This window comes from Macrotis lagotis, chromosome 5, assembly GCF_037893015.1.
Source record: "Macrotis lagotis isolate mMagLag1 chromosome 5, bilby.v1.9.chrom.fasta, whole genome shotgun sequence".
NCBI classification, from domain to species: domain Eukaryota; kingdom Metazoa; phylum Chordata; class Mammalia; order Peramelemorphia; family Peramelidae; genus Macrotis; species Macrotis lagotis.
In genome coordinates this window covers 164,031,134-164,161,534 of record NC_133662.1, presented here as the reverse complement: position 1 = coordinate 164,161,534, position 130,401 = coordinate 164,031,134, and the positions used below count along the sequence as shown (strand labels likewise).

Sequence of the window (130,401 nt, the reverse complement as noted above, 5' to 3'; positions counted from 1 at the left end):
GAGAGCAAAATTGCATAATAAGATAACTTTTAAAAACAATTCAAGGTAATAGTCTTTGTTCTTTGTTCAACTCCACAATTCTTTCTCTGGATGCGGATGGTATTCTCCATCACAGATACCCTAAAATTTTCCCTATTTGTTACACTGATGGAATGAGCAAGTCCATTAAGATTGATCATCACCCCCATTTGCTGTTAGGGTGTACAGTGTTCTTCTGGTTCTGCTCATCTCGATTAGCATCAGTTCATGCAAATCCCTCCTTTCTAATAGAACAATAGTGTTCCATAACTTACATATACCACAGTTTGTTCAGCCATTCCCCAATTGATGGGCATTCACTCAATTTCCAATTCTTTGCCACCATAAACAGGGTTACTATGAATATTTTTGTACAAGTGATGTTTTTATTCTTTTTCATGATCTCTTCAGGGTATAGACCCAGTAGAGGTATTGCTGGATCAAAAGATATGCATACTTTTATTGCCCTTTGGGCATAATTCCAAATTGCTTTCCAGAAAGGCTGGATGAGTTCACAGCTCCACCAACAATGTAATAGTGTCCCAGATTTCCCACATCCTTTCTAGCTTTTATCATTGTCCTTTCTGGTCATATTGGCCAAAGACTTATATAATTTTAATTTGAATGAGAGATGTCATGGAGGAAAGCATTTGATGTTACACTCTATTGTATTGAGTTTTTTAAAAAATCAATAAACCATGGACACGATAGCTTTTATATTTTCTATACCTAAAAGTAGAGATTTGGTCTACTACAGAAAATGATCTATAAATCCTATGTGGTCACTTTTTTTTTTCCACTTGAATATCTTTGATGGACTATTCTAAAGTTTTTGTAAACAGACAAGGAACCATATGGATCATGAGTCAAGATGTTGGTTTCCCATTTTGAGTTGAACTTATTTGTGTGTGTGACACAAACATTTGGTGTGGAGAATAATTTTTAAGTATCAATTTTTAAAATTTTTTTTGGTATTTTGTTTTAGTTCCAATTACATGTAAAGACAGTTTTCAATGTTCATTTTTTTGTAAGATTTTCAGTTACACTTTTTTCTCCCTCTTTCTTTCCTTCTCTTCCCCCCTCTCCAAGACAGCAAGTAACCCGATATTTACGTACAATTTGTTAAACAATTCGTTAAACATTTTTTCAGAACAGAGGAAAAATCATGAGAAAGAAAAAACAATTTTAAAAGTGAAAATGTAAATGCTTTTGTTTCCATTCAATCTCCATAATTCTTTCTTTGGATATGTAGAACATTTTCCATCATAAGTCTTTTGACACTGTCTTAAGGGGTGGCTAGGTGGCGTAGTGAATAAAGCACCAGCCTTGGAGTCAGGAGTACCTGGGTTCAAATCTGACCTCAGACACTTAATAATTACCTAGCCATGTGGCCTTGGGCAAGCCACTTAACCTCATTGCCTTGAAAAATCTAAAAAAATCTAAAAACAGACATTGTCTTAGATCACTGTATTGTTAAGAGCTGTCTATCCTAGTTGCTCATCACACAGTGTTGCTATTAATGTGTACAATGTTCCCCTGGTTCTGCTAACATCACTCAGCATCAGTTCATGTAAGTCTTTGCAGGCTTTTCTGAAATATACCTACTCATGATTTTTTTTAATTAATTAATTTTTTTCAACTATATGCAAAGATAGTTTTCAGTATTCATTTTTGTAAAGCTTTGAGTTCCTCAGTTTTTTCTTCCCTCCTCACCTCAACAATGAGTCGTCTGATATAGATTATATATGTATAACTATGTTAAACATATTTCCATATTCTTCAGATTGTGAAAGAAGAATCAGAACAAAAGGGTAAAAACTCAGGAGGGAAAAAAAAGCAAATTTTAAAAATAGAAAATAGTATGTTTTGGTCTGTATTCAGATTCCATAATTCTTTCTCTGGATGTGGATGGCATTTTCCATCACAAGTCTTTGATCTGTCCTACTTGATCATCTGTCAATGTTGCTGTTTAATATGTATAATGTTATGGTTCTCCTGGTTTTCACTTCATTCAGTATCAATTCATATAAGTCTTTCCAGGTTCTTCTAAAATCTGCCTGCTCATGATTTCTTACAGACAATTGTATTTCATCACATTCACATATAGCAACTTGTTCAATCATTCTCCAATTGATGGGGGATCCCATCAGGTTCAAATTCTTTGCCACTACAAAAAGAGCTCCTATAAATATTTTTGGATGTGTATATATGGAGATGTACCTCCTATACTGTGTTATTTTGGTTGATGTTAAATTAAGAATTTTTTAAAATGGGAAAAGATCAAGGTCTTCCACTGTGATCTCCCTCAAAAGTACTTCCACTCCTAGCCCTCTTAATGTCTTTATTCATACTTTCTTCTTCCCTCCAGTAGATTATGGGACAGCAATGAGAAAGACATCAGCTTTAAAACTATAATACCTTTCTTAACAGCTAATTTTATATATTTTGGGGAAAATAATTTCATCTATTATTGCCTTTTCTGTTTCTCTAATTTTCTTAATAATCACTTTGGGTATGGTCAGCTTATTCAAAATGTAAACTTTCTTTTTATCATATGCCCTTCTTAAATAAAATTAATAACTTTAAATTTATAATTTTTATATTAGCTTTTTCTTGTCACTAGGCATTAGTTGGTTCATTTGTAAAATATGGAACTTAGACTCAATGATCCCTATAATCTCTTCCAGCTGTAAATTCTAAGACAGACACACATCCATTTCCATCTACTCTGGTAATAGATACACCAAATATCTCCTCTCATGTTTATTCAATCACTCCCTCTTTGCTGGCTCCTTTTTTTTATTCAAAAAATATGAACAGATTTTTCTTACCACTTTCTCAAGCCACTGTCATCTTTTCTTATTTTTAATTGCAGAGTTTCTCAAAAGAGCGGTTTATACTTACTGTTTCCCCTTCTCCTCAATCTCTTGCAATCAGATTTTGTCCCACTACTCTATAATTAACTCATTTCTGAAAACTTGTGTCAGTCAGTGAGTATTTTAAAAGTGATTTCTCTGCTAAAACTTGGAAATTCAAAGAAAAGAAAAAACATGGCCCCTGTCAAGAATTTCCCAATTCAAGAGGCATTAATTAATCTCGGAGGTAAGGTACTAGATGGAATGGATGTTAGGGAAGAGGGAGAGATTGGGAAAAGTTTCCATTGAAGTTGTTCTCCTTAACCTCTATGGCATAAGATGTTGGAAAGATGGTATGTACTCTTGAAGATTAACTATTATTTTAACTATTCTTAACTTTTCTTTCAATTTACCATGGTTAAGAAATAGCACTGTTAACATTGACTCACTGATTATTGACACCTTAGTTTCCACAATTCCATACATTGTTTTCCCATCTTTTTGAAATTCCTTTTTGCTAACTTCTTATCTCCTAACTTTTTTTTTAGGTTTCTGCAAGGCAAATGGGGTTAAGTAACTTGCCCAAGGCCACACGGCTAGGTAATAAGTGTCTGAGGCCGGATTTGAACCCAGGTACTCCTGACTCCAGGGCCGGTGCTTTATCCACTGCACCACCTAGCCACCCCTCCTTCTAACTCTTTAAAAATGGGTGACCCCAAGGATCTTCCCTTTGCTTTTCCTTTGTGCTGTCTCCTTTGGTAATATCATTAACAATCATGGTTTCAATTATCTGTTTTATGGAAATGACTCCCAAAGTGGTATCTATCTAGGACTTCCCTTTTTTCCCATTAACCTGGCAGGACTCTGAACTCAGCATACTCAAAATTCAAAACCATTATTTTCCCTTTTCTCCCTCCCCCCCAAAGAAAAGTACTGAACTGGGAATCAAAGGATTAAAACCTAATCCTAAATCTCAATTTGCACATCTGTAAAAATGAGAAAATGAACAAGATTACTTCTAGATCTGTGATCCTAGAAGTTAACAATAAGTATTTACTTACCTACTATGCCAGTGGGTACTTGAGATACGTGTACAAAGAAAGAATTCTTTGGCAAGGAGCTCAAATTTTAATGCTTCTTTATTTCCTTTGATAGCTTCACTATCTCATTCACTATAGATTAAATCCTTAGTGATTTCTTTTTTTTTTTTTAGATTTTTCAAGGCAATGGAGTTAAGTGGCTTGCCCAAGGCCACACAGCTAGGTAATTATTAATTGTCTGAGGCTGGATTTGAACTCAGGGACTCCTGGGCCAGTGCTCTATCCACTGCGCCACCTAGCCACCCCTTCCTTAGTGATTTCTTAAGTATATTCTTTCCTTCATGTGCCTTATCCAGCTGGTTGCCCTATCCTGCCAATTCTGCTTCTTCTGTCTCTCCTAACTTTCCACTCCCCCTACAACAAAACTTGGTAAGATCATCATCTCTTCTTTTTTTGAATATTATAACAATTTTCTGTTTTGCTTCTCCCCATCTAATTTCTTCTTTGATTCCTCTACACACTATATACTACTGCCTGAAGAATATCTAATACTACATTTTCATGCCACAACCATACAAAAACATCATTGGTTCTCTGAAATTGACTCTTTTTTGTAATTTCATAATTACAGTGCAGCAATAGTCCATTGCACTCATATATCACAATTTGTTCAACCATGTCATGGAGTGGGCATCCGTCTTTCTTTTTTTCTTTTAATTTAGTGTTCAGGATCAATAAATTGCTTTCACTTTACACTACTTATTCAGGAATAGTCTCTCATTTTCATTCATTCCCACTTCCCTATTAAGTTTGATGTATTCCTACACCAAATTCTTTGTGTGTTAAATTCTTCTTTGATCATTTCAGATAAGAATGAAGTTCATTTGATATCCACTCTCTCCAATTTACCATGTTTACATTTTCTTTTCATTTTTGAGAAATGTTTCACCTTTTTTTGCTTTCCTTATTTTTCCTATTGCTTCTCCCTTTCCCTGTCCTCCTTTAAACTCTCAAGACTAGCTAAATTCATCCCTAAATTGTGTTTTTTTCTTATTTAACCTCCTCAATTTTGTTATTCATTCATTTGTGTTTGACTCTTTGTGACCTCATTTGGGGTTTTCCTTGTGTAGATACCAGAGTGGTTTGCTATTTTCTTATCCAGCTCATTTTACAGATGAAGAATGAAGGCAAACAAGGTTAAGGGATTTGCCCAGGGTACTAAGCTAGTAAGTGTCTGAGGCCAGATTTGAACTCAGGAAGATGAATTTTCCTGACTTCTAGTCTGGCCTTCTATGCACTTCATCACCTAGCAGACCCAACTCACTCAATACCCTTGGACTATATCATGGTTTAGAAGGAGCTCTTTTTTCCTTTTTTAGAATCTTAGTAGTATATCATCATTTAGCTTCTTCCAGTTGCTCAAATATATTTACCTTTCTAGATTTCTTTTGGCTCTTGTAATTGCATTACAGGGCAGTTAGATGATGCAGTGAATAGAGCACCAGCCCTGAAGTCAGGAGGACCTGAGTTCAAATTCCACTTCAGACACTAGCTGTGCCACCTTGGGCAAGTCACTTAACCCCATTGCCTCGAATCCAGGGCTATTTCCAGTTGTTCTGATTCCTATCTGGCCATTGGACCCAGCTGGCTCTGGAGGGGAAAGAGAGGCTGGTGACTTAGCATAGCACCCCACTCACTCAAATCCAATTCACATGACATCATTGTCATGACATCACCTCCCTGGTTTTCTTTGAAAATGAAGAAAAACATTAAACATTATTATTTGATTTTCAAAATTCCTACTAAACTCTAGTCTTCACATTAGAAATACTTTGCTGTACTCACTACATAGGGGCAACTAGGTGGTAAAATGAATAGAACACTGAGTGGTATTTGGTGGTATTGTCATTTTTATTACATTGGCCCAGCTCAACCTTTAGAACTGAATGTTCCTCTAGCTATTTAAATTGTTCTTTATTTCTTTAAGAAGTACTGTGAAATCAGGGCACCTAGATAGCACAGCGGATAGAGCACAGGCCCTGGAGTCAGGAGAACATGAGTTCAAATTCAGCATCAGACACTTAATAATTACCTAGTTGTATGACCTTGGGCAAGTCACTTAACTCCACTTAAATCCCTGCCAAAAAAAAACCAAAAAAGGAGAGAATTACTGTGAAATTTAATCTTTACAAGAACAAATTTAAATTCTTTTTAATGTCATAATAATCAAATTATCAAAGGAATACAGAATATAAAATAATAATGAAATTCATTTTAAAAAACAAAAGATATAGAATATCAAGAGACATAATAAAGGAAAGGACAAAAGGGGAAAAGTACTTTTAGACCTCAAACTATATTGTGAAGTAGCAATAATCAAAGCTCTCAAGTATTTATTTAAAAAAATAGGCAGATCAGAGGAATAAATTGGACAAGAGAGAATCAGAAAGAATGGAACTCATTTACCCAGTGTTTAATAAAGTAGAAAACGAATTACCTAGGAAAGAATTGCATTTGACAAAAAACTGCTGGGAAAAATTAACAGTCTACTAGAAAATACCTTAGTCTAATACCTTATACTGTATTACTCAATACATTTTAAATAGATATCTGACTTTAATATCAAAACCCATACTAAAAGAAATTAGAAGAGAATCAGATCATATACTTCTATGGTTAAGAGATGTATTTTTAACCAAAGAAGAAAAAGAATTGATTGCAAAAGATAAAATAGTCTTAATTACAGGAAACAAAATAGCTTCTGCACTGACAAATGTAATGTACCTAGGATAAGGGAAACAGTCAAAAGGGGGACAAAAATTTCATATCAAATTTATCTTTTACCCTTTTCAGGTTTGGTATCTAAAATGTGTATATCTGTATATATACTATATGTGTATACATACAAACAACATACTAGAGGGATTATGGGAATTCAGGAACACTGTTATATGTGGAGTTGGCACAATTATTCTCAAAAACAATTTGGAATTATGTAAATAAATTGACTAAAATGCTCTCTGACTCAGAAATTTCTTTACTAAGCTCATCCTAAGGAAGTCAAATTTTTATCCATATCCAACAAAATATTTAAAGCAGAGTTTTAGAGATAACAAAGCAATAGAAAGATGATACATACCCATTGATTGGAGAGTGGATAAATCATGGCACAGGAATGCAATAAAATATTATTGTGCTATAAGAAGCAAGGTATATAATGAATACAGAGAAGCATGGAAAGGATCTCCATGAACTGATGTGGAGTGAAGTTATCAAATGCAAGAAAATAATATGCCTGGTGACTGTAGCAATGTAAATGAAGAAAACAAACACAAACACACAGAGAGACACACAAAGACAAACACATATCAAAGGTGAATGTCGGGGTGGCTAGGTGACGCAGTAGATAAAGCACCAGTCAGGAGTACCTGGGTTCAAACCCGGTCTCGGACACTTAATAATCACCTAGCTGTGTGGCCTTGGGCAAGCCACTTAACCCCATTTGCCTTGCAAAAAACCTTAAAAAAAAGGTGAATGTTGCAAAATATTAAAGAACAACCAAGCTTGAAAGAAAATCTATGTCTAAGGATCTTCCAACACATATCTTAGAGGAGGTAGGAGGTGTTTTTGAACTTTTTTCAATGTATTGATTAGTTGTATTGATTTTTTCTCATCTCTTTTTTAATCTTTAAAAAAATACTATTCATTTTTGAGGTGGCTTTCTGGGAGGTGGAGGGATACTGAGGAAAACTAAGATAATGTAAAAAACATAAAGACATCAATGAAAACATTTTTTAAATGAGAAGCTTACTGGCTTCTGTGGTTGCTGCCATTCTTAAATCTGTGATACTTTGAAATTTCATATTTAACCATATTACATATCTCAATTAAAAAAGCTCTGTTATTGCCTTTAAGCAAAAATAAAGTCTCCTTTGTCTGGTATTGAAAGTGTTTTATGGTCTAGTTCTAGCCTATATTTCCAGATTGATTACACAGCATTACAACTCAAATGCTATGTTTCATCCTAACTGTTCTACCTGCTGTACCCTATCCCCAGTATTGCATCTTCCACTTCTTGTGCTTTTGCCTTAACTTGAATTCTTTTCCTCTTCATTTCCACCTCTGGGAACCCCTGGCTCCTTCAAGTGTTATCTCTTTCAGGGTACCTTTGCAGTTGCTATTATGCCCCTTCTTTCAAACCACTATGTATTTTGTATGTGGCCTGGGCTTAATTTTCTCTGAATGTGTTGAATTTCACCCCAGGAAAATATAAGATCCTTGAAAGCAGGGACTGTCTCATTTTTGTATTTGTCTCCAATGGTTGGCACATAGTAGACATTGCTTAATACATTTTGATTGATTCAAAGTTGTTCCTTTTTAAAAAAAAATTTATTTAAGGCAATGGGGTTAAATGACTTGCCCAAGGTCACACAGCTAGGCGATTATTAAGTGTCTGAGGTTGGGTTTGAACTCAGGTCCTGACTCCAAAACCCACCTCAGGAGCTCCTGCTTCTCTGAAGCCATCTCCTTTTATGTCATCATTGGGTTTGTCTTTCTTCTCTTTAAATTATAAGCATGGACTTCTGGCCAAGATGGCGAAGAGAAGACAGGCACAGTTCTAAAGTCTCCTTATCTTCCCTTATAAATAATATGAAATGAACATCTTAACAGAAATCCTATAAAAAAAAAAACCCAGAAAGAAAAGCCAGAAGAACATCCACCTCAGGATCTCTCTTCTGAGATTGTGGGTGAGTCCAGGTGCAAAGGGTGGACTCTGCTGGGAGCATGGACCTGTGAGAATTTGGGAGCCTGGATTAGCTTCAGATTAACCTGATTAGTGAAGGGCTGGAGCCTGGGAGTCTGAGGGCCTGAAGAACCAAAATGCTTAATCAACTGGGTTGGAGCCTGGTCCACCGTGGGGCTTGGGTCAACTAGGGAACAGAAGCATTGGGGGTGACACTGACTGTCTGGAGCTTGCCAGCAGGGCTAGAGGGAGAATTTCTGAGGAGGAGAGTTGCAGACATAGATCCCTGGGCTCCTCTGGTTGGGAGGAAATCAAGAGTCCAGGCCTTCATTTCAGTTGAAGCTTCTTCCCAGAACAAACACCATTACCAGGCTAAGGCCAAGCAGCAGAATCACCTCAGCTGACAATAAGGAGAGGGATCACCTCCTCCAGGGTGGAGCCCACTATTGATCCAAGATAAAAGTATTTAATACTTCAATCACTCCCTCCAGGCCAAGGGAGAGGGCCTCAATCAAGGTCACAGACACTCCAGCGAAAGCAACCAGCACCCCCTACTGGACAGCTGGAGATATTACACTCAGTGAACAAATCCTCTAGGGATCCCATCACCAAACTTCTGTAAACCAGCCCCTTCCCAACTCAAGGTCTTAGTAAAATGAAGAAAGAGCAGTGAAAAGGTGGATCCATAGGAAAATTCTTGGAAGAAAAGACTCTAACTCAGAGAGACCTAGAACCTCTGAGGAGACTATGATCTGGTCTCCAGCACAGAAGGACTTCCTTGAAGAAATAAGGAAGAAGTTTAAAAATCAATTGGAAAATTTGGTAGATAAAATTAACACCTTGCAACAAGAAAACAAATCATTGGAAAATACAATTGGACAAATGTAAAAAGAAAATAATTCTCTCAAAACCTCAATGGGTCAAATGGAAAACTCTTTCAAAAAATAGGATTGACCAGTTGGAAAAGGCGGTGCAAAAGGTAAATGAAGAAAATTCTTCTCTAAAAAAAGAATGGAGTCTAGAAACTAATGACTTCATAAGATAGCAAGAGTCTGTTGGGGGGGGAGCTAGGTGGCACAGTGGATAGAGCACCGGCCCTGGAGTCAGGAGTACCTGAGTTCAAATCTGGCCTCAGACACTTAATAATGACCTAGCTGTGTGGTCTTGGTCAAATCACTTAATCCCATTTACCTTGCAAAAACTAAAAAAACTAAAAAACAAAAACAAAACAAAAAAAGAGTGTTAAACAAAACCAAAAAATGGAAAAAAATAGAAAGAAAGAAATTATAAGCATGAGCTTTATTGTGCCCTACCTTTGCATCCCCTCTCCCTAACATGGTTTCTTGCATGCCATAGGTGTTTGATAAATGGTTACTGAATGAATTTTTCTCTTTGAGATGTTTTGAAAGCATCTTTGAAACTGTATTGCTTTCACCACAGGTTTCCTCAATATTTATCAATCCAATAGCTCTTCACAATTCATCTGTACTGTGGCATTAAGATGGTAGAGTTCAATTATGATAAATCTACTCATTATCACAAATTACTATTAAAAATGTCCTTATGTAAGTCCCTCTCATTTCTCTTGTGTAAGTTTAATCTTGTAATAGCTTTTTCATTCTTTTGTAAGACAATATTACTCACAATCTTCTTTCCTCCTCTTCTGCTCTCTATAATACTTTGCAAATAAACTATTTTAATCTGAAATTGACTTTGATTGGCTTATATTTAGCTTTGGAAGATAAAAATTTACTACTTTATATGATTTCTCTTCTCTTGGCCTCCTTGTTGAGGCAGCTATTTTGCATTCAATAATACCTAAGAAATGCTGATAGAGTTCATGTATTTACTTTTGTCTCTTTTTAAAGTCTCTATCTCATTTATCAAAGTCAGGGTGAAGCTACTTTAATGATACAGTATCTTTTCATTTTACTGTTTTAAGTTGTTCTAGACTTTTGTTCAGGATATTACTTTCATTTAGTCATAATTGCATACAGACATGATTTTGAAATAACTGAGTCAGCTTCATTTTTATGTGATACTCTTTATTACTAACTATATTCAGTGCCTTCTTGAAGAAAGCATTTGTGGTGACTTGGTGTTTCTAAGTCATCTAAAACAATCCCTTAGTCTCTCAGTTTCCCAAATTGTCAACAAGGATCTCTTAAGTGCCTTCTATGTACAAGATCCTGGGCTAACATCTGGAAGATAGAAAGAAAAATAAAAGACAGTCCTTGCTCTCAAGGAGCTCACAATCTAAAGGGAGAAACAACATGCAAACAGGTGTGTAAAAGAACATATATAAGGAATAAATTGGAGGTGATCTCAAAGGGAATTCACTAAGAATTAAGGACTAGGAAAGGTTTTTTGCATAAAGGAAGAATTTTAGTCAAGACAGGAAAGTCAGGAGGCAGATATGAGGAGGGAGAATTCCCAGCATGGGAGACAACCAATTGAGAACACATGTATTCGAGAGATTGAGAGTCTTATATGAAGAACAGCAAAAAGAACAGGGTCCTGAATTGCAAAATAAGTAGAAGAAAATAAAGTATTAGAAGCTTGGAAGTATAGAAAGGGCCCGGGTTAATAAAAGGTTTTGAAAAATCCAAATAGAGGATTTCATATTTGATCTTGGAGTTTATTGAATGGGAAGGATATATGTGTGATGTCAGACATGTTTCAAAGATGAATTTGACAATTGAATGATGGATGGATTGGAGTGGGGAAGAGGCTTGAGGCAGGATGACAGATTATTGCAATAACTTAGTAGTTAAGTGATGAGGGCCTGCACCAGGGTGGTGGCACTGTCAGAGGAGAGAAGGGAGCATGATGTTATAAAGGGAAAATTGGTAGTTCTTGGAAATTGATTGGACATGGGAGGTGAGAAAAAATAGAGTCTAAGGTGATCTACCCTAACTAGAGGATGGTGGTACCCTCAGCAATAATAGGGAAGTTGGGAAGAGAGGATAGTTTCTGGGGAAAGATAATCAGATCAGTTTTGGACATGTTGCATTTATGATGTCTCTGAGATACCAGATGAGAGCCTCCAGTGGGAGCTATCCAGTAGGCAGTTGGAGATGTGAGATGAGAGGTTGGGAGACTGGCAAGAACAGTTTGGTTTCAAGGAGTTCATAGGATTCATTGCACATAATCAAGAACCAGGGGTGAGGTTGGGGTGGGGGAAAATCAGTGTTAAGGGAGATCAGGAAAGACTTGTCAAAGAAGGTGGTATTTTTAGCTGGAAGTAGAAGATAGGAAAGCCAGAAAGCAGAAATGAGAAGGGAGAGTACCCAGGCATGGAGGTAGAGTGAAGAGTCAAGGATAACACTTAGGTTGTGCCAAATCTGTCTAACTGAGGATAGTGATGTCCTCAATAGTCCCAGAGAAATTAGGAAGAGAGGAGAGTTTCTAGGGCAAGATAACTTGTTTATTTATTTATTTTTATGATTTTGCAAGGTAAATGGGGTTAAGTGACTTGCCCAAAGCCACACAGCTAGGCAATTATTTGAACTCAGGTACTCCTGACTTCAGGGCCAGTGTTTTATCCACTGCACCACCTAGCTGCCTCAATAACTTCAGTTTTGAACATCATGAATTAAGGATGAACAGTCAGATGGAGTTGCTATATATTCACACAACACATATATGGGTGTATACATGCATACACTGTTTTGAGACTCATGTGTGTATCGTCTACATTATATGGAGCAATTAGGTAGAACATTATACAGAGGACCTCACCTGGAGTCAGGAAGATTTCTTTTCCTAAATTTAAATCCAGTCTTAAACATGAACTAGTTGTGTGATCCTGGGCAAGTTGCTCAACTCTAGTTGTCTCAGTAGAAAATGGCAGACTATTCCAGGATTTTTTGAGGATGATGGAAACAGGAAGCAACCAGGAGAAAGGGAGAAACTGAAGATAAATGAGAGTAGAGATGATAAAAGGGGCAATCTGCTGTAGGAAACAGGTTAGAATGAGATCACGTGTATTTGTAGAAATCTTTGCCAGGACAATAAGAAGGACCTTCCAGGAGAGATGAAGGAGGAGATAGTTGCAGAAAGCTGCTGGGTGAATCAAGAAGAAAACTGGGATCGCTCAGCTAATGGCCTCAAATTCAGCAAGCGATGAGACAAGGAGAAAGCATTTTAAGTGGGAGAGGGAGGGTTAGCCAAGGATGGGAAAGTGGAGGGGTTATTTCAGTAACAGTTATTTCAGTAACAACAGGTGAACTTGTAATGGGACAAAGCAGTCAGAGTACTAACTGGAAGACCTTAGTTCAAGTCCTTCTGTAGACACTTTCCCAGCTGTGTGACTCTGTACAAGTCACACAACCTCTTAGCCTCAGCTCCTCAGCTATAAAAGGGGACAATAACAGGACTGGGGTGAGAATCAGCTGAGGTTAACATGTAAAGCATCTTGCAGACCTAAACCTTATACAAGGGCTCTCTGCCCTATTGTGTAGAATCCAGAAATCTAAACCTGAAAAAAGGGAGTCTGAGCCCCGGGGGTGAAACATGCAGTACTACAGGGCGTCCCAAAAGTCTTAGGGCAGTCTAAAGCTTTAATAATTTTTTTTTTTTCGAAGCAATGGGGTTAAGTGGTTTGCCCAAGGTAATTATGAAGGGTCTGAGGTCGCATATGAACTCAGGTCCTGTTGCCGCCCCTTTGATAACTTTTGAAACAAGTGTGTGTACGAGGCAACCGCACATCCGCATACACCGTTATGTGCATGCTGTATGCATATGTGTGTGTGTGTGTTGAAGGAGTGTAGAGAGGGATAAAAAGGGAATAATGAACAATGTTTAATGGAGAGATAAACATGCACATTACATGACCGCACACAAACACGTGTGAAGGTACGCATAACATTTTACACATATGTGTATACAGACGCACATCAGGGCATGCTCTCTCTCTCTCTATAAATATATACACATATATATGTATATATATATTATATATATATATATATAATATATATATATAATGTGAGCGTTGTTTTCGGCTTAGAGAAAGAGGCGACGCCGCCTCACACAGAGACAGAAGGAGGTCCCCGCCACCCCGCCACGTGCGGCTCGGGCGCGGGGCCGAGCGCCGGGGAGGCGGAACTCTCGCGACAGGTGGTCCGGTCGCCGTCCTCGCCGCCAGCCCCGCCCCCTCGCCGGCTTCTACGCGCCGTCCGAGGGATTGAGAGCGGGCGCGCGCACGCCCCGCTCGTCCTCGCCCCCGCGGCGTTCCCTTTCCCCTCACGCATGCGCCGATGTCGCCTGGGACGCCGTGGCCGCCGCCGGAAGTGACCCTGGCGGGTTTGACTTCAAATTGTCTGCGAGGAGCTGCGGCGGCGCCGGAGGGCCGGCGGTCGGGAGGGGAAGTGCAGGGCAGCGCCTCCCCACCGCGGTGGGCGTCTTCCTCCCCCGAGCCCCCGGACGTGGCGGCGGACACAGGTGAGCCGTCCTGCTCTCCTTCCCCACCCCCACCCCCACCCCGGGGCCGTGAGCGGCGAGGCGGGGGGGAGCCCGGGGGTCCCGCGCCTCCCGACTCGGCCGTTTGACACCTCTGCCTCCCCGAGCTCTGGTTCCCCCTTCCCCAGAGGCCTGGGGCCCAGCGGGGCCAGACCCCAGCCTCGTGTCCCCCGAGAAACGTCGAGGCCGGCCGAGCAGCCCCGGCTGGGGACCCGCCTTGCCCGCTTCATTCTCTGAAAACTTGCTTCTCCCCACCCTCACTCACCCCTTAAAAAAAAAATCGATTCTCAATAGTTTGTTTTTTAATTTTTACTCTTATGATATGCCTTTTTTATTAAAGATTTTTATTTTGTTTTACGATTTTTCCCCTAATCTTACTTCCACCCCCCCACAGAAGGCAATTTGCCAGTCTTTACATTGTTTCCATGATATACATTGATCTAAATTGAGTGTCATGAGAGAGAAATCATGTGATATGTCATTTTTTTATTAAAGATTTTATTTTGAGTTTACAATTTTTCCTCTAATCTTACTTCCCTCCCCCACAGAAGGCAATTTGCCAGTCTTTACATTGTTTCCATGATATACATTGATCCAAATTGAGTGTCATGAGAGAGAAATCATGTGATATGTCATTTTTTTATTAAAGATTTTATTTTGAGTTTACAATTTTCCCTCTAATCTTACTTCCCTCCCCTACAGAAGGCTATTTGCCAGTCTTTACATTATTTCCATGGTATACATTGATCCAAATTGAATGTGATGAGAGAGGAATCATGTGGTGTCATTCTGACAGTAGTTATTTTAGTTTTTCTACCGCTGTCAAACTCTTAACCCCCCTCCCCCACCCTTGTTTTTCAAAACTCGTTAGGAATGCTATAGGAAAAGTTTCTTATTGAAGTTTATTTTTCCCTGATGTCATTCCTTGTTGCATTATGGCAGGGGAACATGACTTTTCCTGAATTGGAAATGCTTTATCGTTCCACGCCAGAACTTTGTTAAGAATAAATTCGTGTTTTCTATTTTAATTGTGAACTGCCTGGTTTATAAGCAGCCTACTCCCAGGACAAAGATAGCCGAGTCGTCACTTTTTAAAACAGTCCAGCTTTTGACTTGCCTCCTTCTTTGACTGCTAAAAAAAACATTCCTAGCGTTTTAGAATGTGTGTCGAGATCTTTGTTTCTTAGTCACAATGATAGAACACTAAGATTCTGATGTGATTTATGTGTGGTTCATTCAGGCTGAAAAGTTCTCATTATGTAATAATATATAGTGTCTATATTAGTTGTATATTATATCTATATAGTATATGGTAGCCCAACTTTTCTATAGGAGGATGAAATTTTTTTTAGAAATTATCAATATTTATCAATGTACAACATGGAAACAATGTAAAGACTGACAAATTGCTTTCTGTGGCAGGGGAGGGAAGTAAGATTGGGGGAAAAATTGTAAAACTCAAATAAAATCTTTAATTAAAAAAAGAAATTATCAATATTTAGGGGTAATCCCTTGAATTAGACTTTTAAAAAAGTTCAAAGAATATTGTGTATTCTTATACAAAAAAAATAGCTACCCTTTCAGGAAGTATTGATAAGCCTATACTAGTCCATACTTCTCCTTGGCTTTATATCATGTTAAAACTCTAAAAGACAATATTGATTGCCTTCCCACCAATTTTAGATAATAAACGTCAGAAATTTAATATAAAGTATATTGTTTAATTTTTATTTTTTCAGCATGAGGCTAAATATTTTCCTTTTAACCTTGACTGACTGTTTTACAAAGATAGTGTTATTTATCAGAAGTCATGGTATGTTGCCTACTGATAAAATTCTAGGTAACTTAAGCCATCATCCTAATTGTTGTTTAAATGTGACTTTGTGGTTCTATTATTTTTTGTTGAATTATGGAAGTCCATTGATTTCTTTATTCCCCCCCCCCCCGTTTTATTTAGGATAAATTGAACCTTATATTTTATCATTAAATTAGTGTGTATATGACTTTTTTATTACAAGAATTTTCTTAACACAAAGTTACATTTATTAACAATGTTAAAGAAAAGTATCCTCACTCCCCGCCTTTAAAATGTTTGTTTATTTATTTATTAGATTTTTGCTAGGCAGTGGGGTTAAGTGGCTTGCCCAAGGCCACACAGCTAGGTAATTATTAAGTGTCTGAGACCGGATTTGAACCCAGGTACTCCTGACTCCAGGGCCGGTGCTTTATCCACTACACCACCTAGCCGCCCCTTAAAATGTTTAATTTTTGAAATATTTCCTTAATGAATACAGATTTTTATTTTTTAATGATAAAGAATAGTGTCCTGAGTTTTAAAATACTTTTGGAACATAGATTACACTAAGGAACTCTTGTTCCATAGCCATAACTTTGTTTAGCTTTAAAACAAGGAAAAATATCACTTTGTTCTAAGTGGTCATGGGTCATTTATTAGTGATTATTCATCATTACCAAAGACTAATTTATAACTTCTGCATAATATAATTATAAACCTCATATGTTAGTTCAGAATCTTCCCAGTCTAACACCTTGCTCTTTTTTTTGAAGTTTGATTTAATGAACTCTTGTGCCTATTTTAAACAGTTTTTAGTTTGCCCTCAGATAATATATAATCTTTTTTATATATTTGAGTAAGCCAGCCTTGTAGAAAGAGTAGAAAATTTTTCATTGATCAGTTTTCATTGATTTTGTCCATATTTTAACAATGCCCCCATACTTGGATACCCCTAAATTTGGAGCAGTTAAATTTTTTTTTTCTTTTGAGCATGTTGAGGAAAGGAAAGGATTAAAATTTAAGGGTTTTTTTTTTTTTTCATTCATTACCTCTTCTCCATCTGTTTGACAGGATTCCCTGCCCCTTTTCTTACTATTTCCTAATTGTATGTGAATAAAAGAATTTTGCCCAAACTCACTTCATAGATATATGTGACTTGACCTTTCTGAACCATCACATCATGGAATTTCATTTAAAAATCTGATCTTATTGCTTATTTTATTAGCATCTTGCTCAATTAATTTTAATGAGTCTAGTCATCAGTTAAGTCATTAATCCTTCACAAGCCATGTAAACAAAGGGGACTCTCATGGGATGAGAGTAAGTGGAAAAGCTTGTTCTGCAATAATAGAGGTGCAACCTGTGATAATTGTGAGAAGTAATATTTTATGAAGTTAATTCTTTAACATTTTTGCACAAAAATATTTTATTAAAATTAGAGAAATCTGATTTTTTTAGGACTGCATTAAAATGTTGAGTTAATATCTAATGTTAAAAAATTATAGTTAAAATGAGGTGTATAGAGTAGTGGAAATTTAGACTTAACATTCAGGATTAGAAAATCTTGTAGAACTATACAGTATTGTTATTAAATTAAGGAGGAAGATGATGTTTAGGATTACAAAACTATCTAGAAAGTGAAGAAAGCACCGGCCCTGGAGTTAGGAGTACTTGGGTTCAAATCCGGTCTCAGACATTTAATAATTACCTAGCTGTGTGGCCTTGGGCAAGCCACTTTAACCCTGTTTGCCTTGCAAAAACCTAAAAAAAAACCCCCAACAAACAGGTGAAGAAACCTTTTTAACTTATCACTGGTTTCTATGAACCCTCACTCCATTTTCTATTCACCAAGGTAAAATATTTACTTATTTATATATATAACTTACATCTCTATTTTTTGTGTCTTTCAACACAAGTGTCTTCCAACAGTAGTCATTCCCAAGGAATTCTAGCTTTTAGAGCCCAAAGAGATCTTGGAAATCTCTAGTCTACCACATTCTATCCCTGATTTATATATGAGAAAATCAAGGCACAGAGAGGTAAAACAACTTGTTGAAGGTCACACAAATAAAATATTAGAGACAGTATTTGAATTAATTTTTTTTTACTTTTTTCACTAACCACATACTTCTTTTGTGACATAGTACTTAGTAATCAGTCAGTTAATCAAGCAGTCACTAAATATTTATTCTGTATTAGATTTTGTGTATATATAAAGTAGTAGTAGAAACTCCCTCATTCTACAAATAAGAAAACTGGCCTGAAAGGTAAAACCCCCAAATCAGATAAATTTCAAGTATTTGGGTCAGGATTTGAACTCAGATTTTCTCCCTTGAAACTCAGTATCCTTTTCCAATACCTTCTTTGCTACCCTCCATGCCTGGGTATTTCTCAAAATACTTCCTTTTTTTTTATGATTAGCGAAGTTTTCTTATCTATATTAGAAAAATCAATATCTGATATTTTTTCTTAGTAAGTTCTTGTAGATTAAGGTGCATCTTTCTATTTTGATTGATCATTTCATTTTTAATTCTAGATCGCAAAAGATGTTTTACTTAACTCTTTCAAAGAGTACTTTGGATAATACATTTCATAAGCTTGTTATTGGTGTATTTTGCATAAATTTAAGGACTGGAGTGCTTCCAAGTTAGTGACTCAAAAAAGTACACCTCCCCTCCTCCCAAGACCTCCAAACAGATTTAGAAAGTGTACCAGACTTATTCCTGATCAGGAAATCCAAGAAAAAAAATGAAAGTGAATTGTTGTATTTCCAACCCATATCAGCATAGGGGGTTTGTGTGTGTGTGGACATTGGGGATAGGTCTGGTGAAGAATATGCTGCTGGAAGGATTCCAATTCGAAAGAAGCAAGAGGAAATTCCAGGCCTAGGATAGGAAAGGGTACCAATGGGTTCTCACTTGCTACCCAAGTCTGGGTCACATATCCAGGGCAGACTGAGAAGGGAACCTGTGCTGAGAGACAGCATTCTATGCTGGGGATTGGTCAGGGAGTTACTGAGCAAAGCGCACATTCAGAAGCAAGCAGTAACTGGGTGGAATGGGGTCTTTGCCACCAAATCAGACTGAAGCCTACAGAGAAATAACCAAAGTAGCAGTCCCAGATCAAAAGGGAGCCAATAGTTCTGTTGTACTGAATCAGTAGAGCTTTCCTGCTGATTGATAGCTGAAGTCAGCAACAGTTATCGAAACTCTAAAGGAGACAAACCCAACTCAGAAACTTTTAGAGTTCAAACTAAAAGAGCAGCGATTAGACTTTGTCTTGAGTTATACTACTTTGGGAACACTGAAGCTTTCAGGTTACCAGCCTGAATTGTCTCTAAAATCCTGAAATAACGCAACAATCCATACCCCAAGAAAGCAACAGTATGCAAAGTCTATCTTAACATAAAACCCTAAAGTCAAGAAGTAGACTGAAGAATAAGTACCCAAAAAAGGAATCCCATTTTATAGTCTTAGCATCTTGATGGGAAGCTCAAGATACAAACCCATGAAAAGAGAATGATTCCATAACATCTACAAGCAAAACTTCAAAGTAAAATGGATATCGGGTATAAATTCTACTAGGATTTCTGAAAAAGGTGGAGCAAGGGTTTTAAAAAAGCTTAAAAATTATTTTTTAAAAATGAAATTAAAACACTTAGGGGAAAAATTAGAAACTGTAGAAGCAAGAATTACTAACAAGAGATATAAAACGTTACCCTAACAACAAATTCCCTGAAAATTAGAATGATCCAAATAAAAACTTAAGATTGCATGAACAACAAAAATGCTAAAAACAAAGTCACAATCCTGAAAAAAGGGAAGAAATATGTCATTTCATAACAAAAACATCTAATCTAGAAAACAAAATGAGCTAATTTTAAGATTCACTGGAATACCTAAAAGCCATGACTAAAAACAGAACTTAAGACATCATAATTAAATCATAAAAAAAAACTGCAAAAATCCCTTAGAACCAGAGAACTAATTAGATCTCCTAGGAGATCACCTCCTGCAGGAAATCTCAAAATGAAAAAAATTCCCAAGAAAATCAAAACCAAAACCCATAACTTCCAGGTTAAAGAAAAAATACTGCGTGCATGCAGCTGGAAAAAAGAATTCAAATACTGAGGAACCCTAGTCAGAATCATTTATGAGTTTTTCTTTGATTTTTGCACAACAGTAGGGTTAAGTGACTTGCCTAAGGTCACACAGCTAGGTAATTATTAAATCTTTGAGGTTGGATTTGAACTCAGGTCCTACTGATTCCAGGGCCAGGGCCACCTAACTTCCCCTAATCGTTTATGATTTAATAACCACAACAAAAGAAAGGAGAACTTGGAATATGCTATTCCCAAAGCCTAAAGATATAGGAGTATAACTAAGAGTAACTTACTCAGCAAAACTTAATATAATGCTATATGAGGAAAAATGAATTTTTAATGAAATAGAGGACTTTTAAGCATTTTGATGAAAAGATAAGAGTTAAGAGGAGACTTTGAAGTATAAATGCAAGAGTCAAGAGAAACATAAAAGGTAACCATGAACAATCATAAAGATCTAAACAAAGATTTACATTCATATATGGAAAGATGAGACACCTCTCCATAGTCATTAAATGTCCTAGAAGGAGTCTAGTTAGAAGGACTGGAAGTGGTTCTGTTCTATCTTGATCTTAAAAGAATGTCAAAGAAGGGAATACAGAATACTTGGAAGTGAGGAGGAAGATTAGGGCAAATTTTTCCACATGTTAAGGATGAACAAATAGAATATATAAATAAGGAAGAGGGATGGAAGGAACAGCTGACATTTGAATCTTATTCATATCTAAAGTGGTCAAAGGAGGGAAGGCTACATACACAGTAGGGATTCAGAAATACACATCATTCATCAATGAAGCAAAAGGGAAGGGTTAGAGAAGGAAAAAGAGGAAATAAGGGGAAGGGAATTAGTCCTGAGCAAAAAACATGGGATTTTTAAAAATAAATACAGCTCTGCAGTAGCACGAATTGAAAACAAAATGCTCACCAATTGAGAATGGCTGAACAGGTTATGAAGTATAAACATGATGGAATACTATTATGCTGTAAGAAATGTGGAGAATGAGGGATAGTAAAGAGTCTAGGTTAAAGATAAGTACAATCACTTTTGAAATTTTTAAGGAGTTAGTGAAATAAATCCAATACAGGTCCAGTAGGTCAAAGGAAATTTGGTAATGGAGGGAATCCTAAGACTATAAGTCAGGAGACTTAGGATGCCTTTGAGTAAGTCACCTAAAATCTTAAAGGCCTATTCATGTGTAAAAAGGAGTTAGGGTTGGGGAAACTGTTGGGACTACATGACCTCAGTGGTTTCTTCCAACTCTAAAATTTTCTCATTCTGTCAATAAAAATTTACAATAAAAAAAAAAGATAAGTACAATCCTGAGAAACTGACAAGATATTGGTGTCTTTCAAAAAAAAATGAAACTTTAAAAGAGGGAAGAGTTGGGAGGGAATTTTCATAGAAATCTGGCAAGACTTATATAAATAAACTGATGTAAGGTGAACTGAGCAAAATCAGAGCAATATATATAGTGACAGTAATATTGTAAAGACATACACTCTTGAAAGACAGGAATTCTGATCAGCATAATGACCAATCATGATTCCAGAGACCTCATGATGAAACATGCCCTTCATTCTTCAACTCTTGGCAAACTGGCTTCCAACCTCATCACTCAGCTGAAACTGCTCCCCAATGTAATTAGTGATTATTTTAGTTAGCCATTTAATTTGACTATCTTTTACAAATCCTTGACTTATTTGACATCCTTCTTGACCTTGTATTTGACACTGTTGAACACTCCTGTATATTCTTTCTTCTTTGGTTATTTGTGACTGTTCTCTCCTGGTTCTCATACTATCTGACTATTCTATCTCTTTTGCTATGTCATCTGTATCATAGCTTTTAACTATGAGTATACACCAAAGTCCTTCCTTCCTCTTCTTTTTCAACTATTTCTTGATAACTTCTTTAAGCTCCATTGACCTCAACTATTAATTCTATGTAGAAGGTTTCTAGCTATGTGTATTCATCCCCAGTCTCTACCTTAACTTTAGTCCCAGAATATTTAATTCCTTATTGGTTATTTTAGACTAGATATCCAAGAGACATCTGCTGAACTAATTTACTTTCTTTTTTTCTTTTTTTATTACTTTTTATTAAAGATATTATTTGAGTTTTACAATTTTTCCCCCAATCTTACTCCCCCCCCCCACACACAGGGAAAGCAATCTTGTCAGTCTTTACTTCGTTTCCATGTTGTACCTTGATCCAAATTGGGTGTTATGAGAGAGAAATCATATCTTTAGAGACAAGAATTCTAAGAGGTAACAAGATCAGACAATAAGATAATGTTTTTTCCTAAATTAAAGGGAATAGTCCTTGAACTTTGTTCAAACTCCACAGCTCCTTAACTGGATACAGATGGCACTCTCCTTTGCAGACAGCCCAATTGTTGCACTGATGGAATGAGCAAGTCCTTCAAGGTTGATCATCACTCCCATGTTGCTGTTAGGGTGTACAGTGTTTTTCTGGTTCTGCTCATCTCACTCAGCATCAGTTCATGCAAATCCCTCCAGGCTTCCCTGAAATCCCGTCCCTCCTGGTTTCTAATAGAACAATAGTATTCCATGTCATATATATACCACAGTTTACTAAGCCATTCCCCAATTGAAGGACATTTACTTGATTTTCATTTCTTTGCCACCACAAACAGGGCTGCTATAAATATTTTTGTATAAGTAATGTTTTTACCCTTTTTCTTCATCTCTTCAGAATATAGACCCAGTAGTGGTATTGCTGGGTCAAAGGTTATGCACATTTTTGTTGCCCTTTGGGTGTATGAACTAATTTACTTTCTCCCTAAACTCTTCCCCCTTCTAAACCTCCATATTTCATTTGGAGGGACTAATACCCTGTTAGTCTCTCAAATACAGCCTTTTCTTTATCCTAGAATCTTTACTCTTCCTTAATCCACATATCCTGCCAGTTGTCAGTTTCACCAGACCTGGGCATATCACTTAACTTTTGCTTTCCACAGTTTTCTCATTTGTAAAATGGGGTTAACCTACCTCTCAAGGTTGTTGTGAGGATCAAACGTGATCATATTTATATAGAAGGTGCTTTGAAAATGCGTATTCCCTTTCTTTTCTCTCCCCACCCAGCCTTATACTATAACTTAACTACCTTGTAGTTAATATGTTTGTTCTATTTTATTTGTTTATAATATACCTAGGTAGGTACTCGTCTTTTCCACCAGAACAGAAGCATCATCAGAACAGGAGCAGGGATTGTTTTATGCATCACTTTTGTATTCTTCACATAGGGTCTATCATGTACTAGGGACTTAATGAATATTTATTGAATTACCAAATGTTGAGGAGGCTTCTGGAACTGTGATTTCTTCTATTACAGGAACGCTTTTTACCTTTGCTAATACAGATCAGCAGCTCCTCTATAACTTAGAGTCTTAGAGAGTTTTATGGGGGAACTAAAAGAATAACTGACTTGTCCATAGTCATATAACTGGTATGTGTTAGAGGCAGAATTTGGAGTATTTATAACTCTTCAGGCTGCTGCTCTACTTTAAAATTGTTTAATTTTCAAAATTTTTACTTTATTTTTAATTTGAACTTAAAAAATTAACACTTATATATTTTATTATTTATGAAACCCTTTTTAAAGTACAGTTATCTCTTCTACATCGTGGGGGTTAGGAATTCAGCAATCTGGAAATCCACATAAAATTTTTGCCTGCCCTTTTTAGCAGAGAAGTCTGAATTTTTTTTCTTTTATTAGAGTACCTTATTGTAAAAATTTGGGTTAAGTATTTGATCATAAATATTTGTCATCCATTGGCCTTTACATGTTGTCTGCAACTTCCACAAAATTCCCATTTAATTTTTATGTCAACGATACATCAAAATTGTGATGGAGAAAGTTGTGATATGGAAGTGATAACTATATAATAAAATCAACATGCAATTTCAGACTCTGTGCTATATGTTCCTTCTGGGCTTCTGTTCTGAAGTCTGTTCCCCTTCCCCCTTTTAAAACCCTATCTTCATTCCCCTTTTTTTGTCCCTCCTTCCTGCAACTGGAAAAACAAAGGAAAACAAAATTAATGTAATGAATATACGAAACAAAACAGATTTCCACCTTGTTTTCCATTCTTTATTATTTTAAAGATAAAATCTGGTCATATTAATATTTAAATTAATATTAACCAACATTATGAAGAAAAATAAAATTATTCCTAAGTAAAAATTGTATATTGTCTTATTATATCCTACAGCATTAATCTGATTCTCCCAGAAAGTAAATATTTATGTAATTTTAAAGGTCTCAAAATGTATCATTGTGTGACATTTTGCTGTTCCCTCTTCTGTTCTATATATTTTTTAACTCAGAGAATATGATAATTTCATAATAAAGTAGAAGCAATTTACCAAAAAGAGAAAAATATAATTTTTAATTGTCAAAAAGTTAAATATTTAAATGGGAAATCTGGTAATATCTTTGAAAATCTTAAATATTGATAGTATCTTTGAAAGAATAAAACTGCCACCTTTGATTTGTTTGATAAACTTGTTTCAAACTTGTTTCATAGATGAAATCATTCCTAAGACTATAATTATGTTACTAAAAGACAAGATTTGAGTTTACATCTATTTTCAAATACAAATATTTCTCACAATAAAGATTTATTAAAGACCTGTTTTACTTACTTGCAAATTCCCAGTTATCAGTTTGCTATAAGAAATTGAACTGTGGTCATATAGAACCAAGGGCCATGTTGCCAATCCAATGTAATAATTAATTTAGATTGCTAAAGGATGATTTGAACTCAAGTACCTTTTATCTGTCAAATAAAAATTTATAACTTTGGGTATTATTATTGTTTATTTGTAAGTTACTGTTTGTGTTAACCACTAATCTTAAATAACTATACAATGCATTTTTCTTTGATTGTTTAGATTATAAGCCAGTATAAATTAACTAGGGATCCCCTTCCCCCCCCACCCTCCCTTTAAACATTCCCTTTTTTAACTTCCCTGTTTCCGTCTAGGGCATTGCTATCTTCCTAGTTACTAAGATCATAACCAGCATAACAGTGATACATTTTGGGACCTTTAAAATTACATAAATATTTACTTTCTGGGAGAATCAGATAAATTCTGTAGGATATAAGAGAATATACAATTTTACTTTGGAATAATTGCATTCATCCAGTCAAAACTATTAGAATAGCATGATCCTACTTAATATATAACTTTGAATAATCTCATTTCAAAATCTTAAAATTCATCCACAACTTTTCTTCCTCTATGGTAATGATAGAGTCTGAGCGGGACTCTCCTGGAACTCTGCCATGGATAATATTTCTTTTTGGCTATGTGCTTGGGCTCTGTTTGGAATACTTAACTGTTAATAAGCATGCAACATGAAAAAATATTTCTTTTTTTTTTTCAGTTTGCATTTGAGCATGAGTCTTCTTATGATTAGTGAAAATGTGAAATTGGCTCGTGAATATGCTTTGCTGGGAAACTATGACTCTGCGATGGTCTATTATCAGGGAGTACTTGATCAAATGAACAAATATCTGTACTCTGTCAAAGATACATACCTCCAACAAAAATGGCAGCAGGTGAGAATCATATCTCAAATTTTTTCCCCTCTCCATCCTACATGTGCAGTCAAAGTATTTTTCCTAAAGCATTGGTCTGACCATATCACTCCACTCCTCAGTAAGCTACAGTGATTCACTGTTACCTCTTCAAATACAAACTCTTCTGTTTGGCATTTAAAAGCCTTTACAGACTGGCTCCAAACCATCTTTCTAGTCTTTTTGCACATTAATCCTTCTTTCATTCATTCTAAAGTCCAGCCAAACTGGTTGCCTAACGATTCTTTCTTCTCTCATTTCTGTGTCTTTACATTCATTCCCCCTTCTCCACTTTTCTATTCTGGAATATACTTATTTTTTACTTTTGCTTCTAGAATCTCTAATTTCCTTCAAAATTCAGCTCAAGTACCACTTTTTACATGAAATTTTTTTCTGATTTCTTCCTACTACACTACCTTCCTCCCTCCCAAAATTGTCAGCTATTTATTTTGTTTATGCTTGTATGTACATGTTTTCTCATTAAAGAACACAAACTTCTTTTTCTTTCTGTATCCATGTCTAAAAAAGTACCTAGAACCTAGTGGGTACTTAAATATTTTTTGATTGTTTGTTATTATTTACTTTTGCTTTAATGGTTTAATTACTCAGAATAGAAAACTTTTAAGAAGTTTGAAAGATTCAAAGTTATATATAGATGCATTTTGGCATTTAAATAGAACTATCTGTGATAAAAACCCCATTAGTCTATTAATCAATCCCATTTAGTCTATTCCAATTACAGTTTAATAAAGGGAAGTTTACTCTTTGTCATTCTATTAACCTATTTATAAGACAGTATTGTTTCACAGAATACATTGGCAATGAATTTAGCATTTTCTTTAGAGTCAAATTTGATACAGGATTAGAGCATTTTAGGGGGACCTTTTAAGACTTCATTATTTCCAATTAAATGATCTGTAGAGTGTCAGGTATTAAGAATGATGCCATAGCAAAATTTGATTATATAGAGTAATGGCAAAGAAATTACAAAGATACGTAAAGTAACTTAGTTCAGCTGTTGTATTTCATGATGATAGCCACAGATCCATGGAATATTTCTTTGGTATTAACTATTGGTTTATTATTTCTTACTAAGAAGCAAGAAATATCCCAGTCAGTTTCAATCAGTCTCAATCTCTCTCTGGCTCTCTTCCTCCCCTTTCTCATTCCCCCTCCCCTCTCTTTATTATAACCTTAGCCTTCTTATCTTCGACAGTTATATTTCATAAGTAATCTTAAGTTTATCTTATTTCAGGCATCATTGAAAGACATTTCAGACTTTTTCCTCTTCCTATTTGTGAAAGAATGGCTTACATATTTTGTTAGATGTTTTCATTTTTTCTATTTAGTTCCTAAGTAATGCTCCTATATTAACTCAACTTTAACAATAGTAAAGAAATTTTGAAGTTATTTTTATTATCTTACATAATTACTTTCTGTCACTAAATGAAGCTTATCTTTTATTTATATATAGGAAAAGTTGTTTTTTTTTTTGTCTTGATGTTTCTTTGTTGAAGAATAAATTGTAAAACCTTTAGTCAGTTTTTGGTTTTGATGTGTAATTCATCTTTTAGTACTGGCTGTAGTTTATTAGTCAATTTTATTACTTTACATTGGATGGGAGAAGTTGAGATCAGTATCTAAGGATTGGTTGGTTTCTCTTCTAAAAAGTATATATTTTATTTTTGCTTTGTTAAATAGATATATTTTTATTAGATTTTGGATTTATAAAAAAGAAGTCTGTAATTGTCTATAATTTAAGAAAAAAGCATGAAATTATTCTGGTAACATTACTTGTTAAAGTTGCTATTGCATTTAGGAGTTTAATACCAACAAAGCTTTTAAAGCTTCATTAAACAGTCTTGGCATAACTAGTTAAAAATTTTTTCTCTGAATGCAGATTTGTAACCTTTATGATGCTGATTTTGTAAGTCAATTGAATTAAAAGATTATTGTTTTCCCTTGTAAACCAGGTTTGGCAAGAGATAAGTGTGGAAGCTAAACATGTTAAAGATATCATGAAAACACTAGAAAGCTTTAAATTAGATAGCACTCCTTTAAAAGCTGCTCATCAGGAACTTCCAGCTTCGGAGGGAGAAGTTTGGTCCTTGCCAGTACCTGTTGAACGAAGGTAAGTAGGAGTTTCTTAGGGGATATATTAGGAATAAATGTATCCAAAGTGTAACTTGGTGCCTAAAGTATTTCTTGACTCTTTAAAAAAAAAACCCAATAGGAATGAGGGTTTTGTGATTTTTAGCTACTTTAAAATAATTCTCTAATCACAATTAGTACAACTTATAATAATGTTGCTTTCTTAACCTCTTCTTTAACTACATTCTTGATAACTTTTGACTATAAAAATTTTGCCCCATCTACATTCTTGTATAGCTCCTGATTGTGTCACAACCTTAAAGGAGAAGTTCAGCAGACTATAACACAAGAAAAAGTATCTGACATAGTATAGGTGCTTAATAAATGCTTGTTGGATTTCTTCATTGAACAGAGATGAATTCCTTCATTTCTATGAATTTTTCCGTCTCACTTCTTATTTCCTGATTTTAAACTCCTAAAGTTTTTCACCAGCCATCTTAATTCAATTTTTTCTTGTTTCTTAAACATTTACACCTATTAAGTTTCTTTTTCTATACCTTTTTCCTTCTCTAAGAAATCTTTGATGCTTCCTTGGAAATTCACCTTTTTTTTACATATTTCCCCATTAGAATGTGTATTTCTTAGGGGGCAGGAGCTATTTTTTGCCTTTCTTTGTAGTCCTGGCACTTAGTGCTTGGCATTTAGTATGCCTTTATAATACATGTTTTTGATTGATTGATAATTTCTAATAAATAATGTTGTCCATTGTCCAAATAATCTGCCTCTGGAGAGGCATCCTCCCACCCCCTTACTACTTACTCACTGTTAAATCAGAAAAAAAAATCTTCCTAAAAGTAATTTTGTGAAAGGAATTTTGTATTATTAGATCATTTCTGACTTCCAAAATTCAGTAATGTTTGTCCCTGAATAATGCAGATAACCTAATATTACTCACTCTTTTTGGTCTTCTCTTTTCATTTATTTGTCAGTATCTTCTCCATAGCCAATCATTTATGAATGTCTCATTCACAGAGAGTTAAATGAACTTTTGTAAAGTGCTTTATAATCCTCTAAATACAATATGACTATGAACTTCTATTATTATTGTAAGCGCCTCTGCTGGAACCTGGTCATTAATTTACTAGACTAGGGGTGGGGAATGGCCAGATAATATAAGGCCTGAGAAATCATTTAGTCTGACACTGCCAAGGCAACCAACAGGTGGGATTCGTAATTCAATAAATGAAGGAACTACGGGCGGCTAGGTGGCACAGTGGATAGAGCACCGGCCCTGGAGTCAGGAGTACTGGAGTTCAAATTCAGCCTCAGACACTAGCTGTGTGGCCTTGGGCAAGCCACTTAACCCCATTTGCCTTGCAAAAACCTAAAAAAATAAAAAATAAATGTAGGAACTTTTTAGAGGTGAATGAATTAAATGTTTGATCAAATATAAACAAGAGATTTTTAGGTTGAGAATTTTGTATGGCCCTCAAATGATGTTATAAATATCCAAATGGTCATTGGCAGAAAAAAAGATTCCCCATCCCTGCCCTAGACTATTACTGTGAAGCCTACTTCATTGGGGTTATTTCTTCTTCCTACCCTTGAAACTAGTTTCCAGCCCAGTCCTATCCACAATCTTTTTAGGTTTTTGCAAGGCAAATGGGGTTAAGTGGCTTGCCCAAGGCCACTTGGTAATTATTAAGTGTCTGAGGCCAAATTTGAACTCAAGTACTCCTGACTCCAGGGCCGGTGCTTTATCCATTGCACCACCTAGCCACCCCCACAATCTTTTGACTCTTCTTACTTTATACTTATTTTTTCATAGAGTTTTAGAAATCTTATATTGCAATAACAACTTTTTGTCATCTTAAATTCCAGTTGCCAAAAAAGTTTTATTTTGATGTCTTCTCATCATTTCTATCTCAAAATTATTAAAACAGTTCTTTATTCTTTCACTTTTATACATTTTTTGGCTTACAGATCAGTTATTTTGTCATGATTTGGTCATTTTTCAGTCAGCCATATCCAGTTGTAAATCAGTGTTGCATTGCACAATTTTTTTTTGAATTGATCACCTTTCAGATTAATTTTTTTTTCTTTTTGTAATTGATGCCTTTTTTAAAAAAACAATTAGTCATTTTTTGATGTAGTCTCTGTTCTTCACTGAATCATCCAAGTAATGAAGAAAAACAGTTAAGCACAATCGACTTGACAAAGCAAACCTTTCTGGCACTCCATACCCAAAGATCCCATTGTTATATTGAAATGAAGATTATACATTATATCCCTTGTTTTCCAAACCAAGATTGTTCATTGCAATTGAGTTGTTGCCTTTTTTTTGTATTAATCATTTCATTTTTTCTTCTTTGACTTTTCCATTATCACCCTTCTCCCTCTCTCCCCTCCAAGAAAACTTGACCATTAGATTATAAACTCCTTGAGGACAGAGACTGTCTTTTTTATATTTTTTATCCCTAGGATGTAGCACAGTACTTAGGTCATAGTATGTGTTTAATAAATGTTTATTGACTATTTATGGACTTTTTTTGGTTGCTACTACCTTAGGTCAGTTCCCTATTGAATTTATGCCTAATTTGCTATAATAGCCACTTAACTGATCTCCCTGTCTTTTTTCTCTCCCTCCTTATATTACCATTAGATTAATCTTTAATTTCATCATATTTTCTTGATTAAGATCTACAGTGGAATTTGTGGCCAAAATTTCCAATCAAGCATTCAAAGTCTTCCATCATTTGGCCCCACCTTACTCATGTAACATTATATTTTCATCCTACTGCTGTCCATTGTGAATCCTTTATTCCAGTAGGAAATGTTCTTGTTATCTCCTGCTAGAGTCTGAGCCAGGAGACCTGGATTTGAATACTAGGTCTGATACCTTTTAACTCTTTGACCATAAACATATAATTTAACCTCTCCTGACTTCACTTTCTTAATCTATGTAATGGGATTAGTAATACTTGTAGGTCCTTGCTGGGTTGTTGTAAGATATGCATATATGCATACAAAGCTTTAGGTAAATGTCAGTTTTCTTCATTATGATCACCATTAGTATTATTGATTTTTCCTTTTGGCTATTATGCCTTTATTCCTAGCCATCTAACTTGTGTACTTCACTTACCTACTTCAGGCTATCCAAGCCCACAAGAATCTTGTTCTTCCTATTTGCTGTTGTACTTCATCTGTGTATCATAAGTTGCTAACACTTGAATATGTACAATATTATCCAGTTTATATGTCTTAGCTAAATAATTAATTCATTTAGTTTAATTGAAAGCGAGGACTTTGGACTATTTTTCTTTTTTAAAAAAATTAATATATTCTTGAATTTTACAGTTTTCCCCCAACCCTCCCCCCCAACAGAAGGCAGTCTGTTAGTCTTTGTATGGTTTCCATACTATACATGGATCTAAATTGAATGTGTTGAGAGAGAGAAATCTTTAAGGAAAGAAAAATAAAATATAAGAGATAGCAAAATTATATAATAAGATAGCTTTTTTTTTAAATTAAAGGTTATAGTCTTTGATCTTTGTTCAAATTCCACAGTTCCCTCTTTGGATACAGATGGTAGTCTCTATTGAAAATACCCCCAAATTGCCACTGATTGTTGCACTGATGGAATGAACAAGTCCATTAAGACTGATCCATCACCCCCATATTGCTGTTAGGGTGTACAGTGTTTTTCTGGTTCTGCTCATCTCACTCACCATCAGTTCATGCAAATCCCTCCAGGCTTCTCTGAATTCCCATCCTTCCTGGTTTCTTATAGAACACTAGTGTTCCATAACATACATATACCATAATTTGTTTAGCCATTCCCCAATTGATGGACATTCACTCAATTTCCAGTTCTTTGCCACCACAAACAGAGCTGCTATAAATATTTTTGTACAGGTGATGTTTTTACCCTTTTTCATGATCTCTTCAGGTATAGACTCAGTAGTGGTATTGCTGGATCATAGGGTATGCACATCTTTATTGTCATTTGGGCATAATTCCAAATTGCTCTCCAGAAAGGTTTAGATTATTTTTACATTCTTCTGTGTTCCTGGTATAATACTCAGAATACAATAATAAACACACTTATAATTATCATGCAAATAATTTGACAGAGATCCTTTTTGATGATTATTGTTTTTCAATACTATTTTTCTTCTTGACTTTCAATTAACATTTGTACCAAATTCACACCTTAGATTGAAATATGAAGACCATCTATTTATCCCTTCACCTCATACCTTTCATATCCTTTTTTTTTTTTAAAGTTTTTGCAAGGCAATGGGGTTAAGTGGCTTGCCCAAGGCCACACAGCTAGGTAATTATTAAGTGTCTGAGGCCGGATTTGAACTCAGATACTCCTGACTCCAAGGCTAGTGCTGTATCCACTTCGCCACCTAACCGTCCCTATATCCTTGTTTTTATTCTGCTTTCTTTCTTCAGTCAATCAAAATCACTTGTCCTCTTCCATCATGCTCACTTGTTTTATAGTGTGATCTGTTTTCACTAATCAGACCATCACCAGGACCCAGAAAACGTCAGTCCCCTCAGTATAGTGACTCTAGAATCCATGGTAATCGTCCAAGTGCAGCAGTCAAAGTTCCTCATCGTCCATCTTCGCAAAATTCTAATAATGACAAAGGAAAAGCAGTCCGTTGTCGAGAAAAGAAAGAGCAACAGAGTAAAGGAAGAGAAGAAAAGGTAAAAAATTGGTTAATTTTTTTCACCACAATAAAAAGTGAAATTGTTAGTTATATATTTAAAAGATAAAAGTAAAAGGTTGAGATTTGGCTTCCTCAGACTAGGTGATTTTTCAAATGAAGCTATGTTGCAAAACTTCAGATAACCTGAACCTAACTGACCATAGCCCCATCAAAATTATGTTTCCTATACTGCATTAAATAAATGTTTAGTTTCTACTATATCTAGAAGAAAGAAACAAATAAAGACCACTTAGTATCTCAAATATGTATCTTTAAAAAAAACCACATACATACTTGTTCAACTTTTTAAACCACACACACAAAATCAGCAGTGGGAAGGGGCCTTGGTAATTTCCTAGTTCAGTCCCATATCTTTATAGCAAAGGAACCTGAGACCCCAAGAAGTTAAATACCTTACTCAAAGATTCAAAATTACTTAGGTCACTTAGGGTAGAAATCCATTTATTTTTCTTAGTACATTACTCCTTTTTCTTAATTATTGTACTGACTCCAATACTTTATATTCTGAATCCACTGTATTTATATGTGTATGTATTCATATATATGCATGTATGTATATGCATATATATATATATATATAATATACCTACACACATACATAGATGAGAATTGACACTTTGAAAATTCAAGCAAAATAAATACTAATAAATAAATATAGGGAAGATGACTTTTTTTTTTAAGGTTTTTGCAAGGCAATGGGGTTAAGTGGCTTGCCCAAGGGCCACACAAATAGGTAATTGATAAGTGTCTGAGACTGGATTTGAACCCAGGTACTCCTGACTCCAGGGCTGATGCTTTATCCACTGTGCCACCTAGCCACCCATGAAGATGACTTTTTAAAAATTGTAGTAGAATGTCCCAATTCCCACATATTCTAGGTAAAAGAAGGCTCATTGAACAACTGAATATACCTTTTTACATTTGAGATTTCATTTAGTATCTGCTTTTTATTATTTCTTTTTGCAAGGCAAACGGAGTTAAGTGGCTTGCCCAAGGCCACACAGCTAGGTAATTATTAAGTGTCTGAAGTTGGATTTGAACCCAGGTACTCCTGACTCCAGGGCCAGTGCTCTATCCACTGCGCCACCTAACTACCCCATCTGCTTATTTTTTAATCCTCTTTTTTTCTAATCCCCATATTATGGGATTGTGAGCTTGGAAAGAATAGAATAAAAATAGAATCTATATTTGGATATTTTGATGAAACAGCTGTAAATAAGAAAGGAATTAGCACTTAAAACCCTATCCTAACTCCTTTTTTTAATCTAATCCATTATTATTTAGTTTTTTAAATTGCTTGAGATTAAAAGTGACTAAGAAAATATATTGAATGCAGTTAATCTTTAGGGGTTTTTTTGTTTTTGTTTTTTCAAGGTAATGAGATTAAGTGACTTGCCCAAGGTCACACAGTTAGGTAATTATTATTAAGTGTTTGCGGTCAAATTTGAACTCCTGACTGTAGGGGCAGTGTGCTATCCACTGCACCATCTTTCTGCCCCAATTTTTTTTTTTTAACATTTTTTATTTTATGGCAAGGCCAGTGGGGTTAAGTGGTTTGCCCAAGGCCACACAGGTAATTAGAAAGCGTCAGAGGCCGGATTTGAACTCAGGTACTCCTGACTCCAGGGCCAGTGCTCTATCTACTGCATCACCTAGCCGCCGCCTGCCCCACTCCCCCCTTTTAAAAAGAAATAAGAGTGGGAACTCTGCTGCAACTCATTACAAATCTGACAGTTTATTTTTCATTCACAGATTTTTTTTTTACAATATTACAAAGCTGCTGGGTTATGTGGGTAACAGAAAAGTATGAGTAATGGTTTCTGCCCTGTAATAACATTTATTAATGTTCTACCTGGAAGAAATACTTGGGGAAGATTTTGAAGGACTTAGAAAGAGAGGCAGATGAGTTTTACTCCACTGTAGAGGGCGGTTACAAATAGTTACAAGATGAATGACTGGTTAGTTGTTGGGAAGTGGTGGTGGAAAAATGAGGGGGAGAAATCCAAAACAGATTTATTTGTAAGCTGATTAAGGTAGAATAGGTACTGAAGATTAAACTGCAAGCATGGGAGAATAGAACCTCTTTATAACCTTATTCCCTCTAAATAATTGAGTATTTCTCAACATCTAACAACTGACTTGCCTTAATAAACATATGACATTAATCATTGATTTGTAATTTGCTAACTAATAACATCCAATGTTTGAATTTGTCATAACACATACACACACATACTTTCTGTTTAGGTACAATCATGAAAATCAAAGTTGAATGTAAAACTCGAGATACTGAATATAGAGAAAGAATTTTTCCTAATCTTTGTTGTAGTTTCACTAATCATAGTAGCATATTAGCATTTTAGAAAACAATTTTATACTTAACATTGGATTGTGTAGCTGTGACTCACATATAATGAAGTGTAGCTATCATTAAATCAGTATTGTTGTAGAGTTAATTCTTGGGATATTTTTCTTTTGTATTTGTATGTAGAATAAATCACCTGCTGCAATTACTGAACCAGAGACAAAAAAATTTGATGGCACGGGATACGATAAAGACTTAGTAGAAGCTTTGGAAAGAGATATAATTTCTCAGGATCCAAATATTCGATGGTAAGTTACCAACTTGCAACACAGTGAAGATTTAGAAAAATGTTACTGATGATGGCTTGTTGGCAACATTTTTGAACTTAAAATGGAGTTGTGGGTTATTTATTGGAAGGTAATCTAATACTTAACACATTTAAAGGTCTTTCTGTATCTCATTTGAGATGCATACTCAGTCAGGTGGTGCTCTGAACCTTATTTTATTAGAACTCAGAGAAGTTCAATGATTTGTCCAGTGTCCCACAAGCTAGTCATTGTCTGAAGTGGGATTTGACCATTGGTCTCCTCAACTGTGTTGGGATCAGAACACTGGCATTGTAACACATTTGGAAAAAGTAACTTGGGTTTGAATTCTGCTGCCTTTTGTCTGAGACATCTACTTATTTAAAATAGCAGTATTTTGACTTCTGTTTCTAACTGAGATTAATTTGGTTCAAATCTCTAGTATCACCTGCAGAGAAGAAAATATAATTAATTTTTATGAACCTTCTGACATTTTTTGTCTCCAAGAATAGTTAAATAAAAATAAAAATTTTTATGTTTATTGTTCTTTGGTGACCATCCTTTTAGAGTTGGGTATAGGACTTTGATATATCAGCCTGTATTGTTATGCTTATTTTACAGCCTTTGGTATTGCTTAGAATCAGTGCTTTAGGAATTTGACTTACAATCTCATGGTTGTATAAACCTAGAAATGGCTGTTCTTTGTTTGGAGTCCTGGCAGTGCTCCTATGTAAGCAACTAGACTCAATTTTTTTTTAACTAAGCAGGATGGCATTTCCTTTTGGTTTTTTAATTTAGAAATAAATTTTGAATTCTTTTTTAGAAACTTCATAATTGTCCATAGCACAAATATATGAATTTGTGGAAATGTGTGTGTGTGTGTACATAGCAGATAGTTTATATATGCATATGCATAGATTTATTTTGATGAAGTTTTAAATATAAGGAACTGCTTGATCTCTTCTTTTCTTATAGGGATGACATAGCTGACTTAGTAGAAGCTAAAAAATTACTCAAGGAAGCAGTGGTTTTACCTATGTGGATGCCAGAATTCTTTAAGGGAATTAGGAGACCATGGAAAGTAAGTCATCCCCGTCCTTTATGGCATCATCAGAATACTTGTGGCACATGTCCTAATATAAACCAAGGTTTGCTTATTTTTTATTTTAAAACTTTTTGATAAAATGTTTGTACTAATGGGCCAAAATGGCATTGCAAAGTTTACACACCAAAAACAGATACAACATGAATATTAGGTGATTTCTAGATTGGTTTTGTGTTGAGTTTGAATTTTATAACATAAAGCATTTCAGAATTAATATGCTTATTTTAACCCCAGAATCTAAAATAAGTAGCTCTGATTTTTTAAGGCAGTTATTATAAAATTATGAATAAAAATGATGGATGTGATTTTTGAGCTGCAAGCAAATTGAGTACCAGTTAGTACTCCAAGAACCTAATAACCTGGTTTCAAACACATTAAGGTAAAAAAATATTGTGGAACGTGATGTAAGGGGGAAGGAGGAGAAGGGAATAAGCATTTATATAGAGCCTGTTTTGTGCCAGATACTGTGCTAAGCACTTTTTACAAATATTATCTCATTTGATCCTCAATTCAGGGCCTCAAAAAATATAGGTCTTCTGGTCTAGAGGAGTTAGATATCTACTTTCAGACGACTGAGCTTGTCTGAGCACAAGGTGTGTTAATTGTTGACTGTTCTATAGTAGCTATGTGTCCTCTTTAAAATTTGTCTTTCTTGGTTGGGGAGGAGGTATGGGAAGGGAAGTAACATTTTCTATAAAACTGATAAAAGTAACCTTTTGCCTTTTTAATTGTGTGTGTGTGTGTGTATGTATATGTACATATACACACCCACACACATACACACTATATAGTTATTTTTGAATTGGCAGAAGTGACTGCATTAAACACAACCAATCACAATTGTATAGGTTCATATTAATTCTTTAATTATATAACTATATTTCCAACAGGGGGTGTTGATGGTTGGTCCACCTGGCACTGGAAAGACTCTGCTTGCTAAAGCAGTAGCTACTGAATGCAAAACAACATTTTTCAATGTTTCTTCATCAACCCTCACCTCCAAGTACAGAGGAGAGTCTGAGAAGCTTGTTCGCCTCCTATTTGAAATGGTGAATGTTTGAGAAAATTCTAATAATTCCTTATCTCCTTTTCTTCCTGGTTTTTTTCTTACACTTCTTTAAGGGATTAAAAAATGAGTTGGAACTATCCCCAGTGTATTCAGTAACCAGGAAAACCTGGAATGACTAATGATGTCTTCAACTGAAAACTATCAACTAAAGCTTGTTTTGTAACATAATTCCCCACTTGTTTCCTGCTTGGCCTCCATCCAGAATTAGTACCTGGTGTGATTTGGAATTGAAATTTGAAGTAATTCCCAGTCTGCCTTTTTCTGTATAAATGTGTTATTTCAGTGATTTCAAATTTCAACAACATAATTACAGGCAGTTGGTGAAAATCTTAAATATTTGTGGAGATTGGATCATTCACTTTTTTTTAACTAAATACCTTGTGTTAAATGACCCAATTGCTGGATTAAGTTGTTTGTCCCTTTATTAAAGGATTTTTTTTTTCTTTTTCATTCTGCTACCCTTTAAAAATCTAAGTAAGAAGAAAAACATATTATTTGTCCCAAAGAAAAATATATTTCCTCAAGTTCTAATATAAAATTTTCAACCTAAATTCCATTATTAATCTTGCCTGGAAATGGCAAACCACTCCAGGTTCTTTGCCAAGAAAATACAAAAAGGGATCATATAGAATCAAACATGATTGAAAAATGATTCAAACAACAAAAACTACGCCAAAATTCTGTCTTTGCTTTAGGAAGTAATGTAGCTATAATTAAGTGCTTTTATTACATATGTGGCCATGATTACATGGGTCTGTCAGTGGATTTATCTTAATAAATTGTATTTTATTGTCTCACTTGTGAGATCTTAATTTTCTTTTGAAATATAGGATATAGTTTATGAGATCTGTCCTTTCCAGGAAGGGGAAGGACCCAAATATAAGCCCAGAGATATAATCACCTGAAATAGGAAAGTGATTAGAACCAAGAGCAGAGATACTTATTATGCATTAGTTTTAGGATAATCCATCACATGTTTATTAAATACCTGATATGTACCTGATATCACTGTACCAGGTGATAAGAATGCAAGGATAAAAAATCAATATGTACCTTGCCTATAAACTTAATTTCTATGCATTCTAGTTTGTATCAGCTTAACTTTGCTGGTGGAGTTGAGGGGGCTGAGGGTCAGCCTTAGAGGGACTAGAGAGTTAGGAAGAGATAAAATCAGTAGAATAAACAAAGGTCAGTGTGTAGATCTTACGGGCTGAGCAATGGGGAGACAAGTACAGGTGGCTGATATAAGAACCACCAGGCTAACTAAAAAGATCTGGCTAGTGGCCATACCATAATACATATTCCTAATACAGGAAGATGGAAAATCTAAAACTTAAAAATACATTCGAGACCTGGGAGACTAAACTATAGTAAACTCTGCTTCCTCTAGTATATTTAGATTATATATACACAGTTGTTAATGTTTATTTACATATATTCTAGAAAGGTCATAGGATCACAGAAGAGAGGTCTTCAAGTACAATCTCTGTATGTCATGGTTAAGGAAAATTAATAAATTGATGCCTAGAGAGGTCAAGAGATTTGCCCACAGTCACACAGGTAGTGACAAAGTCAAGATATGAATCCAGGTCCTCTGAAACTAAATCCAGCATTCTTTCCACTGCAACTTGAACTTTCTAAAATTCATCCACTTCTAAAATGTGCCAGGTGATATATCTGTATCTAGAATTACCTTTAAGACTTAAGTCTTAAATACTGTATCATAATTTAAATATTAATTTTATTCCTTTTTAAAACCCCAGTTATTATTTAGGCTTAAACCTCATAATTGATAAATATTTTAAAATTTTTGTGTGTATTTAAAATTGCATTTTTAATCTTCACAGTTGCTCATGATTTAACTGATAGGAGCTACTCTGTTCTATGTTTTTTTTATCTTCATCACTTCCTTTAAAGTTGGATGATAGATATAACTTTGAGTCTCAGGATGGCCCCCAAATGACCTTTACTATTTGTCTGGCCTGAAATGTTATTTTAAACATGAATTTAATAGTTTTTGCCAACTAATTTGCAGAATGAAATGTGTTTAAAATGCCCCCAGAAATAAATCATTTGTGTCTTATTAAATATTTGTTTTACCTACTGCATTCTTATAAATATATGGTAGAAAAAATCTTATTTTATTGAAGTAGGAAAAAATGATAATTTCCTTTATTTTTAATGTTCCTTGGAGGATAGTGACTTAACAAGAACAAAAAAATTAATCCACTGTAAGACTCTTAATTAGGTAGTTAAAATGTTGCAGTGGAAAGAATGCTGGATTTAGTTTCAGAGGACCTGGATTCATATCTTGACTTTGTCACTACCTGTGTGACTGTGGGCAAATCTCTTGACCTCTCTAGCCATCATTTTTATTAATTTTCCTTAACCATGACATACAGAGATTGTACTTGAGGACTCTCTTCTGTGATCCTATGACCTTTCTAGAATATATATATATATATATATACACACATATATATAAATAAACATTAACAACTGTATATAATTGTTCTTTTATCCTTTCTGGATTACAATCTAATAAATTTGTATATTTGCCTTAAAGTTAAAAAAATATATACACACACACGCACATACACATATACATAAATATTTCTATGTATACATATATATATGATGTATATAAATAACTTTCATAAGGAGTGACTGGGAATATGTTGCACATAGAAGCTTAGAATATACAAATGGGATTTGTAAAGAGTTCATGAGTTCTTTCACTTTCTTTTAAAAAGGTAATATAGTATAGTGTAGTAGATAAAGAGCTGACTTCAAAATCTGGAAGTTCCATTTTTCATCCATAATACATACTGATTATGTACCTATGGGTCTAATCACTTCATCTCTTCAGTGCTTCAGGAGATTCTCAAGAACAGAAATTGCATTTGTATTGGTAGAGAAAATTTCTTTGGTAGAAGATCCTTAAAGCAATGAGGAACCAGGTCCAGATTTTAAAAAAATTTCTGAGGAAAAAAGTACTTAGCTCTTCTATAATTGTTCACCTATCTGTTGATTTGTTTTTACATAACCAGGTAGTATGTTGCTCTGTTTTCTTTTTAGGCTCGATTTTATTCTCCAACAACAATATTTATTGATGAGATAGATTCCATTTGTAGTCGCAGAGGAACTTCTGAGGAGCATGAAGCAAGCCGAAGAGTAAAAGCAGAACTACTGGTTCAGATGGACGGTAAATAAATTTACTATGGGAAAAATAGTAATAAGCATCTAGAACATTCCTTGTACTTAAATCAGTTCCCTCATGTCTCTTCAAATCATAGACTTTTACTTGCCAAACTTTCCATAGGACTAGAGGGAATGAATTTAGTAAAAGTCCAAGAATTATCCATTGGGATTAGTAGCAATGACTCTGGCTAGAACCTCTTGGTCCATAATAAGAAGGCTGCTACAGTAGTAGATGTTTTACATGTAATGGTTGTTAATTCCTATCTTCACCTTGTTCACATTTATATAATGCTTTACTGTCTTACTTGATCCAGTAGAATGTAAATTCCTTGAAGTCAGGAACATTATTTTTTTTCTTTGTGTCTCTTGTACCAGATATAGTACTAGCAAATAGTAATTCTTGGTTGAATACAATAGAACCACCTTGAATTAAGTTAATGCATGCAGTATTACCTATATTTTATGGATGGTGAAACTGAGGCTAAATGATGTTAGCCTCGCACAATTAGCAACAGTCAGAGTAAGGTATTCTGATTACAAAATCAGTGCTCTTTCCACTGTATCATATTTCTCAGTGCTGATAGGATTAATAGGTGTTGTTTTTACTTTTTTGGAGCCCTTAAAGATAAACTGTCATGCTGTACTTTCGTTCATTTGCTGAGTTCAAATTGTTTGCTTTAATTAGTATGGTGCTGGAAAAATTTTAACATACTAAGAATAAAGTATTAGAAGTAGAACCCCAACCAAATATTTCATAATTTTTAATATTTCAAAAGTGATGATCAAAGCAGTAGCATTACTATTGTAATTTTTAAACATCACTTATGGAACCAGATGCTTTTCTTCTCTCTTCTTTTTTTTTAGGTGTTGGAGGGGCTTCTGAAAATGATGACCCTTCCAAAATGGTTATGGTTCTCGCAGCTACTAATTTTCCTTGGGATATTGATGAGGCTTTAAGACGCCGACTAGAAAAAAGAATTTACATTCCATTACCATCAGGTATTGTTAAATTGTAACAGATCCTTTTTAAAATATAAATTAAGGGGCAGCTAGGTGGCGCAGTGGATAGAGCACTGGCCCTGGAGTCAGGAGTACCTGAGTTCAAATGTGACCTCAGACATTTAATAATTACCTAGCTGTGTGGCCTTGGGCAAGCCACTTAACCCCATTTGCCTTGCGAAAACCATATATATATATATATATGTATATATACATATATATATATATATGTATGTAATTTAAACATTAATAGATTTTCTTTTAAAGGGGAAATAGTCTGTGTGCCTTCAATTAACAAATCTTTGTTCTAACTTTTCTCTTCTGATCTCTCCTCCTTAGAAAAAAAGAAACACAAAACCCATTGTTTTAATGGTTATGCATGATCAAACAAAACAAATCCCCACATTGATGTGCTTGTTTCCCACAGAGCTTTTATCATTTGTCATTTTTGCTTTTTTTTTGTTTTTTTTTTGTCAATTTTGCCAATTGAGGTGGAACCTTGAAATTGCTTTAATTTTCCTTTCTCTCATTAGTTGGGGCATTTTTTCTCTTGGTTATTGATATTTTGGATTTCACCTTTAGAAAATTTGTTCATGTATCACTTGACCATTTATCAATTGAAGCAAAGGTTTCTTTGAAGGCACAACATAAGCAGGTGCTTGTAGATAAGCATACTTATCTGCACTGAATTGTTAATGAGAGGAAGACCTAGTAAAGAGGAAATCCCATAGAAAATAGATGGGAAGGTATGAGAAAAGACCTAATTTACATCTTGAGGGTTTAATATTTTTTTTTTCTAATTTCTGATGTTTTTCTAGCAAAGGGCAGAGAAGAGCTCTTGCGAATAAGTCTACGTGAACTAGAGTTGGCTGATGATGTTGACCTTGCAAGTATAGCAGAAAATATGGAAGGTTATTCAGGTGCAGACATAACCAATGTATGCAGGTAGGAATTCTTTTGGATGAAAAGGCTTTTGTGGGTATTGGTTTCCTTTAGAGCTATTAGGTTGAAGCCTCAACTCATTTTAAGTTACAAATCAGTTTTGAAAAGACAAAATATTATAACGTGTTTCACTTTGTTGAAAATTTTGTGTCTCAGTAACATAGTTGTATTTCACAAGTAGACCTTCTATAGGTTCAGTGAAGCAACATTTCTTATGCTAGCCCTTTGTACAATATGGATAAATATTGACTAGTAAATAGTTTAGTATATAGTAATAGTTGAATGACCAGGTCCCAAGAGGGAGGTCTTTTCTTGAGTGTCTTAAGGAGGTCTGTCCTTTGAACTTGTGCTGTTTAACTTTTTTTAAAAAACAAATATTGTAGGTGACACAATCACAGAAATTGAGAATTGAAAGGGACCTCACCTATAGTCCCAACTCATAACTGAACAAGAATCATCTACACCACATAATCAACTAGTGGTCCTCTAGCCTTTGCTTGAAAGTTTCCAATTACAGGGAATCCATTACTTACTGCGTGAAAGTAGCTCAGAATATTAGGAGTTTTTATTTATGTACAGAACCAGAAATCTTTACAACTACTATAGGCAGTTAGGTGGCTCAGTGAATAAAGATAGAGTAAGGAAAATGGGAGTTTAAACTTTGTCTCATTTAACAGATGAATAAAACAATTCAGCTTTTGTCTACCTCAGGTTCCTTAACTGTTAAATGGATGATATTAGAATATTACCTCACATGATTCATGTCAGAATCAAATGCAATAATATTTGCAAAGTGCTTAGAATGAAGCCTGGTACATAACAGGCACTTAAAAAATGCTTCTTCCATTCTATCTATTTATTTTGCTTCTTCTTGGTTCAAGCATAAGGTCTAAACCCTTTTTTTGAGTGACAGCATTTCAAATGTTTGTAGACCACAACCTTTCCCCACTTCCAAGCCTTCCCATGCCCCATTCCTCACAAATCAAATCTTCTCTTGGGCAAAACAGCTTCATTTCTTTCAACCACATAAGGCATGTTCTTCAGCCCCTTCATTACTCCTTTGTTGGATACTCTAAGCTTTTTGGATCCCTCCCCAAACCCCCCCCAACCCTTCTAGGGTTATCATCCATCTACTTTGTTAACTTGTTTATATTCTCATTAGAATGTAAGCTCCCAGAGTGACTGTGTATGTGTGTTTATATCTCTAGTATTCAGTGTAATGCTAAATGTTAATAAATATTCCTTGTGCTCTGGCCTATGGAAAACAATATGGTACTAACACTTCCCTGAATCTGGACACTATGCCTTATTTAATTTAGCCTAAGATGATAGTGACTTTTTTGTAGGGGAGCATATCCTAGTTTTAATTTTTGAGTTTCAGTCTGTGAAAATGCTCAGATCTTTCAGATGACCTGATGGCAATGTCTGTCCTATCTCTTATACTTGTGAAATTGTCTTTTGAACTTGGGCCTGTTAGATTTCATCCAAGTAGATTAAGTTCTGTACTCTAGTGATTTAGCTATCCCTCCCAGGTTTGGGTCATCTGCAAAGTTGAAAAACCTTCATCTAAGCCTCTTTTCACAAACCAAGTAATAAAAATGTTGAACCACATAGAAACAAGAACCTGAGGCCTTCTAATTAAACATTGAACCATTATTGGTTAATTTTGGGGGACTGACCATCAACTAGTTCTGAATTCAACTACTCTGTAATGAATATAATCTAATCCAGCTACTGAATATAGAAAATCTAAGTAAACAATCTTGGTGCCTGAAAATTTATAATGAAACACACATACATACCTTCAATAGAGTTTTAAGGACTATAAATGCTGAATATGGTTTAAATATACTTTCGGTAATCATTGCTCTATTATTTTCACTTAACTTTGATTTTTTGTTGTCATGGGGGAAGATTCACTAGGGCAGGGAGTGGAATTAAGGGAAAGTTAGTGTAGTGTAGACATCAATATCCAAATATTCATTTGGATTTATGATCTCATTCATAGGAATATTACTTCCAACACTGTAGATCAAGTGTCAAACATGCTACCCAGCATACCTAAGTGTGTTAAATTTTACCCTTTTTAAAAGACTTACTACCATATAAAAAAAAATGGAGAAATTTAGCTTTTAGTATACAGTCTGTAAAAGTATGCAATCTGTCATGCAGGTAACCAAACATTCTCTCCACAGTGAGATGGAAGTTTGTTTGTTTGTTTTGTTCATTGACCTGTTATAATTTTTTTATTCCAAAACTAGCCTTTCTACATTATTTATGTTCAGCATTCAATTGTTTTTTTAATTTAATATTTATTCTTATTTTTTACAATTTTTTATACATTAATAAAATATTCTTGTTTAACAGTAAACAAAATACCCCCTCTCCCAAAAAAATATAGACTCGTTTGAGCGATAAAGTAAAGGGGAGAGGAAAAAAATTAAAATTAAAAAAATAATAGTAATAATTGTAGTTATGACCAGGTGGTGCAGTGGATGGAGCACCAGCCCTGGAGCCAGAAGCACCCGAGCCCATATCCGGCCCCATACACCCAACAATCACAAGACCCAAAATAAAATAAAATAAAATAAAATAAAATAAAATAAAATAAAATAAAATAAAATAAAATAGTAATAATAGTAGGGGCAGCTGGGTGGTGGACAGAGCACTGGTCCTTGAGCCTGGAAAACCTGGGTTCAAATCCAGCCTCAGACAGCCAGTGGTCACCCTGCTATGTGGCCCCAGGCAGGCCACCCAGCCCCATTTGCCCTGCACCCCCAGAAAATAATAATAATAATAAAAATAATAAAAAATGTGCTTCAGTATGTGTTCCAATGCCACCAGCTCTGTCACGGGTGGATCACATTCTTTAGGATAAGTCCATCACAAAAGTTACTTCCATATTTTTCCACCATTGCCATTGCTGATCACAACTCCCTCCTTTCTTATTTCTCCACTACCATGTACTATATTTTCTTTCTTCTTTCACTCTGACTCTGCTGTAGGGTAACTGAGTGGCGCAGTAGACAGATCCCTGGCCCTGGGGCCAAGAGGCCCCTAGCCCCCCTACCACCCCTTAGGCCCAGCATCCGCCTGGCCCTATGGTCCCAGACAGGCCATCCAATCCCAGCCCCTTGCAAGAAGTAAAAAAGAAAATGTGTTATATCTGACCACTCTCCCACCATGGTCCATCCTCTCCTCCATCACTCACATCCCCACCCCTTCCCCTCGTTCCCCTTCTCTCCTTCTTACTCCAGATGTCTATACCCCATTGAGTATATATATGCTGTTTCCTCTCCTAGCCACCTCTGATGAGAGCGAAGATTCCCTCATTCCCCCCTGCCTTCCCCCCTTCCATATCATTGCAATAGCTCATTGTAATAAAGAAAAATCTTATTATATGAAATATCTTAGCCTATTCCTCCTCTCCTTTTTCTTTCTCCCATTACATTTCCCTTTTATCTATTGACTCCATTTTTACACCACAATATATCTTCAAATTCAGCTTTCTCCTTGTGCTTCATCTATAAAAGCTCCTTCTACCTGCTCTGTTGAGAAGGTTCGTATGAGTATTATCAGTGTCATTTTTCTATGCAGGAATACATGCAATTCATCATCATTAAGTTCCTCATATTTTCCCCTTCTCCTCCAATCTCTATGCTTCACCTGAGTCCTGTCTTTGAAGATCAAACCTTCTGTTCAGCTCTGGCCATTCCAACAGGAACATTTGAAATTCCCCTGGTTCATTGAAAGTCCATCTTTTTCCCTGGAAGAGGACATTGTTTTTCTGGGTACTTGATTCTTGGTTGCATTCTAAGCTCTTTTGCCTTCCGGTATATTATATTCCAATCCCTGTGAACTTTTAATGTAGTTGCTGCTAAGTCCTGTGAGATCCTGATTGTGGCTCCACAGTATTTGAATTGTGTCCTTCGGGCTGCTTGTAATATTTTCTCTTTGACTTGGGAGTTCTGGAACTTGGCTATAATATTCCTGGGGTTTGGTTTTTTGGGATCTCTTTCTTGGGGGGGATCGGTAAATTCTCTCCATTTCTATTTTGCCCTCTGCTTCTAGAATATCAGGGCAATTTTCCTGTAGTAATTCTTTGAAAATGTCAAGGCTCTTTTCCTGATCATGACTTTCAGGTATTATCTTTCCTAAATCTGTTTTCCATATCAGTTGTTTTTTCAATGAGATGTTACACATTTTCTTCTAATTTTTCATTCTTTTGGTTTTGAAGTATTGAGTACTGATTTCTCGTAAATTCAGCAGTCTCCCCGAGTTCTATTCTTTGTCTGAAGAATTTGTTTTCCTCAGAGAGCTTTATCTCTTTTTCCATCTGGCCAATTATGCTTTTTAAAGCACTCTTCTCAATAACTTTTTGAACTGTTTTATCCATTTGACCTAAGCTGGTTTTTAGCATGCTATTTTCTTCAGCATTTTTTTTGGATTTGCTTGACTAAGCTGCTGACTTCATTTTCATGTTTTTCCTGCATCTCATTTCTTTTCCCAGTTTTTCTCCTAACTCCCTCATTTGATTTTCAAAGTCTTTTTTGAGCTCTGCCATAGCCTGAGCTCAATTTCTGTTTTTTCTTGGAGTCTTTGGATGCAGGAGCTTGTGCTTCCTCATCTTCACCTCATCTTCAGACTGAGTGTTTTGATCCTTCTTGGGCTCACAGGCAAAATATTTCTCAATGGTGTTCCTTTTGTTTCTCTGCTTGCTCATTTTCCAAGCCTAAGCCTGTTTTGGGGGTGCTTCCTGAGCTTTTGGGCACTCCCAACAAGGATCTCAGTGTGTGAGGCTCTGTCCTCCCTCCTGGTCTGTGAATGACCATATGCGTCACCCTCTGCCATGGGGCTGAGGTGGGGGGGCCCCTTGCTGTTCTATTGGGGGGCCTAGACTGCGATCAGGATCTGAATGTGGTCAAAATCCCAGAGTCCTGTTCCAGGGGCAGAAGACAGCTCGGCAGTCTCTCTCTCCACTCCCCTCCCTAGGATCAATGTGCTCATATCCTGGGGGCTCCTGCTTACTGGCTCCACCTACTTCTGTTTCCTGGATCTGGGCTCTGTGGCCTCACTACTTGCTGTGTGCCCTGAGGGCTGGACTTCACATGCTTTCTCTGGCAGAGGTCCCCCGCTGTTCCCCCAAGTTGTGCTCCCAGGTGTGTAGCTCCCGGTGCTCCCAGGGGTGTAGCTCAGGGAACTGCCCCAGCTGCTGTGAGCCAAGGCTCCCAGCGCCCTGGGGCTGCCTCTGGCAGGCCACCCCTCTGACCCGGGGAGCAGAGCCTGTCTGCTCTTTTCCAGGTTACCTTGAGTAGGAAAACTGCCTCAATGGGTCCCTCTGTGGGTTCTGTCTCTCGAAAATTTAGTTTCTTCAGTTTGCAAGTTTTATGAGGGAGCACCTAAGAGACATTCCTCTCTTGTTGCCATCTTGGCTCTGCCCCCCCCCCAATTATTTTTTAAATAAAATTTTGATGTCTTTATTTCCTATATGTCCTACTTATTCTTTTCCTGCCCCCTCCCAAGTGCCCTCTTTTATAATAATGAAAATTTTTCAAAGAGAAGATTCCACAAAACTAACCAAAATATCAAAGTCTGATATTAGATATTCATGTTATACTATACTTCTTCGCAGGAGGGGAGGATGTAGGGAGGGTGATGAAGGGCAGGGAACATATATTTGTTTACCTGGATCAACCTTAATATAATTTTGAAGTGTTCAGTTTTGATTGTTTTGTTGTTATTGTTTTCTGTAGTGATGGAATTTTTCCTTTTTTTTCTGGTAACTTCACTTTTTAATCAGTCTTGCTACTTCTCTAATTCGTCTTGTTCACCATTTTGTTTAGCCATTCCCCAATCACTGGGTATCTACTTATTTTTAGTTCTGTTTCCACAAAAAATGCATATAAATATTTTGGTATATGTAATATCTAATTACCTATTTTCATGCATATGGGATATGCTGTTCATAAGTGGTGTGATTAACTGTTCAAATAAATTGATAACATTTTTCCAGCTATTCAACAAACCATTTATTTATAAAGTTGTTATTCTGTGTTAGGTCAAGAGGGAGACAAAGATGGAAAAAAAAGATGAAAAAAAAAACAGGGTTCTTGCCCTCATGGAGCTTACAGTCTAATAAAGTGTAAATGACAAATAGACCATGGAACATAACTGCTTAAGAAATACACACCCAAAAAAGTGCTTCAAGAATGAGGAGATCATTTCCATCTTGGGGTGGATTAGGGACAGCTTTGTAGAGAAGATATTATTTGAACTGGGCTTTAAAAATTTGTAGGAATTGTTATTTGGCTTGTTAGAGAAGCATTTCAAGTATAGAAAACATATCATATAATACTATTTTTTGCATCGGTAAAAAGATCATACTTAAAACCATTGTAACATTCTGTTGTAGGAACAAAGGGTTTTTTGGGTTCAACTTAGTATTAGACCTCTGTTACATGTAAAAGATTTAACCTTTAATTTTTCTCTTTGAAATGAAGAGATGCATCACTGATGGCCATGAGGAGGCGAATTGAAGGTTTGACACCTGAAGAAATCAGAAATCTTTCCAGAGACGAAATGCATATGCCTACAACTATGGAAGACTTTGAAATGGCTTTAAAAAAGGTTTCTAAGTCAGTATCTGCTGCGGACATTGAACGATATGAAAAATGGATATTCGAATTTGGATCATGCTAAATTCTTTTTTAAAGTAAACTGTGAGAAACCTGCCTTATGTTGTTTCAATTGTAATGAAAAGTAGTTTTCATTGCACTGAGTGCTATATTTTTTTAAACTTTCATAATGATAATTATAAAAAGGAACTCATGATTCTGAATAAATGTAATTTTTTTAAGCTGCAGGGAAATTTGACTCAATTTACTACTTTTGCATTAAATCTTTTTTTACTTATAAAAGTATTTGATAATACCTTAGGTCATACCTTCATATACACTTAGAGATGACCCCTGTTTAATATTGTTTCCTCTGTTAACAGAGGAAGAAAGTTGAACAGCCACTCTTTAATCGAACTAGTAATGGAGCCAGCTCTGACCTCAGATATAACTTTTTAAGAACTGTTTTGTTCATTAGGAAGACCAAAGGGGAATAACTTGGAACAAGGACCTACACTGTTCTTCCTGCTTTATTTAATCTTTAAAGCTTAACTAAACTTTTTTTATGGCTCAAAATAACTTGTTCCATTTTCAGGTATTCCACTGAAATACCAGTGTTAATATATGTAGTATTTAAGTTCATGTTAATTGAAGTAAAAAAGCAAAGTCATAAAATAGCTAAGTAAAACAAAGTCTACTAGAGTATTCTAAAACTTTGTATTGTTTGCTCACTAAAATTTAGTTTGTCACTGATTTATATGGTGGGGAAGAATCAACAGCCTAAGTTTTGACTTATCATAACCCAGTAAGTATATATTGCAAATTACTTCTCTTTCCAAGAGATTTGTTTTTCAGCAAGACTGTCACTTAACAATTTATTTGGATCCTGCTGAATGACCTTGGTACAAATATAATAATAATGTATCTATTCAAGGATCTTTATCAAAATCATAAATGTTATACAAAATACAAGTCAAATATTTAAAAGTTTAATTTTGGAGTTTTTAAGTTTAGCTTTTCATAAAGTGCTTATAAAGACCTCATACATTACAATAAAAAATTATATGTAATTTTCTTAATAATAGGACATCTGGAATTATTGACTTAAAGATATTTTTTGGTATACAAACACAGGTGCAAATCTTTATTTTATTTCAATTTGGCTACTTTTTCCACTTTCATTCCTTAGAAAGTCCTATCTGACATTACTAGTCAGGTAATTTCAAATGTTATATTCTTCAGGTAGGTGGCACAATGGATAGAGTACCACCATGGAGTCAGGAGGATCTTAGTTCAAATTCAACCTCAGACACTTATCTAGCTGTGTGACCTTGAGCAAGTCACTTTACCCCATTGTTATAAAACAAATATTATATTCTCATTCTTCAGTCTCTCTCTCTTAGAAGGCCAGGCTTAGTTGTGGTACTGTTTTTCAATATTCTTTTATTTTTTACTTGAATTATACTTTTTTCATTAAATGTAGCAAATTCCACAATGGAAAAGTAGGGTAGGGATGTGTTAAATACATATCTTCTCTTCAAGATTATCCTTTGATTTCTCGATAGTCTCTAAGAAGTCGATAGGGTAGTACCTATGGTAGCCCACTTTATCCATGTGAAGAATTCCCCTGAAATTCAAAAGGATACATCTTATTGTAATACAGAAGAGAGTAAATGTTCCCTCTAGATAAGGACACAGGTTTTTCTTCAGTTTAGTTTTGGACTTAACATTCTAAAAGAGAAGGAGGCTGGGACAATAATAGTAATGAACTCTCAGGAAATGGGGGAGGGGAAGGGGAAGGGAATGAGTGTAGGAGAACATTAGAACTTGCAGATCACTGCCTAGAGGATAATCCTGAGAGAATTGAGAATTCCTTCTCACAACCTAGAAAAAAGGAAGGTTATTCCTCTTTTCCGGGTAAGATGAAAAATAAGCTGTTTCATTTTAAATACTTGTTCTTTGCTAATATATTTTAATTACTGTACAAATAGATACATATTATTTAGTAGTAATCAAGTAGTGCTTCTGATGCCTATTAGTATTGAATCATAGTATATTAGGATGTCCTACATATTGTTAATAATTTATTAGCACATATCAAAATTATACTGTTTGTCATCATAATAATTTCCTTCTTGGGCTACAAAAAAATATGAACATCTAAGCACCAAAATAGCTATGAAAAAAGACTAATAAAAGTAGATAGATGGTTACAATATTAATAAAAAAGTTTCTGTCAGTCATATTACTGAGTCTCTTTAAATACCTAAATGATGAAATAGAATGGCAGGAAGAAAGGAAAGCTAGCCTGGTAGTTTCCATTAAAAATGAAAATTACTTACTTGGATTCATAATTAGGGAAAAGCACCTTTAAGATGGCTATTACTATAGCTGCTCCTATAATTCCAAGTACTGTGACATTCATATACATAAAAAGTACTGGGAAAATGCTGATCCAGAATTTACACATATATTTTCTGAAATCCTCCATCAACTGGCATATTACCTAAAAAGGAAAAAAAAAAGTTAAAAGTTGGTTGAACTAAATCAAGACATTCTTCATCCTATGTTTCTGTTCCCTGGTCAGCTGACCATTAATGGAAAAGGTCATAAACCATGTTAATTTTATTCAGCATAAATTCATTATGAAACCAAGTCTCTGACTGATGTTCCAAAAACCTCATCACAACCAAAACATTCTCAGATCCTGCTACTACTAAAATTTATGAAGTATCTGCCTTTATCCCCCGTGTTCACTGAACCTAACCTGCTTTAATTCTCCATCCCTATAATACCTCAAAAATTCTATACCTTTTTGACCATCTCCAAAAGAAAGTCTTTCCCTTTGTAAAATCCAATTCCTCCATGTACTGACTCCACTGGATTCTGACTCTCATAGGAAATCTTAAGTCTCTTTTTCCCCTGGCTTTCTAACAAACTGCCTATCAACATGTTCATATAGCCTCTTTTCTTTAAAAACTAAGACCTTAAAAAAAAAATCTAAGACCTTTCCTTTGATCTGTTTTGGTATTTTACTAATGGAACTCCTACCACTTCAGATTAAAATTTCATCTCTCTTCTCCAAACTTAAAATTTTTCAGATAATTTCTCTTTCTTACTATCTAATGGATCTTTATTCCTTTGCAATTTGGCTTTGAACTCATCACTGAAACTGCTCTCAATAACCTTATTTCCAAATGCACTCCTCAGTCATTGCTCTCCTTGACCTCTCTTTGCAACAATTGGTACTGATGACTATACCCTGATACTCCTATCTCCCTCTTCTATCGTGACTTCACACTCTTCTAGTTCTCCTATTTTGGTGACCATAACTTTACTGATTCCTCCTTCTCCCTCTAATGAATTTAAATTAGACTTCCTGCTAAGATGGTCACCTGAACAGGGGGGCCATTCAGCTCTAGCAAAACTTTGAAATTCATGTTAAGATCAAATGATCAAAAAATCCAATGAGAAAGTTAATAAATACTCCCAAAACAACCATAGATGGCCCACGTTGGAGTTTTCAAGGCTCTGTGTCCAAAGGAAGCAAGATTATAATGCTCTCCTAAGAAGGTCTCATGATGGCTTAAATCCCCAGAGGACCTTAAAAACATGAGAAGCAGCACAAAACAGTAACCTGAATAATGCCCAGACCTAGACTGCCCAAGCTAAATGCTCTAAGGTCTCTAAAACTATCATGAGATGCCAAAGAAGGCAATGAAGAGCTGAGGAGTGACAACTGGAGCTAACCTGTTGTAGTGGAGGTCAGCAAAAGAACTCTTGGGACCAGGACAAGATCAAATTTAGTTGATCTTGTTGAGTTCACCAGAAAGAGGTGCAGCCTGGCTCCAATATAAAGCCCAATTCAGGAACTAAAAACTGGAAAGATGAGTAAATCAAAGAAAACAGCATATTATAATTACTGCAAATTTAAGGCTTTCCAAAAGGAAGAAGAAAGTTCATAATAATTACAAATAGATAAAAAAAAGAACTGATTCACAAGCAACTCATCAGTATTTAAAAGAAATGAAGCAAAGAGGATAAAATGAAAAGCTCCTCTGTTAAAACCAGAAGACAAAGTAAAGGTAAAATCCTTCATTAAAGGAACCACAAAAAGGTTGTAAAAATGCTCACAACCACTACCAGCATCCAGGAAGTACTTCAAGTAACATGGATCTATAGTCATATATCAGGAGAAATACTGGTTTATTAATATTTTTACACAAGGTAAAAATGTGAGCTTACAACCAAAAATACTGTAAAATTGAATAAAATCCTACAAGAGAAAAAATATAACTTTAATAAGATTCTTAAGTATTTGCTATAAAAATTAGACCTGAGTTTGAAATAGAAACACAAGAGCTAAAAAAGTGTGTTAAACAGTCCAATGGAGAAGTGACAAGTGTCCCTTCGGAATCTAAATGTTTTTCATTATTGGGGTTCTTGAGGGAGTTAGAGAAGAAAAATAAAAGCCAAGGGGGGTGGAATGAATCTGTTCTGAAGGTTTTAAAAGAAAATGAGAAATACACTGGAAAGGAGAAGTGAAAACTTGCTATTTCTAATAATTGGGAGTATGCAAAAATAGACCAAGATGGAAGAGGGAGAGGCAGACATTATGAACCTCACTTAACTAAAGTGGACAAAGTACAGTCAAACACTCAACAAAGAACTTGGAATAAAAATATATCAATTTCAACAGGGAAATCAGCTGGTATGGAAGCTTAAGAAAAATAATACTAAAGAGAATAGTCACAAGCAAAACAAATCTCCTGATCTTAATGAGGGAATTAAAAGCAAAAAAAATAACTGGAATTTAAGGGACTGCCCATTATTTAGGGACCAGCTGAAAAACTGGTTCTTTGACAACTGTGGGACTTATATATAACCACACCCAACCAAGGTAGGAAGGAAATAAGCAGTTAATGAGCACCTACTTTTTGTGAGGCACTGAGGGCTTTACAAATTTGATCATGAGCCTAACAACTACCCTGGAAGGCAAGGGCTATTTTCACTTAACAAATAATGAAATCAAGGCAAAGGAAAAGCTCAGTGGCTTGTTCAACACCATGCATTTGGCAAGCATCTGAGGAGGGATTTAAACTCGGCTCTTTCTGAACAACCCAAAACCCAGCATTCTATTCATCGTATTACCTACCTGCTTCAATAGTAGGGGAAGTTTTCCTCAGGTGTTTCAGTCATTTTTTTCAGTCACATTTGACTTTTAATGATTCAATTTGGGGTTTTCTTAGGGAAGATACTGGAGTAGTTTGCTATTTCCTTCTCCAGCTTATTTTACAGTTGAGAAAACTGAAGCTAACAGGGTTAAATGACTTGCTTTGGATCACACAGCTAGTGAGTATCAATAAGTAAGCTTAGGAAGATGAGTCTTCCTGACTCACTTTGTTGCCTGGTCTTCTCCAGGAGCTTATTATATTGATATCACAGTCCAGTTAAAAAAATATAAAGGATAAAATTGTCACATAAAATCACAAAATGATTTATGTTTTTTAAGGGATCTCCAACCCTTAGGCTTTTTTTTAGGTTTTGCATGCTGCTCATTCTCTCCTCATATTGGCCTATACTTTAAAGAAAATAAGAAATACCAATATTTACCTTGTATGAAGATGGAGGCTCTGCTCTAAGTGGAGTTTCTGGTAACTTGCCAGGCAATGAGTCTTCATTTAAAGTTGTTTCCACATTCTTGATAAGGTCCTGACTGGTTGTCTGCAATGAACTAGGACTATCTACAGAAGTAGCAAGACAAAGTTAACTGAATACTCTTAATGTGTACTCGCTATTACTAACTCTAAGGTCAGCAAAAAAGATTAAGATCATGAGTCATAGAATGTACAGAAATCAATATTGAAAGCCTAATTATCTACACTTCTTATAACTCAAATATCTCTTGAATACAAAGCAAACTATAGGAAAACTAAGACAAAAATAAATTTTAACAAGTAGCAAAAGGTTGTCTGCTTTTCAAAAGTGAAGTAATTTTCCCTTTAAAAAGAACTTTAAAAACAAACATACTTGGGGGCAGCTAGGTGGCACAGTGGATAGAGCACCGGCCTTGGAGTCAGGAGTACCTGAGTTCAAATTTGGCCCCAGACAATTACCTAGCTGTTGTGTGGCCTTGGGCAAGCCACTTAACCCCATTGCCTCGAAAAATCTAAAAACAAAAAAAAAACCATACTTAAGAGTAATCAATTATGACAGAAGAGATATGCCAAATCATAGAAGAGTTGTAAGGGACCTCAGAGGTCCATCCTCTCCTCTTCAATTTTACAGAAAAGAAACTGAGGCCTAGGAAGGTTAAGTGATGCACATGATCATAGTCTGCACTCTTCCCCTTCCCTGTAATGCCTATGTCTCAAAAGAGAGACTCCTACAAACAATTGCATATAATTCCAAAATATGTCTCCGCTTTAACAAATAAATATTAAACTATGTTATAAGGATCCAGCCTGAGCTGAAAAGTATACTCTACTTCCAGTGATTTCAAACCACTAAAAGATATGGAAGTCCATTCTCTTTTAACATCACTATGGAATATAATGATTCTGGAAGAATCAAGTGACCTCAAGGACATTGGAGAAGGCATATGGTAGATTTAAGGAGGCTGTATCAATTTGCCGTTGAATTTTTTTTATAATTGGCATGACATAAAGGACATTAAAAAGTTGGTGAGCCAGTCACTCTAACAAGAATCAAGAATGGGATTAAATTACTAATATTGTAGTAATCCATGAATTACTTTTTAAAAAACAGAAAAAAATGCAAATGAATGCTTTTGGAGAACAGAGATAAATATGCTGACATAGTTACTTTATCAGTTTTGCTTAATTTTTTCTTTGTTATGATGTGGACAGGTAGGGGTTTCTATGAGGAAGGGAAATGACTGTGATATTTTAAAAAATATTAATAAAGCTAAAAAGAAGATGAATGCCTCCAGGGTATAGAATGGATTCTTTAGAGAGGATTTATGAAGGAGAATTACAAAGAAGGTATGAATGGATTGCAATCCAAACCATCCAGGCAGATATTACCTGATTAATGGAAAGGGTATCTGTACCAAATAGGGTAACTGATTTATTAAAGCATATATATATATATAACATTTTAATACCCAAGTATTAAATAAGAATTCAGCAAGGAAAATGTGTTTTTTAACTTGGCATATACTCAGTTCAAATAGTTACCTTTTCTTGAGAGATTAGGAAGTGTAAATAAAATGTCATTGTCTCTGGGAATAGAATATAGTATGCTTTCCTCCAGAGGAATGGTATAATTTGAATGTCTGTGGACACTCTGGTTCTTAACTAAAATACCAACTTCAATCACATCTTTTTGTTGAACCTATAAAAGATGAAATAACAAATTACTCTTTGTTTTAAATAGTAGCACGGATCATATATAAACATAAAGCCATTTTCCTGTCTTATTTCTTTCTGTAGGTCACCAACTATCACTCAATTACTTTTTCCCATATTAGTAAAAATTCTGCAGTGTTAACATATTTTTGTCTAACTTTGGTACTTTCTTTTGCAGGCCCTACTTTCAGTTCCATTTACTTCAATGATCTGCCAGGTTCAATCTGTAGCAGAGATGAAAATTAAGTCTAATGGCTTCAATTCCCCTCTCTAATTGAACTAACATAGAGGAATATAACTGATTGTTTTTATGCTAAATATAACAATGAAAAAATATAAAACAGAAACTCTAAATAAAGTTAGGGAATCTGGAGTTTAGGAGGCTCCACTGAACCTCAGCTCTTAAATACTTTTTCCCCCAAACTAAGTCAGAAACATATTAGAAGAAAACACAATCTAAAATCCATAAACTCATGATACAATTGTCTACAATTTTTAATATAATTACTGAATGAAATAAGTAAGTATGCTCTCTTACTTGCTTCCCATCAATCTCTACTATCTCTTCTTGGATGGCAATCATTTGCACATTGGAACTAGATGCCAGAGGCCATTGATGAACTAAAATCCGTACACTGACAGTTCCAAAATATCCCTTGACCTTCAGGTTTTCTGAATATTCATCTTCCACTATCAAAAAGGAATAATGTTGTTAAACAGAAATAATCATCAAATAATTTCTCTTAGTTTGTTTAGTTTAGTAATTTAGACAGGACAAAAAAAGCTGATATCACACCCCATTTAATGGCTTTGCCTCTTCATCCCCACCCTCACTGCTGCTGCAAATCTATAAGAATAGCATAGATAAAATTGTTATCAAATCTTGAAGCTATTTACATGCTTTTGAAATAAATGCTAGAGAGTCAGAGTTTCTATGAAATGATAGCACTTTAGGAACAAAGCCAGATTCTCATAACAATGTCCACCATGGTAAGACAAGTGTATTGAGCAGCCAGGAGGGAACAATGAATATTACTTGCCTCCAAACAAGGGCATCCTAATGACACAAGGGAACTCTAACTCCTATATATGGCATATAGATGTCTCCAAATTTGTCCCCCGAAAAGGAACTATTTTTTTTAATTGTCTTGTCTTTTAATCATTCACAGCAATGACAGGAAGTTGCTTGCCAAAAGCTTCTCCCTAACTATAATGCTCATCAGCTGCTAAGGTGGGACAAAGCAGCAGGCTTGGAAGTCAACCAGGGAAGATTAACATCTAATCATGGAAAATAACAGCTGGAAAAGCCTTCAAGACTTCACAAAACAATGCCCACTAAAATGGAAAATAAGTCCTACCATTTAGTTTTTGTTCCTTAATATGATGATCATGATGCTAATTAGTGGTATGATTAGATGCTGATTAGCACTTTACAGGCAATATTTAACTTGATCCTTAAAATAAACCTCTGACATAGGCTCATAGGCTTATGACCATTTTTCCTTTCAAATTGAGACCTGAGTTAAAGAGGTCAGTCATCACATAGCTTTTAGGTGTTTGAAGCAGAATTTGAGCTCAGATCTTTTTGATTGCAAGATCAGTACTCTAAGGGGGTAGCTAAGTGGTGCAGTGGATAGAGCACTGGCTCTGGAGTTGGAAGAATATAAATTCAAATATGGCCTCAGACCCGTAATAATTCCCTAGCTGTGTGACCCCGGGCAAATCACTTAATCCCACTGCTTTGCAAAAACAAAACAAAACAAAACACTCTAATCACTATGTTGCTTTTAAGTGAGTGTTGCCTTTTATGTGACTGATGTCAGTTAAGGGATTATTTACCAAAGAGGATTAAAGGTGTCTATTTGTTAATGTAACAGAGATATAATGTGGCCCAACCTAATCTAGTTCTAGAACCTTCAGTCAAATGCTTTAATCATCCAGGACTGGACATAAGTATGTGATTTCAATAAATACCATGATGTATTATAAGCACTTCTGGAATAACTGGTTTCTCCCACCTCAATCTCCCAGGGTTATCATGAGGATACATGAAATAATCTTTGTAAAGTGTTTTGCAAAGTCAAAAGTACTATATACATGCTATTATTAATAAAAGGCATGGTGTATGGTTCAAAGTTGAACTGAATTTTAAGTCAGAGGGACTGATTTAGAATCATGGCCCTGTTTCAGAATATGTAAACTGAGCTAAGTCACTCTCCTTTCTGGGTCTGATATTCCTGATCTCTAAAAGAAGGTGCTGTTTTCTAAGGTCCCTCTCAGTTCTAGATTTGTAAGTCAATATAAGGTTTGATCTTAGGTATCAACCCTTACACAAGTTTGACATCAGACTGGGACAGAAAAACAACAAATCATTTGTGGAAGAAAAACTGATAAAATCAATTGGTGTGAAAAACATTTTCCATCAGATAAAATGATAAACCAGATGGAGCACTGCCTCCCTAAAAAGCTCCTAGATTTATTGAATTTCAAGTCTGGTGCCCTAGTAGCACAGAACAAATGATTTCGAGGATCTTATATGGCTTGAGGGTCCAACGTTCCCTATTCTGCTAGAGGCTCAGTAAAATAATGGGCAGGACCAACAAGCTTCACCATTCTCTGATGGCATTCATAGGGAAACCTCCTGCTGGTACCATAGGTTAGCTCTGTGAACTGTGAGCTATGCTGTTTAAAAGAAATACTGATTTTGAGTTGAAAAATACAGAATCCCCTATTATTTGAATATCCAAGGAGTCTACAGGTCTTTAACTTAAGAAAATTGCTTATCACCAGACAAGTACAACAGTGATATTTATTTTGCTAAAGTAGTACATTTCCTCAATGTCTTTTCAAGGGCGACTATGTACTAAAAGAGCTTGAAGCTACTTTAACTGGCTTATAGATAGAGGAGAGCAGTTTGTCTCTCCTAATGTTCCTAAAGGGACTAAAGATGTCAAGGCTGTGAGTTGCCCAATAGAATGTACCTAGGTTTCTATAGGTATATTCCCACTATTCCATGGAACCTATATATTAGGGGAAGACTGTGACCAAGGTTCATGAGTACACTGTTATATTAAATGATTCATGTTCTAACTTTTTTACTGAGTAAATGTTATAATTATTCCTGTTTTTGCCTTCTGAGCAAATATTTTGCTCTTGCCTTATACTGATTATTATTACTTTTGTCTTGTTCTTACTATGATTAAGAGTTAAAGGTGTGACAGATTGTTTTTATATAAATGGAAAACACACCTATGGAGACTCAGAAACTAAAGTGACTGCCCCAAACACCCACTAAAGGATACTGAGAGTTTTGAATAGTGGACACGTGCTATAGCTCTCTCAAGGGACCACAGACTGCTAGTCTGAATATGGCTTAGGTGAGTGAGCCAGCTAAAAGAGAGTAAGAAGAGGTTTTGCCATATCCATCCTAGAGTGGAATCCTTAATATTTCTTTTTTTCCCGCAAATCAATAAATATTTACCAAGTGCCTTGCACCGATGATGAAAAAGGACTGGTCTTTTTCCTGACAGAGTTTATAAACTAGGATTATGAAAACAACTATAATATCTTAAAATAAGATTGAGTCCCTAAGAGAAGTTTAACAGAGGGGCATTAAGAGACTTTTTTAAAAGGCAGTGAGACTACCTTTGTTTGGAGGCTGGCAAATAGAAGGAAGAGACCACTAAATTAGATCTTATAAAAAGTAAAGCCACTATTTTAGTAGCCAAGAAATGTGGTGGGTATATGCTTCAGGTGTAGGAAATAGCACCAGTGAGATTTTAAAGGACTGGACAAAAGTAAGGAAATCAATTTGGATGGAATATAATGTACATGGAGAAAAGCAATACATAAACTGAATAGCAAGCTAAGTTGAAGCCAAATTATAGAGACCCTTAAATACCAGCTTAAGGAGAATGTATTTTGTTCTATAGGCACTAGTGAGAAACCACAGATTTTTAGCCAGAAAAGTTACATAATTAGGCCTAGACATTAGAAAAATGGAGATCAATTAGGAGCTTATTACACTAACAACTGAGAGGCAAAGAAAACCTGAACTGGCAGTACTAAGATTAGAAAAGAAGAAAAAAATGGTAGAGATTATAAAGTAGAAGGGACTGATTAGATGTAGGTAGTGAGTAGGAAGAAGGTAGCAAAATTATACTGAAGCTCCAAGGCTGGATGACTGGTAGGATGATAATGTTATTAAAAAAAAAATTAGGGAAATTAAGAGAAGCAGGGTTTGGAAGAAATAATTTCAAATTTGGAGCGCAAACCTAGAGTTTGAGATGTCTGTGAGACACCTAGGTGGAGATGTTGAATGGGTATTTAACAGTGAAAGTCTTTATCTCAATGAAAGACAGATTTGAGAGTTGACTGTGTCAAGTCAATATGCATTTATTAAGTGCTTGTTACATTTCAAATAAACACTTGGGGTTAAAAAGAAAGGCATAAACCATCCCTGTCTTCAAGGAGCTCACATTCTAATGACAAAGATAACATATAAATAATTATGCATATAAAAGATAATGTAGTCTCAAAGGGAAGAACTAACATTAAGGGAGACTAGGAAAGCTTTTTTTTTTTAAAGGTTTTTGCAAGGCAAACGGAGTTAAGTGACTTGCCCAAGGTCACACAGCTAGGGAATTATTAACTGTCTGAGGCCCGATTTGAACTCAGGTACTCCTGACTCCAGAGCCGGTGCTCTATCCACTGTGCCACCTAGCTGCCCATAGGAAAGCTTTTTTAACAGAGAGTAGGATTTTAACCAAAACTTTAAAGAAACCAAAAAAGCAGAGATGAGAAGGGAAAGCATTGTAGGCAGGGAAACAAGCAAGTGAAAAGTCAAAGACTCAGAAAGATGGTGTGTCATATGCAAATAGGGACAGGATGCTTTGGAACATAGAGTACTTAGAAAGAAGTAAAGAATGAATGGGGGGAGCGGCTAGGCAGGTGGAGTGGATAAAGCACCCACCCTGGAGTCAGGAGTACCTGGGTTCAAATCGGGCCTCAGACACTTAATAATTCCCTAGCTGTGTGGCCTTGGGCAAGCCACTTAACCCTGTTTGCCTTGCAAAAACCTAAAAAAAAAAAATTCAAATTTGAAACTTAAAGGGAAAAAAAAAGAAACTAAAGGGACCAGAGATATCTGGCCCAATCCATTTAACAGGTGTTGAAATAAGGTGCAGAAGTGACTTACCCAAGGCCAGAAAGGGAGTAAGTGATAGAGTCAGCATTTGAACGTAGTTCCTCAGGTGGCAAATTTAATGTACCACCCTATAAAAGGTCAACCATTTGATCCAAGTTTAAAAAAACCTATGAAATACCTACTATGAATAAGACCCCGTGTTAGTTGCTGAAGATAGATACAAAAAAAAACCAAGCAGCTTGCAGTGTCACTACATCAGGAGTACTTAAGCTACTTTTTGGTCCTCCTTTGGCAGTCAGGGAAAGCCTACTGATCCCTCCTCCAAATAAAGTTTTTAAGTGCATAAAACAAAACACATAGAATTACAAATAAAATCAGTTATTTTAAAATACAATCATCAAAATATTTTTTTAAAACAAGTTCATGGATCCTAGGTGAGGAATCCCCATAACATGTAGCCAATATATAAATATACATATGAAATAATACAAAGGAATTCCATGGTGTCACAGGTAAATATATTATGATTACTTTTAATACAGGAATGGGAAAGGAGTAGAAAGCACTTTTTTCCTATAGTCAACACCTCAAGAAGTTCACAAGGTATATGATTTTCCTTAAACTGGGGTATAAGCAAGTGGTGATTTTTAAGACTAATGCAATCAGCTTCTCTCTAGTCAGTAAATCTGACTTCCGTAAATTAAGGCTATTTCCCTAAGTAGTGTCACAAAAAAAAATACAAAACTCTTTCTAAAAATAATTACAGATAGGAGAAACAGTAGAAGAGAGTAATATTATGACAGAACAAAGCATGTGATTGTCTTTGGCAGTTAGGTATGGTAGTGACATAATGGATAGAGGGCTGGACTCAGGGTTGGATAAATCTGAGTTCAAATTCAATTTTAGACTTGTATGAGCTATGTGTAAAGGAAAGAGAATAAAAAGAAAAACACCGTGATTAAGAATGGAGGACATGGGGTGGCTAGGTGGTGCAGTGGATAGAGCACCAGCCCTGGAGTCAGGAGTACCTGAGTTCAAATCCTGCCTCAGACACTTAATTGCCTAGCTGTGTGGCCTTGGGCAAGCCATTTAACCCCATTTGCCTTGCAAAATCCTAAAAAAACAAAAACAAACAAAAAAAAAAAGAATGGAGGATATTAGAGACTTGAGAAATAGATAATTCCTTCAGCTTTTTCAATTTTTCAAGTTATATGAGGACATTGCTATTTTATCACTAGCAGTAACATCCCTAAAGTGGTATTGACCTACCTTAGATGTGGTTCTAAAGTCCAACCTCAAATGCAAGACCTGCATTTCAAGAGAAACAGTGTACAATGCCATGTATAGTAAGCACTGACAAAGAACTGAAACTATAAACAACTATTGGTACTATTTATTTCCACAATAATGTATACTATTAACCTGCATTTGAAAAACATAAATTCAGGAGTTCTTTATTTCTTTTGTTTGAATTACTAGAACAGAACTATTGTGGAAATAATCTAGTGGTACTCACCTATGAAGGTTTCACCCCTTATTCGAGTTACTCCACTCCTTAGGGGGAAGTCATTTACATATATCTGCCCATTCTCATAAATAATATTAAGAAAAACCTTAAAACAAAACACAAAGTTTGCATAAATTCTAATGGTTTATTGATGACAAAAATTTTATATTAAAAAAGTAGAATTAAATGAGTTGAAATCAAAAGACTAACAGAGAAACAAGCATATTTAATTCAGACAAATAGAAAATTATACTACAAGAATATAGAAAGGACAAACCTGTTTCTCATGGAATTCCCCATCCTTTTCCAGGGCAGTTACATTAATTTTGATACTGTCCTGCAAGTAAAAATAACATTACTACACTAGGAGGTAAAAAGAGTTTGGAAAAACTGAACAGCCTCAAAATCTAGACCTGCAACTCCACTGATATGGGAAACCTTGGATTTGGAAGCATCTACAAATTTTTTGTTTCTGAAAGTTGCTTTGTAAACATATATAAAACCTATATCCCCTACCCTTAAACTCTCTTGATCTGACCATCTCACTAACTACCATCCTCTTATCCTCTCTCACAGCTAAACTCCTAAGAAATTTGTCTAGGGGCAGCTAGGTGGTGTAGTGGATACAGTACCAGCCCTGGAGTCAAAGGGAACCTGAATTCAAATATGACCTTAGATACGAAATGATTACCTAGTTGTTATGACCTTGGGCAATCACTTAACCCCACAGCCTTGCAAAAAAAAATAACAAAAAAAGAAATTTGTCTCTATAAGGTGTCTCAAATATAATTTTTGATCTTTTCCCTAGTTCTCCTCCAACCTGTCTGGCTGCTTCCTTTCAGGTTCCTTTGTTGGATCTTCACCCATCCCACTAATAGTGGGAAGCTCCCACGGTCCTGTCATATGTTTTCTTTTTCTTTCTCTAAACTACACTATCTCACTTGGTGATATCATCAACTCTCATGGGTTTCAACTGTCATTACTAAGCAAATGATTACCAAATAGATCTCTTCAGTCCAAATCTCCAATCTTGCCTTACCAATTTCCTTTTGGACAAATTAAAATATATTGCATACATCTTAAATGTAACACATCCAAAACCAAACTCATTACTCTTTCCCCAAAACCCTACCTTCTAATTTTTCTGTTTTTGTTCAGTGTACCATCCTAGGCACTTAGACTCCAAACCTAGGTGGCCTTTTGGATATCTCATTATCAGCCCCTCTCTCCCCAATCTCCCACCATATCCAATTGGGTGCTAAAGACCTTTCAATTTTACTTAGGTAGCTTGGACACTGCCAGCACCTTGGTACAGACCCTCATTATCTCGAATTTGGACTATTATTATATTGCCTAATGGAGAGTCTGCCTGCCACAAGTCTCTCCTCACTCCAGGCCATCACTCAGTTGCCAATGTCATCTCCCTATAGAACAGGTCTGATTGTATCAACTCCTTATCCAATAAACCCCAGTCATTCCCATCACCTGCAAGATCAAAATAAAATCTTGTTAGGCATTCAAAGCTCTTCATAATCTAGATCTTTTTCAGTCTTATTCTATCTTATACAGCAATTCAGCAGCAAAGGCTTCTGTGCTGTTCCTTGAACTTCTGACATTTTCACTGGCTGACCTCTTGCCTAGAGTTTTTCCCCTCCTCTCTGCCTCCTGGCTTTCTTCAAGTGCCTTTTCTGATTCCCCTTAATGTTCCTGCCTTCCCTCTGGTGATTACCCCAAATTTCTCTCGTATCTATCTTGGTTGGACATGGTTGTTTGTATGCTGTCTCCTATTTAGACTTTGAGACCTAGTTATACCCAGAAATTACTCTTTTTTTGTATTCCCAGTACACACAGTAGACACTATAAATATATAGATGTATGTATATATGTGTATGTATATAAATATATATAAATATGGCAGGTGCTTAATAAGTATATTGACTGACAATACTTGTTAGCAAACTGACTGATTTACTGTCTATCACTTAAAGTTTTAGAGAACTACCTGTAACACTAAGGGAGAGGGGCTAACAGCCTCAATTTCCTATAAAACAGAAAACATTGCAGTAAGAATTAAAAAGGAGTAGTTAAGTAGTGCAGTGGATAGAGCACTGGCCCTGGAGTCAGGAGGACCTGAGTTCAAATCCAGTCTCAGACACTTAATAATTGCCTAGCTGTGTGATCTTGGACAAGTCACTGAACCCCATTCCCTTGCAAAAACAAAATAAAAAAATTAAATAATTAGTAACTGACTAAACTAACTACACAGAATAGATTCTTCTCTACCATAGTTATACAGTGGCAAAAAGTCAGTTTCCCTATGAAAACAGAAGCAGTATTTCTTCCAAACTCTTCCCTTTTATTTTTACCTTGATCAAGAGGGAATTTCTGAAAGGGATTCTAGAAATGATTCTGGGTCAGTATGAGAGCTAGTCCAAATTTAGTTTGCATTTTAGAGAAGTCCTATATACCAAAACCTCAGTCATGGCCTAGGATATATCCAATTCTAGGGGCAATCCTGAAAATTCTTTGAAATGGTCCTTCTCTTGGCAGGGTATCCTGAAGTCCACGTTAGAATCAGATTGCCCTCTGTAAGGAGACTAATATTCACTTGGGTATCTGATCTGGATATATTTATTTCCCTGTCAGCCTTTCCATCTGAGTTACCTTTCCTTCAAATTTTTTCAAAGGGAACCTGTGATTTTATCAGTATCAGGATTTCAGAGTAAATTACCCCCCCCCCCCCCATAAGCAATGTAGATCAGTAACTTTTATGCAGTTTAGTGTTGAGAGATGCCTAGATCAAGGAAAAGTTAGTTGATCTGCCCAAGGGACATACAGCTGGTGTGTGAAATGATGGAACTTGATCACAGGTCATTAGAACTTAAGGTCAGTTGTCCAAATACTTATCAAATTTAAACCTAATAAATGGAGCTAGATACCACTGAAAAATTGCACCTCTACCATGAGAACCAATAATTTCCCCCCAATATAGCTAACTCTGGCGAGCTATAATTCGAACCTCCTTTATTTAAAAATAATTTTTTTATTTTTTCCTAATTGCATAAAAAACAATTTTTATCATTTTTATTAATTCTGAGTTCTAAATTCTCTTCCTTTCCTTCCTTCTCACTCATCTCTCTGAGGTGAGCAATTTGATATAGGTTATTATATATGTACAGTCATGAAAAATATATGTACAAGTAATCATGCTAAAAAGAAAAACAAAGATAAAAACACAAAAGTAAAGTTTTTTCATAGCTTTTCATTTTTAGCTTTGTACTTTATACTAAATCAAATTTTTATGTAATGATTTTCCAATGTTAACTGGAAGTTTAGGAATGGGAGCCAGAGATTAGAAGCTCACCTCCAGAACCACACAATTTAGGACCAGGAAAAAACCTGTTAGAGAACACAGGGTCATAAATTGAGAGATGTAATAGATTTTCTAGGTTATCTAGTCTAAACTGTCTCATTTTATTGTTGAGGGAAACTAAGGCTCAGAAAGATAACTAGCATTCATGACTGGCACTGATATATCAACACTTAAAAGTTTACAGTGCCCAAGGTCACACAGGTAGTTGAGCATAAGGATGTGAAACCAGGTCCGAATCCAAAACTCTTACCACTTTTTTATCCAGCTGATCATCTGCCCAGTCTGATTTTACAGAGAAGGAAACTGAGGCCCAGAGCTCACAAGTTAGTGGTAGAGCAAACCATAACCAACTTGCCTGGCTTCCTGTTTTAAATACTGCCCTGCCTTTGGGGTTCCATCAACCAGTCAATAAAGTAATTACTACCTTCCAAACACTACGTTGGAGATAACTTGCTAGTCACTCTTCACAGTGGCTCCCAAGGTTCCCTCTCCAAATTCTCTCAGCTGAGAATCTTTCCTCATACAGAAAAAAAAAAAATTGAGGCCACTCTATGTGCCTCCCTCTTGTCCCCTCTTCCTCTCTTGCTCAAGTTGCTTCTGCTGGTTCTCCCTTCTTCACCCATCTCACAAGATGAAGTAACCTTAGTCTTACCAAAGGGTAAGAGATCCTATCTCATGCCCTCTCCGCGAACAAACTGCTCCCTCTGTCAGCCACACTCTTGCTTATTTTCAATATCCCCAACCATATCACCCTCCCTACTCAAGAAACTCCAGTAGTTCCCTATCACCTCCAGGACATAATACAAAATGCCTTGACAATTGGTCCTTCATAACTGAATTCTTTCCAGTCTTTTTATGCCTGAAGCCCTGTCCACTTCAGTCCAGTGACAATGGCCTCCTGGCTGCTCCACCATTTCTCAGCTCCCAGCATTTTCTCTGCCCCTCTTCCAACCCTAGAACACTCATCCTCCTCCACTCTGACTGCTGACCTTGACTTTGAGTCCCAACTAAAATCCTACCTACACAGAAGTCTTTTATCCTGTCTATAGTTTCTTCTTCTTCTTGTTCAGTCTTTCAGTGGCACTGAACTCTTCATGACCCTGTGGACCATATTGTCCATGGGTTTTCTTGGCAGAAATACTGGTATGGTTTGACATTTCCTTCTCCAGTATAGTTTACTATGTATATATTTGTTTGCACATCGTCTCCCCTATTAGATTGTAAGCTCCTTGGGACCTATTTGGTAACCCCAAAACCCCTCTTTTAGATCTGCTCTCACCCTGAGCTGTTTCCCCTCTCTCTTAGCTACCCAGCTCCTATCCTTTTCTCAAGTGACTTGCTCCAATCAACCTCAACAGAGCTTTAGAGCTGAGTGGTTGGAAATCTGTAAAGAGCCCACCCTTGGGGTCTCCTTAGAGGGAGTCCCTTTACTTATGTCAATGAGCCCGATGGAAAAAGCATTGGAAGGGGAGTTTGAGAATGTGATCTCTTAAAGGCTGTCTTCCCTTCCGATTCATTTTCATTGCCCCCTATCTTCTTAGTGAGATAAATCTAGACTGCGTGCTACAAAGAAAAAAAATAGTATTAAAATGACATACATCATGAGGAACATGCAGAGATGCAGTTATATTTCTATCAATCGCCTCCCTTCTAATTACCCATTTATTTCTTTGTTTCTCAGGTTTTTGCAAGGCAAATGGGGTTAAGTGGCTTGCCCAAGGCCACACAGCTAGGTCACAGGAAAGTGTTCGAGGCCGGCTTTGAACTTAGGTACACCTGCCGGCAGCCGCCCCTGGCGCATCCCCAAGCGCCACAGGTAAACAAATGGAGCGCCCCCCAAACTTCTCCTATAATTAAAAGCAGAGTTTATATACCCATAATTGTGTTCTCTTAAAAACTCCCTCCATAGCTCTCTGGCCGTCCTGCTCAGGTCCACAACACTCAGGACGTCCTCACCAATGCCAGCCTACACGGCGCACTTAGTCCCCAGCAGTCCGACGGAGGGCCGAAGCGCCAGCCGGGTGGGAAGGGGCAGGCGGCGGGGGAGGGGCGTGCCCGCCCGGCCGGAGGGGCCCGAGGCTGCCCCCGAGCCCCCGGCGCTTTAGGCCCGGCTGGCCTGGCACTCCTGGGCGCTGCCCAGAAGAGTCCGCGGGCCGGGGCCCCCATTTCTGAAGCCTTCCGGGGCCGGGGCTGAAGCGGGCCGAACAAAAGGAAGCGGGGCCCGAGCTCGGGAAGGCAGCTTGGGGATACTCGGGGGGCCGTCAGCGGCGGGCGCCTCCCCGGAGGCCGCCTCCCCGACCCTCGGTCACCGGAGCCCCCCGGCCGCGGGCTCAGGAGGCCGGCGTCGGAGGGGCCCGGAGCCCCCGAGCGAGCGGGGCGACGGGGCGGGCATCCCGGGCCGGAAGGGGAGCGTGGCGCCGCCGCCCCCCGGGAGAGCGTCACGGTCCGGGGGCCGCCCCGGGCGTCCCCTCGCTACCTGCGTGAACGGAGCGGCCGCCGGCGGCCCCCAGGCGCCGGCCACGGGCCGCAGCGGGGCCGGGAGCCAGGGCAGCAGCAGCAGCAGCGGCAGCAGCGGCGGCGGCGGCGGCCGGCACAGCGGGGCGGCCGGAGAAGCTCCCTCCATCTTGGCAGAGCCGGGCCGGCGCGGCGGGGGCGGGGCGGGGCCCGGGGAGCGCGGGGGCGGGGCGGGGCCCGGGGAGCGCGGGGGGGCGGGGCGGGGCCCGGGGAGCGCGGGGGGGGGCGGGGCGGAGCCCGGGGAGCGCGGGGGCGGGGCGGGGCCCGGGGAGCGCGGGGGCGGGGCGGGGCCCGGGGAGCGTGGGGGCGGGAGGGAGGGAGGGCCACGGCCGGCGGGGGCGGGGCCCGGGGAGCGCGGGGGGCGGGGCGGGGCGGGGCCCGGGGAGCGCGGGGGCGGGGCGGGGCCCGGGGAGCGCGGGGGGAGGAAGGGTCGCGGCCGGCGGGGGCGGGGCCCGGGGAGCGCGGAGGGAGGAAGGGCCGCGGCCGCCGGAGGCGGGGCGGGGGCGGGGCCCGGGGAGCGCGGGGGCGGGGCCCGGGGAGCGCGGGGGCGGGGCCCGGGGAGCGCGGGGGGCGGGCGGGAGGGAGGGCCGCGGCCGGCGGGGCGGGGCGGGGCGGGGCGGGGCCCGGGGAGCGCGCGGGGTAGGGTGGGCCGCGGACAGCGGGGGCCGCGCTGCTCAGCCCGGAGGCGCTGCGGGGGCGCCGGGCATCCGGGGCGCGGCCGGACGAACGGGCGTAGACGCAGCTCCGCAGCGGCGCCTGTGATTGGCTGAGGACGCTCCCGGGACCGCCTGCTTCCGGAAGAGCGGCCGGCCGGGGCCCGCGGGGGTGCCCCGAGGGCGCAGGCGGGCTTCGGAGCACCAAGGCGGGGCAGAGCGAGGGAAAATGATGGGACCCCATCCCGAAGGGCGGCCCATGCAAGTGTTAAGTGGGGTTTTAAGAAGCTTTGAAAAAGGGCGCTTGGAGGCAGGAGTCCTTCAGTTCAAATCCAACCTCAGACACTTAATGACCTAGCTGTGTGGCCTTGGGCAAGCCACTTAACCCTATTGCCTTGCAAATACCAAAAAAAAAAAAATTAAAAATCTTAAAAAGTAAAGAGACTGCGGCAAAATAAATATTAGCCCATGACCAGGCTGGACATATGCCAGAAACTTTGTTCATTATTAGAAAAACTAAAAATGCGGCTGGTCTCTTGAATAACAATCAAAAATTAAAAATAAAAAAAATTTCCTAACATAAAACCTTAAAAAAAATCAAAATTATTCAATGAAGAGATTTTGATTTTAATTTTTATTAGAAGCTGAAAAGATATACCATTTCTGTTAAAATAATAAAAAGAATAGGGATAAATGAATATTTCCTTTGGCAGGTGATTATCTAAAGCTAAATCAGCATTCCTTTTAAGGAGGACAAACTAGAGACCTTTCCAACAAGTTCAGTGGTAAAGCAAGGATGTCCTTTATCACCATTACTATTTACTATAGTGCTAGGAATGCTAGCTATGTAAATAAGAAACTGAGAGAATAAGCAGAGGCAAGGAGGAGACAAAATAGTCACCTCTTTTTGCAGGTATTAGAATCAGCTAAAAAGTTAACTGAAACAAAAGTTTCAGCGCAGTTGCAATACAAAATAAATCTACACAAATCACCAACATTTTCTGTATATCACTACTTAAACCCATCAGGAAGAGAAAGAAAAAGAAATTCCTCTAAAAATAACTATATAGCACCAGCCCTGGAGTCAGGAGCCTGAGTTCAAATTCAACCTCAGACAATAATTACATTTGCCTTGCAAAAACCTAAAAAATGAAAAATAAAATACAATAAAAGATAACTATATAAAGTACAAAATATTATGGAATCTACCAAGTTAAGATACTTGGGAATTTTATGAATGCAATTATTGAACATTCTTACACAAATAAAAACAGATCTAAATTACTGGAGAATTAACTGTTCCTGAGGAGGATAAAGTTCACAGTTTGTTCACAGTGCAGGCCCTATGATCCAGAATACTTCTGGGTGGCATTGGTGATGGTAATCATATTCAGAGTTTGAGTCACAGTTGATGTTGATGCCAGGCGACCTATCAAGGAAGTCTAGCCCAGAGAAACCAGGATGCCTGGCATCCAGGTTTCAGAATTCACCCTATAGGAAACATGCTAAGCAATGAGCTAAATTCCATTTTCCACCACAGAATGAGGCAGTGAAAGGGGCATTGGGAATTATACTTCCCATATAAAGGAGAAATATATAAGTATAAGTTTGTATATTTTGTGATAATGTTGCATGGGTAAAGATGAGAATTGGGAATGTAGAAATTGGGTGGAGATGTCAATTGACTACACCTACTCAAGATGTAAATTGACTACCATTGAATAGATATAGAGATTATGATTGTAACAGGAACAAAATTTGTAATCTTAAAGGCTGCCATCTTTCAAATTAGGTGGAGATCCCCATTCTTCATGTAATCAATTCATTTAGCTAATTTCCAGTTCAATAAGGGAAAGAGAGTTCACCTTTTTGCCCTCTGGATGAAAGGCAAAGACATAAAAACCTGGACTGGACTCTGACTCAGGGTCCCCAGTCTTCTTGACTTATTGGTCCAGTCAAGCTATTCTTTTGTCTCTGTCTTTCTTTACCTACCATTTGCTTAAGTGTTGTAACTTATTTTAATAGATTTTTGTTTTATTTCCATCCTTGCTTTCCCAAGTCTGAATAATGATTCCTCATAGGCAGATGCGAACTCAAGTAGCCAGCAGCTACAATAATACTTTCTGAAGTAAATATGAGTAAGATTAATTAGATTTTTAGTGGTTAATAGAATTGAAGTGTAGCTACAGTGCCCCGACCCGCGGGGCAGAAAAGTGGGGTGTCGAGGAGGACCCAGCCTGAAATGGAATGGGTGAGAATAAGGAGAGTGAGACCCAAGGATGGTGGATAAGGTCTGAGTTTATTTTAGAAAATACATGCTTATATTGTAGAGAAGGAACAAGGGGATTAGCTTAGGGGTGGAGTTGGTATGCCTTGGCCTGAGAGAAGGGATAGTCTGTGGTCAGTTTATTCTTGATAATGGAGGGTGACTTTCCTTTATCTTGACCCTTGGTACACCTGGAAATTTGTTTGCTCGTTTTATCTTATCTGACATGGGGCTTCTTGGCTCCTGGTATGTCTGGGATTTGTTTGCTCTTTTTATGGGGGCTGCTTGGCCCCTGGCATATCTGGAATTTGTTTGCTCTTTTTATGGGGGCTTCTTGGCCCCTGGCATGTCCGGAATTTGTTTGCTCTTTTTATGGGGGCTTCTTGGCCCCTGGCACTACAGTTTAGAGAACTCCATTGTTGGGACTGGAAAGATTTGCAGAGAACCTAGATACTCTAATCCCATTAAGGGTACTAGACAATCTTGGGGGAAGGAGTGAAATGTTAGAAATTCCATCTTCAAGCAGTGGGATACAGAGTACTTTGTATTATAATAACATTCTCTTTTGGTGCAGTTGTGATCAAGTCTAGATATCCTAGAAAGCAGTATGGAATTATGGAGGCTACATATTTTTTGATCCAGAAATAATGTACATGTATGTGTATATGTAATAAAAAGATCAAAGAAAGAGGAAAAGGACCAATCAGTATGTACAAAAAGGTGTATAGCAGGGGCAGCTATGTGGTGCAGTGAATAGAGATCAGCCCTGGAGTCAGGAGAACCTGAGTTCAAGTATTATTTCCAACATTTGATACTTACTAGTCTTGTGACCCTGAACAAGTCACAACCCCAGTTAACTTACAACCCCAGTTAACTTAAAAAAAAATTTGATGACTTTTTTATATAGCAATTTTTTGTGGTATCAAAGATTTGGAAACTGAGGAGATGCCCTTGGAACTAGGAAAACCTTGGAAGACTTATATGAACTAATGCAAAGTAAAGTGAGAAAACAATTTTGAAAGACTTTTGAATTCTGATCAACATAATGACCAACCACAAATCGAAATGACTTTCATGAAATATGCTGTCCACTTCCTGATAGAAAGGTGATGGATTCAGAGTGCAGATTGTGATGTGTGTGTGTGTGTGTGTGTGTGTGTGTGTGTGTGTGTGTGTGTGTGTATGTCTGTATATCTTGAACATGGCCAAGGCAGGAATGTTTTGCTTGATTCTAGATAAACAGGGTTTTTGTTTTTCTCAATGGCTTTCTCAATAGAAGTGGGAGTAGAGAAGGTGGATCATTATGAAAACAGAATTTAATCTGAAAAAAACCTTCACATTTCAAAATTTAATCATTTTATATATTATTTTACAGAGTGGATTAACAAAGAAGAATCTAGGTAAAGAAATCTGTTAAAAATCTGACTCCAGCCCCTTTCTAAATGATTTCACACCTCTCATGCACTGTGAAGTTCTAACCAAACTGGTTTGTTAGCTCCTACCTCCCACCTCTTACCTTTGTGTTTCTTTACAAATTAACTCCCATTCTTCCTCTCTATCTCCTGGAATTCCTTCAAAGCTCAGCTTATGTGTCTCCTCCATTACAGACCCCTTCTGATCCCCCAAGTTGTTTTTTGTTTTTTTTTATTTATTTTTATTAAAGATGTTATTTGAGCTTTACAGTTTTCCCCCAATCTTACTTCCCTCCCCCAACCCCCCCCCCCCCACAGAAAGCAATCTGTCGGTCTTTACTTTGTTTCCATGTTGTACCTTGATCCAAATTGAGTGTGATGAGAGAGAAATCATATCCTCAAAGAAGAGACAAGAAGCCTAAGAGGTAACAAGATCAGACAATAAGATATCTGTGTTTTTCTAAATTGAATGGAATAGTCCTTGCATTTTGTTCCAACTTCACAGCTGCTTATCTGGATACAGATGGTACTCTCCTTTGCAGACAGCCCAAAATTGTTACTGATTGTTGCACTGATGGAATGAGTGAGTCCTTCAAGGTTGAACATCACTTCCCATGTTGCTGTTAGGGTGTATAGTGTTTTTCTGGTTCTGCTCATCTCACTCAGCATCAGTTCATGCAAATCCCTCCCGGTTTCCCTGAAATCCCATCCCTCCTGGTTTCTAATAGAACAATAGTGTTCCATGACATACATATACCACAGTTTGCTAAGCCATTCCCCAATTGAAGGACATTTATTTGATTTCCAATTCTTTGCCACCACAAACAGGGCTGCTATAAATATTTTTGTACAAATGATGTTTTTACCCTTTTTCATCATCTCTTCAGGATATAGACCCAGTAGTGGTAATGCTGGCTCAAAGGGTATGCACATTTTTGTTCCCCTTTGGGCCTAGTTCAAAATAGCTCTCCAGAAGGGTTGGATGAGTTCACAGCTCCACCAACAGTGTAATAGTGTCCCAGATTTCCCACAACCCTTCCAACAATGATCATTATCCTTTCTGGTCACATTGGCCAATCTGAGAGGTGTGAGGTGGTACCTCAGAAAAGCTTTAATTTGCATTTCTCTAATAATTAATGATTTAGAGCATTTTTTCATATGGCTATGGATTGCTTTGATCTCCTGATCTATAAATTGCCTTTGCATATCCTTTGACCATTTGTCAACTGGGGAATGGCTTTTTGTTTTAAAAATATGACTCAGTTCTCTGTATATTTTAGAAATGAGTCCTTTGTCAGAATCATTAGTTGTAAAGATTGTTTCCCAATTTACTACATTTCTTTTGATCTTGGTTACAGTGGTTTCATCTGTGCAAAAGCTTTTTCATTTAATGTAATCAAAATCATCTAATTGTTTTTTGGTGATGTTCTCCAAATCTTCCTTAACCATAAACTGCTCTGACAGGTAAACTAGTCCTTGATCTTCTTTGCTTATAGAATTTTTTTTTTATGTCTAAGTCCTGTAACCATTTGGATCTTATCTTGGTAAAGGGTGTGAGGTATTGGTATAATCTAAGTTTCTTCCATGCTAACTTCCAATTATCCCATAAGTTTTTTATCAAAGAAGGAGTTTTTATCCCAATGGCTGGATACTTTGGGTTTATCAAACAGCAGATTACTATAATCATCTCCTGCTTTTACACCTAGTCTATTATACTGGTCCACCACTCTATTTCTTAGCCAATACCAAACAGTTTTGATGACTGATGCTTTATAATATTAGATCAGGTAGGGCTAAGCCACCTTCTTTTGCCCTTCTTTTCATTAAGCTCCTGGCAATTCTTGACTTTTTATTTATTTCTCCATATGAATTTACTTACAATTTTTTCTAACTCGTTAAAGTAATATTTTGGAATTTTGATTGGTAGGGCACTAAACAGATAGTTTAGTTCTGGTAGAATTGTCATTTTTATTTTATTAGCTCTACCTATCCATGAGCAGTTGATATTTGCCCAGTTATTTAAATCTGATTTAATTGGTGTGAGAAGTGTTTTATAATTATTTTCAAAAAGATTCTAAGTATGTCTTGGCAAAAAGAGTCCCAAGTATTTTATATTGTCTGAGGTTACTTTGAATGGGATTTCTCTTTCTAGCTCTTCTTGCTGTATCTTGCTAGACATATATAGAAAAGTTGAGGATTTATGAGGGTTTATTTTATAACCTGCAACTTTGCTAAAATTGCTAATTGTTTCCAGTATTTTTTTTGGATGATTTCTTGGGATTCTCTAGGTAGATCATATCATGTCATCTGCAAAGAGTGAGAGTTTTGTCTCTTCCTTCCCAATTCTAATTCATTTTCTTTTTCTTCTCTAATTGCTGACACTAACATTTCTAATACTATATTGAATAGTAGTGGTGATAATGGACACACTTGTTTCACCCCTGATCTTATTGGGAATGCCTCTAGCCTCTCCCCATTGAATATAATACTTGTTGATGGTTTCAGATAGATACTGCTAATTATTTTAAGGAACAGTCAATTTATTCCTACATTCTCTAGTGTTTTTAGTAGGAATGGATGCTGTATTTTGTCAAAAGCTTTTTCAGCATCTATTGATATGATCAGATGATTTCTGATTGGTTTGTTGTTGATATAATTGACTGTACTAACAGTTTTCCTAATATTGAACCAACCCTGCATTCCTGGAATAAATCCTACTTAATCGTAATATATTATCCTAGTGATAACTTGTGGTAATTGTTTTGCTAAGATTTTATTTAAGATTTTTGCATCTATATTCATCAGGGAAATAGGTCTATAATTTTCTTTCTGTTTTAATTCTTCCTGGTTTAGGTAACTGCACCATATTGGTTTCATACAAAGAGTTAGGCAGAGTTCTGTCTTATTTTTCCAAAGAGTTTATATCGAATTGGAACCAATTGTTCCTTAAATGTTTGTTAGAATTCACTTGTGAATCCATCAGGCCCTGGAGATTTTTTTGGGAGGAGTTCAATGATTGCTTGTTGAATTTCTTTTTCTGAGATAGGGTTGTTTAGGTATTTAATCTCTTCTTCATTTAACCTGGGCAACTTAAATTTTTGTAAATATTCATCCATTTCATTTAGATTATTAAATTTATTGGCATAGAGTTGGGCAAAATAATTTTGAATTATTACTTTAATTTCCTCCTCGTTGGTGGTGAGTTCACCTTTTTCATTTATGATACTAGCAATTGGGTTTTCTTCTTTCTTTTTTTCTTTAAATCAAATTGACCAGAGGTTTATCAATTTTACTGGGTTTTTTTCATAATACCAACTTTTGGTTTTATTTATTAATTCAATAGTTTTCTTGCTTTCGATTTTATTAATTTCTCCTTTAATTTTTAGAATTTCTAATTTGGTATTTAATTTGGGATTTTTGATTTGTTCTTTCTCTAATTTTTTTACTTGCATATTTAGTTCATTGATTTCCTTTCTCCAATCTATTCATGTAAGCATTTAGAGCTATAATATATCCCCTGAGAGTCACTTTGAATGAATCCCATAAGTTTTGGTATGTTGTTTCATTATTATCATTATCTAGGATAAAATGGTTAATTCTTTCTATAATTTGTTTTTTGGTCCATTCATTTTTTTAAAATGAGGTTATTCAGTTTCCAATTTGTTCTGGGTCTATATCTCCTTGGCCCAGTATTGCATATGACTTTTATTGCATTGTGATCTGAGAAAGATGTATTTACTATTTCTGACTTTCTGCAGTTGATGATTGGGTTTTTATGTCCTAATACATGGTCAATTTTTGTATAAGTTCCATGTACTGCAGAGGAAAAAAGTATATTCCTTTCTATCCCTGTTCAGTTTCCTCCATAAATCTACCATATCTGATTTTTCTAACAATCTATTTACCTCCTTTACTTCTTTCTTGTTTATGATTCGATTTATCTAGATCTGAGAGTGGGATGTTGAGGTCTCCCACTAGCAGAGTTTTGCTCTCTATGTCTTCCTGTAGTTCTTTCAGATTCTCCTCTAAGAATTTGGGTGCTGTCCCACTGGGTGCATATATATTCAGTATTGAAATGACTTTATTGTCTATGGTACCTTTTAGGAGGATAAAGTTTCCTTCCTTATCTCTTTTAAAGCTATCTATTTTTGCTGCTGCTTTGTCTGAGATAAGGATTGCTACCCCTGCTTTTTTTACTTCAGCTGAAGCAAAATATATTTTGCTCCAACCTTTTACCTGTACTCTATATGTATTTCTCTGCTTCAAGTAAGTTTCTTGTAAGCAGCATATTGTAGGATTCTGGTTTTTAATCCACTCTGCTATTTGCTTATGTTTTAAGGGAGAGTTCATCCCATTCACATTCAAAGTTATGATTACTAATTCTTTGTTGCCCTCCGTGCTAGCTTTCCTCTGTTTGTATTTTTCCCCCTTCCCCCCCTTTATCTATAGTCCCGAATATTTTGTTTCTCAATACCACCCCCTTCAGTGTGTTTGCCCTCCTATATCACACCCTCCCCTTTCTTTCCCCTTTCCCTTTTTCACTTTTCCCTTCCCTTCCTTTTATTCCCCCCCACTCCTCTTCCCTTTCTCCATCCCCCCTCCCCTTTTAATACTTGAAAGTTTAGATGTTTTATAAGTTAACTGACTATGTGTAGGTTGACTTTAAGCCAAGTCTGATGAGAAGAAGATTCAGTTGTTTCTCATCTGCTCCCTTCTTCCCCTCTATTACTATAGGTTTTTTGTACCTCTTAGTGTAATGAGATTTACCCCCCATTCAATCCCCTCCCTCCTCCTGTCTCTTTCCTGTCCCCCTTTTTAGGGAGGTAGTATTTTTTAGACCATTATAAGTCATAGAAAATTGTGAGTGTCCATCCCTTCTACTTCAGCATACTCTATTGAATAGAGTCAAAATTCCTGAGAGTTATTAGAGTCTTTCTCTCAAGTGGGGTTAAAGCCAGTTACATCTCTTTAGATAGCAGTCTCATGGATAGGTCATGAATGCCCTTCATTTCTGGCTAGGTATATTCTCTCTGTTAGAGTTACAATTCTCAAGATTTATGAGAATCTTTTTCCCCATGCTGTAATATAGCCAGTTTCAACTTACTGGATAGCATTTTTTTCCTTTTACTGCCCCCCCTTTTTTTTTTACCTTTTCATGTGTCACTTGAACCTCCTGTTTGATGTCCAAATTTTCTATTTAGCTCTGGTCTTTTCATCAGAAATTTTTGGAATTCTTCCATTTCGTTAAATGTCCATCTTTTTTCCCTGGAAGAGAAGGCTCAGCTTTGCAGGAAAGTAGATTCTTGGCTGCATTCCAAGCTCCCTTGCTCTTCGAAATGTCTCATTCCAGGCCCTTCAGTCCCTTAATGTTGATGCAGCCAGGTCATGCTTGGTCCTTACTGTGGCTCCTTGATATTTAAATTGTTTCTTTCTGGCTGCTTGCAGGATTTTCTCTTTTATTTGATAGTTCTGGAATTTGGCCACTACATTCCTTGGTGTTTTCATTTTAGGATCTTTTTCTGGTGGGGATCAATGTAGTCTTTCAATAACTACTTTGCCCTCTGATTCCATGATATCAGGTCAGTTTTCCATCACTAGATCCTGTAATATTAAGTCCAGACTTTTTTTTTCTCTTCAATGTTTTCAGGAAGTCCTATAATTTTCAGGTTGTTCCTCCTTGATCTATTCTCAAGGTCAGTGGTTTTGTTGATGAGGTATTTTACATTTTCTTCTATTTTTTTCTATTTTTTGATTTTGTTTAACTGACTCTTGCTGTCTCATAGAGTCATTAGATTCTGTAGACTCCATTCTTTTTTGGGGGAGTATTTTTCTTCATTAACCTTTTGCAACTCCTTTTCCAATTGGTCAGTTCTACTTTTGAAAGAGCTTTTCATTTGACCAATTGAAGTTCTGAGAGAATTATTTTCTTTTTGCATTTGCCCAATTGAGGATCTGAATTATTCTCATTTTGTATTTGTCCAATTGATGATGTGAGAGATTTATTCTCATTTTGTAATTGTCCAATTGATGATATGAGAGATTTATTTTCCTTTTGTATTTGTCCAATTGTACTTTCTAAGGTTTTGTTTTCTTGTTGCAAGGTATTAATTGTCTCCCCCAACTTTGCCAGTTGATTTTTTTTTTTAGGTTTTTGCAAGGCAAATGGGATTAAGTGGCTTGCCCAAGGCCACACAGCTAGGTAATTATTAAGTGTCTGAGACTGGATTTGAACCCAGGTACTCCTGACTCCAGGGCCAGTGCTTTATCCACTGTGCCACCTAGCCGCCCCCCCCAGTTGATTTTTAAACTCCTTCCTTATTTCTTCAAGGAAGTCTTTTTGTGCTGAAGACCAGATTGTATTTTCCTCAGAGGTTCCAGGTCTTTCTGAGTTAGGGTCTTTCCCTTCCAAGAATTTTTCTATGGATCCACCTTTCTGCTGACCCTTCTTCATTTTGCTAAGACCTTGAGTTGGGAAGGGGCTGGTACACAGGGGCTTGGGATCACTAAAGGCTTTACTCACTGAGTGCAATTTCTCTGGCTGGCCAGTAGGAGGTGTTGGTTTCTTTTTCTGGAGGGTCTGTGACCTTGATTGAGGCCTTCTCCCTTTGCTTGAAGGGAGGGGTTGGAGCTATTGAATTCTTTTACCTTCAATCAATGGTGGGCTTTACCCTGGCCTGAGGTCATTCGTCATCTGGGCTGGTTCTTCTGCTCACACACCTCGGCCAGAGGCAGAAGTAGTTTGCATTTGTTTGCTCTGGGAAGAGGTCTGAGTTGTAATGGGACTTTGAGTTCCTCAGACCAGAGGAGCCCAGGGATGGTGTCCCCAGCTCTCCTGCTCCGGAACTCTCCCCCCAGCCCAGTCCACAACCCCCCAGGGGACAGCACCAACACCAGCGCCTTTGCTTCCTAGTTGACTGGAGCCTCTGCCAGTCTAGCCCCACCACTGATCCAGCAGGTCCAGCTCTTGGGCCCTCAGACTCCCAGCTCCAATTCAGCTGTTAATCTGTTTGATCTGGGGCTGGTCCTCCCTCTGAGCCCAGACTCACCTGCCCGATTTTGGCCAATGCTGCTTCTGGAGACTAATCGTGAGGTAGATGTTCTTTCTTCTGGCTTTTCTTTCTGGGTTTTGTGGGTCCGATTTCTTTTAAGAGGTTTATTTCATGTGATAGATGGGGAAAAGATCAGGAGACTTTAGAACTGTGTCTGTCTTCTCTCTGCCATCTTGGCCGGAAGTTAACATTTTAATAAAGTGAGAAGAAACACATGTCCTTTCTGAATCTTAATTTTTTTTTTTTAGGTTTTTACAAGGCAAATGGGGTTAAGTAGCTTGCCCAAAGTCACACAGTTAGGTAATTATTAAGTGTCTGATGCCTGATGTGAACACAGGTACTCCTGACTCCAGGGCCAGTGCTCTATCCACTGTGCCACCTAGCTGTCTCTGAATCTTAATGTTTTCAAAGGATATTAAGGAGTTCAAAGATATATTAAGGTAAGAAAAACAAAGGTCATGGTTTTAAGAAGCGAAAGAGGAGAGTTTAAAAAAATACATTAGTGTTGAAAGGAGGAATAATGCATTTAGAACTTGTTATTTTTCATAACTGTGGAGAGAAGAGTATACCAAGATAGTGGAAGGGGTGGGAAAGGGGATAGCATGCATTTATATGGTATTTTAAAGTTTGCAAAGGACTTTATATAGGCAAGCAAAACAAACTCTCTGTTACTGAAGGGGTGGGGGGAAGGAGTAAATGGGGAAAATAGGAAGAAAAAATAGAATTCAAAAGGAATTCTTAGAGTACCTCTTGGATAATTGGGGAATGGCTGAAAAAATTGTAGTATATGGGGCAGCTAGGTGGCACAGTGGATAGAGCACTGGCCTTAGGGTCAGGAGTACCTGGGTTCAAATCCGACTTCAGACACTTAATAATTACCTAGCCTTGTGGCCTTGGGCAAGCCACTTAACCCTATTGCCTTGAAAAATCTAAAAAAAAATTGTATATGAATATAATAGATATTATTTATTATACCATTTATAATGTCTAAAGGAAAACTGGAATGCAGTCAGGAAGAAATAAGATATAGACTAACTTCTTATACCATATACCAAGATAAATTCTAAAATGATGTATGAATTAGATGTAAAGGTAATGTCATAAACAAATTGGGTAAGGAAAAAAAATTATCTGTCTGATATATGGATAATGGAAGGGTTTATGACAGAGTGATAGAGAAGATCATAGAAGATAAAGTGGACAATTTCAGTTAAAAAATAAGTCTTTTTCTTTTTGGAAGACAGTGGGGTTAAGTGACTTACTCAAGGTCATATAGCTAGGTAATTATTAAATGTCTGATTTGACCTTAGGTCCTCCTGATTCCATGGGCAGTGCTCTATCCATTGCACCACCTAGTTGCTCCAAATTAAGTCTTTTTTCCACAAAGAAAAACCAGTGCAACTAAAGTTAGAAGAGAATTAGGTAGTAGGAGAGGTTGAATCACTTAATTTTAAGATATGGAAGGAAAAGAATAATGTGATGTTAGAGGAAAAGATGGAACGTGAAAATAATTACTGAGTAATATGAAGATGACAGAATAAATTTAGAGGGATTATGGAAAAGGGAGAGTTGGAAGGGGGAGATTATGGCCAAAGAGAGGAATTTCAGAATTTTGTGTTATGGATAAGATCAAGGATATGGCCTTCTTTGTATCTAAGATACAGTGAAGATGTACAGATCATAGTAGTTAGTTGTCCCAATTTACCAGGATAATATAACATGGTAGAAGTTGATGAACTGGAAGGCCAGGGTTTTGAGGTGACATCAATAGGTATATCAAAAATCTTCAAAGGCAGAGATTAGAGTGGAGAGCAAGACTTTGGATCAAATGCTGAACTCCTTGAGAAGAGATTCTAACCTGGAATTTCTTGCCACCCTGTCCTATTACTACTCACAACTAGCTGAACTCCAACTCTGAATTAACTTTGTTATCAGCCTTTCCTAATCCTCCCATTTTGCTGGACACATCTAGAGGAAGCCTCACACCACAACTGTATCCACTGCAAAGTTATGTCATCTAATTTCAACTGGGTCCTCCCTACTGGCATAACAATTCTTTTACTCTTCTTTGATCAACTGTCAAGTCTTCACAAACAATTTTAAACTTTCTTATTTCCTTCGAGTTACCTACCTATACCAACTACTCCTTGAAGATGCTAAAATACTGAAAAGCATGAAAATACCATTGCTATCAATGACATTCTCAAGTCCAGGACACCCTGAAGGGACTTGGTTTTCTTAGCTTCCTTCAAGGTTCAGCTCAGATACCACCTCCTACCCAATGGTGCTCCTTAGCCATAAGTGGTCAAAGGACATGTACTGGCAAGCATTCAAAGGAAAGAAACCCAAGTTATCAACAATCACATTTTAAAAATGCATTAATAGAACAATAACCATTAAAGCAACTTCCATCTATCAGACTGTCAAAAATGACAAAAGAGGAAAAATGTCAGATGTTGGAGGGGCTGTGGGAAAAGGAGGACGCCGATGCCCCATGGGTGGGGGTGGTGAATCAGGACAATCCTGATGGAAAAGTGACCCAGCTGGACATAGCCATTCCCCCCAACCTCTACCCCATGTTCACGACGTCTATAGCACAAAGAAATAAAATAATGGGGGGGGGGGGGAAGGATTTAAAGGTGCAAAACTGTAAATAGCAAGAGATCTTTTCCTGATGTTTGTCCTCCGTGCTGGAAGACCATGACATCAGGGAGGTGATGCCATGACAAGCTCGTGAATTGGATATGAGTGGGGGAGGGGGAGCTGTGCTAAGTCACCGGCCTCACTTTCTCCTCCAGAGCCAGCTGGGCCCAGTGCCCGGATATGAATCCGGATGACTGCAGATGACCCTGGCTGCGAGGTAATCCGGTTTATAAGTGAATTTGGCACAAAACAAAAAAATCAAGGGGCGGGAGAAAGGAGGCGCGGCCTCGAGCCTGAAATCGAGGCGTCGCTCCAGTGACGCGGTTGCGCCGCGTCGTCGCCCCGTGATGACGCTCCGCCGCGGCGTCGCGCTGGCTATGACGCCGCGTCGAGGCGCCGCTCAGAAACGGCGCCCGCGCGGAAGAGCCGCCCGAGGCTGAGGGTCCGGGGGCTCTGCCGGCGCCATGGCCGTGCTGCTGGAGACCACCGTGGGGGACATTGTTATCGACCTGTACACGGAGGAGCGGCCGCGGGGTGAGGAGCCGCCCTTCTGCCGCCTGCCCCAGTTGTCCGTCCGGGCCCCTGGTCCCTGGTGGGGTGGGGCCGGCGGGGCCTCTCCCCCTCCACACTAGCTCCCTCCGGGGGCATCTAGTTTGGGAGAGTTTCAGGGAGCGCGGCTGTTCCGCGGCCCCGCGGCAGGGGCGGGAAGCCCTGGCTTCAGGAGGTGCCCCGGCAGAGGGCAGGCCCGGCAGCCCGAGAGAGGCGGCCTGGCCCGGGGCACGGGGCCGCGGCCTCCGGCCTCGCTCCGGCCCGGCGCCTTTCCCGACGCCTCCACGCCGGCTGCGGAGCCGGCTTGTGCCGGCCCGAGCCCGGGCCGCTGCGCCTGCCCGCCGCTCCGAGCGCTCACCCCACGGGAGAGCGCGCACACAGGCGGCTCATTGAAGACCCTCCGCGACCCTCCTGAGTTTGTAGTTTCATCTAGTAAACTTAGATTGCAGCTTTCTGGCCACATCCGTCAGCATTTGTGCTTGTCTTTGGAACGCACTCCTTACGCATCTTAGCCCCTTTGATAATAACTGACGTTCGCACTATATGTCTTATAATTCTCATTTAATTTTCATTACTGTGAGATACACAACATGAGCACTTTTATCTCTATTTAACAGATCAGAAAAATTGAGAGTTAGGTTAAGTGACATAGTTATTCAGTTAAGTCTTCGTAGGATACAAACCCAGGTCTCTCTTGGCTCCCAGTCAAGTCCTTTTTACACTGGCACCTGCATCTTTCTCCATTTAAGTATGGTTTCTTCTTTCTTTCTTTCTTTCTTTCTTTCTGTCTTTCGTTCTTTCTTTCTTTCTTTCTTTCTTTCTTTCTTTCTTTCTTTCTTTCTCTTTTGCAAGGCAATGGGGTTAAGTGGCTTGCACAAGGCCACTCAGCTAGGCAATTATTTAAGTGTCTGAGGTCAGATTTGAACTCAGGTTCTTCTGACTCCAGGGCCCCACCTTTATACTTTCTCTATGCCAGACCAGTAAAATAAAGATTGTTAGTATTAGATATGTCCAATATTAATAAAAATGATTTTCACATTTATATAGCACTTTAAGGTTTACAGAGCTCTATTTTAATTGGTGTGCAACTGATAGATTATTTTAAAGAGAAAACAAAAAGAAGCTAATAGAAAGATTCAGTGTTAAATTTCTTTTCAACCCACTTTGTCTGCTTAAGTCCTCCTTAATTTAATGTTTTTAAAAAAGCATAAAATAAAATACATAGTATTATAAATCAATTATGATAAAATATGATTATCAAAACATTTAAAAATTAAGTTCATAGATACCAAGTTAAGAAATCTTTCAGTTAATGGCCCAGATTCTGTCTCTGTCACCACTTTCTCAACTCAAGAAGAATCCTTTAGTTCCTAATCTTTTGTGTTTTGTTTTTGCAAGGCAGTGAGGTTAAGTGACTTGCCCAAGATCACACAGCTAGGTAATCAGTAAGTGTCTGAGGTCACATTTGAACTCCTGTCCTCCTGACTCCAGGGCTGATGCTCTATCCATTGTATCTCCTAGCTGTCCCAGTTCTTAATCTTTTTGTGCCTCTGTGACTTCTCTTACATGTTTCTGTCATTCTCAGTTGCATTATATTTATTTCTATATGTTTCATCCACCTAAATGGTAAACTTCAAGTTAGTTACTTTGTCATTGAAGGACAGTGAGTACAAGGTAATATAAGGGGAAAGCATGTCTCTCTAAAGTGGTAGTAGTGAGGAATATTTCTATATTTCTCATATCTTTGAAGTAAATATCCCTTTATGAAAGCTAATTGATATTAGATAGTTAAATGGAATTGGTGCAGCTAGCTTTTGGAACGTAGCTAATGGGATCTTGAGCTCTGAGAGCTCTACATAATAGGCATTTATTGTTTAGTAAATGTTGAATTTGTGTTTATTGAATAAGTTTTACAATTTCAGTTAACTAAAAACACAAGGCTTACAGATGATTCTAAAAAATAATTTTATTCTAGAACATATTTATAAATTGAATTTATACTTTCTCTATGCCAGACCAGTAAAATAAAGATTGTTAGTATTAGATATGTCCAATATTAATAAAAATGATTTTCACATTTATATAGCAATTTAAGGTTTACAGAGCTCTGTTTTAATTGGTGGTGTGCAACTGATAGATTATTTTAAAGAGAAAACAAAAAGAAGCTAATAGAAAGATTCAGTGTTAAAATTTCTTTTCAACCCACTTTCTGATTTTTCTTTTCAGACCTTTAATAGAAATCAGTCAATTAATAAGCATTTATTAAGAACCTCCTTCGTGCCAGGATTCAAAAACAAAAAGGAAAAATGAAACAATTCTTATTCTTGTATTTACATCCTAACAAGCACCAAGAATATATATTCTCTATTAACCTTCATAGTTACTGGTCAATTCAGAATTTGTTTGCTTATTTTAAAAAATTCCTCTTTAATTGCTATGATAAATTATAATGTGTTAATTTCTTTCAGCTTGTTTGAATTTCTTGAAGTTGTGCAAGATAAAATACTATAATTATTGTCTCATTCATAATGTACAGGTAAGTTGGTGATCATTACTTATTTTCTAATTAAGTTTTTCAACTGAGAATATCAATTGATCAACCTCTTTTATGTTATAGAGAGATTTTATTATACAAACTGGTGATCCTATGGGTACTGGCCGAGGAGGAGAGTCAGTCTTTGTGTAAGTAAATTTTGTTGGTATACCAAAATTTGAAATTCCTATTTGAATGTTTTTAATGTATTTCATTTGGTCCTTTATATCTTTATTACAACAGTAATAAATTACTTTTATTTCATGCTGTTATGATTTTAAAACACTTTGAAGTGAGTCTAACTTCCTGAGGATATTTTGTAGGGGAAATGGGGAGGGGAGGGAGGTAATGGAAAGTAATACCTGGAATCATGATTAGATTCCCAAATTATTATTTATGTTTGTTTTTGTTTGTTTTTGTCTTTTTTTTTTGCAAGGTAATGGGGTTAAGTGACTTGCCCAAGGCCACACAGCTAGGTAATTATTTAAATATTTGAGGTCGTATTTGAACTCAGGTTCTCCTGACTCCAGGGCAGGTGCTCTATTTACTGCGCCACCTAGCTGCCCTATTTTTGAAATGATCTGGGATTGGCTAATCCAGTGAGTTCAAGTTCAGCGCATTTTATTAGTTCCTTGTTATAAAGCTTAAAGTTAATGAGTTTTTTTTTGTGAATGATAGTTCAAATGGGAGAAAATGAGTAAGAATATGTGGAAGAAATCAAAGTGTGGTGTCTTTGTTGATGGGACATTTCTGAGCATCGTGCGATTTCTGGCTATATTATGGAATGCTGTATGTTTTTTCCATAAGTACTGATGTTTTCTTTTACCTTGTTCACATCACAAAATATCCTTAAGCTATAAATTTATTTTGCATATTCAACTTTGTGTTTACCTCTTGATTTTGAGGGACTGGGGAGGAAGACTGTGCTAATATCCTGATGCTCAAAAGTAGCATAAATTATGTCACTTTTTCAATATGCCTAGGATGCCACAATAGTTTTTAGTCATACAGAAGTGTTCAGGAGTTTTCTTCACTGATGTTGAGTTACAGAGTTAACAGTGAAATGATGGAAATATTTAAAATTCAGTATCCCTACAAAAAAGTTTTTCATTAGCATTTTCCATTTTTAAATTCAGAAACAATTGTAAACATTTGGATTATTTCATTATAGTTTTTGGTTTGGAAAACTGAAGTATCTGTTTCTTTATTATGATTTCATCTTTGAATATTTATGTTTATTAAAATCGTGCTATGTATTTTCAGACAACTGTATGGTGATCAAGCAAGGTTTTTTGAGGCAGAAAAAATGCCTCGAATTAAACATAAGAAAAAGGGCACAGTATCTATGGTGAACAATGGTAGTGATCAACATGGATCTCAGGTAAGCTCAATAAGCAAATAAGTAAGCAAATAAGCCCTCTAAATCAGAGAAATGGAGAGAAACCTTTACCAATAGATCTATTGCAATAATTCTAGAATGGTGAAACTTTCACTTTGACAAGATTCATATGTTTTTCCTCAGTAACCTATTTTAACAGTACAATTTTAATCTAGAGTACCATTTTACACAATTATGTTTTAAAAGTAGGCTAACAATTTGTATACTGAAGAACAAAATCTTTAAATTACATATACTTTCTGCTCATTATTTACCATGTAAGATATTTTGTTGTTGCTGTTCAGTTGTTTTGGTTGTGTCTGTCTCTTTGTTATCCCATTTTTGGTTTTCATGAGAAAGATCCTGGAGTGCTTTGTCATTTCTTTCTCTAGGTCATTGTGTAGGTAAGGAAATTGAGGCAAACAGGGTTAAGTGACTTGCCCAGGGTTACACAGCTAGTGTCTGAAGCCATATTTGAACTTGCAGTAAATAGAATATTTGCAAATATTTATATGTTATGCATAGAAGAATGATTTTTAATCACACATTTCTTCAAAATGCTGTATTTAAACCTTAGTTCTGAATTAGGAAAGAAGAAATTCCAGACGAAGTATTTGCATTTTAGATGAAATTCTTGGTTTTAAATAGTTAAATGTTTAAAACTGGAAAGAAACTTAAAAACTAATTATAATTTTTTTCTAAATTTAAGGAATGCAAAAGTGTTCCACTCTTAAGTTTTCACTGGAAGTGAAATTTGAGGGGTTTGTAGAACATTTAACAGGTTCTGAAACAATATAAGCTCCTCATCATCACACATCTTATATCTGGATATCTTAAATTCTGTTGGCTGTTGTTTGCCAGGAAAAATAATCAAGAGGCTTCCAGGACTAAAAGGAATGGCAGAAACTGAATGAGAAAGTATTTGATCTTGATGCCAGTGTATGATTTGTAGCAGTGGATTAATGAAACAAACCAACTAAAAAAGGTAGTCTATGATGAAAATGACTAATTGTATAAAGTAGGTTTTTTTTTAACATTAACAACAATAACTTAATTTTTTCCTAAGACCTTTTGCATAAAAGGATAATAAGGCAACAGGAGAGTGAAAATGAATCTGAACCTTAATCCTTTTCTTTAATGAACCTGTTTTATGCTTTTCCAGGATATACATACACATATTATATATATATATATATATATATATATATAATATGTGTATGTATATGTATATATATAATATGTGTATGTATATATATGTATATATTTATATGTGTATATATATATTATGATGGTGACATCTCAGTGAAATGACATTTATTATGGGCATTAAAGAAAATTTCTATGTTTAAATCATAATGGGGGAAAAAGATACCACATGTATTCAAAACAGTACCCTCTTATGATAGAGAAACAGTATTTAGTACACATCCATTCTCTCTGAATTCCAGGAAATTGTCAGAGTGATAACATATCTCAAATGTAAAGTGACACTATAAAAATTTCATTCTTTTGAAATGAGTAACTCTAAAAACTGAAAATCACTTTAGGAGACTTGCTTTCAGTGGGTCAACACTTTAGGAAAGTATTCTCTCCCTTTGAGGTCCTTAAAAAATAAAATCCAACAGACAGTCTACCTGGGATAGGTTAGTGGGGAAACTGACCAATATTGTAAGCCAGAATGTAGGACCAGAAAATAGAAATGAATTTGGGGAAAAGATAGAGGGCCTACAGTTAAGGCATCTTAAAAAGAAATCAGTATGGTTTTGGTTTACTGAAATATTTTAAGAAAAAGGGAAATATGTCAAAGCATCTAAAAATTATGAAAACTTCCTGAATACATATTATATGAAAATTCAGAAGGTATTTAAACATGTGTATGTCAAACACAGAAGCCTCTCTCCCTGTGAGACTGTGTATAGTCACTTACCTATTTATCTTAGAGACTTTGGCAACCCCAATGTCTATGTAGAAGTTATATACAAAGATTTATTGTCTAGAAGGTTAGGAACCATGAAATTTACATTGGTTGGTGAGGTGCCCAACTTCAGTTTTTCCAAATGCCCAGCATGTATATATTTATGACATTGAAGAAATTTAATGGCATCTTCATCTTTGAACCATTCTCTCTTCCTGTATTATCAGAATTTTCTCAGTTTTCCAATATTTCAGTGATAGTATGAACATAAACATAAATGTGATGCTTGAGGTCTTGAATATCCCTAGAAGTCTTCCTGATTTCCTCTGATGCTAGCCTCTTGATAGACATTTCTTACAGCAGTGCTGTTTGAGTCTTCCTTGGGTTCCATTCATTGACTGGGGAGATACCAATAACTACTGCTCACTAACAGCACCCTGAGGCATGCTTTTTGCTTCTTGAAGCCCTCTGTTTGAATAAGACCCCTGTTTTGGCTTAAACTTCATCATAGAGGTGGATTTCTCCTCCTCATCCTGTCTTGCAAGTCCCTGCCCTCATAATAGCTGGTTGTGGTAGGATTCTTTTTTTGTTGTTTGTCAATTCTTCCAGCCCACTTCCTGACTTTGAGCTTGATGTTAGGACTGGGCTCAGCTATACTTCTGGAGGGAACATCTCAGGGACGTTCTAAGGACCTACAAATTTTCATAGTTCCCAGAATGGTTTTATCCTTGGTTTGGATCTGTGTAATAGACTCTGCTGGACTTCACCAAGATCAATTAGAGGGAAAATTTTGTTGGTTTTCAGTGACAGAAGTATAGATTCCCCTTTGGTCTGGGATTTCTGCCTTGCTTATTTTTCTGTATGGTGGGCTAGATGCTGGAACTGAGATTTCACTGTATTCCTGGAGTGTGAGCTAGACCACTCCTACTTGCTTCTGAACTTTCTTCTGTTTACCACTAAGGACCTCCTACTTGGAAAAGCTGCTACTCTATCACTATGAGCAGATACCCTTCTCATTTTGAGCTGAGACTTGGCAGTGGGTGACAGTTGTGGGTTCATACTTGTCCCTGTTGTGCTATAGGTCTTGGGGTGATTTGGATTGAGTCTGGAATCTCCTTTTGTTCTGGCTTCTTCCTGCATGCTGTATTGTTTGGCTTGACCTGATCCCTGTTGTCCACAGATATCCCCTTCTGTCTTCCAATGCAGACTGGACTGTACAAAGAATAACCAATGGCTTTTTCTGGACTTCCTTATTAGGATCTGGTCTGGTACTTTTAAAATTTTTTTCCCCCTTAGGTTGCAATGGGGTTAAGTGACTTGCCCAAGGTCACACAGCTAGGTAATTAGTTAGTGTCTGAGGTTGGATTTGAACTCAAGTCCTCTTGACTCTAGGGCTGGTGCTCTATTCACTGCACCACCTGGTGCATTTTTTAGATCTGTTTGGAGGACTTTGGATGGTTGACCATATACTGCTTCCTGCTACACCCCCATTTTCCCATTCTAATGTTTTAACAATTTTCATTACAAGGAAATTACTTTGAATCTTGATTTCAGATCATTATATTTCTCTACTTTTTTAAAACTTCTTAATTACAAGGTTTTTTAAAATTACAAGTTTTTTTTAAAAAATTTTAAAACACTTTGCTAATCTTTTAAAATTCTGTAATGAAAAAGAAGCCAGTTAGATAGGAAATGGATGAAAGAGCTAGACTAGATTTTGGATATGTTTTAGGTCAATTACTTCTCTTTTTTTTCTTTGCTTAGCATAAAAATGGTGGAAAGAATGATGATTGGGGAGTCAGAAGACTACAGTTCGAATCCTAGCTCTTACTCTTACTAGTTGTATGATTATGGTCAAATCACTTTACTGTCTAAGCCACAGTTTTCTTGTCTGTAAAATGAGGATGCTACTTATAGATATTATCTACCTCCAAAGTATTATTTAGCTCATATGGGGTTGAATGAAACATTTATAGAAGAACTTTGTCAAAAAAGGAAAGTGATAATTCTTAGCGATTTGGAACGACTGGGTTACTAATGCATTTCTGGTGGAGTTGTGAACTGATCTAATCATTTTGGAGAGCAATTTGAAACTGTTCTCAAAGGGTTATAAAACTTTGTATCTGATCCAGCAAATCCAGCTTGGTATATATCCCAAAGAGATCAAAAAAAGGAAAAAGGACCTGTTTGTAAAAAAAAAAAAAGTTTCTAGCAGAAATCAAAGGAATGCCCATCAATTGGGGAATGACTAAACAAGCTGTGGTATATGATTGTGATAGTATACCATTGTGCTATAAGAAATAGCAATTGGGATTTTTTTGTCAGAGAAATTTGGAAACATTTAGATGAGCTGATGTAAAATGAATTGAGCGGAACCTGGAGAATGTTGTACCTAGAAGCAGCGATATTGTATGTTGAAGAACAATGAATGACTTAACTATTCTCAGCCGGACAATCTGAGACAATCCCAAAGAACTTGGGTTGAAGCATACTGTCTACCTCCAAAGAAAGAACTAATGTTAAGACTGAAGCATACTATTTCTCACTTTCTTCTTTCATTCCTTTTTTAATTCAATTCTTCTTGTGCAAAATGATTAATAATGGAAATATTTTATGTGATTGTACATATGTAACCTGTATCTGATTGCTTATTGTTTCAAGGAGGACGAGGAAGGAAAGAAAGATAGAATTTGAAACTCAACACTTTAAAAAAAAAAGTTTAAAATTGTTTTAACATGTAATTGGGGAAAATTTTTATTAAAAAGGACTTTGTAAATTTTAATGCTACATATAAATCTCAGTGGCTATTTATAGTTCCTATTGTTTGTTGTTATAAATATTAGTAACTGTTGAAAAATTAAGCCTAGGATGGTGAAGTGACTTCCAAAGTTCCCTGTTTGGGGAGTGGCAGAACTGACACCAGGGATGACAGTTTTTAAGATGACCAAATTTAAGATTTTTAATTTGTTCTGACTTTTTTGGTAAACCTGGGTTTTCCCACCCATGCATTAAATTAATCCTATTTGAAATTAGCCAATTTTCTCAACCTCATAAATTGCTATCTCCATATTAATGTACACACATGCATTCATGCACACTCTTGCACGTGCATAGTGGAAAAGTTTTCAAAATTTATGCTAACACCACTTGTCATTATACTGTTTTGAAGATATGAGCCTATCCCTAGAAGTAATTCATTTGGTATATTTTTATGTGAATTGTATTCACGACTAATTTTGGCTATATATTTTTAAAATATATTTATAATTATTATATAATAATATACATCTTCTCTTTTTCATATCTAGTTTCTTATTACCACAGGAGAAAATCTAGATTATCTTGATGGTGTGCATACAGTGTTTGGTGAAGTTACTGAAGGAATGGATGTAATCAAGAAAATTAATGAGACTTTTGTTGACAAAGACTTTGTACCTTATCAAGATATCAGGTGTGCTTGCTATTCACATGGTACATATAGTGCTTTAAGGATCTGTGATTTCAACTCCTTGATACCTTACAAGACTTTGTGAATGGCTCTGTCCAGAAAAATCTGTTTTTTTTTTCAGCAATCTGGTGATGAGCTATATGAAATTACCTAGACTGGGCTCTGGGCAGCAGACTCATAGTCTGCCACTGCATCTGTAATTGAAGACTTTTGAGTTTGGTAGGACTGTTGGTCTTTAAAAACTCATTGATGTCATTCACTCAGTGAGTAGATAGTAGAAATATAGAAGGGAGATAATTCTTTCCTTTAAGGACCTTTTACATTCTACTCTGGGGATTAGGCAGTTAGAGTGGGAACTAATATAGCATATTCATAAATAAGTATGTTATGTAGAATATATATATACAGTAATTGGGTAAGCATTCACAACTCTGTGTATGGGTATGGGTATGGGTACACATTCATGAATGTGTGCCCAGAGACTGCCATTAAATATTGGGCCTGGTATGGGATAAGTTGATTAATTGAATTATAACTCTTTTGACAGGATTGGAGCTTGAACTGAAACTTAGAGGATCAGTGAGAGCGGATTAGTATTTTAGTGTTAACTTAAGTTATACTTTAGTATTTTAGAGCCTTATATTTATTTGGTCACTTAATAAATACTTTTTAATAGTGGTGATATTTAGGAAGTATACAAGAAGAATGAAAGTGGTTTATTGGAAGACTACAAGAATACTTGCAGTGATGACCATTTGCATTTCTTTTTAAAAATTATAAGATTATTGTACTACCATGTTATTTGTTTTGAAAAAAATCTTTAAAATAATCTAACTTGATGTTAATGATAGTATAAATGGTTACTAACTTTTTCTAAAAGTAAAGTAGACAATGAAGAAATAGGACAAAAGTTTTAGGATGTTAGCATTTGAATGATTTTTTACTTTAGAGGCCATTTCAGACAAAAATCATGTTAGATAATAACATGTAAACATAAATTAAAATAATTTCTTTAGTAGGAGATGTAGATTTTAAGAACTTGGTATAGATTTTCTTTTGACTTGATGACTTAAATTTTAAAAAATTCATCGTTAATTTGTAGATTCTGAACCACTATGATTTAGACATATAACTTCCTTTTCATTTATAAGGATAAATCATACAGTGATTTTAGATGATCCATTTGATGATCCAGCTGGTTTGCCAATTCCTGATCGATCACCAGAACCAACCAAGGAACAGCTAGATGTAAGTATACTGACTCTGCCACTCTCTGACTGTGACTTCACCTCTTAGGGACATTTTTTTTTAAATTATATGATTTTTTTTTTGTTTTCCAATTATATACAGTGGTATTTTTTTTTTTGCAAGGTTTTGATTTTTATAATTCCCTCCCTTCCTTCTACTCTCCCCGCAACAAAAGGCAATCTGATATAGGCTTTACATTTGCAGCCATGGTTAACATAGATCAAAATTGAGCATGTGAGAGAACAATCAGATCCAAAAGGTAGAAAGAAAAACGTTAGAGATAGAAAATTACATAATGCATAAGACAACTTTTAAAAATTGAAGATAATAAGCTTTGGTCTTTGTTTAAACTCCACACTTCCTTCTTTGCACACAGATGGTATTCTGCATCACCAATCCCCTAAAATTGTCCCTGATTATTACACTGATGTTAACACTGAGCAAGTCCATCATGATTGATCATTATCCCATATTGTTATTAGTGTGTATAATGTTCTTCTAGTTCTGCTCATCTCACTCAGCATCAATTCATACAAGTCTTTCCAGGCTTTTCTAAAATCCTGTCCCTCATCATTTCTTTTTTTTTTTTCCCCCCAGTTTTTGCTAGGCAATGGGGTTAATAAGTGGCTTGCCCAAGTCCACACAGCTAGGTAATTATTAAGTGTCTGAGACCGGATTTGAACCCAGGTACTCCTGACTCCAGGGCTGGTGCTCTATCCACTGCACCACCTAGCTGCCCCCGCGATGATTTCTTAAAGAACAATAGTGTTCCATCACATGTGTGTTTTTGTGTGTGTGTCTGTGTACACACACACACACACACACACACACAGACCACAGTTTGTTTAGCCATTCCCCAATTGATGGACATCCCCTTAATATCCTGTTCTTTGCCATTACAAAAAGCTGCTAGGAATATTTTTGTACATATGGGATTTTTACTCTTTTTCATGATCTCTTCAGGAAACAGACAAATAGTTATATTGCTGGATCAGAAGGTATACACATTTTTATTGCTTTTAGGGTATAATTCTAAATTACTCTCCAGAAAGTTTGGATCAATTTACAGCTTCACCAACAATGCATTAATATCTCAGACTTTCCACATTCCCTTCAACATTGATTATTATCCTTTCTAGTCATATTGGCCAATCTGAGAGGTGTGAGGAGGCATCTCAGAGATGTTTTAATTTGCATTTCCCTAATCAGTAATGATTTAGAGCAGTTTTTCATATGACTATAGATAGCTTTGATTTCTTTGTCCGAGCATTTTGTATTCTTTGACCATTGTCATTTGGGGAATGTCTTGTTTTTTATAAATTTGAAACATTTCTCCATATATTTTAGTCCTTTGTCAGAAACACTAGTTGTAATAATTGTTTCCCATTTTACTACATTCCTTTTGATCTTGGCTACTATGCTTTTATTTCTGCAAAAACTTTAATGTAATCAAAATTATCTTGTTTGTTTTTTGTAATGTTTTCTATCTTTTCTTTGGTCATAAACTACTCCCCTTTCCATAGATCTGACAGGTTCTCCTAACTTTAGAAGTAAGAAAAGAAAAAGTAATAGAAGAAATTAGAATTGGTAATGAAGAAACAAAACTCTCATTCTTTGCATATGATATGATGGTATACCTAGAGAACCCTAGAAGATCCTCTAAAAAACTACTGGAAGCAATTAGCAACTTTAGCAAAGTTGATGGATATAAAATAAACCCACATAAACCCTCAGCATTTCTATATATTACTAACAGGATACAGCCACAAGAGATAGAAAGAGAAATCCTATTTATAATAACATCAGACAACATAAATACTTTGGTGTTTACCTGCCAAGGAAGACTCAGAAACTTTATAAAAACAAGTATAAAATATTTTTCATCCAAAAATCAGATCTAAATAACTGGGCAAATATCAATTGCTTATGGGTAGGCTGAGCTAATATAATAAAAAATGATAATTCTACCTAAATTGAATTACTTATTTAGTACCATACCCATCAAACTTCCAAAAAAATGACTTCAGTAATAGTAATTAAATTCATTTGGAGGAACAAAAGGTCAAGAATATCAAGGGAATTAATGAAAAATATGCAAAAGAAGACTGGTTAGCCATACCACATCTAAATTGGAGTCATTTTTCTTAAATGGTGACTAGCTAACCACATCCTTAGTCTTTGCTAGCTAAGAAGTTTTTTGATTTTTCTGAACCTTCTTGGCAGTGAGCATTGCCATGGTGGATATATGCTTTTCATATTATAATGATATCTTCAGAACTATGTTTTGTTAGAAAACTATTTCTGTAAGGCTCATGTGTTAGCTAGAGAAATCTTTTGTCCTCATTTTCCAACTGTAATCCACATGACTACAAATGATGCAAACATTGCCCTGGTCACCCCCACTATTTAGATGGAACTTTCTTTCCTTAAAATCTGCTGCACTTGTTTTCTCTCCTAGTTTTGTTTCTGCCTATCTATTGAAATGTAATTGTTAACTGCAAAGTATTGTTTTTCTTTTCTTTTTTTTAAAGAAAGATTTTACTTATTTTAAGTTTTATAATCCCCCCCCCCCATTCTTGCTTCCCTTCCCCTACCCCCCCACAGAAGGCATTCTGTTAGTGTTTACATTGGTTCCATGTTATACATTGATCTCAGTTGAATGTGATGACAGAGAAATCATATCCTTAAGGAAGAAATATAAAGTATGAGATAGTAAAATTACATTTTTAATATAATGCCTTTTTTTTTTTCTAATTTGATGGTAATACTCTTTGGTCTTTGTTCAAAGCCCATAATTCTTTTTTTGGATACAGATGGTATTCTCCATTGCAGATAGCTCAAAATTATCCCTGGTTGTTGCACTGAAGGGATGAGCAAGTCTATCAGGGTTGATCATCACCCCCATGTTGCTGTTAGGGTGTACAGTGTTTTTCTTGTTCTGCTCATCTCACTCAGCATCAGTTCATGCAAATCTCTCCAGGCTTCCCTGAATTCCCATCCCTCCTGTTTTCTAATAGAACAGTGGTGTTCCATGACATACATATGCCACAGTTTATTAAGCCATTCCCCAATTGAAGGACATTCACTTAATTTCCAGTTTTTTGCCAGCACAAACAGGGCTGCTATAAATATTTTTGTACAAGTAATGTTTTTACCCTTTTTCATAATCTTAGACCCAGTAGTGGTATTGCTGGATCAAAGGGTATGCACATTTTTGTTGCCCTTTGGGCATAATCACAAATTGCTCTCCAGAAAGGTTGGATGAGTTCACAGCTCCACCAACAATGTATTAGTGTCCCAGATTTCCTGTATCCCTTCCAACACTGATCATCGTCTTTTCTGGTCATATTGGCAAGTCTGAGAGGTGTGAGGTGGTCTTTCAGAGATGCTTTAATTTGCATTTCTCTAATAAGTAATGATTTGGATCAATTTTCATATGACTATGGATTGCTTTGATATCCTCGGTTGTAAATTGTCTTTGCACATCCTTTGACCATCTTTTCTTTTTTTTTAAATTTTATTTATTTAAGGTAATGGGGTTAAGAGTGACTTGCCCAAGGTCAAACAACTAGGCAATTATTAAGTGTCTGAGGGCCGTATTTGAACTCAGGTCCTCCTGACTCCAGGGCCGGTGCTTATCTACTGTACCACATAGCTGCCCCCCGTTTTGTGTTTTTTAAAGCAGTAATGATTTGAGAGACTTCAAAATGCATTAGTATTAGTTGTTTTGACTTGAATTTTTCTTAATTTTTCTGAAGAACTTATTTCCAGGGATGTAGGTTTTTCTTGGAATGGGCCAAAATATGTTAATCTTTGTACATTTATGTCAGGGATAAGCTAGGGATTGAAGGGCAGCAAAGGTATTTGGAGTAATGCTAATACCAGCCTAACTCTGGCATTGCTAGTTTATTGAGAAACTAGTTTGACTTTTTCTGAGATGTACTCCAAAATCAAAACTGAACTGGTTTTCTAGGGAGGGCCCTTTTTTTTCCCTTTCTTTTTGTTTAAGTTGGGAGGGCCTTTTCAATTGTAAGAACATTCTGGATCAGTGTAGATTTTTCTTTTCTTTTTTTTTTAAAGAAGGCAAATGGGGTTAAGTGGCTTGCCCAAGGCCACACAGCTAAGTAATTATTAAGTGTCTGAGGCCAGATTTGAACCCAGGTATTCCTGACTCTAGGGCTGGTGCTCTATCCACTTCACCACCTAGCCACCCCATATAGATTTTTCTTGATTTTTTTCTGCTCTAAACAGAATCAGCCTGAGTTAGCCAGCCTTGAAGCCAGGAAGAATTGGGTTCAAGTCATTCTTTTAACCCATCCTGGCAAGTGACTCTCTTAAGTCTAATGCAATTGTATTGGGAGAAGGAGTTTTCTCATTTGAGAATTCTTTATACTTGTCAGATCATATCTTGACACCCTAATTCCTTAAACTGATATGGGTGATGTATGGCCTAAGTTCAGCTCTGTGAATAAAAGGTTTGAATACCATTTGTGGCATTGTTTAATTTTTCTAATTCATTAATTTGTTAGACACTGGCTAATTTCTATAGGATCCTTTGTCATTTTGGTAACTCAGCAGCTCATTTTGATTGGCATTAGTTTAATTTCATCAACTTTGTAAGCTTATTTCTGATTGCTTTTTTGAAACTATATTGAACAAATGATGCAAAGATACTTTGTCTTTCATATGAATTAGATTTTTGTTCCTTAAATACATGGATTAATAATTTTTGTTTTTGTTAATAAAATGCTTTTTTTCTCCTCATAGAGTGGCCGAATAGGAGCTGATGAAGAAATTGATGATTTCAAAGGAAGATCAGCTGAAGAAGTTGAAGAAATAATGGCTGAGAAGGAGGCAAAAACTCAGGCTATTCTTTTAGAAATGGTAAGAATAACCTACTTAAATATACTCTTTTTTTTATTTTTTATTTTTATTTTTTTAGGTTTTTGCAAGGCAAACGGGGTTAAGTGGCTTGCCCAAGGCCACACAGCTAGGTAATTATTAAGTGTCTGAGACCGGATTTGAACCCAGGTACTCCTGACTCTAGGGCTGGTGCTTTATCCACTACGCCACCTAGCTGCCCCTTAAATATACTCTTGCATATATTTCTTAAATGGTATGTATGTGTTTGGCTGCAAGACAACTCTTGCTTTGATAATTTTGACTAGTCAATTAAAAAATATTTATAAACTACCTACTATGTGTCAGCCACTATGCTTAGTGCTGGAGATACAAAAAGAGGCAAACAAACCAGTCCTTGACATCAGTGAGCTCACAGTCTAAGGGTGGAGGCAAATTGCAAACAAATATATAAAAATAAGCCATAAACAGGGAATAATTAGCAGAAGAAAGGCATTGAAATTAAGGGGTTGGGTCTTAAAGGCAGTCAGGGAGATTAGTAGTCAGAGCAGAGGGGGAAGAGATCATTTTAGGGGTTGGGGGGGAGCCTGGAAAAATGCTCAGAGATGAGAGATTAAGGATTTTTGTGAAACAGATTGGAGGCCACTGTCACTGGAAAGATAGGGGGGGTGGGAATGGTAGAGAGAGAGAGAGGAAGAGATCTTTGAATGCCAAACAGAGAATTTTGTATTTGATCCTGGCAATTATAGAGCCCCTGGAATTTATTGAGGGGTGGGGTGACATGGTCAGACCTGCACTTTAGGAAAATCACTTTAGTGGATGAGTGAAGGATATATTGGAGTGAAGATAGACTTGAGACTGGCAGACCCACCAGCAACTATTACAGTGGTCCAAGTTTGAGGTGATAAGAATCTGAACTAGAATAGGTGTAGTAACAGGAAAAAAAGAGGAGTATTGGAGAAGGTATCATAGTACATTTTGCATAAACTTTCCTAGGACAGAAATTTTTCACATGTTAAATGCATCTGTATTCCATTCTCTTTGTAGAGTTGGAACAGTTTGAAAAAGTATTTATAAAGTAGATTTGCTGCAGAGTCCAGTGTAGAACAGAAAAATTGTTAAAAGGATGCTTTTTTTCTTGAATAAGGGCAACATAAAACCAAATAAGTCTCTTTTATGTATGTTTTTTAATGTTATATGATGAAGTTGTAATTGTAATTCCAGAAAGAGATACATGGCATGGAGGGAAGAAACAATTAGAGCTTACCAAAAGTGGGAAAGAGTTCATTAGGGGATAGGGGGATCCCCAAACCCATTTCAAGAAAAAAATTAAATGAGTTGAATTTGTAAGAGGGGAAAATGAGTTGAACTTTTAAGAGGGAAAAAATGCTGGTTCTGGAATCAAAGATCTAGGTTTGAATCTTTAGCTTTGTTGTTTCTTTCATTTTTTTGACTTGGAAAGTTACCTAGCATTTGAAACTCAGCTTCCTCATTTGTAAAATGTGGACCCTGTTCTAGTTGATCTCTAGAATCCCAAATAGTTCAAAGTTTTTTGATTATAAAGAATAGTTGAGAAATTTGCCTTTGTTGCAATCTATGTTCATCGTTCTATATTAAATTAGAAAGCAAAACTAACATAATTAAAATGAGAAAATGAGAATGAGACTAAGTATGGCATTAAGTATGCAGATAAATCTCCCCTCCATTTCTGATTCACAATGTTGTGCTGCCTTCCTCTTATTTCATAATAATGTTATATTAATATTGTTAAATTTTTATTTTACTTTTTTGTTAGTTTTTTTTTTTTTTTGATGAGACAGTGGGGGTTAAATGTTTTGCCCAAGGTTACCCAGCTAGTATCAAGTGTGCGAGGTCACATTTGAACTCAGGTAACTCTTGATTCCTGAGCCAGGGCTCTATCTACTGTTCCACCTAGTTGGCCCAGTAATAATGTTTTCTATATTTATATGGTGTCATAATCTCCATCATTCACTGAATTACAATTACTGCCAATCTTCATTGCTTGCTATTGCTTTGTGAATTATCTGGTAGTGTTATTTTAAGATAGATACTGTTTTATTGAGTTGAATTACTTTTTTTATTCATTTGGACAGGAATCCATTATTTTAAATCCATACTTTGTAGGATACTCTTCTTTATTTTAAAGATATAAATTTTAAACATCTTTATTATTGACAACTCTTGATAATGCAGTAAGTAGAATGATGGTTTACTATCCCATTTGTTTTTCTGTCAGACTACTTATTGATGCATGCTATTATTTTTGATTCATTTGTAGGCTTTAGGGAAATGTAATTTTGCCCCCTCAATAGCTACTATTATCAAAAATTATTAGGGATTACAGGTCTCACATGATGTTTTTGTGGAACTCCTGGGAACAAGAGACTAAGCCGGGTGGTGGAGGTGAGCGATTGGAGAAAAAATATTTCAGGGTCCTTTGTCCCTTTTTGTTGTTATTCTCATCAGGATTATTTTATATTCTGCATGTTAAAATATTTATTAATGGTTAATTTACTGGTGCTTCAGTTCATACGTACAGATTCAGATTTCATTAGCAAATTTTGTGTGAGACTAATTTAATTAGCATTTAAAAAATATTTTTACTAAAAGAAAATGACATTTTCATTTTTAATTTAGGTGGGAGATTTACCTGATGCAGACATCAAACCTCCAGAAAATGTCCTATTTGTCTGCAAATTGAATCCTGTGACCACAGATGAAGATCTGGAAATAATATTCTCAAGATTTGGGGCCATAAAAAGGTAATTCTTACTCATTTGAGGGGGGGGGGAAAGGAAAGAAATAAATAGGATTCTTTTTTAAAGAGTACAAATTTTTGTATTATATATTATTGTGTATTAATATATAAATTGATTCTCAGTTTAACTTTCATTGTCAAGTATTCATAGCATTTGGAAAATAGATGTTATTCTCAGTATTTCATCTCCTGAATAGTGAATTACTGATTTTTCATAGTTCTCAATCCAGCAAAATCTTCATTAAATATTAATAATAGCTTATAGAGTATAATATGCTTAAGAACACTGTATCTTGCCTTTTCTGACATCCTTATGAAGTGTTTGGTGCAGATATCTTCATTTTACAAATGAGGAAACTGAAGCGTTTGGAGAAATTGAATTCCAAAGTCCAGTAGGGAGAATCTAGGTCCTGGTGTCCAAGATAAGGGTTCTTATTATTGGCCTTGAAGATACTCATCTCTTAAAAATGAATAGTTAACCCAGATTTAAACAACAGTTAGAAGTAAAGCTAATTTGGATCTAGATTTCCTCACATTTCACACTTCCTTTAAAAATTTTCCCCCTCAAAAATTTCCAGCAAGAGGCTGTAAAAAATTTGCATATTTTTAGAATTTCCTTTCTGTTTGTTTGGGTTTGGTTTGGAACTTTGGGTATCAGGGTGGTGTGGCCAATTCAATTCTAGTTCATGGAGAAATAGAGGCAGAAAGCCAAGACTAGAGGAAGGTGTGCTGATTCTCTCCTTTCCCTCTACTCCTGTAATAGTTGGGCCAGAGGTACCAAAGCAGAGGTACCAATGAGGAAAAGGAAGAAATAGGGAATAATGGAGTGGGGGAGGATAAACCCAAGATAATGTGGGAGTTATTAGGAGGAAATTCAGTGAATTACAGGACATGCTGATGAATAAAATTAGAAATAGTAATTCATATCAACATAGCATTGTATAGTTGTTATAGAACTTTACCTGCTAAGCGTGAGACTAACTCCACTTGACAGATGAGAAAGCCGAAGCTCAGAGAGATTCAGTGATTTCTCCACAGAGCCAGCAAATGATAGAGCCTGGGCTTTGACTTGGGCCTCTTGCCCCAAGTCCATCATGCTTCTCCCAGATCAAGGGTCCTCTCCAAGAGATTCCTTGGATATCATTTGACTTTCCTCAAGCCAGGTCTTTTTAAATCTGTATTTTCTATTTAAACAATGGTAATACTAGAGCTTATTGCTCTGTCTTGGGTTCTTATTGTTAAATTTTCCGTTTGAGCATTATTTAAGCAATAATTCTAGGTATGACATGAGAAGTATAAGAAAGGAGCCTAAGAAAAGTAACTGCCACAGTGCTGCATATGTGTTGACCACTTGTCAAATGTGAAAATAACAGCAAAAGAAGAAACTAGGGCAGTTTTTTGTCCCCCCCACTTTCTTGTCTATGCCTATCCAGTCTTAAAGCCATAAATACAGTAGTCCCATTTAACCAGATATCAGACCTGAAACCTTAACCATCCAGACTAGAACTTAAGCTGGGAAATGAGCAGAAGAGCCTCTCAGTCTATGAACTAACTGCCACTAAGTCCTTATGCCCATGCTTTTGTTCTTATTTTGTGGATATGGTCTGAATTTGAGTTGTCCCAGCTGTGCTTGGGAGCCTGTTAGCAAAGATCTGTTCTTACTTTGGGTCTCTGTTTCTCAAATTACTATTAGAAGCAGCAAATTATAAAGGTGGTTGGGACCAGGTGAGGAGGACCATGTGAGACAGTAAAGGAAGAACTAGACTTTGTAGTTGACAGCCAAACCACATAGGAAAGTTACAGGACTATTTCTGTTGGGCCCTGTTCCTGAGAAAAAGTTGGACCATATTTAATAATATTCAGTTTAATTGATTTTTATGACTGGCTTACTATGGGCAACATTGTGGACTACTAGTGCTGGGTGTGCAAAATAGAAGAGTTCTGGGAGCTTAGGTATTGTGACAGTTGAACAAGTAAATATAATTTGAAATAGAGAGTGATGGGAAAAGGAAGACTGCAAATGAAGTGCTCTAGGAATATTGGAGAAATTTTAGGACAGTTATACTGAGAGGTTTAGGAAAGTAAGTTACTGGCACTGAATCTAGACATTAAAGAAAAAGAATTTAAAAGGTAGGCAGGAGAGAATGTGGGCCTACAGCCTCTTCCATGTAATAGACATTTGACAGTTATTCAAGTAATTAAATTGAGTGCAATCAGGGATGTTTATGGAATGCCAATGGAGTTTTTATAAAATTGTTTTGAATGTTATTTTATTTTTTCCAATTACATGCAAAGTTTTCAACATTATTCTTTTTGTAAGCTTTTGAGTTCCACTTTTTTCTATCACCTTTCCTTCCCTCCCCCTCCCAAAGCAAGCAATCTGATATAGATTATATGTTACAATTATGTTAAAATATTTCCATATTAGTTATTTTGTGAAAGAAGGATCAGAACTAATGGGGAAAAAATCACGAGAAAGAAAAAGATGAAAATAGTATGTTTTGGTCTGCATTCAAATTCCATAGCTTTTTTTCTGTAGATGAGGATGGCATTTTCCATTACAAGTCTTTTAGAATTGTACTTGATCACTGAATTGCTGAGAGGAGTTGTATCCATCATAGTTGATCATCATACAATGTTGCTGTTAATATGTACAATGTTCTCCTGGTTCTGCTCACTTCTCTCAGCATCAACTCATGCAAGACTTTCCAAGCTTTTCTGAAGTCTACCCACTCATGATTTCCTTGCAGAACAATAGTTCTGTTAAGAACTATTCATTTGCTGCAGTTTGTTTAGACATTCCCCTATTGTTGTACATCCCCTCAATTTTCAATTCTTTGCCACTATGTAAAGAATTCCTATAAATATTTTTTATGTGTGGGTCTTTTCCTTCTTTTTTTATTAAAGATTTTATTTGAGTTTTACAATTTGTCTCCCAATTTACTCCCCCCCCCCACAAAAAGCAATTTGTCAGTCTTTACTTTGTTTCCATGTTGTACATTGATCCAAATTGAGTGTGATGAGAGAGAAATCATACCCTCAAAGAAGAGACAAGAAGCCTAAGAGGTAACAAGATCAGACAATAAGATAACTGTTTTTTTTTTCCTAAATTAAAGGGAATAGTCCTTGAACTTTGTTCAAACTCCATGGCTCTTTCTCTTGATACAGATGGTATTCTCCATTGCAGACAGCCCCAAATTGTCCCTGATTGTTGCACTGATGGAATGAGCAAGTCCATCAAGGTTGTACATCACCCCTGTGTTGCTGTTAGGGTATACAGTGTTCTTCTGGTTCTGCTCATCTCACTCAACATCAGTTCATACAAATCCCTCCAGGTTTCCCTGAAGTCCTGTCCCTCCTGGTTTCTAATAGAACAATAGTGTTCCATGATACACATGTACCATAATTTGCTAAGCCATTCCCCAATTGAAGGACATTTACTTGATTTCCAATTCTTTGCTGCCACAAACAGGGCTGCTATGAATATTTTTGTACAAGTGATGTTTTTGCCTTTTTTCATCATCTCTTTAGGGTATAGACCCAGTAGTGGTATTGCTGGATCAAAGGGTATGCACATTTTTGTTGCTCTTTGGGCATAGTTCCAAATTTCTCTCCAGAAAGGTTGGATGAGTTCACAGCTCCACCAGCAATATATCAGTGTCCCAGATTTCCCACAACCCTTCCAACAATGATCATTATCCTTTCTGGTCATATTGGCCAGTCTGAGATGGTACCTCAGAGAAGCTTTAATTTGCATTTCTCTAATCATTAATGATTTAGAACAATTTTTCATATGGCTATGGATTGCTTTGATCTCATCTGTAAATTGCCTTTGCATATCCTTTGACCATTTGTCAACTGGGGAATGGCTTTTTTTTAAATATGACTCAGTTCTCTGTATATTTTATAAATGAGTCTTTTGTCAGAATCATTAGTTGTAATGATTGTTTCTCAGTTTACTACATTTCTTTTGATCTTGGTTACAGTGGTTTTATCTGTGCAAAAGCTTTTCAACTTAATGTAATTGAAATCATCTAGTTTGTTTTTGGTGATGTTCTTCTCTATCTCTTCCTTAGTTACAAACTGCTCCCCTTTTAGATCTGATAGGTAAACTAGTCCTTGATCTTCTAATTTGTTTGTAGTATTGTTTTTTATGTCTAAATCAAGGGTCCGTTTGGATCTTATCTTGGTAAAGGGTGTGAGGTGTTGGTCTAATCTAAGTTTCTTCCATACTAACTTACAATTATCCCAGCAGTTTTTATCAAAGAGGGAGTTTTTATCACAGTGGCTGGACTCTTTGGGTTTATCAAACAGCAGATTACTATAATCGTTTCCTGCTATTGCACCTAGTCTATTCCACTGGTCCACCACTCTATTTCTTAGCCAATACCAAACAATTTTGATGACTTACGCTTTATAATATAATTTTAGATCAGGTAGGGCTAAGCCCCCTTCTTTTGCACTTTTTTTTTATTAAATCCCTGGAAATTCTTGACTTTTTATTTCTTCAATAGAATTTACTTTTTCTAACTCATTAAAGTAATATTTTGGAATTTTGATTGGTAGGGCACTAAACAGTTAGTTTATTTTTGGTAGAATTGGCATTTTTATTATATGAGCTCAACCTATCCATGAGCAGTTGATATTTTCCCAGTTATTTAAATCTGATATAATTTGTGTGAGAAATGTTTTATAATTGTTTTCAAAAAGTTTCTGAGTCTGTCTTGGCAAGTAGACTCCCAGGTATTTTATATTGTCTGATTTTCCTTCTTTTTTAATGAACTCTTTGGGATACAGACTTAGTAGTGGTATTACTGAATCAAAGAGTACGCACGGTTTTATTGTCTTTTAAACATAGTTCTATTGCTTTCCAGAATGGTTGGATCAATTCACAACTTCACCAACATTGTATTAGTGCCCCAGTTTTCCCACATCCTTCCAGTATTGATCATTTTCCTTTTTTGCCATTTCAACCAATTAAATAGGTGTTGTTTTAATTTGTATTTCTCCAATTAAATAATAATTTAGGGCACTTAAAAATATTTTGTTTAAGATGTCAGGGAAGTATGTTGATTCATTTTGAAATTTCTTCAGAAAAATAGTAAAAATTAAAAAAATTGATATTTTAAAGAGAGTTGAATTTATTTGGAAGATTCACTTATGTGAATTAACTAGTTCATAATGATGAATAAATAAAATGTAACTAACATTCTGATATATGTGTTCTCTATTCAAGACAGTTTCTCATCTATTTTCCTTCACAATTTAATTTTAAATTTACTTTTCCTATTTTTATATTAGTTGAATTCATCATAGCTGAAAATCCTACAATTCCTACAATACTATAATCATTTGTTCAGTATTTAACAGTCCTATTTATCCCCAGTTTTCTTCCTAATTCAGATAACAACTCTCTTTCAGTCTTCTGATTAGATTATTTGTTTCTGTTGGTTAGTCTTTATTCTTACTTCAGTAACTGCTCATTCTTGCCAATTTTTTTAAATTTAAAAAAATTTTAAAATTTAAGGCAATGGGGGGTTAAGTGACTTGCCCAAGGTCACACAGCTAGGTATTTATTAGGTGGCTGAGTTCAAATTGGAACTTAGGTCCTCCTGATGTCAGGGCCAGTGCTCTATCCACTGCACCACCTTGCTGCTCTGCTGCCAAGTTTTCTTTTACTTGGTTGGGTTGGAATTGGTGTTAAACTTAAGGTTTTCCTGAATTGAATATCAACTTCTCTCTGGTATATTCTTGTGTTGAGATTGAATGCATGCTTCATTATGAATCCACAGCCCTATAATATCTGTAATTTGAAACATTCTGGGGCAGCTAGGTGTCTCAGTGGGTAGAGCACCGTCCCTGGAATCAGGAGTACCTGAGTTCAAATGCGGCTTCAGACACTTAATAATTACCTAGCTGTGTGGCCTTGGGCAAGCCACTTAACCCCGTTTGTCTTGCAAAAACCTAAAAAAAAAATACAAGTTTATTTTGAAACAGTCCCCATTTAGAATTTTAGCTGTTGGGGCACAAAGTTCTTTATAGCCTATGGAAGAGCATTCCTTAGGACTTCTTACTCATCAAAGGAGATGTTAACTGGTTACTACTACACCTCTTTTTTAGAACATGAAAATTTTAGAAATGGATTTTGTAAGAAAAGCTGCTTTTTTATCTTTTTTTTTTTTGGATTTTGGAAAGCAAATGGGTTTAAGTGACTTGCCAAAGGCCTCACAGTTAGGTAATTTTTAAGTGTCTGAGGCCAGATTTGAACTCAGTTACTTCTGACTCCAGGGACGGTGCTCTATCCACTGCACCACCTAGCTGCCCCTGCTTTTTTATATCTCATTAGAAGAATTTTAAAAGTGCTCAGTTTATTTCAGTAGTAAAAAACAAAATGTAGTTAGTTCTCTGTTTCCCACTTTGTAAACTAACCAGAGAAACCTATTTTGTGATTTTATATGGCATCCTATTGACTATCAGCCAGTTGAACTGTGCTCAAAGAAAAAGGTTTGATAGGAAAAATATAAACATACATTGCATTCCAGGGTCAAGCATGTATGTACTATTTTGAATTATACATATTTGCTACTCTTAATACTGATGAACTAATATATATATATATATCTATATATATGTATATGTATATGTATATCTATATATATATATAGGACTTTACAAACTTAAAAGTATCATATGAAGGTTTTCTAGTTATTGTTATTAGTAGTGATACAAAATATATTATACATATTCAGTAAGATACTTTTTTTTGTTTTTTGGTTTGTTTGGTTTTTTTTTTTTAGGTTTTTGCAAGGCAAACGGGGTTAAGTGGCTTGCCCAAGGCCACACAGCTAGGTAATTATTAAGTGTCTGAGACCGGATTTGAACCCAGGTACTCCTGACTCCAAGGCTGGTGCTTTATACACTATGCCACCTAGCTGCCCAAGATATTTTATATGTACACATCTATATTTACATACATTTAAAAATAAACTTCAGTGTTTCACAAAAAAATCTAATAATAAAAAATTAATAATTTAAGCATACAGTTAGGCAAAATTAAGTTGACCCTTACTGGACTGATGATAGTATTTTATACCATCCTTCCCTTTATTGAATACATGAGATCTAATGGTATTGGACATTTAGCTTGTTCTAGATTAAATCTTCCTATTTGTAAATGTGTTTAATTTGCAAAACACATATTTAGCCAATATTAGAAGAATTTAAGTTCCAGGAACTCTACATTAATACTCATTTATCTTATTTTACTTTTTGTATTGGTAGAGTTAGTGCCTCCCCTGACAATGTTTAGTTTTGATTTTAATCCTTTTTTCCTAATTTTTTCAGTTGTGAAGTTATTCGTGACTGGAAGACAGGAGAATCCCTTTGTTATGCATTTATTGAATTTGAAAAGGTATGTCATATTGCAGAAACATTCAGATTCATACCTGTTTTGTTCTCTTTTGCTGTGATATAGGATTTTAGGTTTTGATACTGTATTAGTAAGGCCTTCACTTAATCTCTTATAAGTAATTTCTTGTTTAGCCTATTACGAATAAGTGACTCTTTTTATAAAGTTAGGATGTATCATTTTATTGATAGTTCTTGGCCTGTATTTTAATTTCTGGTTAAAAATTAGTGTATAGCCCAGAATTTTTGGATAACGTACTTCATGGTTCAGGAACCATATTTAATCATGATTTTAATAAATTTTCATGCATTTTTTTCAAAGAGGGACAGTGTATTGTAGTAAAATTGGACCAAGATTTAGGAGATCCTGGGTCAAAAATCTTAATTAGTCAATTCTCCTTCTCTGGTTCTCACTTGACTTTCCTTTTAAAATAAGTGAATTGGACTAGTTGATTTATTTGAAGGTCAATTTCATCCCTAATATTCTGTGACTCTACAGTTAGAATGAATATAGTTGTCCTAGAATCACCATACCTGAGAGTTGGAAGAGACCTTGGGGTCATTTGTACAATCCTACTTGAACAGAAATCTTCTGTTTTATTTCTGACTAGTAGTCTTACAGTCTGTCCTTGGTTACTTCTAATTAAGGGTAGGTCAGAATTTTCCAGAATGGTCACTGTATACTTTTGGATTTTTTTTTAAATAAATTTTTTATATTTTTACATCACCAAAATGTTTTCAGATATCCCCCCTCTCTCTTCCTGGATTAGATCATAGTGTTACATATTGTATTTCATTTATTTTCTGCACATACAGATATTTCTTCATCAAAGTCATTTCTTCTCATAGATTAATCACTACTTGGAACTGCCACAAAAATAATTCTAGTAGTAGACAGTTAACCTTATTGCACAGAAACTGATGCAGGAGAATGTTGGCTAAGCAATTACACAATAAGGGTGAAATTTTGCAATAATAGTTGCTTACTTGAGTGAATGATTTATAAGATAATTAGTGTTTATTATATACAAAGCTTTATGCTAAGGGCAGGGAGTAGAGCAGAAAAATGAACTAGGTGGTACTCTCAAGCTCAAGTCTAATGGGAGAGACAACAGGCTTTAGCTGCAGAACAGATGGAGAAATCCCTTGTTCCTCTTCCTTAATGTCATTTCCACTGATAAAATCAGTTTCTTATGAGGAACCATTTGATAAGTTCTTAGTATTTCGGTAGTTTTTTTTTCTTGTTTTTAGTAGCTATAACTTTCACCTGCAGGAGTAGTTGTCACACTTATTGCTCCTAAGGGTTGCTTTCGAGGAGGATGATATCAGGCTATATGGCACTGTTTTGCTCTGCCCAGGGCTCTTGGGAGTCATGATCCTGGGTTCTCCCTCTCTGTCAGAATTAGTCTGCCTTCATTTAGGGCTAAATCTGTTAGGTAATGTGTTTGTTGTCACATAGGACTTGGAAGTCTGGGAACTTTCCAAATCTTCCCAGTTCAGACTGATTCATATTGCTTGGAATGATCAATACATTTTTGATTTTCCAGTAAGGTCACTTGAATCCTGGTCTCCTGATTCCTAGTCCTCTATATACTTCTTTGTCTCTCCAGCAAGAGGGGTTTGACAGGGACTTAGAATATTCAAGCAGTTATATACCATTCCAAAATATACAGACATTCTTTTTGTAAATCATTCCTATTTTAATATTTTATATACCTCAGTAATTACTAGTGAATTTGTTAACTTTTGCTTTTATCAAATTTACCTAGCTATAGCAATGATAGTTTTCACCACTCTTTTTTTTTTGCAAGGTATTGAGTTTTACATTTTTTCACCCTCCTTCCCTTCCCTCCCCCTGAGAGAAAGCAATCTAGTATTAGGCTCTATATGTATAAAATGCTAAACATAGATCCATATTAATCATATTGTGAAAGAAGAAGCAAAACCAAATGGAAGAAAAAAACATTAGAGAGAAAAAAACTCCACAATACATTAGACAACTTTTAAAAATTGAAGGTTGTAAGCTCTGGTTTTTATTTAAACTCCACAGTTCCTTCTCTGGAAATGGAAAATATTTTCCATCACAGGTCTTTTAGAATTGAACTAGTCCATCATAATTGATAATCATCCAGTGTTAAAGAGTTAACTTTTAAAAATAACTTTGCTTTAGGAAGAAGATTGTGAAAAAGCCTTTTTCAAAATGGATAATGTCCTCATAGATGATAGAAGAATACATGTAGATTTTAGCCAGTCTGTTGCAAAAGTTAAATGGAGAGGGAAAGGTATGTTGTTTCTGTTCTTTAATATATATAGGGGTTTGTAGAATTTGGGCTATTAATAAGAAAACGAATCACATTTTTTTCATTCACATAGTTAGCTAGAACCTATGAGATCTTTTCCTGATGAAGAACAATAGTGTGCTATGAGTGAGTGTTTTACTGGCTGCTTATTCATAAAGTTACTGTGCCAAGTTATACAATTCTTTTTAAGGAGCACATGTGTATCATATTCCCCCTTCTGTATTTTGTGTTGCAATAGTTTCTTCAATCATTAGGTGGCAGTATCTGCCTATTTCAGTCAAGCTGCCTGATTTCATCAAGCTGCCTGATTTCAGTCAAATTTGTAATAGAGAGATGAATTAGGGTGAACTTTTCTGTTTCAAGAATGATCAGCAGGAACTAGGGAATCTGAATTCTAGTCCTGGTTCTGCCACCATGTTGAGCATGTTACTTAATTTCCTTGGGCTTGTTTTCCCATGTAGAAAATGAGTGAGTTGAACTAGATAATTTTAAAGTCTCTTCTAACTCTGTGGTTCAATATTTTACAAATGAAATGAATAAAAGTAGCATGTAGTTTACTTAAACTTCTAAGAGTTCTCTCATGGGACATAAGCAATTCATTCTTTTTATTGAATTCTGTATTTGTGAACTAATCCAATCAATTTTTTTTTCCCCGATAAACAGGTGGGAAATATACTAAGAATGATTTCAAGGAATATGAAAAGGACCAGGAAAAATCTTCTAAATTTGCTCTTAAAGATAAAGCAAAACCCAAACAGGAGTATCCTTTATTGTAACTGGGTAGTTAATGCTTATTGAGCACTCTCTACACACAGAATTCTAGATGTTGTGGAAAATTGCAAAAAAAAAATAGGAAAATTTTTTGCCACTTTTTTTTACAAAATTATGATTATATTCAAAATTTTTCTTCAAAATTTTTTTTATTATCTAGGTTTTTTAGCCTAATAGTTACTATTACTAATGGTATACTAGGAAAAGTTGAAACTTTGAGTTTATTCCATTATCCCTAATCAGAACCATACTTAGACCTAGATAGATGAAACTCAGCCTATTCTCAAATGGCACTCAGAGAAGACTTTTGTCTTCTTTAGATATTGATTATGATAACTTTTTCATAGTCACCATATTCTTTCTTCTTTCTAACTTTAATCTCTTATATTTTATATGCATTTCCTTCTCTTCTGTCTTTACTAGAGATAATGATTACCTGGTCATCATCTTCTATATAAGAATTCTTGTACTTGTACTTGAACTACAATTCTAAATTTTCTCATTCCCTTAATACACCATCATCAATCAGTAATTATCATCACCATTATTATTGTGATAACAATAATAAGTATTTATTGAGCACATCAGTCAACATAATAGAATTAAAAGAAATTTTTAAAAATTGAGATTCTTCCAAGTTTTGAGTTCAGACAAGCAGGAAGCAATTAAACATGCTATTCTTATTATGTCATTTTTAGTTTACTTATTCCTTGATAGACTCATTATGAATCCATCATTTCACACACTGCAGTTTGTTTTTTTGCATCTTCAAGTGTTTGATCTTTTTCTTTCAAGCTTCCTATTGGCAAAATAGGATCATTTCCCCTATATCATCTAAACCTTTTTTTTTTTATCTTACTGACTTTCTGTGAAAAACATTTATTGAATTCTTTTTGTGTGTAAAGCCATATAAGAGGTGCCATAATAGTTGGCAGCTAGTTAGAGCTTAGTAAGTGCTTGGTGATTGATTGTAGGAAAAAAAGGCAACTAGAATGATCAGGTTGGAAATGTTGTATATACTATATTAAGATTGACTAAAAATAAGCCTTTTTAATCTGGAAAACACAAAAGATTGATAGGGAAATCAGGATCTCATCATCAAAGATATGGATCAGAAATTCTTCATTTTCATTGTGTATTAGGTTTCTGTGGCAGTCTAGTAAGGCCTGCGAAGTCCTTTCTCAGAATAATGTTTTTAAAATGCACCAAAATGAAATATAACGGATAAAAAAGAAGCCAGTTATTTTGATAAAAGGATATAATAGTTTTCTTTTTTTTTTTTCCATTCAATTTCATGGACCCTGAAATCTGTCTATGGACCCAGGGTTAGGAATTTCTGACACAGAGTAAACTTGGAAAATGAAAGCTAGTGAAAATACTGAGACTTTGAAAGAGACAAATTTAGGTAAGGGGTAAGGGCAAATAAAAACATACTGAGAACATTAGTGATTTTTAACCCATGTACCTATTTTTTCATCTTTATGTAGTCATGAAAATTTTATATATATATGTAAATATAAAACATATATGTATATGTTGAGAGTGTATCCTTGATGAAAATATGAAAAAGGAATAGGCAAACTTGTACAATTTTCTTCAACAAACCACATTTTTACAACCGTACAACTTTATCCTTTGTTGATTATCAAAAAAAAAAATCTGACTTGGAAGTATAGATGTAGCCTTAGTGACTTTTTTCTAGTCATTCCCTCTTACTTTCTCAAGACTACACAAAATTTTTTGATAAATGCAACCATAAGAGGGAATTTTGCCCAGTGTCTTTTTGATTATTATCAAATGAGGCATAAAATAGGAAGATATATTTGCTAAAAAGCCATTGAAGCTTTCTATTGCAGAATCCAAACAGAAGAGTGATTTCCTAAAGATAATTAGATTTTCTGTTTGTTCTTGCTTGCAGTTGATATTATGTCAATTTACAATCAGCTTTCAGGACCTTTTTACTGAAGTTCTGAATTTACCCAAAGAGATAAGGAACCAAAATGAATTAAAAATACCTGTTGTTTATACTATGACATGAAGAGTTGAAGTCCAGTCTTTTGTGTTCATACATCTATCTGGCATAAGCACCATGAATGGACAATGAAGTGATCTCAAAATTGAATAGAAGGAAGAGATTGAACTGAATTGAATTTAATGTAAAGACCAGTCTTAGTTGTAAAGACCAGTCTTTTCACCACATATTCCTAAAGTGCTCTTTGATTATAAGTCTTGGAACACCACAGTCCCTGAGAAATCAAAGATTCAAGTGACCTAAAAGTCAGTTGATAGGTGCATGGTAGACACAAGCAGTCTTAGATCATATTCCATTGATTATCTTTATTATCATGGAAGCAATGGGATGATCATGGCACATATGTGAAGAATGACAGCCTGAGTCCTTTACTGATACCATGAATTGCAAAAAGATCTGGAGGTAGATTGGCCCTCATAATGTTGGGTAGATACTTTAGGGAAGGAACATGAGCAAGAAAAGCAGAAATACCACATGCAAGGGTTATGATCTATACTGAGGAAAGAACATATTGAAGAGATCACATATTTTACATAGGAGGAGAGGTTTTTTTTTTTTTTTTTTTTTTTTGGTTTTTGTAAGGCAAACGGAGTTAAGTGGCTTGCCCAAGGCCACACAGCTAGGTAATTATTAAGTGTCTGAGACCAGATTTGAACCCAGGTACTCCTGACTCCAGGGCCGGTGCTTCATCCACTGCGCCACCTAGCCGCCCTGGAGAGAAGTTTTTTAAAAACGTAGCAAAAGATTCAAGAAAAGTTTGGATATATTCAAAAATGGGCATGTTTGAAGGATTTAATTCTAACTTTTTTTCTTTTATTTTTCCAATTACAGGCAAAGGTAGCTTTCAACATTCATCTATGTACAAGTTTGAGTTCTGTATTTTTCTACCCACCCTCCTTTCCCTCTCCCCCTTCCTCTTGGAAGCAAATAATCTAGTAAATGTTGTATAAATACATTTTTGTTTAACATATTTCCACATTAGTTATGTTGTGAAAGAGGCATTATAATTAAGGGGGGGTTCTGAGAAAGAAGGAAAAAGCATAAAAGTTTAAAAAGTGAGCAAAGTATGATTTTGCTGTGCATTCATTCCATAGTTTTTATTCTGGATGTGGATAGCATTTTCCATAACAGATTTCTTAGGATTGTCCTTGATTACTCACCTGCAGAGAGGGAATGCATCCATTTATAGTTGTAGATCTAACTTTTGAGGAAAATTCTGTTTTTTTTTTTTTTTTTTTTGTTTTTTTTTAGGTTTTTCAAGGCAATGGGGTTAAGTGGCTTGCCCAAGGCTACACACAGCTAGGTAATTATTAAGTGTCTGAGGCCAGATTTGAACTCAGGTACTCCTGACTCCAGGGCCAGTGCTCTATCCACTGCACCACCTAGCCGCCCTTAAAATCCTGCTTTTTCAAAAAATACCTTTGATTTCACTAGAAAGACAGAAAATACCAGATTGACTTAGTATGTCATTTCTTAAGTTTATATGAAAACAAACATTAATATTTTTTATTTTTTAATTGTTTTTTGAGTTTTATAATTTTCCCTCCAATCTTGCTCCCCTTCTCCCACCTCCCAGAGGAGGCAGTCTGATAGTCTTTACATTGCTTCTATGCTATACATTGGTGAAGATTGAATGTGTTGAGAGAGAAAGCATATCCTTAAGGAAAAAAAAAACGTATATGACAGATAGCAAAATTACTTAAGATACCCTCTTTTTAAAAAATTTTAAATTAAAGGTAATAGTCTTTGTTTAAATTCCACAAATCTTTCTTTGGATTTAGATGGTATTCTCCATTGCAGATACCCTAAAATTGTCCCTGATTGTTGCACTTGATGGAATGAGCAAGTCCATTAAGAACATCCATCTACCCCATGTTGCTGTTAGGGTGTACAGTGTTCTTCTGGTTCTGCTTATCTCACTCAGCCTTAGTTCATGCAAATCCTTCCAGGCTTCTCTGAATTTCCATCCCTCCTGGTTTCTAGTAGAACACTAGTGTTCCATAATGTACATATACCACAATTTGTTCAGCCATTTCCCAATTGATTGATTGAGTGAATACTCAATTTCTAATTTTTTTGCCACCTCAAACAGGGCTGCTGTGAATATTTTTGTACAAGTGATGTTTTTTACCATTTTTCATGATCTCTTCAGGGTATAGACCCAGTAGTGGTATTGTTGGATCAAAGGGTATGCACATTTTTTGTTGCTCCTTTGGCTTAATTCTAAATTGCTCTCCAGAAAGGCTGGATGAGAAGAACATTTCTTATTAAGGAAGCAAACATTATTAAGGGGCAAGCATTTTTATGTGTGGGTATAACATACACCTAAAATGTATATTATTTGCCCATGCAGTTTTCTGTTATTGAAATTCAAAGTAAATACCTAATTATACCAATAGATTAGGGGTAGGAAGAAATAAATTTGTTATAAAATTTGATTACTTTAGGTCTTTTTGAGCAGTTCTGGTGGAGAAGAGACTTAGGATAGAGAGCCCAAAGGTATAATTTGTTAGTCCTGAGGAGGAGGTGAAGCTCTGTTATTGGTTTCAGGCAATGTTAAGAGGGAGGAGAACATAGTTGTAATGTGCCTGAAACGGTCCAGGGAGAATGGGGGTTTGGGGGTGTATTGTAGATAAGTCTTATAGAATTAAAAAAAAATGAGGGAAAAGGATACTTTTTAAATTTCTGAGAGGAGTCATTCAGATAGTGCAAGCCTGGGATATTTGTGATATACTACAACTGTTACTCATGGAAAAGGTTGGAAAGGGAAATAGATAACTCTGTTATATTTGTTCTTAAGTGATAAGACATTTTAGAAGAAGGGCTTGCCACAGAGGAATCAACAGTTTTAAGGTTTATGATTTATTGGGAGAAAGCTAAGATTTTGGTCCTTTGTAGTGTTGATCTGGAATAGCAGAAGACACACATCTTCCACAGTTTTTTGCATTTAACATTATTCCTGTAGTTCCTAACAGGAAGTGCTGACTCCTTTCTTAGAGGATTCACTAAGGAATACAATAACCTCCATGTCCAGTTACTATAATGAGAGAAAATGCTGAGTTTGTTTTACAAATTAAGTTATTTTATAGAAATTTGACATGTTACCTTTAGAACTTAGTTGCTTTAATAGTCTCATTTATTTCCTGAAACCTTTTGTTTCAATACGTGATCAGCTCTCAAAACTATCCTTAACTGTGTTCTTTAGTACAAAATATGATCTTGTGCTAGATGAAGAAACAGAAGATTCTAAATCAAGTCACTCACACTCAAGTAAAAAACATAAGAAGAAAACGCGTCACTGCTCTGAAGAGGATTATACAACAGTGAAAAACTCTAAGGTACTGTAATTCAATTCCATTTTTGTACTTGGCTTACAGAAAACTAGATACTTGGTCTCACAAATAATTGGATTTGAGTGAGAGGGTGCTGTGCTAAGTCACCAGCCTCACTTTTTCCTCTAGAGCCATCTGGGTCCAGTGGTCATATATGAATCAAGATGATGAGATGGCTTTGCCCAGGGGTCCCACAGCTAGTCAGTGTCAAGTGTCTGAGGATGAATTTGAATTTAGGTCCTCATGACTCCAGGGCCAGTGCTCTATCCACTGAGACTCCTGACAGCCCTACTAGATGGTAAAGTGGCTAGAGCACTAGCCCCAAAAGTCAGAAGGACCTGAGGTCAGTCTGGCTGCAGACACTTACTAGCTGTGTGACCTTGGGCAAGTCACTTAACCCTGATTACTTCGCATCAAGGGCCATCTCCAGTCACTGGACCAGATAGTTCTAGAAGAGAAAGTAAGGCTGGTGACTTAGCACCTTCCCACACACACACTTTAATCCAATTTCCAATTCACCTGCATGTTATGACATTAGTTTCCTGATGTCATGGTCTTCAAGAATGAAGGAAAAACATTTGAAGAATACAGTTCTAAAAATCATTTTATATCACAGGCTTACAAACACAGAATGTTTAGTGTGTTTGGGTGATTCATTTGTGGGTTATTGTGTCAGAAATTATAAATGACTGTTATGTACCTGGAACTTCACCTAGGAGTTGTCAACAGGCGATCACAACTTCACAAAACTTAGGTGAAAACTGGGTTTATTACAAGAAAAACGAACAGGTTTATGAATCCCAAAGAGGTCACAATCCATAAAGAAATTTGCATTTTTTATAACAGCAGTGCTAAGGAAGGAGGAGATACCAGAAATCTTGTGGCAGTAGGAAAGATGCAGTAAGGTGGTAAAAGGACAAAACTCCTTCTGAAGGGGAGAAGCAAGGCTATGATGGTCTTTTTATCTGCCAGAATCCCAGCTGCATAAGGCTAGCACAGGCTGTTTGGGGCCTATCTTGTGTCCAGCTAGGGATGTAAATTACTCTTTTGGTCAGTAGGGGTGGGGTGGAGGGAGGTGGGAGTAGTGGGATAGGGAGGGGGAACTTCATCCTTGACACATTCAGGGCCTCCTGCATATTCTGGGTCTAGTTTTCATGAAAAATGTGCATTGCAACAAATTCAGAAGACCTCTTAGCAGTCTTTAACAGAAACCAGAGACTTTCCCTTATCAAAAATTACAATGTACTGAAAAAAAATCTCCTTAGTGATTCTTAATTCCTCTCTACATATAAAGTCCAGTATTCAAATATCTAGAGAAAGATGGGTCCAGAAAATTATATATATAACTATATTATATGTTTGAAACAAATATAACACTTGTGAGAGTATGGTTATGGTATTGGGGATAAAGAACAGGTTTCAAAGTCAAAAAACCCTACTTCTGATACTTTGATTTGGACCCTTGGTCAAACCAGTGAATTTCCTAAGCTCTAGGCAGTTCTCTAAGGCTCTACATTACAGTGAAGGGACAATCTGTACTGATAAAGGACTGTCTTCCGTTGGGAGTTCTATATACTAAAGAAATCACAGCTCTAGTCCCTCTCACTAACATACTGATAGAACCTATTTTTCCCCATCCTTGTAATGCCTTTTTCTTGCCCTGATTAGGACAACAAAAGCATTCATAAAAAAGAAAATAATTTATATATGAAAAGCAGAATCAGGATGTGAAACCAAGTTCTCTAGCACCAAATCTAGTCCTGGTGCAATGTGGGAAAGTCCCATCCAAGTATATGCAGGAAACAATGAATAATCCTCTTGGTCTGAAATTTAAAATGTATATAAGGGAGTGGTAGTACATGAGACTAAAAAGTAAGTGCCAGTCTATCAAGCTCTCATTTCATTTTATAGAGATTCATTGAAGTTTTTGAGAAGGGGATGACATATTTAGACTTATGCTTTAGGAAAAGTAATATTTTCCAATGTTTGACATATACAGATATATCTAGATATATACATAAATAGATATAGCTAGATAGGAAGCAACCTAAATCAAATTGTTAATGAGACCAATGGGTACAAAATTCTGCTAGTGTGAATCTGTAAGGAACAGGCCTAAATACTGATCAAGTTTGATAGATATGTAAAATTTCCTTTAATGATTAAATAATTTAAAGATTTAAGTCATTTAGACTAACAAATTATTTTTAGGCTGCAATTTCTTTGACATTGTTTGATTTCTTTTTTTTTTTTTTTGGCAAGGCAAATGAGGTTAAGTGGTTTGCCCAAGGCCACACAGCTAGGTAATTATTAAATGTCTTACAGCCAGATTTGCACTCAGGTACTCCTGACTCCAGGGCCGTTCCTCTATCCACTGTGCCACCTAGCTGCCCCCTGTTGTTTGATTTCTTAAAACAACTCTCTCAATGGCTTTTATAATCACTGTCTCTTGGTTTGGGTTAAGTAAATCTCTTTATATTAGCTTAAATAATCAAATAATTTGTAGCAGAAATAAGACTGGGGGGGCGGCTAGGTGGCATAGTGGATAAACACCGGCCTTGGAGTCAGGAGTACCTGGGTTCAAATCTGGTCTCAGACACTTAATAATTACCTAGCTGTATGGCCTTGGGCAAGCCACTTAACCCCATTTGCCTTGCAAAAACCTAAAAAAAAGAATAAGACTGGAAAGTACTTGATCTCTTGAGATCCCCCTCCCCCCTTTATAAATGGCAATGTGGCTAAATTTTTTGATTGCAGGACAGCTGCTAATAGTTTTCTTTGTTTCTTCCTTTATCTCATGACCAAATTCAGGATTAGGATTAGAAATTTTAGTGAACCTACATTTGTGTTTTTTAATTGAAATAAAAACAAGATAGTCTAGGAAAATTATTTAATCATTGAACAGGGATTTTTGAACATGCCAGTAGTTTCCATTTTTTTTTTTGTCTCACATGAGATGACCCTAACCTCTTTTCACATACAAGTGACCCTCTTCTGTCCTGTCTCCTCCAGCAGATTGCCCTCTCTTATCCTCACTCACTTCTCTTTCCTTCTTCTCTCATTTACTCTTCTTGCACACTGGTGGCTTCCCCATTTCCCTACAAATATGCCAGTGTCTTCCTCCTCATCAAACAACTCTTATTTAATCCATCTGTCTTTGAGGACTGTTAAACCATTTGTCTCCTACATTTTGTGGCAAAACTGCTTAAGATAATTGATTACAATCAGAGCCACTCTTTATATTCTTTCACACTCTTAACTCTGCAGTTTGACTTCTAGCCTTATCATTCACTCTGCTCTCAGAAGTTTCTAATGATATCTTAATTACTAAATTTAAAATTCTTAGTCTTCATCCTCCTTGACTTCTCTGCAGCCTTTGATGCTGTGGATCATCCTTTTCTCCTTGCGACTCTCATCTCTTATGTTTTCATGACACTACTTTATCTTGTTTTTCCTCCTACCTGTCTGATTGCTCCTAAGTCTCTTGTTCTGGATCTTCATGGATGTCCCACCCTTAAAGTGTCCCCAAAGCTCTGACCTTAGCCTTCTCTTTTTCTCTCTATACTATTTCACTTGTTGATCTCAGTTTCTATGGATTCAATTATTATCCTTATGTTACTGATTGTCAAATATACTTGTCTAATCATAACTTCTCTGTTGATTTCCAGCAGGACATCTTGATATCCAAAGCTGAACTCATTATTGTTTCCCCAACACCTTCTTCCTCTTGCAAACTTCCCTACTACTGTTAAGGGTACTATCTTCTTCCTACCTTCTAGCCAGGTGTCATTCTCAACTTCTGTCTGTTTCTCACCCCATCCCACCCCATCCCCATATATCCAATCTTATTACTAGGCCTTTATTTCACCATCTTAACTTCTTGTTTATTCCCCATTCTTTCTGACAGTGCCATCATCCTTGCACAGCCTCTATTACCTCATGCCTGGATGATGGTAATAGCCTGCTGGTTGATTTTCGTGCCATGTCTTTCATATCCTTCACAGCTGTCAGTGATTTTCCTAAAACTCACTCCCATATGACCATGTTGTTGCCCCTAGTCAATAAACTCTAGTGGCTCCCTTTCATCTCCATGATCAGATATAAAATCCTCTGTTTGGCATTCACAGCTTTCATAATCAGCTCCCTCCCCCCTTCCTCCAATTCCAAACTTCTTATACACCCCCCCTTCCCCCCCCCCCACATATACATACTCTAATCTAATGACAGTGGTCTCCTTGATTTTCCTTAAATATTCCAGGTATTTTTCTTGGTTGTCCCCCATTCTAGAATTCCCACCCTCTTCATCTTTACCTTCTGGCTTCCTTCAAATACCATGTCAGATCTCATCTTCTATAAGAAGCCTTTACCTGTTTCCTTTTATCCTAGAGCCTTCCCTCTGGTTCACATTTTCCTACCTATATCTTTTTTGCTATATTGTTTGCCTGTTGTCACCTTTGTTAGACTATGAGCTTTTTTTTAGCAGCAGAAACCATCTTTTTGTCTTTCTTTGTATCCCTAGCGCATGCACATAGTGCTTCTTAAATGTTTATTGACAGATATTCACATGTAATTTATCTTTTCCTATTAATTTATGAGAATGATTTTGTAAGAATGTTCTGACTCATATTTTTAGATCTTCTTTATTTGTTTTCTTAACTTTAATATTCAATTTGAAAACTCATATAAATTTAATTTTTCCGCCCTTGCCTTCATTTTGAAGGTGGTTAAGCTACTGAAATTATTTTCACCTTTGTTACAGGAAATGAGTCGTAGGTAGTAGGGTCACATGGCAGGATAGGGTGATGATGCATAATGAGTTATAATTCCTGTTGTGGTTTTCATGTTTTGCTTACATTTTTAAGGGTTTGCTTTTCTTTTTGTTTGGGGCTCCATTTTTAATTTCTAGAATTCTGAGGCAGAGTAGTTATTGAATAACTTCTAGTTGTTTGTATAAGTGGGGTTTCCCTACACTGATTGCTGACTGTATGCCAAACTTGGTTTTTGTTAAAAGTTTGCAGTATAAATGGGCCAGCTTAATTTTTGCCAAATCATATTTTGATAATCTTTTTGTATGTTTTTTTTTTACTTTATTATTATATGTATGTCTGGGTACTAATGACTTTATTTTGCTAAACTATATGTATTATGGTTTTTGTGGGGATGGTAATATAAGAGATAGATAATAAAGTGCTCAAGAGATGAGAGGACTAAAGAGATAGTGACTAAAAATTGTTATGCTACTTACTGTATTGAAATTGAGTTGTCATATTTGGTATTATGCTTTTAATAAAATATTTTTACAAGTTTTTAAAAAGAAAAGTGACAGCTGGTTTCAGGAAAATTAGGAGAAAAAGGAAAACTTAATTATTCAATATAGCTTCCCAGGAGTATGAAGACCTCATATGAAAATAGTTAAACTGGTTAAAACTTAAGATTTGCTAAAAATTATTTTCATTAATTTCTATCAGTTCAGGAATAACAGAAAAAACAGAAAAAGAAGATTCTCTGTCCTTAATAGTCTTGATGGCATCCTGAGTTTAACCTTTGTGAATTGTTAACAGTTCCTTATATAAGGGGGAAGCTAGGTGGCGTTAGGAGGGCCTGAATTCAAATTTGGCCTCAGACACTTAATACTCACTTTGTGACCTTGGGCAAGTCACTTTATCCCCTTGGAAAAAAAAAACAAAACTCAAAAAACCCAACATTCCTTATATACTGTGCTTTTAAGTTTCATATTTGTGATTTTTCTTAATCTGTTACTTGCCTTTTTCTCTATCATTTCCTCATGGTGATCAAATATTATCTTACAAAATCCCTAAGGCATAGCATCATTACTTCCAATTTAGCCAATATACTTCCTGTCACAGGTAGATGAAAGTAACATGTCTCAGGGTGGCTATTTTTTATATTTATGCATAGGAAAAGATATATAAAAACATTTAAATAACTAAAGAATATTTTGTTTTTGTAGGTGAAACTGTCTCAACATTGGGGGGGAAAATCCTAGGCCCACAATAAGCATTCAAATACTTGTTCAACTGAATTGAACTTTGGGTTTTAGAGTGTTTTATTTTTTAACATCTCTAATATCTATTATGTTAAAAAGTGTTGTTTTTTTGTGTTTGTCTCCTTTATTTCCCCTGCCTTCCTCCCCTATCCAGAGAGACCTCTCTTACAACAGCTTTATTTTGATTATTGTTTAATAACATCTATACTTTTTTCAGTACAGTCAGTCACAATTATTTGGCTAATTAATCCTGATTTCTCTTCCTCATCATCCTCAGTGGTATTATGTAGTTAGCTGAATGTCTCTGATAATCACGACATGGATTTCTTATATTTCCAAAGACAGAAATAATAACACTGACCTAGTACTTTATTTTAAAGTTTATAAAATTCTTTCTTCATTACAACCCTGCAAAATAAGGCAGTGCCAATCTTATATAGCCCATATTGCATAGGAGAAAACTGAGTCTGAGAGGTTAAGTAAATTATCCTAGGCAGAGAGTGAGTCAGTGGCAGACTCTTTTTCCTCTGTTATAATGTCTTTCCCTTATTTTTTCACTCCCTGGTCATCTTCTTGGCAGTTCCCCCAAAACTTGATACTTGGAAGCCTTGACTTCTTGTGCTTCTTGTGAATACTTCTTGTGGCCATCCAGCTCTCGACTGGCTCAACTGGGCTTCACTCTGTTATGGGGCTTCTTTGCCTCTTTCTACTTTCCAGTTCAGGAATACTCAGTGGTACTCCCAGTGCTATCATTGCTGCGGGAAGAATTGTGTCAGCCAGCTCCCTGTGACTATTTACTGTCCTAGCAGCTTTGCAAACCAAAATACCCTCTCCTGGCCTCCATTCCCTTCTTCATTTATAACTCTTTGAGGCCAAGGACTGTTTACGTTTTTCTCTCTGTAAATGGCCATTTAGTAAAGTGTGACACAGACTGGGGACTGAAGAAATGCTTTTTCTTTTAACTTGTAGATCAACTGACGCAACTTGGCATTAATATGATTTGTTAAAATGTTCTTTGAATCAGTCCAGTTTAGAGAAAACTGCCACCACTGAAATCATCACATGACATTTTTATGTTAGAACATCGTCCAAATACTTTTCCTGCAATCTTAACCTCTTTCCGACCAATCTGTATAACAGTTCCAGACTAATAATGTTCTAATATTACCCTGTTTAGCACATTCAACAAGCACTTCCCAATAATGTATAATCATCCTTTCTCTCTCACTGTTCCCCAAGCTGAAGTTTTTGTTACAATTCAACAACCGCTAAAATGCCTACATTCAGAAGATTGGGGAAGATATGAAACTATATTTATTAAACACAACTTCTACTGTCATAAACTGATCACATGTTCACACACACATAACATAAAGCATTCTAATGACTATTCCTATTTCCTCCCCACCTGGAAAACCCCCTTCTTTCTCTCAAAACAAATCAATAGAGCTAGAATACATAGAGATACTGTGAGTAAGAATAAATCTTTGCACCAAATACCTCTGATAAAGTTTTCATTTCAAAGATACAAGACTACAAAGATATATAACTAAGATAAGTGGTCAAAGTATTCAATGACTAAAATAGTGTAAAAGAAGACAGAATATATTGTTCAGGTTTGATCTTAAAGTAGGTTGGTTTTGCTTAAGTGTTTTCCTTTATTTTGAGGGGAGGTATTCTTTGAGGGGGAGTTATCCAGAAATGACTACTATTTAAAAAACAAAAGGCATTAAAATCAAATAGATCTTTTTACAAGAACATAATGTCATTTATTCTCATTTTTCGTGGTTGAAATAATTTGCTGATGTTTACCATGTTTACGTTTATCATGTTTTTAAATACATTAAAATGAAAAAGAAAGCAAGTTTAAAAGAATCACAATTCCTTGTACAAAGATTTGGAATTTTCATACTACATAGTTTAAGTAAAATATAAAATTTCCTTTCTTTATGACATCTATACATTTTTGGATATTTTCCAAATTGCTAGATCAGAATAGTGCTGTGTGTTTTTTCTAGGAATTCTAAAGAATGCTAGAATTTGTTTTGGCAGAGGAGGAAAATAGAATTTGCAGATTTAAGAAAGAAAAGGATTCTCCTTTAGGAGTCACCACAGGTAAAGTGACAGCTGAGATTTAAATTTAAAATCTCTTACTTCAGATTCCATTTTACTGCATCACATTGAAAATGATGAGAAAGCACTTAAATTCTCTAACTGCTTGGGGATACTGAGAGGGTAAGCAGCTTGTGTGTATCAGTTACAGATTCTTCACCAGCCAGGTCTTCATGACTTTAAGCCTTATCTCTCTCTCTCTCTCTCTCTCTCTCTCTCTCTCTCTCTCTCTCTCTACTACACCATGCTGCCTCTCTACTTTAAATCTTGAATTGCTGTATTCCTGTCAACTTTTATGACCATTGCCAAGTCCTTTCAGAGTGTTTTGTACAGCATCGAAGTAGGACATTGGGGAAAATTTTAGCTTTTTTGTGTGAAACCATTTAATACTTTGGCCTTATATCACCTACAGCATTCTGTTTTTTTTAGTTATTTTGAGTTTTACAATTTTTCCCCTAATTTGCTGCCCTCCCCCCACCCCCCACAGAAGGCAGTCTGTTAGTCCTTAGATTGTTTCCATGGTATACAGTGATCTAAGTTGAATGTGATGAGAGAGAATCATATCCTTAAGGAAGAAAAATAAAGTTAAAGAGATAGCAAAATTACATGATAAAATAACGGATTTTTTTCCTAAATTAAAGTTTTTCTAAATTTAAAATAGTCTTGGGTCTTTGTTCAAACTCCACAGTTCTTTCTCAGGATACAGATGGTGTTCTCCATCACAGATAGCCTAGAATTGTCCTTGGTCGTTACACTGATGGAATGAGTAAGTCCATCAAGATTGACATCACCCCATGTTACTGTAGCTTTTCAGTTCTTTGCCAGTTTACCGAGATTTTAAAAATTGGGGGTGGAAGTTGGGAAAGGACAAGAAAGAAAACGGTTCTTTATCACTTGTCCCATCCTCCCTTTTATTCTGTGATGTGAAACTTTTCACAGGATCTTCCAGGAAAGATAAATCACAGGTGTACGTCATAGATTTAAATACAGAGAGATATCTTGAATAAATACCTAGAAAAGATTGTACTTTTGTTATAAAGATTTGTATTAATTTAAATTTAGCAGTCTAGTTCTTAGTTTTAAGCACTGATTCTTTATTAAATTGTTTAGAAATAAGAAATAAAATTTGCCTCTGATGTTTCTCTTGTCAGTGTATATCTAAGATCTGAGCTTTGTAGCTGTGGGCAAGTCATTTAATCTCTTTGTGTCTCAGTTTTTAGTCTCTAAAATGGGAATATTAGCTCTACCATCCAGGCTTATTTTGAGGATCTAATGAAATAACACATGTAAACGCTTTCTGAAACCAAAGTTACAGAAATGCTACTTGTGATTATTAATGCAATTTTTATTGGTATGGATATAAGAGCCTATTGAACAATACAGATATCTATATATGGATCATTCTGTGCTAGTTCTGGTTGAGTTCCTTTTAACAAATCCTGTTATAAAAATACTATTCTTTGATGTTTTTGTATTTTTATGAGACGTGAAACACTGCAATCTCTGAAGAACTTAAAGTGAATATTACACAGGTGTTAGGTATAAACAGACTTCAACATGTACTCAGTGTAGAATTAAGAAGAATAAAAGTAAAATATATCATCAGGAAATGGATGACAGCAGGAGAAGATGCTAATCTCTGGAGTCTTTGTGACTTCAGAAGAAAGTGAGAAAGGCCTCAGGATGTTGAATGGACCCTCCGTGGCAAATTGTTGGGGGGGAGGGTTCTGGAGCACACTGGATGGGCAAGAATGAATATGTTGAATATGCATCAATGGAGGGAATTTCTCAATGAAGGAGATCATCTCTCTATTTGAATATTGGATGCTGTGGGTAGTATCTACCAAATGAACTGTAAATTTCTCCATTTGCTTTTGACAGGATTCCAATTGGGAACGGCATCATAGGAGACATGAAGAAGAGTATTGTAAAGAGAAACGTAAGAGTGAAAAAAGGGAGAGACCTCAAAGCCGCAGCCGATCACGGGATAGAGATGTCTATTATAGCAACAGTAAATCTAAACATCGAACAGAGTCCCGTGAAAGAGAGAGGGATGCAAAAAGAGACAGAAACAGAAGTCCAAAGAAAATGAGAGACAAAGAAAGAACTAAGTACAGATGAAAGAGGAGGAGACAGCAGACAGTGACTGTTCAGTTTTCTCTGGTGTGAATTCTCATTCTCATTAAGGATTCCTTCAGTCCAATTCAAAGAAGTCAGAGACTGTTCTTCCCTTTTATTTGCTTAAAGTATCTAGATATTTCCAGTGAATAAGAAGTATGCAAGATAGTGAAAGCTTCAATAAAAGATTTTTAAATTTTAGTTTGGTATGTTAAATAGCTTCACTGTTAAGTGTAATCATAATAGTAGCTGTAGGGCCTACAGTGTAATTTCTGTAGTGCCTACCTGTCAGGCTCTGTGCTGAGGGTTTTTCAGTGATCTTTGATCCTCACAACAACCCTGGGAAATTAGTGTTCTTAGTATATCCATTTTTATAGAGGAAGAAACGAAGGCAATTGAGGTTAAATGACTTAGCCAGAGTCACTCAGCTACTAAATGTCTATGGGCGGGTTTGAACCCAAGTGTTGTGACTCCCTGACCAGAACTCTATCCTCTTTGTCACATAAATAAAAGAGATAAATAATAATAAAAGGAACTTACAGCCTTGTGAGAATGAGCATGTACACACACACACACACACACACACACACACACACACAAAATAAATTTAGGCCTTTTTGGTGGGATGGAGTAGCATTGGAAGGGAATCAGGAAAGAACCATGAAAGAAGGTAGCAGTTGAAGAGAGTTTTGAAGCAAATTAGGGTTGCTAAGAACAAAGTGAAGAGAATGCACTGTGACCTGGCTAAAGGCTTTGGGGATAGGATATGGAATGTTGTTTCTAAAGAACAGAAATCTACGTGAAGAGGATTAAAGAAAAATGAAGACTAGAAAGATAGGTTCTTTAGGCTTGAATAAACAAACAGGTTATGTCTCTTTTGTGTCACTGTGATGGGACTGATCTAGAGAGAGACATAAATTCATAAAAGAACTGTTGAAAAAGTAATCCCAGACACTAATTTCCTGTGTATGCAGTTCTTTGTGAAAGCCCTTGCTGTGGGATCATAGAAAGTTCTTAAACTGAGAAAAAGATTGCTAGCTTCAGAAAAAGCCTAAATGCATCCCTGGAATAGCTGGGGTCAGCTAGGTTGCATAGTGGATAGAGTTTTGGCCTGGAGACAAGAAGACTTATCTTCATCAGTTCAAATTTGGCCTCAGATACTTATGAGCTGTGATACTCTGGGTAGGTCACATCTGCGTACCTGTTTCTTATTCTGTAAAATGAGCTTGAGATGGAAATCATTCCTGTATCTGCCAAGAAACTCTTAAGGGGTCACAAAGATTCAGACATGATTGAGAAATGACTAACAGCAACCTGAAATAACTGTTCTCCTGTTATGTACCTATGCTATCTGTCCCTTTTGTCCAATATTTTAATTACACTTTATATATAGCTTTGACCCATCATGATTTGATTTTTTTTCTTAGTGTGCAACTATGGGGTTTCCTTAATGTTTGTACTAAATTCAAGTATTGTTGTTTGAAGCCATGGACTAATACAACCATTATTGATTAAAATGATGTACAATTGAAACAACTCAATTTTGAGCTAGGTAAATCAGAAATTGGAAATGAACAACAAAGATGGCATTGATGCCAATTGTAATTTTAGTAAATAGTCTAAATTTTATTTTGATAAATTCTAAGAGAGTTCAGAAAGCAGCTAAAGTCCGTATCTGAACTAATTGCCAAATGGTTAGAGAAGGATGCCACACACAGACAATACCAGTTTAGAATTTATAAACTTGTTTGTAAAATCTTGAAATGAAGTATGATAAATGAATATGAATATCATTCTCTCTTAAAATTGATATCAACAGGAGAGTAAAACCAATTGAAAGAACACTTTGAAAGACATTCAGGTAAAGTCATCTGAAGAATAGTTCAAAAAAATTTTTATTGATATTTTTTATATCACCTAAATTTCATTGTGTATATTCCTATTCCTCCCTCCAGAGCATCCCTGTGGTATTGAAAGAGGACACAAAAAAATGGAAAAGGTTTGTAAAAGTAATTTTTTTCCAGTAAAAACAATGAAACTCCTGTTTTGATGTTACAGTCCCAGATGTTGTTAATAGAAGGGAAATTGGCCCTGAAGAGAACAAAAGATGGAGAAAGCAGCCACTTAGACCAAGTTTACATAGAAGATCTATGTTGCAGGTGACAAAATTTAAGGATATCAAGTGATTCCTCTACAAGATAACTGAAAGAAGGAAAGATACCAAATACATGGAAAAATTCTTTGATTGTTATTTTTTTTTCCTGCAAGGCAATGGGGTTAAGTGGCTTGCCCAAGGCCACATGGCTAGGTAATTATTAAGTGTCTGAGACCGGATTTGAACCCAGGTACTCCTGACTCCAGGGCTGGTGCTTTATCTACTGCGCCACCTAACCGCCCTTTGATTGTTATTAATGCTAGAAAAGACAACCAATAATATCAGTACCTACTGATCTGAGTGCCTACTCAATTTTTTTTAGGTTTTTTTTTTTTGCAAGGCAAATGGGGTTAAGTGGCTTGCCCAAGGCCACACAGCTAGGTAATTATTAAGTGTCTGAGACCGGATTTGAACCCAGGTACTCCTGACTCCAGGGCTGGTGCGTTATCCACTGTGCTACCTAGCCGCCTCTCATTAATTTTTTAAAACAAAGATCATAGTAGGGAAATAAGACTTTTTTTTCCCAAG

General features: G+C 36.3%; 3 protein-coding genes and 1 pseudogene across 4 annotated transcripts; 2 read left to right on the top strand and 2 right to left on the bottom strand.

The window, feature by feature from the left end:
• Nucleotides 1–13,831: 13,831 nt before the first annotated feature.
• Nucleotides 13,832–52,390, top strand: KATNA1 (katanin catalytic subunit A1). Its single transcript, XM_074187802.1, has 11 exons — nt 13,832–14,102; nt 25,431–25,605; nt 27,597–27,754; nt 32,247–32,433; nt 34,948–35,069; nt 36,042–36,147; nt 37,062–37,220; nt 40,319–40,445; nt 41,306–41,440; nt 42,259–42,385; nt 48,883–52,390. Exons 2-11 carry the CDS (start codon nt 25,444–25,446, stop codon nt 49,079–49,081), a joined length of 1,482 nt encoding a protein of 493 aa, XP_074043903.1. The 5' UTR covers nt 13,832–14,102; nt 25,431–25,443; the 3' UTR covers nt 49,082–52,390.
• GINM1 (glycosylated integral membrane protein 1) lies at nt 48,397–69,027 on the bottom strand. Of its 2 annotated transcripts, none has more exons than XM_074187803.1 (8): nt 68,869–69,027; nt 63,297–63,356; nt 63,029–63,125; nt 56,905–57,056; nt 56,196–56,352; nt 54,610–54,740; nt 51,339–51,502; nt 48,397–50,623 (listed from the first exon to the last, which is right to left on the bottom strand). In XM_074187803.1, the coding sequence occupies exons 1-8, from the start codon at nt 69,013–69,015 to the stop codon at nt 50,515–50,517; spliced, it is 1,017 nt and encodes a 338-aa protein (XP_074043904.1). In that variant the 5' UTR covers nt 69,016–69,027; the 3' UTR covers nt 48,397–50,514. The 2 variants fall into 2 exon arrangements, with proteins under 2 accessions (XP_074043904.1, XP_074043905.1); XM_074187804.1 differs by lacking the exon at nt 68,869–69,027 and adding an exon at nt 68,267–68,389.
• A 14,306-nt stretch (nt 69,028–83,333) lies between these two features.
• PPIL4 (peptidylprolyl isomerase like 4) lies at nt 83,334–127,724 on the top strand. Its single transcript, XM_074187801.1, has 13 exons — nt 83,334–83,463; nt 85,947–86,014; nt 86,096–86,160; nt 87,275–87,392; nt 92,613–92,755; nt 93,904–94,000; nt 98,768–98,884; nt 101,519–101,643; nt 108,984–109,050; nt 111,217–111,328; nt 112,010–112,106; nt 117,355–117,487; nt 127,482–127,724. Exons 1-13 carry the CDS (start codon nt 83,394–83,396, stop codon nt 127,719–127,721), a joined length of 1,452 nt encoding a protein of 483 aa, XP_074043902.1. The 5' UTR covers nt 83,334–83,393; the 3' UTR covers nt 127,722–127,724.
• Nucleotides 89,321–89,813, bottom strand: LOC141488074 (diphosphoinositol polyphosphate phosphohydrolase 2 pseudogene; annotated as a pseudogene).
• Nucleotides 127,725–130,401: the final 2,677 nt, after the last annotated feature.

Excerpts from the sequence above, each read along its gene's own strand:
- KATNA1 (XM_074187802.1), top strand. The coding sequence starts at position 25,444 with ATGAGTCTTCTTATGATTAGTGAAAATGTGAAATTGGCTCGTGAATAT. Across the intron at positions 25,606-27,596 it reads TCCAACAAAAATGGCAGCAG|GTTTGGCAAGAGATAAGTGT; the intron begins GTGAGAATCATA and ends CTTGTAAACCAG. Across the intron at positions 36,148-37,061 it reads GAATTAGGAGACCATGGAAA|GGGGTGTTGATGGTTGGTCC; the intron begins GTAAGTCATCCC and ends TATTTCCAACAG.
- GINM1 (XM_074187803.1), bottom strand. The coding sequence starts at position 69,015 with ATGGAGGGAGCTTCTCCGGCCGCCCCGCTGTGCCGGCCGCCGCCGCCG. Across the intron at positions 63,126-63,296 it reads GGGAATTCCATGAGAAACAG|GTTTTTCTTAATATTATTTA; the intron begins GTTTGTCCTTTC and ends TTTTGTTTTAAG. Across the intron at positions 56,353-56,904 it reads TAGAGATTGATGGGAAGCAA|GTTCAACAAAAAGATGTGAT; the intron begins GTAAGAGAGCAT and ends CATCTTTTATAG.
- PPIL4 (XM_074187801.1), top strand. The coding sequence starts at position 83,394 with ATGGCCGTGCTGCTGGAGACCACCGTGGGGGACATTGTTATCGACCTG. Across the intron at positions 86,161-87,274 it reads GGAGGAGAGTCAGTCTTTGT|ACAACTGTATGGTGATCAAG; the intron begins GTAAGTAAATTT and ends ATGTATTTTCAG. Across the intron at positions 101,644-108,983 it reads AGATTTGGGGCCATAAAAAG|TTGTGAAGTTATTCGTGACT; the intron begins GTAATTCTTACT and ends TAATTTTTTCAG.